The sequence below is a fragment of the Lepus europaeus genome, chromosome 4 (genome assembly GCF_033115175.1).
Source record: "Lepus europaeus isolate LE1 chromosome 4, mLepTim1.pri, whole genome shotgun sequence".
Taxonomy (NCBI): domain Eukaryota; kingdom Metazoa; phylum Chordata; class Mammalia; order Lagomorpha; family Leporidae; genus Lepus; species Lepus europaeus.
The window spans coordinates 131,213,559-131,357,737 of NC_084830.1; the positions used below are offsets into that span (position 1 = coordinate 131,213,559).

Here is a 144,179-nt window from a genome sequence, read left to right on the forward strand (position 1 = left end):
TGAGGCTGCTGGGGTTGAGGTGAGACACTGTGCCCACAGCTCTCACTTGATCACACAAGGGAGGCTTTGCAGAGAGGGCTGGGTGGGGCTTACTTTCTAAGCATGGTGGGCAAGGGTGTGTGGGCCAAGGCAGTCAGGGAGGGAGCAAGGGCAGAAGCCTTGATTCCTGGATGCTTTCTGTCCTCCTCCTCCACCCTGGGCACCCCCACAAGAACCAGGCTGTGTATCTGAATCCTAGAATGCTAGGAATGTGCCACAGCCTGATAGGCATGAAGCAGTCTGCAGAGGGGCAGGGAGGAGTGTGCGCCCAGGCAGAGGCCTGACAGTGCAAGGACTATCAGGCCTACAGGCTGGGCGGCCCCTCCCACCCTCCCTTGGCCTCCTGCTGCAGCTGGGATATCAAAGGCTGCATTGTACGTCCTGGAACAGCCTTGGTCCTTCGTGTGCCAGGGAGGAGGCGGGAGGAGGGACACCGTGGGGAGCTGGTTCCCTCCCAGTGCTCTTCTGGCTGGTGTTCCCAGGGGCCTCTGCCTGGGGAGGATGGTGCACACATGGGTGGCTGCTTCTGCATCCCTGGGGAGCGCAGCCTGTCTTGGGGCCCAGGTGAGTTTTTTTGGGGGGTGAGAGGGGGTTGGGGGAGCAGAGGACTGCCTGTGGCTTGGCCCAGGTTGTTGATCCAGCAGAGGCTCAAAGACTTTCTGGGTTCCCTAAATTGTTCTTCCAGAGGTGGAGAGATGGTGTGTCTTCTGGCTGCCTTTCCTCCCTCCTTAGGTCAGTGTTTGTCATTCTGGCTTTGTAAAAAGGGAGCAAAGCCGGGAGGCATCTACTTTTCCTGAAGAAAGAGACTTTGAGCTCACTTGGCCTAGGAGGAGCGAGTGCTGCTCTTGGCTGCCACTCCCGGCGTGTGACTAAGCCTTCCTTCCTTTCCTCCCAAGATTCCCTCGGACAGGAAGAAAGTTCAGGCAGTGAGTTCCTCTGTGGCCTATGGGTGGTCATAAATTTGGCCTCAGTTATTCAACGCTATTTTGGTCAGGGTTGCTGTTAGTGGAGAAAAACAGGCTATTTCCTGCCTCCTACTTGTTCTAGTGTAATTTTCTTGGTATGTCAGGTTCAGGTCACTGTGTAAGACCAACATAGGGTGACCGGCATTCCTGGTGTGCCTGGAACTCATGGCTTCTCAGGATGCAGTCGGTGTGACAACCCTGGCAGCTCCAGGCACACCAGGATGGTGGGTTACACAGGTGCAAGTGCCTTGATTCTTTTCAGAGCAGAACAGGTCTCTCACAGGATGTTTATCAAAGTCAGTGGTTACTTTGGGGGGAAGGAGAAGATGTGTTGGGGGAGAACTCATTCAGGAGGTGGAGGAAAACATGACTCCCAAGAATCGTTCCTGGCCCTTGCAAGGTTTCTGTGACTTCCCAGAGCATCAGCATGGTTCCTGAGAGAGGATCCAAGAAGTGCCCCTCGCTAACAGTCTCATGATTTGGGTCGTAGAAGGCATGGGAGGTTCTGAAGTAGCTATGTTCTACTTCCTCTGCTCCAAGTCTCTGCCTAGGCACCTTGGCTCCTATAGCAGGGAGTGCCTCCCAGACAAAGGAACCCTGGATGTAGTACCATAAGCAAACTCCACACAGCACTATTGGCACAGAAGGCACCATTTCAAGCTATGAAACATTCTGGTTCTCTTGATTTCTGGGAATTACAGACTTTTCAATTCTTTCGCCTAAATCCTGTTGTCATTGTAGGGAATATCATAAGATGGGGGAATGTGCTGGGTGCATGCAGGATCACTGGTCTTGGAAGTCAGAAAACTGAGTTCTAGATCTGACTCAGTCTACCTTCACCTAGGCCGGTCTCCATGTACTTCATCTCTCGTCTCTGAGGCCAGAGTGTCTGAGTTTCATTTTTTTTTTTTTTTACTTCCCTCCAGCAATTTATTTAACTGCTCTATGTTTTTATTTCCTCATCTGTAGATTTTTTAAAAGAATTATGGCTTCTTCATAGGGTTGTGATTGGAATTAAGTCTATACATGTGAAGCATTTAAAACAGCCGAGCGCACAGTTAATTAAGCACAATGTATGTTAGTTGTTGTTAATTACATTCCTATGACCCTAACACATAACATTCTTTTTCTAGGTCTCCACTGACTGGATCATCTACGGAAGTTAGGGCATAAACTGCCACGTAGAAGTGTCTCAGGTGTTTCAGAGCTCTGCTCCTGCTCACTAACCCTACTTTCAGTCTCTGCTGCTATTTGATATCCAAAGGTTTCCTGTAGAATGGAGTTCTGCAGATAAAGTTCATGCAGAGCAGAGCTCTGTAGTTCAAAACAGACACGAGTACTGAAGAAGGCATCCTCAAAATTCTTATGATACTGTCATTCAGAGTTTTAAACCTTTCACCTATTTTTTTTTTACCATTGACAAGTGATTGGCAGCTTAGATTTGCTATTTTAGTGAGAGTCAGCCACCATTCCTTTCTTTTTTTTTAAGAATTTATTTTATTTATTTGCAAAGCAGAGTTAGAGAGAGAGAGAGATAGAGAGAGAGAGAGGTCTTCCATCCACTGGTTCACTCCCCAGATGGCTGCAATGGCCAAAGCTGTGCTGATCCAAAGCCAGGAGCCAGGAGCTTCTTTTGGGTCTTCCACATGGGTGCAAGGGCCAAGCACTTGGATCATCTTCCACTGCTTTCCCAGGCCATAGCAGAGAGCTAGATCAGAAGTGGAGCAGCTGATTCTCGAACCAGTGCCCATATGGGATGCTGGCACTGCAGGTGGTGGCTTTATCTGCTATGCCACAGCGCTGGCCCCTCCATTCCCTTCTATTGATACTTTTCACCCTGTCTCCCTATACTGTTCTCCTACTTGTGAGAACCTTTCCCTAGGGAGGTTAATATGTGGACAGAGGCCAGCTGATGTAAACATCCCTATTCTAGATGCCCCTATTTACCTAGAGAACTGGAATAAAGTATGAGAGACATCTGGAGCTGTTATTGACCCAAGGGTCTTTGACTTGCTCATAATAGAAATTGACAGGTGATCCAACTTTAACCTAGACAAGGTATCTGGGGAAGACAGCAAGGTGCAGAGATATTCCACTGGCTGAACACTGGGCTTTATTGTTTGGGCAGGTATGGTCTTGTCCTTTCCATCTCTGGTTCATCCCTCTGGGCACAATGCACTTTGGTTTGCACCAGGTATGGAGTTCTATACAGGCACTGTTTCTCCTCTTGTGGGTGACAAGCTCAAAATGGCAGTGGTGCTCACCACTGCCTCCCAGGAAGGTCTTGGATCGGCTGCACTGGGCTATTCTGGGCATGTGTACAGGTTGGGAAAGTCCCCAAAAGAGCTGACAAAGGCCTTTTGCAATTGGTGTTTAAGAGATTCCTGGTCCCAATTGGCTGAGAGTTGAGTGGAGTGGCGTGTGGTTACAGCTAGGCAAATGGATACATGGGTAGGGTAAGAGTTGGCTAGGGAGGGCATTGATTTTGTGGGTGAAATGCTGTTTCTCTGCTGTCACAGAGTGACTTGATAGTTACGTGACCTTGAGTAAATGTATTCTTTCTTTGAAACTGGGTTTTCCTGGCTGTAAACGTAATGGTAGTAGCAATCACATGGAACCTGGGGGTGGGGATTAAATTGTGTAATTCATCTCATGGAATCGTGGGCTGCTTTACTGTTAGCTGAGACAGACCACTCCTATATCCTTTCTCCTTGGTTCCTGATTCCACTGCAGGAGTCTGTGCTCATGTTGTTCTGGCTGCTTCTGCCTTGTGTCTGTTTTCGTGGGAGTTAACAGTGAGGATCAAAGAGTGAGTCCTCAGGGTTAAGGGAGGCAGGAAAAGAGAAGGCTCTTGATAGCACTGTCCACTGGATGGCTGCCCAGCTGACTTGCTTGGGGGGCATGCAGTAACGGATGTTGGCTCTGACTACCCCCAGCATGCTGCTCATATGTGGCTTGTGCCTGCTGTTACCGGTGATGCTGCTCATTTGCCCACAGCAGTCATCCAGTGGCACGCGGTGAGTAGGTGGGTTTTGATCAATTGCCTTCCTCTCTGACTCTCCTGACTCTGAGTTTCTTGCCATTATTTCATAAATAAGAATTGCTCACTTTGTGTTACAGAGAAAGTCATATCAAAGTTCATTTGTCTAACACCTTCATCACTTCTCCCTCATCTTCAAAACATTTTTGAAATTTTTAAAAGTTTTTTTTTTGAAAGGGAGAAGGAAAGAGGGAGAGGAGAGAGGGAGAGAGAGAGGGAAAGAGGGAGAGAGAGAGACTAGAGGGAGAGAGGGAGGGATACAGAGAGAGAGAGAGAATGAATGAGAGCAGTGGCTTCCATCTGCCAATGCCTACAACACCCAGGCCTAGGCCATGCTGAAGCCCAAAGCTGAGAACTCAGTCGAGGGCTCTCACATGAGTGGCAGGGAGCCAAGGACTTGAGCCGTCACCTGCTGCCTCCCAGGGTGCACATCAGCAGGAAGCTGGACTTGACAGTGGAACCAGGACTCTAACACAGGCACTTGCATGTGGGATGCAGGTATTCCTAGCACCATCTTAACCCCTGTGTCCAATCTTGCAGACTTACATCCTTAAACAGAAGATGTGAAAGAGAAACATTTGCTTACAATGATCACTGTGTTTGTAATTTTCCTTTTAACCTTTTTGGTAAATTTGAATAATTAGTATAATAATAGGAGATGAAAGTGGGCAGTGAATGCATACAATAGTAAATGATGCGTCACTTTTATTAAAAGACTCATGATGCATTTTGAACATGCCAGTAATAGATAATGTTAGAATAATAAGCCCACCAATCATATTCCTCCCTTTCCACAAAGTCAATCATATTCATGAATTCAGTGGTTTTGTACTTTTACTACATATTCATGAACCCACAATTACTGTGAAGAATTGTCTTATAGATTTTAAAACTTAAACAAAATGATATCATTATACAACTGCTTTTGTCCTCTACAACATCATGATCTGAGCTCTATTTGTATGGACAGATGCACCTGTAGTTCTAATCTGATATTTGTCCCAACAAGGAGAATGTGGGTTTACATCACAAAAACTGCTGATGTTATGTTTGTTGGGTCAAAGAAGAATAAAATATGTGGGTGGAGAAGAAACGCATGTAGAGAAATGTTCACTGCTGAATTTTCTTCTTAAGGTTAGGCAGAGGTTGGTGGGTGCGTAGGAACAGAGAGAGTGAAAGAAAGGGGAGTGGATTCTCATTTCCAGTAAGTCATTGTGCATGAAGTTTTTCTGGTCAGACACTTTAGATCTTTGAGTTCTGAAGTCTAGTTAATGGAATGGACATAGCAAGTTCTGTGCCCACTGATTTGGGGGACCTATGACTTTTTTGGTAACTTGCTATATGACTTTTCATGACAGTTTCTTAACAGTAAAATGCACAGAATTCAGTGACCCCTTAACTCACTTCAACACTCATTTTCTGTAGTTACTGCCTCTTCCCTGTGGTCTTCCCTCAGTTTCAATATGCTGAACACCTTTTCTTTTCTTACTTTAAAATACAGAGCCATTCATGCTAATGCCTCACTTCTTGTTGTCTAGAGCTCACATTCTCACACTCACACCTCTGCATTTCTACAACAGCTTTTAGCTGGCCTCCCTGTCATTCCTTTGCCACCCCAAGCAGAGCATTTACTTTCGTTATGTACTCTCATGCTCAAGTATGTTTCATGGTGCCCCATTACTTACTGTATCCGTTCTAGACACCTCTGCCTTCCTTAAAATGCTCCTCCATTCTGACCCCACATCCTTACCCATTTTCTTCCCATTACCACACCTTCCCCATACATAGGCTGCTCTCTGCCACCTTATGAGCATGCAAAGCTCTTTCCTGCTCATCCTGCTGATGTCTTTGCTGGTAATCTTGACTTCCCCACCCATATAAATCTGCCAAGAAAAAGAAAATAGAAAGCCACAGACTAGGCAGAATGTTTACAAAGGACATGATTATATCCAGAACATATAAAAAACATTACAACTCAGTGATAATATAAATATCTGCAACATGTGGAAAAGACAATTCCATATGGACAATATAAGGATAGCAAATAAGCCCTTGAAAAATGCTCACCGTTGTTATTAGTAAAATGCAAATGGAAACAATGAAGTAAGATGACGTCTCTTAAGATTAAACCTACACCAAGTAAGGATGAAGCATCTGTATACCGTCATTTACTCATCCATTCTAGGGCAGATAGACATTTGCACCTACAAAACTATACAATCTACAAAACTATGACTTTCTGTTGTAAACCTCATTCATTCTTTAGAAGCTGTGTATTATCTCCCCCAAGCCTGGGTCACTATTATTGTTAGGCCACTGTTTCTTCTCATGGATTTTTTTTTTAAAGATTTATTTATTTACTTGAAAGTCAGAGATACACAGAGAGAGGAGAGGCAGAGAGAGAGAGAGAGAGAGAGAGAGAGAGAGAGAGGTCTTCCATCCAATGGTTCACTCCCCAATTGGCTGCAACGGTGGGATCTGTGCCGATCTGAAGCCAGGAGCCAAGAGCTTCTTCCAGGTCTTCCACATGGGTGCAGGGGCCCAAGGACCTGGGCCATCTTCTGCTGCTTTCCCAGGCCATAGCAGAGAGCTGAATTGGAAGTGGAGCAGCCGGGTCTCAAACCGGCGCCCATATGGCATGGCAGCACTTCAGGCCAGGGCATTAATCCACTGCGCCACAGTGCCAGCCCTAGCTACCAGGGACGTCTCATGGATTTCTACAATAGGAACACACTCTCCAACTTGCTGGGGCAAGTATAAATGAGTGACTGGAATGGGTGAGGACCAGAGTGGCCAGAGAACAAATGCTCCATAGAGGAACAGCAACCACTGAATGTCAGGTATATTAGTTCTGTTCCTGTTACTATAACAAAATACCTTAGTCTGGGTACTTGATGAAAAAACAGAGTTCAGAGTTCTGGAGGTTCAAGGGAGTGGTACCAGCATTGGCGAGGCTCTTGTGCAAGCCTCATGTTGGATGGCACCATGGCAGGTGCACGTGAGAGAGGGACAGCTCACGTGGCAAGACAAGAAGCCAAAAGACTGACTCAAGGGTCAGACGTATTACTTTATAACAATTTATTTTCATGAGCACAACATCAATTCTCCCTGATGGTAGCACCATTAGTGATCTAATTGCTTCCCACCAGGCCTCTCCTTATAAAGGTCCCACTATTTCTTAACACTGCCACCCTAGGGACCAAACTTCAAATATATGAATCTCTGGGGGATGCTTTCAGACCATACCCAAAGTATACTGTTGGGTTCTAGCTGTTATGAATAGTGCTGCTCTGAATATTTTAGGGAACATATGTATGCATTCTTTTGTGTGTGCATAATTTCAGCTTAAATTGACTGTGTTTCCAAAGAAAATGTCCAAAGTTTATTCTCACACTTGCAATGTATGGGAGCTCCAGTTGCTGTTTATTCTAACAAACACTTGCCTTTGTGTGCCTTTTCACGTAGCCACACGGTGTACCACTGTGGTTTTAATTTTCATTTCTTGTTGAATTTGAGCAAACGTTCATGTATTAATTGGTGGTTTGGATATTGTTATTGCTGAAGTGCCTGTTAAAAAAATCATCTTACTATTTTTTTCTGGAGAGTTGCTTACCTAGTTCTTACAGATTTTTGGCGTTCTTTATGTATTCTAGGTTTGGGTTCTTTGATGACTATACATTTTGTCAATATTTTCTTCTATTCCATCACTTTACTCTCACTTGCTTAGTTGCTGTTTGTGATTAACACAAGTTCCTAATTAAATATATTACACTTTTTTCATTATTTCTTCTGAGGGTAGCATATTTTCCATGCTGTTCAGGAAATCACTGGCAACCTTAAGTTGTGTGGATTTTTCTACAAGCTTATTTTGCATAGGTTTACTTTTTAAAAAAATATACCGGCCGGCGCTGTGGCTTAACAGGCTAATCCTCCGCCTTGTGGCACCGGCACACCGGGTTCTAGTCCCGGTTGGGGCGCCGGATTCTATCCCGGTTGCCCCTCTTCCAGGCCAGCTCTCTGCTATGGCCCAGGAAGGCAGTGGAGGATGGCCCAAGTCCTTGGGCCCTGCACCCGCATGGGAGACCAGGAGAAGCACCTGGCTCCTGGCTTCGGATCAGCGTGATGCGCCGGCCGCAGCGGCCATTGGAGGGTGAACCAACGGCAAAAAGGAAGACCTTTCTCTCTGTCTCTCTCTCTCACTATTCACTCTGCCTGTCAAAAAAAAAAAAAAATTAAAAAAAAATATATATATATACCTAAGAAATTCTGCTGCATACAGGCCACAAATCACATTTCACAAAACTTTGATTTTCAGTTATAAGCCTCATTCATGCTTTAGAAGCTGTGTCCTGTCTCCCCCAAGCCCAGGTCATCATCATTGTTAAGCTATTGGTTCTTCCCATGGAGTTCCATAATAAGAACACACTCTCCAACTTGCTGGGGCAAGTATAAATGAGTGACTGGAATGGGTGGGGACCAGAGTGGCCAGAGAACAAATGCTCCATAGAGGAGCAGCAACCACTCAATGTCAGCTGAGTGTTGGCATTGAAAATCAGGGCCCTTGGCTACAGAGCAAACACAAGCATTTGAGTTATGTGGAATATTCTGATTTTTCAATGATGTCAAGCATTTCAAATTAAAAAATCCCCTGTGTAGGGAAGGCAGAGGAGGAGAAAGAGGAATCGTGGTCAAATTCTGTTCTAGGGTAGGGAAGTAAGCTGCCTCTCCAGGCGTGGCCCTGGGACTAGCAGCACAGTCATCACCTGGAAGCACATGAGAAATTCAAAAGCTCAGCTTTCAATGACTAAGGCGCAGTCTGCATCTTATCAGCATCCCCAGGCGATCCATAGACACAATAACATTTCAAATACACCAATCTGGGTGTGTGGTTCTCAACACTGGTTCAAATTAGAAACTAACTGTAGCTGCACTACAGACCACAGACACCAGAACCTCTAGGCATTGTTATTTTTAAAAAACAACCTAGACAATTCGTACTGGCAAGTGAGGTTCAGAGCTCTAATTTAGACTAACCCTTTCCTTATAAATGGGGAAAGTGATATCTCAAAACCTGGGCAAGTGAAATGATCTTCCCAAGGCTATAGAACAAATGTACAGGAAAACACCCAATTCCTGCTCATTCTTGTACCTCATGATTCTCAGTGCTTTTTTGCCTCACTTGCTTTTGGTTTTTGGGGAAGCTGAACTACAACTTGATACTGTTCAACTCTAGCTCATTACTGCCAGCGGTCCAGCTAAGCTGCTTAGCTTTCAGCACTGAACAGCTAACAAGATTTACTGGATGAAGAACTGTGAGCTGACGGGCTCACCTTCTGTCCTTTTGAGAGGAAATTAATTTCGTTTTCCCTTACTCACATTATTCACAATGCTAATTGCTCCAACCATCAGGACATGGAAGGTCTTCCACTTAGGTGTCAAAATCCACCTGCATGCAAACAGAATGGGAACAAGGGCTCTTGGCAGCCATTTGATAATTTAGGTTCAGCACTAACCAGCAGTGAGTGTGAATGTCCGTCTCTGTTGCACCCTTAGGCTGTGTCATTAGAAGCAAAGATCCCAAATGCAAAACCTGCCAGACCTGCTTGACCCTGAAGCATAATTTTATAAGAAACTGGGAGGATTAAATAGGTGACTCACAACTGGTGGCTGAGTCAGAATTCCCAGCCTTCTTTCTTTTTCTTTCTTTCTTTTTTTTTTTTTTTTTTTTTTGACAGGCAGAGTGGACAGTGAGAGAGAGAGACAGAGAGAAAGGTCTTCCTTTTTGCCGTTGGTTCACCCTCCAATGGCCACTGTGGCCGGCGCGCTGCGCCGCGCTGATCCAAAGGCAGGAGCCAGGTGCTTCTCCTGGTCTCCCATGCGGGTGCAGGGCCCAAGGACTTGGGCCATCCTCCACTGCCTTCCTGGGCCATAGCAGAGAGCTGGCCTGGAAGAGGGGCAACCGGGATAGAATCCGGCGCCCCGACCGGGACTAGAACCTGGGGTGCCGGCGCCGCTAGGCGGAGGATTAGCCTATTGAGCCACGGCACCGGCCCCAGCCTTCTGTCTAAGACCAGGTAATGTGCTTATATAACATTCTACCCCATAGTATTGTCCTTGAGCAGTTTCATGGTCAAAAGGGTAGTCCAGCAGCTGAAATAAATGTGTTGAAAATTGGGTTCCCTTCTTGTCTTTGGGAGATACCCTGTAGGAAGTCCACATATATAGGTGATGCCTGTGAACTTCTCCTGTTCTCCTTTGCATCTACTTCCTCCTGTGTCCACTTGTGTCTCTTTTTTCAACTTTCTGCCATCAGAATCACTTCCTCCTAGCTCTTGTCTATGTCCTGATCTTCTCATTTTCAGGCCACTTGTCTGGCTGAAAAGATAGGAACTTTTTGTAGAGCTGAGAAGAGCTAAGGTCTCAGACAGGATCCTACTGAGTGGGCAGAGAGTAGCACAGTCTGGGAAAATAAAAAATTTCAGGGCCTTTACAACCATGCCCAGTCATCTTGCCGGTGATGCCGCTTTCCTCATTTTACTCTTGCCCTTCTATTCTCCAGCCTTGAGCTTAATTTTAGTGTAGTCAGAGCCATGATGATCTGTGTAGGCTCACCAAATGTGCTGAGCACCCTTGGTGTACTAAGCCCTGGGACTTGGCTTCACCTATGGGTGGGGCTGCTTCTTTAATGAAAAGAGGACACCCAGGCGGCTGCAGGATTGAGATAGCAAGTATGACAGTTCTCTGATAGCAGCTGAGTACAAAATAATTATAAGGCAGTAGTGATAAGAGAATTCTTGTGTCACCAGTTTTGGAAAAAAATTGTCCCTTGACAAAACCCTGTAGCCCTTGCTTGTATCTTGCTTACCCTCTTACAAATGCTCTTTCATTGAATTTTCCCCAGGCAAAGAAGTTCCTTCCCAGGATCCAGCCATATCAAGTGAGGGTATCTCCCCATCTGAATACAAGGAAAGATGTTTCCTGTCACAGAACATGACTCCAGGTATTTGAATCCCAAGGATAAGTGCCATGTTTAAAAACACTTTCCAGGTAGATTATTACCGCAACCTCCTTACCTCTCCCACCTGCACATTCCCCCTACCTTACCTTTCCTGAGACAGTCACCCAATGCCTGCTTGTCTGCATGAGCCTGACTGCAGTGCTCCTAACAAACCTTTCATTACCCTCCATCGCCTTCCACCTTAATCTGAACCTTCTCAGGCTGGCGCAGTCTGGGACATGTGAGGGGTGTCATACACTTCCTGTGTTGAGGAAAGCATACCATCAACGGGATTTCCCAGTGCTGAGGGGAAGGAGCAATTTTTGTTTTATTTCTGTATTTTTAAAGGCATGCAGCCAAACATTACTAAGGCCTCTTTTTTATTTTTATTTATTTGTTTGATAGAGAGAGAGAAAGAGAGAGAGAGAGAGAGGGAGATGTAGAGAACAAGCTCATAGCTGTTAGTTCATTTCCCAAAGGTGCACAAGTACTAGGATTGAACAGGACTGAAGCTGGGAACCAGGAACTCAGTCCGGTCTTCCATGTGGGTGGCAGGAACCCAATTACTTGAGCCATCACTGCTGCCTCCCAGGATCTGCATTGGCAGAAAGCTGGAGTTAAGAGGCAGAGCCAGGAATTGAGCCCAGGCACTCTGATGTGGGACATGGATGTCTTAACCACTAGGACAAACACCTGCATCTTAAGAATAGTTATATATTCAACATGGTACTTCAGAAAGTTGTGTATGTACACAGTTGCCGGTCAAAAAATTTTTAACAGATTCATTGCTCATTGAGTAAATATGTTGAGGTCATATTTATATTCTAAATAATACATAATATAATACATTATATAGAGATGTTTTGAATAAATATTTATTATATAAATAAGTGAATGAAATGCTGAATATGTGGAGTGAGATTGCCTAAAGAGGACATTTGTGTGTTTGTATGCCTCTTTCAGAAGCAGAAAAAAATTTTGAAATTAATGTGAAAAAGCCTTTTTCTTGATACATGTCTCTCACAAGAACCCCATCAAGATTCCTCAAAGAAGTTGGAAGAGAAGGCTGCTGTTAGAGAAAGCTACACCTGTGCTGAACCGTGTACCAGAAAATGTAGGGACAGCCTGTAGATGTCTCGGTGTCTGTGGCCCAGTAAGGGGGACCATTTTTGAGGGCAAATGATACGTCAAGAGATTTTTACATGTTCTTATCTTTAGGTAGAGACACCCAACCAACCACTTATCAGGTGGGAAACAGAGCCTCAGAGAGGGAAGTAATTTCATTTCCTCTCAGTCAACACACAATGAGGAAGGAGTGCAAGCCTTAATCTTTGTTTGTAACCACCATGTTCCATCATGCCTCCAAATATCCACTTTCTTGGGATGCAAAAGAGATTATGAATGTTTAAGGATATGAATCATTTGAATAGATATTATATAAATGTCATACCAGGTTTCTGCTTTTCCCAGTTTGAAATTCTGTCAAATTGCTTGGTTGACAATGAGAAAAACTTCAGCCTTTGTTTCATGCTGTTGTATCAATCTGCCTCTCTGCCTGACAACTTGGGGCATCCCTGAAAAAAACCTCAATCACCATCTGTTGTTTCATAAGTGCAGTGGAGTCAGCGTTTTGCCTCATTAGTGCATGAAGGCCAGTGAAGGAAGGGTATCCGCAGGTTAAACCAAACCAGCTGCAGGCTGGACTTGCCCATCTTACAGTGTTTTCTGCCATGGTGCTATTTCCAGGAAGGTCACAGAGTGGGGAGACTCAGCTCTTGCTGGCAACCTCTCCTTGATGCAGAGCAACTGCAGAGAGAATCAATCAGATACATTACCATGATTACAGACTGGCTCCTGGAAGTATTAAAATATGACAATACCCTTCATACTGAACTAGAGCAAATTTGATTTATGACGGCCTCTGGACACTGTGAGGTCTCACTGTGGGCCCAGAAGCTCTGCTCTGAGAATCAGTCCTCCCTGGTTGAGACCTCAAAAGCAGTTTGCTTGTTTAGATTCAGGTCTTTTGAGTTCTGCGTCCATGGATTCATACACATGGCCAGGAGATTGACACCAAAGGGGCTATCCGTCAGCAGGGGCTGTTCTGAAATTCCAGAGCGGACTTGGGTCAGGATTTGGAAGGATGGGAGAAAAGGGGCATGGAATAAAGGAATCACAGAATCAGTTATTGTCAAGGTCAACAGTCGTGTGAGAACACTTGTGAGTAGTAATTGCTGGAGTCCTAGGGAGTGGGGCAGGGAGTAGTGGCTATTGATGGCTTTTTATGTGTTTATTGAATATTTGATATGTGCCAGGTGCTCAGCAAAAAAGGATTATATGCATAATCTTGTTTAGTAAGCCATTTAAACCCCTACGAGCCAGGTACCATCAAAGCCATTTTGCTAATGGGAAAAGTCAAGCATATAGAGCTGCCTAATTGTTGAAGGAGGCAGTTATTGAGGGGTAGAGCCATACCTTGAGCCTGAGTCTGTGTGACTCCTCCCTGGGTTTCACCTTTGTAGTGGGCCTCCACCTGGAGTTCAGCGAGCACTGAAGCTACCAGTGGGCTGGACAGGAACTGCTGAAAGTGGAGGGGTTGGATGAGATTGGAACATAGACCAGGGAGAAAGTGATTCGAACAAACATCTATCTGAAGTTCATTTCAAAGTCAGATAATCGTTGCATGTTGCCTGAGATCTGGTCTGTAGACATAGCATTTTGAGGATTTCCAGGTTAAAAATAGGCCTTTTAAAGGTGAGAGTTCAGGGTTGCCTTGTAGACCCAGGTGAGCAGGATAGGGGCTGTACAAAGGTCCTTTTCAAAGGTCCTGGTAAGTTGGGGTTTGGAAAGAGACCTCTGAGATGATCCAGTTCAGTGCCTCCCCTGTTTATTGTGTTGAATGATTATTCATGAGAGTGCCCATTGTCTGAAGAAGGCAAACTGCAAAGTGCAATCGTTGCCCCTCTTCCAGGCCAGCTCTCTGCTATGGCCCGGGAGTGCAGTGGCGGATGGCCCAAGTCCTTGGGCCCTGCACCCGCATGGGAGACCAGGAGAAGCACCTGGCTCCTGGCTTAGGATCGGCACAGTGCGCTGGCTGCAGTGCGCCGGCTGCGGCAGCCATTGGAGGGTGAACCAACGGCAAAAGGAAGACCTTTCTCTCTGTCTCTCTCTCTCACTGTCCACTCTGCCTGTCAAAAAAAAAAAAAAAAAAAAAAAAAAGATGAACCTTCTCAGGGTGCTCTTTCCTGCACTTCTCTCAACCCAATTACATGTTTTTCATGGAATTTTTCTCTACTGGAAGTCATTGCATTTGTGAAATTAGTTATTTGCAAAGCAGAATACAAGCTCCATGGGAACAGGGACCATGCCTGTGTTGTTCTCAGCGGTATCCTCCATGCTTAGAACAACCCTGGCTCCTAGGTTGCTCTCTACAAGTGTGTTTTGGATGAAGGTGCATTTCAAAGAAATTAGAATTAAGACCTTAATACATTAATCAATTACGCTGAGAAACATCAATAAAGGCAGTATCAGAAGGAGACAGGCTAGAGAAAAGGGTTGTGTGCATGTATAATGCATAAAATATTTTATGTTTATTACCTAATACAAGTCCATTTCCTTAGATATTGCTCAATGGTTTCACGGATCATCCACAGGAGCCCATATACACCCTGGCTGGCTTGGTGTCAGCACCAACATGTGAGTGCTAGGCAGCCTAGGAATAAACCCTGTACAATGCAGAAACAACCAACAGTATAGCACCAACTCCTGGGTTCCAGAGGCCTCCTGGGCTTCAGTATGGGAAGGACAATTTTAAGCTGTGCTCAGGGATTGTTAAGACCACTCTAGTCTGTAATTAATGAGGGCATCAATTTAGGCTTTACACAAACAGGTGGGGAAAACACTGGGGGTTAATCTAATGCTTTCTTCCCTTATATTGCATCTCCAGCTTGATCCTTCTCCCTCTGTTCTCTTTTAAGACCTGACGCTCTCCTTCTGTGTGAAGAGCCGCTCCAGGAGGTGTGTGAACGCACCCCTGCAGGAAGCTGCCCGCAGGCGGCTCTGGGCGCTGGAGAATGAAGACCAGGAGGTGCGTACGCTGTTCAAGGTGAGTGTGGGTGCAAGCAGGTGAGCTCAGCGGTGGAGCAGGTGTCCCTCCATTGCAGGATCCCTAGCACCTCTATCCTTCCACCTCACAGGCTGACTGAATGGGCAGTTAAGAACACATTGTCTGGTTCACAGGAATGGGGAGGAACTTGGAATAGGGCAACTTGAAGTCACTGAATCAGAGAAAACTTGGTTAAAGCCTGCTTCTATTAGTGGATGACCTTCAAAAGTTAGTTAACTTCTGTAGATGGGAGTCCTTGGAAGACCCACCTTATAACTATACTTTTTCATAATGTGATACATTTTAGTTTAATTAATTTTTTTACTTTGATACAATATACCTAACAAAATTTTCCATGTTAATGGATTTTTAATGTGGAGTGCACTTATGCATTAAGTACATTCTCTAACTCTCAAATAAATAAATACAAATTTTAAAAATTTAAAATGATAGCTGAGGATTTTTTAGTTTTTAATCTCTGAAATTCAGGAACTTAGAGATATTAGCTGTGAATCTGTACAACTGATTTTCCTTTCATTTGAGTACATTTGGTGTGGTCGGCAGGGTTTTGATTGAGAGGGTTGGTCTTCCGGGCTGGGGCTTGGGCAGGACGAGCTCATGGCTGAAGCTGAAGCCTGAAGTTAGCTGTGCCTGAGAGCCGGTGAGCAATGTGCAGCTTATTTGCATGGTCTTGACCTCTCTGTACCCAGACCCTTGGAATACAAAGCAGGAATAATGCCATTTTTCATTAAGTCCAGGATGCCATTGCTTATAAAGTATACCAGTATTTTATGCCCCTTCAAGAAAGAAAGCAAAGGCTGCCAATTAAGTATAATTCTGTGTTCTTCATCTTCTATTTCAGAAATGGTTCAGTGCAAAAAAAAAAAAAGGCCGGCGCCGTGGCTTAACAGGCTAATCCTCCGCCTTGCGGCGCCAGCACACCGGGTTCTAGTCCCGGTCGGGGTGCCGGATTCTATCCCGGTTGCCCCTCTTCCAGGCCAGCTCTCTGCTATGGCCCGGGAAGGCAGTGGAGGAAGGCCCAAGTCCTTGGGCCCTGCACCCGCATGGGAGACCAGGAGAAGCACCTGGCTCCTGGCTTCGGATCAGCGAGATGCGCTGGCCGCAGCGGCCATTGGAGGGTGAACCAACGGCAAAAGGAAGACCTTTCTCTCTGTCTCTCTCTCTCACTATCCACTCTGCCTGTCAAAAAAACAAAAAAAAAAAAAACAAAAAAAAAAAACCTCTGAGAATGGATTAAATGTGATAATTGCATTTTATTCACTGGGTTATTGGGGAAGTTAAATGAGGTACTGCTGATAATGCAGTTGGTGGAGTGCCTGGTGTGTTACATTCCATATAAATCAATTTTTATCAAGCACCTCCTACCTGGTTATAGGATCTTCATCCTCCATGGATCTGGGGCCTTTTGGAGTCTGATATGGTGGAACCCAATAGTCTGATTTTGCTGGCTATGGGAACTTCCTTTGTGTTCTTCTGTCTTCTCCTCAGTCCCCTAAGGTTCTCTCATGATAGGGCTACATGAGTTGGTGGTCTTCATGGCGGAGCATGTTCTAGGGGAGGAGTCTTCTGACTATCACTGAGGCTCATCAACTGTAGAAGCTTGGGCAAGCAAGAGGGAAAGATTTGGGGGAAAACCAAGTCAAGGCAGTGCTCTGAGTCTGTTTTCTCAGGCGTCTACAAACAAGAGGCTTGCAGACCTGCTCTTGTCCAGCTTGTGCTCACTTAAACAGGAAGGAGCTTTCTGCAGAGTATTTGCATGCCTGCATTTTAGGAATGCAAATGTGCATATCCTTGCTTTCCCAGTTGCACTGCTTGGAATTACTTTTGTCAAAACAATCAAGGGGGGCTGGTGTCGTGGCAGTGTGTTAAATTGTTACTTGCAATGCTGACATCCTATATTGGAGTGCTGGTATGAGTCCTGGCTACTCTGGTTCTAATTCAGTTTTTTTTTTTTTTTTAATTTGACAGAGTTATAGACACAGAGAGAGAGAGACAGAGAGAAAGGTCTTCCTTTGCTGTTGGTTCACCCTCCAATGGCCGCCGTGGCCGGCGCGCTGCGGCTGGCACACCGTGCTGATCCGAAGCCAGGAGCCAGGTGCTTTTACCTGGTCTCCCATGGGGTGCAGGGCCCAAGCACTTGGGCCATCCTCCACTGCACTCCTGGGCCATAGCAGAGAGCTGGCCTGGAAGAGGGGCAACCGGGACAGAATCCGGTGCCCCGACTGGGACTAGAACCTGGGGTGCCAGTGCCGCTAGGCAGAGGATTAGCCTGTTGAGCCGCGGCGCCAGCCCTAATCCAGTTCTGTGCTAATGCACCTAGGAAAGTGGTGCATGATTTCGCAAGTACTTGGGTTCCTGGCACCGATGTGGGAGAACTGGATGGAGTTCCTGGCTTTGGGCTGGCCCAACCCCAGCCATTGTGACCATTTGGGGAGTAAACCAATGAACAGAAGATCTTTCTTTCTCTGTCTCTGTCACTCTGCTTTTCAAATAAATAAATATGTCTTTAAAAAATTGAACAAGTTACAAGGATGTTTATCAAAGTGCCATTTAGAATGCCAAAAATTGTGAAATGACTGAAATGTGAAGCCATAAGGAAATTATAGGAATTATGTGAATGTAACAGTGACATCTGTAACCATTAAAAATAGTGTGGAGTACTTAATGACATGGAAGATGTTTTACAAAAATTGTTTAGCAACAAAAGAAGATTGCACAACAGTTTATATACTATGGTACTATTCATCTATCTATATAAAAGTTACAAGGAAACTCATGTGTAGATTAAAGGTGATCTCTAAGTGGGAAGGATTATGAATGATTTTTGTCTTATGTGTTTGAGTTTTCTGCTTCCCAGATCCACAGAATTAATCCCTAGACATAGATTTTTAATCAAATTTGCTTCAAAGGTACTTTCTATGATTCATCCTCTACCTTCCCACAAACATTTTGTGTAAAAAAAGGTTTATTCATTTATTTGAAAGGCAGAATTACAGAGAGGCAGAGGGAGAGGGAGAGGGAGAGGGAGAGAGAGAGAGAGAGAATCTCCTGTCCACTGGTTCATTCTCCAAATGGCCACAACGGCCAGAATTGGGCTGATCCAAAGCCAGGATCCAGGAGCTTCTTCCAGGTCTCCCATGTGGGTACAGAGGCCCAAAGACTTGGGCCATCTTCTACTGCTTTCCCAGGCCATAGGGAGAGAGCTGGATTGGAAGGGAGACAGCCAGGTGTTCAACCAGTGCCCATGTGAGATGCCAGCACTGCAGGTGGTGGCTTTACCCATTATGCCATAGCATCAGTCTTGCTTTTTTTTTTTTTTTTCAAGCACAAACAGTAGCATCCTCTGCACGTAGTTCTACATCCTGGTTTTCTTGTGCTGCTGCTACTGTTCCACTTGGCTGTGTCTATTTGGAGCCTATGTCAACACACAGCTTTTTTATATTATAATATACTTATAATATAATATATAATATTTCACTGTATGGATGAACCATATTCCAGTGTAATTAATCTCCTATTGTTAAATATTTATGTTTTTTTTTTTGTTTTTTTGTTTTTTTTTTTGCCGTGTAAAAACAAATATCACAATCAGGAGGCTCATACAAAGCATTTGGTCCATAGGTGAGCTTGTAAACAGGGCAATCTGTCATTCCAGGCTGACTCATTGCTCTCTTTATCCAGGACCTCTCTGCAAGGTTGGTCAGTATCCAGTCCCAGAGGGCCCAGTTCCTGATCACCTTCAAGACCATGGAAGAAATATGGAAGTTCTCCACATACCTGAATTTAGGTATGACTCAGAACAGGTGGAAGGCCTACTTCACAGTGCAGCCCATTTGTAGTACTTGACGTTTCAGAATTGGTCTGTCTTTGATAATTTAAAGAGAGAGAGAAATCCTTTAAGAGGATGGTTAACTTCTGAAATATCACTAACTGCCTGATGCTAAATCTACTGTAAATATTCATTATTACACCAAAATGTCCTGTGAAGAAGTTTGCTTCTTTTTGTCCAGGGAGAGCTTTCTTTATTAGGTAACTAATCAATTGCTATTGACAAGCAATTTGGTCCTTTACTAAATCCAAAGGATTGAGATAGATATAATGTTGATGCTTCTTTTTCTATTTATTTATTTATTTATTTATTTATTTATTTTTACTAAATAATTTTTTACCTATAATCTTTAATAAATAAATCTCTTTCCCTTTGATCATGGTGATCATGCTCAGGGGGAGCTTGCCCATTCTCTTCATCGCTGAGCTAATGACATAAGTTATTTTGTTCAGCAATCTTGTTGGCTTGACTTCCAGGCTACGTATCCACATGTCTGGAGCATCTCCTCTTTGACCACAAGTACTGGCTCAACTGCAGGTTGGTGGAGGATACAGAGATTCAATTGTCTGTCGATGACAAATACCTGGAAACAATGTACCTGGGACTCCTGATACAGGAAGGTAAGTGTGGCGTAAAGGTGTGGATAGGGTCTTACCCAGGTATTTATCAGAGTCTCTGAAATAAGAGGGATACAAAGGGAGGTGAAAATCACTCGAATATGAAAATATTCACAAGTGAACCTGCTTGTTGTAAATATACCTTTCTCTTCTCCAAACGTCTTTCTCAGCTCAGCAATGACATCATGTGATCTGCTTGGATCATTAGCCTCACTGATTGATGTTATAACTCCTTGGGGGTTTTAAAATTAACTAACAAATTAATTATTTTTTATTTGAAAGAAGGAGAGAGGTATATTCCATGGGCTGATTTACTTCCAAAATACTTGCAGCAGTTGGGAAGGAGCCAGGCAAAAGCCAGGAGGTGGGAACTCAATCTAGGTCTCCTACATGGGTCGCATGGATCCAACTGCTTACCACCTAATGCCTCCCAGGGTGTGCATTAGTGGGAAGCAGGAATCAGAAGCAGAGCCAGGACCCAAACCCAGATGTTCTGATATGGGATGTAGCTGTCCCAACTGGCATCTTAACTACGGCACCAAGCACCCACCCCATGCTTGCGGAGTTTTAGAAAGAGGCCCAGGCCAGGGCTCCATGTAGATTGATGAAATCCCTGGAGGTGGGAACCTACGCATTGTTTCCCATGTGATTCTAGAGTGTATTCAAGACTGAAAAGTGCTTTTCTAAATGTGTGATATAATTTGATTGTAAATAAAGTCAGAAGTTTTGCAAAACCTGAAATGTCCTGAAATTGAGTAGAGTGATGTTGCAGCACCCTTGGAGCACCCTTTGATCTGTTTACAAGTGTGAATCTCATCCAGGTTACCACTGACCAGTGGATAATGGAAGTGGCAGAGTATAGTGATACAACAAACACATTGAAAGAGCCAGATTTGTGTGTAATATTTTTGCAAAAATAGCTCTCTTGATGATTATATGATATAAAGCATATATAAGGAAAAGGACTTCACATTGTACTGTTGTAAAAACTTAGTTAGAATAATTCTATTCAACCAAATTACCTTAATTCATTCTTTATTGGTTCTAAGACTAAACACAAGGTTGTAATTATAGCTGAAATTTTGTTAAATATAGATATATTTTTGTATGTGTTTGTTTCATCTCCTTTACAAAGTGAAGTCTCAATTCAGACTCATTTTCACAGATTACTCAGAATTGTTGGTGTCTATTTTAAGTGAATTCCCTCCTAGTGCCCATTCTTCCTGGTAACAGTTTTTCTGTCATCACAAGGGCCTCCCGTGGTGCCTCTCCTTGGACTGTCTACTTTACTCCCAGGACAAAAAGTGCTTGGGTTTTGCCTTGGATGGTGCATTGTGTGGTAATACCCTTTTACTTCCTGCTTCCTCTTGGAAAGGCCTTTTTTTGTTGTCTGCAGGCCACTTCTTCTGCAGAGCCATGTGCTCTGTGGCTCAGCCAGCTGAGAAGGAAGGGGAGTACTTGACACTTTGCAAGAATGAATTAATCTCGGTGAAGATAGCCGAAGGCGGGTCTGAGTGGGAAGGCGTGTCCCAGTGGGAAGGCGTGTCCTTGGTGACAGGTCAGCGAGGCCTGGTGCCTGTGGCAGCCCTGGAGCCCCTGCCTCTACCTTTCCACCAGTGAGTAGCCAGCAGCATCCTGGGAGAGGGTCCTGGAGAGATGGGGGTCTATATAGAACAGTGGACCTGGTTTCAGAGAAGGATTTCCATGGTGCTGGGGAGAAAACAAAATCTGGTTATCTTTATCATTATTATTATTAACAGTTAAGCTTTGCCCAATTTGATGGAACTGGGGACAAGTCTTAGTTTCAAATGGACCTCATATCTTGGAGGAAATAAGCCCCATTGCCTACAACACTGTGCTTCACAGTGTATGAGCTGGAGGTCATGTGTAGCAGCACTACCTGAGGATTGAACCATAAGTCTGGGCCCCCTGACCCACCTCAGACTCTCCTTGGGTGTTCATTTTGAATAAGCTCCCTGGGGGATATTTTTCACACTAAAGTTTCAGGATGTCTGCTGTAAGATATTAAAAACTCAAATACATAGAGGGGCTGTAAACATTGCCCCTGGCTGTGGACCGTGTATGTAGCTTTGGTTGGGAATCGGGAGAATAGAAAGGAATCATTTATTAGCTATTTAACTGACAAACTCATTGCAGAGCTGGAAAACATTCCAGATCTGCTGAACTTCTCTCTTTTTTCACAGTGCCTGGTATAAGGCAAGTTCTCAATAAATGTTTGTCATCATTATAGGAAGAGAAAGAACCAAACCTATCATCATTGTTGTTATTCTAACGGATTCTTCATTGTTTCAAGCTTTTGAGATCTGTTTTACAAACCTCATTTTCCATTGGCAGATGGTTCCTAAAGAATTATCCAGGAAGCTGTGGCCTTTCCAGGAAGAGAGATTGGACAGGCTCCTATCAGATTGGTATGGCTGAATGGAAAACATAGTATTGTTAGAGAGATAATTATGTCCTGCCTCCTAATTTTATCTGCAGGCTTGGAGTCAGTTGATGTGAATTCCTGTCTCACTTCTGCTACTGTCTGGATTTAGAGAAGCTGGTCACTGTCTACACATGCATGTCCTTGCCTGTGAAATGAGAGGTCTCAATACAGGGCCGAGACACAGGTGCCTGCTGGGGCAGGCAGGGCACACAAATGTATGGAGGGATGGCATGGGAAACGGCAGGGAATGACAAGGACCACAGGGATTTAAGGATATATGAGTGAAAAGAAAAGCCTGGCACAGGCCAAATTAAACATTTTGTGAGCCAAGTATGACTTGCAGGCTGCCTGTTTTCAATCTCTGGTCAAAACGTTGTAATGTAACTCTATTAGAGTTTTGTGAGACTAACTTTGAATTAATGAAGAGCAGGAATGCCTGGCATATGGTGGGTACTCAGTAAATATTTGTGGAACAAGTGAATAAATATGCACATATATAGACATACATAGATTGTAAATAATTTCTACTTGTATGTGCATATGCACATATCTGTATGTATGCATGCATCTACTGGATAATTAAGCTCATTTTGCTTTAGATATCTGGTTATTCCTGCCTTTCATCTTTATTGTTAGAGCTTCCCCAACCAACTCTCTGCCTCCTGCCTTGGCAGAAAGTGCAATTATTTAAGTCTAAATAACAACTGGAAAAAGAAATAGAAGGAATTAGTGTCAGTTTTCAATGACAAACAAGGTTTGTATCTGAGGCAGTACAGTCTTGGAGCTGGAATCACGGGGTTTGATGTCTGCTCTGGGCTCAAATTCTGACTCCAAAACTGAAAACCAGCATGACCTCCCCCAGTTCACCTGCTTTCACTCTGCTGCAACTTCCTCAGTAGTGAACTGATACAATAAAATCAATTTCAAGTGTTGTCTTGAGGACTAAACCGAATGACATCTGTAAATCACAGGTATCATACAAAGCTCTCATCAACTCACAGCATTGAGACATCCTGATCTTGAAGACACAGGCATTGGAAAATGGACCAGGGTGTCAGAAAAAAAAATTAAGCCAGTAGCTTTAGCAGAGAAGTTAATGCAAATATGGAAACAGAAGTATACAAAAGCCCTGGTCTCGACTAGACCAGGGTTAGTGGAAGAAGGGATAACCGGAGGTTTTCTAGGCTTCAGTTGTAGGCCCAGTTTTTCCACAATCAGCTCCTCAGAAAGTCACATATTCTCTCTAGGCCTCCACTTTCTCATCAAAAGAAAGGGCTCCTGGGAAGATCTGAGCAAATGGACTTGAATGGACATTATCTGTTGGCCAGTCCAACACTTGTAATACATGTCATTACCGGACTCTGAGTAGGCAACCTATCAAACTGGGTACTTACTATTGTTAGGAGGGTCTTTTAGAACCCTGTGGGTCACCAACAATAAGGAGACTGACATTTGTTGAGGTTTGACTAGGGGGCAGGTATTGTGTACTTTATCTCAGTGACTATTCCTAATATTTATGAATGCGGACACTTTTATTCACCCCTTTGTAAAGCTGGGGAGACTGAGGGTCATAGTGGCCAAAGGAACAGAAAGGACCATGGTTCTCACACCTGGGTTGCAGATTTGTGCTAAACAAGCCAAAGTGTTTATCATAACGACAGGGCAAAATCAGACAAACTAGGAAAATACAGAAAGTTTTCCATAAGCTTCATTTATTCCGTTCTAAGCCATATCTAGTATTCTGAGAACATCTTTCTTATGTTTGTTAAAACATATTTTTCTCTTTTAAAATGATGGTGAAAATGCATTATTTTTCATTTTATTTTATTTTATTTTTTTGCATATCTTATACTGGCAAAATGAAAAGCCAGGAATACTGTGTCCTTCTTGCCAGTTTTTTGTTTTTTTGTTTTTTTTTTAAGTTGGGTGGTGGGAGTCTTTAGCGGCCCTTGAAATCCTAAAGTCGGGAACCCTTTCATCCATGTGATGTTGGAGGACGAAGGTGCGCTCAGCCGCTTGTGTCTTACTGAGCTGACTTGGTCCTATTTGCACAGGTAGAGGAAGATGTAAGGTCCTGAAGGATTATGAATGGGAAGCAAAGGATGAACTGAGTGTCCAGCAGGGAGACAGCATCGAGATCATCGGCTTCATTATTCCCGGGCTGCAGTGGTTCATCGGGAAGTCCATGAGCTCAGGAGAAGTGGGCTTTGTGCCCACCAGGAACATAGATCCTGATTCTTACTCCTCCATGTGAGTATGGCAGTGAGTATGTCCTGGAGCTGGGCCGCCTTCCCCACTGCTGCATTCCTCTCTGAGCAGATCTGTAGATGCACTTCAGGGGCGCCCTGGTAACACAGAGCCGGAGAAGCACATTCTGACAACTGGGGCTGACACAGAGTGATAGGAAGGAGGGGTGAGTGACCAGGAATGAGTCCATTGAGTCCATTTCGACACTGGGTCACTGGGATGCCTCGGTCCAGGAAGAGAAGCACAACCCCCAGGTAAAGGGCCTGCTGTTTGGCACTGAGGGTTTGGTTTTGGTACTAGGATCCTGCCATTCACCCTATCCAACCAAGGAGCCCATCAGGAGATGGGCATGCACAGGGAGAAATAGATGACCAGTTTGGTCAGTGAGAATTCCCCTCCCATGTAGGCCTGGGAGGCAGGTCCCTGTGTAGGTCTCCTGTATAGATCTTCATAAATTCAGCTTTGGAGGAGTGAAGTCAGTGTTGGCTAGGAGAGCAGAGTGCACCCTTTCCCCTTGTCTGCCTTGAGTCCGGAAGGACTGGCTCTGAGGAGCAGACTCACCTTCCTGAGCAATCAGCAACGCAGGGCAGCCTAATCCACCCTCCCTGTTTGGAGGGCAGAGATTGGCAGTATTGCCCAGTCTCTCTGGGTGGGCTTTCTGCACAGGGACGTACAGAGAGCCTGGGCCCAGGAGAAACAGAGTTGGCTCTTGACACTGAGGCACCATAGCACACTACACCAAGAAAATTTAGTCCAAGCAATGTCTGGAATCTGAGTACTCAGACTGGAATTCCCTCTCTCAAGGGAGAAAGCCAGCAAGAAGGGTGAATAAAGGATGGAAGCTCCTGCTATGCCCGGGCTTTTGTGGGGCAAGGAGCCAAGAGGACATTTTTTTTTTCTGTGCAGAAATGTGGAACCCAAATAACTCTAAACAAGGTAGCCTACCCACTGAGCTCCTGGAGAAATGTGACAAGCTGTGGTCACTGCTAAGGAGGAAAAGGATATCAGAAGTTTCATGAGAAAGGCGACATTGAGTTGAGCTTTGCACGATGTAAAACAGTTTAACAGATGTACATGGGGAGCGGAGGTGGCAGGTAGGAAACCATGGTGATGCTTGAGGAACGGCTCATGTTCATTGGGAGATGAATTATCAGGAAGGACAGTGATAGAGAAGTCAGGGGTGCCCATGCAGGGCCCGCCCTTCACCTGGCAGGGAATGAGGAGCCCCTGAATGTCTCTGAGCAAGGCTCTGATATCTTGGACCTGTTCTCTAGGAGGCTAAGCATGGCTCTGGGTGAGGAGTGCATCAGCAAGGGAGCCTGGGGGCAGGAGAGCAGGAGACCAGTGAGAAGGCTGAGGCTGGCGCCTGGGAGAGGCGTGGGAATGGAGAGGAAAGGCCGCTGCTGAGGACCAATCTACAGGAAGCCAGAGGTTCTGGGAACTTTGCAAATATGGACACCTGTGTTCTACTCTCAGAGGCTCACATCCACCTGGCCAGGGTGGGGCATGGCAGTGACATTTAGAGAAGGTCCACAGGTGGGACTGGTGGGCAGCCAAGGTGACGACATAGCTCTAAACCACCTCTCGTATTACTGCAGGGATCAGGGAGATTTCAGAAAGGAAGGGGCTGAACTCAAGGCCTTGGGTCTAGAATTCCAGAATACTGACATTCAATTCAGTGGGCTCTGCAGCTGAGGTCCTGGGGGAAGGGAGAAAGAATAAAAGGAGTAGAAAACAGGTTTGATGTGGAAGTGCTTTAGAGCAGAGGGAAGAATGTGGCAAAGGAGGCAGAGGAGGTTACAGAGAGGAAGGCCCAGCTGTGGGGAGGAAGTGAGGGGAAGTCTGATGCTGTATGCTGTCCTCAGGAAAGGCAGGGCCCATTGAGAAAAGGTTTTGGGGGTGTCCCTTGGGAAGCCTTTGGGCGGTAGAGTGGCTTAGTCTTTTGCAGAGTTCTGGAGTCAGAGTCAGACCATAACCTGTGTCTTCATTAGTGTACCAGCTCTGTAACTTTGGACATGTTAATTTCTCTCTCTCTCTCTCTCAGTTTTCTCATCTGTGAAATGTCTATAATATTGGTGCTTGCCTAATTGGCTTGCTCTGAGTTAAAATGAGCACATAAACCACTTAACAGTGTTATATGAGTGTGTGTGTGTATGTGTGTGTGTGCATGCTTCAAATACTCATTAGCTCCTATTGTTGTTCTTGTTCTTGTCATTGTAGTGGCAGAAATCTGAGAGAGGCAGTTTTAATTGAATATTGGAGACAAGTGCCAGCTTTCATAAATTATATTTGGACTTCTGCATCTTACACCTTGCTTCAAATAATAATAGTTCAGTATGACTAAACTAGTTTAGTCATCACATTTTACCTGGCTTATTTGTAAGGGACACGTTCTCACTGAGGAACATCCTCGTGTCCCGTGAGGTGGCAGTACGACTTTCTCCTTATTTCCAAAGTGCTGTCCATTGTCCTCACCTGGTTCCCTGTGGGACCCAGTGCTCCAGAGACTGCACATTCAGTAGGGAAGGGGAAAGTGAGCCAGGAACCAGGAAGGGGTGGAAGAAGGAGCAGAGGGAGTTGGGAACTTGTACATCCACCAACACCCTCCCTAGACTTCAGACATCCATGGACCACAGCCACTGAGGGATGGAAGCTGGACTCAGAGGCATGGCAGCCAGAAGAGCTTGACTGGCAGCTGCAGTGGAAGTCCGTGCTCTGGGCTGACTTTGGCCGCTGGGTGTCACTCTCAGGCTGAGTTTGTTTGTATCAGGTTCCAGAAGGCAGTCTCGGTGTTTGGCCGAAGTCTCCATTCCCTCCTGGAGGTGCTCTCCCTGGGCTGTTCTGGTACTTGTATTACTTGCTGAGGAGTGTGCGTCTGTGTGCCCCTAACTGACAGCGTAACGGTACAGTTTCTCCAGAAGCTATTTCTGAGTCAGTTTGCCTGTGCCTCTTGCATAAGAGAAAAAGAGCCTGCTCATGCACAGAAGCAAATTTGTGGGTTTCCCTTCTTTTTCTTGGCACAGATTTTGACACCAGCTACCTTGTTTCACAGCAAACTGGTTTTTAAAATTCGTGGCAGGTTTTAAAAATGTTAAATCTTGATCTTCTGTCCAAACATAGTATTGGGTTTTACTAGAGTGACTCTGTAGATCTCAGAGCTTTTGAAACTGAAAGACAGACTACCACACCCTTCCTTGTTTTGGTTGCTTTTTATGAAACTTCTGTGCTTTTAGAAAACACTTGATTTGGGTGTTTGCAAATGCTGTATATGTTTTAAAGAAACAGAAATTTTAGATACAACTGAAGATGCCTCTTAGCCCCTCTCTGCTTTTATCTTCCAATTCCCAGCCCAGAGGCAATAGCTATATGAAGTTGACGTGAATCTTTCCCATCCATATTATGAGACATTTTAAAAATAGGCATTTGTTAACAAAGAAAAGCACTACGGTTTTATATATTTAAAATTTTACATAATTTTTTTCTACAGTTGGCTCTTTTCAGTTAATATTGTAAATGTAGTATTTATTCATATTGTAATAGATATTGCTTTTAATAAAGAAGTACTTAAAGATTTATATGCTGAGATGCCTGAATTAAAAAAATCTGAATGACAGATTACCACACTCAAAACCAGAAAAAAGAACATAGAAGAAAAGTCAGTATTTTATAATATACAGTTTTATAAAGTATATATATATATATATATATATACATATATATATATATTTTTTTTTTTTTTTGACAGGCAGAGTGGATAGTGAGAGAGAGAGACAGAGAGAAAGGTCTTCCTTTTTGCCGCTGGTTCACCCTCCAATGGCTGCTGCGGCCGGCGCATCTCGCTGATCCGAAGGCAGGAGCCAGGTGTTTCTCCTGGTCTCCCATGCGGGTGCAGGGCCCAAGGAATTGGGCCATCCTCCACTGCCTTCCCGGGCCATAGCAGAGAGCTGGTCTGGAAGAGGGGCAACCGGGATAGCAATCCGGTGCCCCGACCGGGACTAGAACCCGGTGTGCCGGCGCCGCAAGGCGGAGGATTAGCCTGTTAAGCCACGGCGCCGGCCAAAAGTATATATTTTCTCATATTCTTTTATTTTTGTTATTGTTTGTGTCTTCTTTATAATTGCATTTCTTGTGATAATCACTTTTGCTATCAGTCTTACAGCCATTTCTTTACAAATATGCAATTTTTCCCTACTTTTTAAAAAAAGTTTTCTCCTTGTTATTGATAATTTACAATTGTACCATGATGTCTCTAGTTGTAATATATTCTATAATATATTTGTAAAAAATTGTTTACTTCCTTTTTCACTTCATATTTCATATCCAGCATGTCTTTTAGTATTCATTTCAGTGGAAGTATGTAATTTTTAAATTCCCTCGGACCTCAATGTTTGTTCTTCTTAAACATCCTTAAAATCTACTTTTGAATGATAATTTAGCTGAGTAAAAAATAACATCTTCAACTGTGCAAATTGATTTTTTAAAAGATTTATTTATTTATTTGAAAGGCATTTTTATAGAAAGAGAGAGAGAAAGAGAACTTCTGTTGCTGGTTCACTCCCCAAATGTCCACAACAGCTAGGGCTGGATCAAGCTGAAGCCAGGAGCAAGGAGCTTCTTCCAGGTCTCCTATGTGGGTGCAGGGGCCCCAGGTCTTGGACTATCCTCTGCTGCTTTCCCAAGCACTTTAGCAGAGAGCTGGATAGGAATTGGAGTAGCCAGGACTCAAGCCAGTGACCATATGGGATGCCAGCATTGTAGATGGCGGCTTAACTCACTGAGCAACAGCACTGGCTCCAGGCAAATGGATTTTGTCAAGGTGTTTTTTTTATTGGTGTTTTCAAACAGCCAAATTTTCTTTTGTTGACCTTTGTTGGTTTTTGTTTTCTATTTCACTAATTTCAGCATTTGCCTTTATTATTATATTTTGTTTTTATTTATTTATTTATTTATTTTTTGACAGGCAGATTTAGACAGTGAGAGACAAAGGTTTTCCTTTCTGTTGGTTCATCCCCCAAATGGCCACTACGGTTGGTGTGCTGCACCAATCCAAAGCCAGGAGCCAGGTGCTTCCTCCTGGTCTCCCATGGGGTGCAGGGCCCAAGCACTTGGGCCATCCTCCACTGCCTTCCAGGGCCACAGCAGAGAGCTGGCCTGGAAGAGAGCAACCGGGACAGAATCCGGCGCCCCAACCGGGACTAGAACCCTGGGTGCGGGCGCCGCAGGCGGAGGATTAGCCAAGTGAGCCACGGCGCCGGCCTTGTTTTTATTTTATTAACATATGCTCTTTTACCTCATGACATTGAACAATTAGGTAATAGTTAATTGGACCCAAAATGAAAGACCAGGAGAAACAGACAAGTTGAAAAGAACTATACTATTAACAAATGGACATCATGTTAAAATTTGTTTTTATTTATTTTGCTCAGGACTTGGTGTGCTTCTTCAGTCTGAAGACTCATGTCTTTCTTCAATTCTGGAAAATTCTCAGTCATTCTTCCTCTGAATATTGCCTCTCTCTCTCATTCTTTTTTAGTCTGTCTTCTGGAATTCCTATTGGAGGTATGTTGGACTCATTCTATCCTCAGTCTTAATCTTGTATGCTTTTCATCTTTTTGTCATTCTAGGCAATATTCTCTCCTCTACTATGACTAAACCAACTATTGAACCCATTCATATAGTTCTTTAATTTCCCTGGCTTTGTTTTCCACTTCTAGACTATTTATTTTTCTATTTTTAATATAGGATTTTTTTTTGCCTCACAGTGTTCCAACTTTTCATTGCAGTTTCCATTTATTATTTTTATTTCATTATTTTTCAGTATACTTGTTATAAATTTTCTTCAGATATTATTATATTATTTTTAATTTTCTAAGTGTTAATTATATTATTAACTTTTAGTACATCTACTTGTTTTTTTATGAACTGTTCATTTTCTTGTGTGGTTATTTTTTGCATGTGAACTAATGTTTTTTTAAGAAAGAGATATGTTGCATGGATCTTGGACAGAGGAAAACGCTCTGCAGAGTAGGTTTTGCATTTGCTTATCCTGAATCTTAGGAACTCATAATGATCCAGGACTGGTTTTCTAGTATCATAGTCTCAGTATGGTACCTACAGTTCAGTATAAAATCAGTTCCTACGCCTCCTAATAGCATAAACTTAGGTGTCTGACTTTTACCCCCAGGACTCAGGCATATTAAAAGTAGGTCCTTGGCAGGTATTAAGTTTTCCTCTATATGAAAGTTGCAGCCCTTCCAGACTCCTGGCTTTATGTAGGAAGCTTGATTCCATTTTCCTGCTTCATAGGTACAGGGTCCTATCTCTTGACCATGGGAGGAGGGCCTTTTAAGGTCAACCCCTGTCTGAGGTCCGAAGTGCCCGCTGGAATCTGACTGAACCCCCTAAGATCTGGGAACTGCCTGCTCTCACCTAAAAAGATTTAAATTTTTCCTTTTTTTTTTTTTTTTTTTTTGCTCCTAGTGATTTCTCTTTCTTTCTTCAAAATTAAGGAATGTATTAAAATGTTCACTTTTATTACATTTTATGCAGGATTTGTTTATGTGGATGGTGGCGAGTAGCCCCTTTAGAGCACTTCAGCCTGCCATATTGCCAGAATTATCCTAACCCAGCTTCCGTGTTTGACATTCCCTAGTGTAGTTTGCCAAATTTCTTGGATTCTCTCTACATACCTGGAATACAGGGCATTTGGAGATCAACTGGGAGGCAATGGACATAGAGATGGAGGACTTCATTTTTATTCTTAGCTTTACTACTTTCTAGCTGTGCAATTCTGAACATGTCACTAAACCTTTCCAAACCATTGTCTTCATCTACAAACAAGGATTTAAAAAAACCCACATCATAGAGTTGTTATAAAGAATAAATAAAATAGTAAGGTTAGGAATACTTCTTAAAATTTTAGAGTTCTATAAAAATTTGGAATTATATATTTTCTTTTATTCCATGTAAATTTGTTTGAGATTTCAAAGACGTAGTATTCTGCGGCCGAGAGTGTCATGGTGCTGGGGAAAATCTGGTGATCAGACCATAGAGATGGAAGCTCAGCCCAAGTGCTGAGAAGAGACCTGGGAAAGATGTTAGGGCACGCTCTCAGCTCTGGAGCCAGTTCTGCCATGGTTTAGTGAAGTGGCCTTGAGAAGATCAAGTAGTTTTCTCATCGCTAGTTCTCAAACTGTGTTTTCTGATTTATGGGAACTAATGGTGAATGATATAGCACCCCAACCCAGGTCTCCTTGATCTCTGCTTTCACTAGAGGAGCTCTTCTTTCCTGCCCTACCACCCCCTCACCTCTGACTTCATTTTGCTGTACCTTAATTTCTTTATATGTAAAAAGGTAATAATTTTATGGTACCTGCCTCCCAGGGCAATTGTGCAGATTAAATGAAATAAGTGTCTGATCCATGATGAGCTCTCCAAAAGCATTAACTATTAGTAATTCTTGGGCTTCCAAGTTAATTTTGTTTTAAAAATACGGTCTGAGGTTAAAAAATAATTTCTATCTAGAGCTGAAAATGATCCTTAAAAATGCTCATATAGATACTGGACTGAATATTTTCTAAAGCATTTCTAGTTTTCATACCCTTTAATTTTATGACAAACCTCTTGTTAAGCAAATTAGACTTAACAATTAGTTTATACAGCAGGAGAGTATAGAAATCTCTTCTGTTTACCATCAGTTCTTCCAGCCTCTGGCTCTCCTTTTACCCACTCTTTTTTTTTTTTTTAAATTAATTAATTTGAGAGGCAGAATTACAGATAGAGAGAGGAAGAGACAGAGAGAGGTTTTCCATCCACTGGTTCACTCCCCAAATGGCCGCAACAGCTGTAGCTAGGCTGATCCAAAGCCAGGAGCCAGGATCCAGGAGCTTCTTCTGGGGTTTCCCACATGGATTCAGGGGCCCAGGCACTTGTGCCATCTTCCACTGCTTTCCCAGGCCATTAGCAGAGAGCTGGATCAGAAGAGGAGCAGTAGTGGCATGAGCTGGTGCCCTTATGGGATGCCAGTACCACAGGCAGAGGCTTAACCTACTATACCATAGTGCTGGCCCTTCTATCTACTCTTCCCATCCCTTAGCTATTCTATTCCCCTCTTAATGTTACATAATGCTGCTGTTTTGTGCCATGAAATTAGATATCAACATTTGTGAAGGATTCCTTCAGACTAGGCAGATTTTTTTATTGTTTCTCTAGGTTGTGTTACCTGTCCGTACCTTTTACCTAGCATAACCTATGAACAAAGAAGCTTCTTTTAAGACTCCCTTTCCAGTCCTTGCATTTAGGGCAACCAATTTCTGTTTCCTTCATTAATATTGGGCAACACGTGGTCTCAATGGGAAGAGGTTGAGAGAAAGGACTTTGCTTTCTTTGGGAGATGGAGCCTTAAAGGGAATTGGAGTATTCCCAGACCTGTTTTGTCCTGCCTGACAACCACTCAGCTCACTCCTCCTCCATGCATGAGGTGGGAGAGCTCTTCTTCCTTGGCAAAACGAATACAACTTGTGACAGTGAGATAAAGCATCTGATTCAGCTATGGGCAAATGGTTGATGGCCTCTATGTCCTTCACAGTAGCCTAGCGTGGAGAGAAGAAGAGGTCAAGCCTATAACCTTGCACTGACCCTATCTCTGTGTGTTTTGTCCCAATGCAGGAGCAAGAACTCTGCCTTTTTAAGTGATGAGGAAAGATGCTCTCTGTGGGATCTGGGATGTGACAGCAAAGCTGAGTGTGCCAGTTTCCTCCACACGCTTGCTCATACGGACATCACATCTGTCTACCGGCTCAGTGAGTGTGGGGTCCTCTGACCCTCTTTGAAAGCCCAGACACCTCACGATTAAGAGTGTGTCCCTAAGCAGGAATAGAATTCCCAAACTCTGATTCCATACATGACTAGAAGGCCAGGACTATGAGTCAGTTGAGCCCTTGGAGCACATTAGATTGGCAGCTTTGCACTTTAGCTTTCAGATAATTCTGGGGTGGCCCTGGTTCTGTTGTGTGGAAAGCATGAAATCTGTTGGGACGGCTCACCTATTTCATGGGTGATCAGCTGTATTGAGCCTTTCATCCTAGTCGTGGGGAAGAAGAAATTTCTGAGTCATGGCTGAGGTCCCTTCTTTTAGGGCTGAAGTAGGCCCCCAAAGATGGGCCTGTGCACTGTTAGAACTGGGAGGACCGTAAGAGATTTCTCCCTCCTCCCATTCTGAGGGTTGGGAAACTGAAGCCCAAGTGAGTTAGTTGATGCGATGGTTGGGAGATCTAAGCGTAGGCTCCAGGCAGCACTTTGTTATCCAGTTGCCAGGTGTGACTTATGGTTGTTCAGGCCACCAAGGTTACCAGCTGGAGGAGAAACAGATTGGCAGTTCCAGCCCCTCTTCCCCCCAAGCCTATACTCTGGGAAGGAGCACTTCTCTCTGACTCTTCCCCCTGGAGGGAACCCATTGTGTAATTTTTGTACCAGTTGTGTTTGGTGTCCTGACCTGGAAGGAAATGGCTACAGTAAGACAGGCATATGACCCTCAATGTTAGAGGGCCTAGTGCATAAAAACCTCTCTAGAGCCAGGCTCCTCAGCTCTCTTTGGCTGCAGGGCTTTCTGTGTGCTGGGGGTTGCTGATCCTGAGTGTCTGCTGTGACAGTCATGAAGAGGCCCTACCCCATAGAATAGCACAGAGAGGCTTTGAGGGCCTGCTAGTCCTCAGAACTCACCAAGGACCTCAGAGTGAGGGCACAGACAAGTGCAGCTTCTGTGCCGTGAAGAGGTGGACTGTTCTCCCTGCCAGCCCTTGTCCTGTGGAGTGTGAATCTGGCTTGCACTTCCATGGTCCTACTGAGGCTGCTTTAGCCAAGAGGATTCACTTCCTCGCTGCCAAACCCAAGGCATCTCCCAGGCTCCTTTCTCTCCAATGGTGCTTTTTCAGTTTTTCAGCAGCTCCTGTCTATCAGGGAATGTTGCTGTTCCTCAGGTTCATTACAACTCCCCGCTGCCTACCTCCCCTGTCACTTTACTTTTCTTCCAAATGCTTCAGCGGTGTGGTCACATCCAGTTCTGGGATTTTGGCCAGCTCCCTGTGACCTGCTGTGGGTCACAAATCTGTATTTGCACAGTCTCAACTTTTCTCCGTGGCTCCAGACCTGCTTCATTCTCTGCCTAGTTTCTGCAAGGCCCTCAAGCCCAGTGCATCTAACACTGTAGTCCAGACTCTCCATTCTTCCACCCCATCCCACTGAATTACTTCAGGGCACAAAACTGGGATCCTCAGATGCATCTTTGTTCTCTTTTCTTTGTCATTCCTTTTTGCCTTTGGTTCTGCTGCTTTTCAAAGCACAGTGTCCAGCACATCATACATGCCAATGTCTGTGCAGTGAATGGAAGAAGGAAGGATGAGATACACATGGAAAGGAAGGCAGTGCCATACACCACCAAGTACCTGGTACTCAAGAACTCTGTGCTGGCTTGGTTGTAAACTCACTGAAAGGTGTGGGCAATGCATCCCTCTGACCTCAGAATTTACACCTACATCTCTTCGAGCTTTTCTTCTCTGACCCTGGGTCTCACTTCTACCTCAGTTTCCAACTGAAAAAAAAAATAAGTGAATACAATGAGATAAGGATGTCCTGTCTGTCTTTGGTGATGACTGATGATCTGAAGGTTTGTCACTAGGTCTCCTAAGTAGCTGCTGGTCTGATATGGGCATAGTGGCCGTTTCTGACCTAAAACCAGGTCCGTCTTTCGTTTCTACTCAGGTGGGTTTGAATCCATCCAGAACCTTCCAAATGATCTAAGCGGTGAGTAGAAATCATGCTGATCCTGACCCCCCACCCTTCAGGCCAGCACACCTGCCCTCCTGCCAGGAGCTGGCTCCCTTAGTTGCAGCTATTCAGAGTTATTCAGCTCTGCCTGTCCTTACAGTGTCCCAGCCTGAAGGCTGCAGGGAGGCCAGTCCGGGCAGGACTTGGGAACAGCAGCAGACCATGGGATCCAGACAGTCCAGCAGCTCTGAGGACTCCAGCCTGGAGGAAGAGCTCCTCTCTGCCGCCTCGGACAGCTACCACCTGCCAGAGCCTGATGGCCTTGATGACCCAGAACTGTTCATGGACCTAGACACTGGTCAGGAGGAGGAGGAAGCTGAGAACTTTGCCCCCCTGCTGACTTTTCTAGATCATGAAGGTTACACTGACCACCTCAAGAGCCTCTATGATTCCTCCTTTTCTTTCCTCACTTCTTCCTTTTATAGCTTCTCTGAGGAGGATGAGCTTGTGGCTTACCTGGAGGCCTCGAGGAAGTGGGCCAAGAGGAGCCACATGACCTGGGCCCATGCCCGGCTCTGCTTCCTCCTGGGCCGGCTGAGCGTCAGGAAGGTCAAACTCTCCCAGGCCAGGGTGTACTTTGAGGAGGCCATCTACATTCTCGACGGGGCATTTGATGACCTCTCTTTGGTGGCAGCTCTGTACATCAACTTGGCTGCCATCTACCTAAGGCAGAGGCCGAGAAATAAAGGCTCGACCTTGCTGGACAAGGCAGGTGCCCTGCTGGCCTGCTTGCCTGACCGTGAGCCCAGTGCCAAGAATGAGCTCGACGTGGTGGCCTACGTGCTGCGCCAGGGCATTGTGACAGACAGCAATCCTCTGGAGGCCAGGGCTTGCTTCCTGGCCATCCGAATGTTGCTGAGCCTGGGCCGGCATGAGGAGGTCTTACCCTTTGCTGAGCGCCTGCAGCTCCTCACCGGACAGCCTCCTGTCTCGGATGCTCTGGCTGCCATCTTGAGTTTTTTGTATGACAAGAAATATCTTCCACACCTTGCGGTGGCCTCTGTGAGGCAGCGTGGAACCCCGAGTGCCCAGGGGATGACTCTTCCTACTTGGCAGGTCTACTTGGTTCTCCAGAATGCCACCAAGCTCCTCAGCGTTTCCTCTGCCAGCTTGGGTGAAGTTTCTGCCCTGGCCTGCCCAACACTCAGGCAGGCTCTGGCTGCCTGTGAGGAACAGGCAGCCTGGAGCACCCAGAGGGCCCTGTGTCTCATCCTGTCCAAAGTCTACCTCCAGCACAGGTCTCCTGAGGGTGCCATCCACTACCTGAACCAGGCCTTGGTGCTAGGGCGGCTGCTGAGTGAGCAAGAAGCCTTTGAGTCTTCCCTCTGCCTTGCGTGGGCCTATCTCTTAGCCAGCCAGACCAAGAAGGCTTTGGACCTCCTCGAGCCACTGTTATGCTCCCTGAAGGAGAAAGAGAATGTCACCCAAAGGGGAGTGGTCCATAATCTTTTAGGTCTTGTGCTTCAAGGTGAAGGCCGAGTGAACAGGGCAGCCAAGAGCTATCTCCGGGCCTTGAACAAAGCCCAGGAGACGGGGGATGTGCGAAACCAAGCAGTGACTATGGCCAATCTTGGTCACCTGACCCTTATTTCTTGGGCTCAGCAGCCAGCGAGGGACTATCTCCTGGAGGCTGTCCGACTCTATTCTGAACTCCAGGCCTGCAAGGAGACAGACATGGAATTAGTACAGGTCCTTCTCTGGTTGGCCCAAGTTCTGGTGTCTGGATGCCAGCTGACCCAGGGCCGCCTTTGTTATGAAATGGCATTGCTGTTTGGCTTAAGGCATCGACATCTAAAGAGTGAGTATGTCCCATGCTACTGGAGAAGTATTGGAGCCTGCTTTGCCTGTGTCCTATCTCCAGTCATCTCATTTGTGTCCCTGCTTTATGTTCAGGTCAGCTTCAGGTCACCAAATCCCTCTGCCATTTCTACAGCTCCGTGTCCCCAGATCCTGTGGCATGCATCACCTACCACGAACACTGGCTAGCTCTGGCTCAGCAACTCAGGGACCGGGAGATGGAGGGGAGGCTGCTGGAGTCCCTCGGGCAGCTCTATCGGAACCTAAACACGGCCAGGTGAGTTGCACTTAAAGAGAGACAGTGTTCTTTCCCTTAGGAAGTCAAGTCCAAATGCATGTGGTACAGGCATGGAAATATAGAATAGATTGTGTAGCTGCCACCATGTGCCATCCATTACTTATTAGCTGGTGGCATTGGGCAAGTTATCTAATTTCTCCATGCCTCAATTTCCTCCACAAGGAAGGATAGTAATGGCACTCTATCCTGGAGTGTTAGTGTGAAGAATAAATGCTCATGTAACATTTGGAACAATGTCTGGTACCTAGAAAGGGTTCAGTAATGTTAACTGTGTTACTATTATTTGTGTGCTTCCAACTCAGCATGTGACCATGGTGGCACTTGCATTATTCAGAGAGGTGGCAGTTACACCTAGGACTGTGAAACCTTTGAGAGGTCTTCATCACCTGAGGATAATTGTTGTTAGAGAGAGGACACTTGAAGCAGGGCTGTACAAGCTCATGGTAAAGAAAGTTTGATTGGAGGCTTATCTTTAAAATGAAACAAGAAATTGCAAAACAAGGTTTATTTTCATAGTCTTTTTATCAGGAACTTTTAAAGTACCATGGAATTCTTTTTTAAAAAATTTATTTAAGTTATACAAGCTCCATGTATTTCATATATACAGATTTAGGAACATAGTAATACTTCCCTCCCTCCGACCCACGTTCCAACCTTTCTCCTTCCTCTCCCATCCCTACTCTTAATTTTTTTTTTTTTACAGAAATCTACTTTCAGTTTACTTCACTGTTTAGTTAAGAATACTTAGATTTTAATTGCAGCTATGCATGAAGTATTAGGATAAACATACAATAAAAGAAGTGTTGATCTTTTGGCTGAATGGTATTGACAGAATTATATATTATAGCACAGTGAGACATCCTTTGTTTTACAATTGACTTTTCAGTACTATCTTTTTTAAAAGGCCTCAATTTTGCAAAAATATATCAAAACTTAACTTTTAAATGAAGAGGACTCTTTTAGTTCTTTGATACTCAAATTGTTTTCATTTGCCATCTCCTATTGAGTTGATCCTGGTTTACCAGGATCCTGCAGTTTTGTTCTCTAACAAGCCTTTAATGTTTTCCATTAAATCCCATATGGTTTGTATGGTTTTCAGTTTCAGTTTTTAGCAGATTTGCATTGTAGTTTTGTATTCATAATTATAAGTGACTTATAAAACAGAGTAGGAACCACTTGCTAGTGTCGATCAGAGAGGTGGCTTAGGAGAGGTTAATTAAATGACAGGTTTTGCTTTTCTAGGCAGTAGCTAATTCTGGGAACCTGGACAATCAGATAATGAGTAATCAGATAACAAACTCTTTGTTTCTATTTCAATATTTCCTTCTCCCCTACTCCTTCACCCTCTCCCTCAGTCATTCCTTCTCCTACAAGAATCAAGCATCCCCCAAGCCTCACACTGTCCTTGCCTTCTATACCAGGGAGGGAGTTTGGGATCCTTGCTGCATGTGAGTGGGCAGGAGAGAGGCCATTCTGGGACACCCTGGGAGTTTGAAGGCTCTGGAGCAGATCCAGAAGACAGCCTTGAATTAACCTTTGAAATGAAACAGCCGTGAGCCCGTGGTAAGGCATCATGGGACCGGGCTTTGGGAAAGTTGGATTTTAAGGGACTAGAGCAAGGGTGCCAAAGAAGTGTCAGACTTACTGCCGCCTTGTGCTGCTGTGCAAATTCAGCCACAGATTAATTCTGCTCCCAGCCATTGGCTGCTCCACTGCTTCACCAGCCCTGTACCCTCACCCTAGTTGTCAAAAAACCACTGAAATCCTAAAGAGGAACTAAGACAAAATTCCTAGATGCTGTCAATGTGGACCACGGAGGCCTTATTGAAGACAGTGTTCAGAATCACTGTCCACCTTAAGTGATGGGGGTCACAGAGAAGATGTAAGCAGCGAGACTGCATGTGATGCAGGTAACCAGAGGAGGCTGGAAGCCACAGGACTGAGGGAAGAGCAATGCAAACTGGACTAGGATTTGAGGAAAACTGGTCCTTCCACGCCCTAATAACATGTCCTTGAACAAGTCACTTGAATAAGTCCTCCTGGTTGCTCCATTTATAAAGTTAAATTGAACCATCTACCTTCCATTTCTAAAACGTTGAGTCTGTGACCAGCTAGCTATGCAGTCTAACACTGACTTTTAGTACCAGAATAACTGCTGCCTCCCAAGTCTTGAATTTTGGAGGCAAAGTCTTTTTTTTTTTTTTTTAAAGATTTACTTTATTCTATTTGAACGACAGAATTACAGAGAGAGGTAGAGACAGAGAGGTCTTCCATCCGCTGGTTCACTCCCCAGATGGCCGCAATGGCCGGAGCTGTGCCGATCTGGAGCCAGGAGCCAGGAGCCAGGAGCTTCCTCCCGGTCTTCCCACATGGATGCAGGACTTGGGCCATCTTCTACTGCTTTCCCAGGCCACAACAGAGAGCTGGATTGGAAGTGGAGCAGCTGGGACTAGAGCTGGCGCCCATATGGCCAGGCTCTAAGCCACTGCGCCACAGGGCTTTAAGCCGCTGCGCCACAGCACTGGCCCCATGGAGGCAGAGTCTTAAAGTTATGGGCCTTCTAGGGAGTCTTTGAGATCAAGGACCTAAGACTTTGCAGTTGGAAAGACTCTACAGTATGTTCAGAAGTTCTTGTGGGCAGACCTTGTGTCTAGTATGGAGCGTGGCATAGAGGAGACAGGGGATGTGTTGTGTGGTTTACCGGGTTACAGAGTCCACTAACTTATGGCCCTTGAACTGCAGCTTTAAACTGACCTGGGTGCAAGGTATCAAGACAGAATTTGGAGTGCTTTGTCTGACCAAGTCTCTGACTCCTTTGCTCAGGGCTTAAGTGAGGAAAGAAAGGTGCTTCCCAAAGGTTTCACATATTTGTTACTCAACCAACATAATACTGTAGGGGCAGACGCAAAGAGGAAAATCATATTTCCAATATGACACATCCAATGGTACAGAGAGTGGTGACTTTTTTTTTCTTTTTTTCTTTTTTGACAGGCAGAGTGGACAGTGAGAGAGAGACAGAAGGAAATGTCTTCCTTTTTCCGTTGGTTCACCCCCCAATGGCCGCTGCGGCCGGTGCACCGTGCTGATCCAAAGCCAGGAACCAGGTGTTTCTCCTGGTCTCCCATGCGGGTGCAGGGCCCAAGCACTTGAGCCATCCTCCACTGCACTCCTGGGCCATAGCAGAGAGCTGGATTGGAACAGGGGCAACCGGGACAGAATCCGGCACCCCAACAGGAACTAGAACCTGGGGTGCCGGCGCCGCAGGTTGAGGATTAGCCTATTGAGCCACGGCACCGGCCACATTTTTTTATTTTTTGACAGGCAGAGTTAGACAGTGAGAGAGAGAAAGAGACAGAGAGAAAGGTCTTCCTTTTTCCATTGGTTCACCCCCCAAGTGGCCGCTACGGCCAGCGCATTGCGGCTGACGCACTGCGCCGATCTGAAGCCAGGAACCAGGTGCTTCCTCCTGGTCTCCCATGTGGGTTCAGGGCCCAAGGACCTGGGCCATCCTCCACTGCCTTCCCGGGCCACAGCAGAGAGCTGGACTGGAAGAGGAGCAACCAGGACAGAATCCGGTGCCCCAACCGGGACTAGAACCCAGGGTGCTGGTGCCACAGGCAGAGGATTAGCCTAGTGAGCCACAGCGCTGGCCCAAGATTGGTGACATTTTTAACTTGGTATGAGTAGATGGTAGTGACCATGATACAGCATACGTTTGTAAGCCATCTCATGTGCAATTCCTTATAGACCAATTGATTCTTCTCTAATGTCTGCTGTTGGAGTTCTACCTGATTTTATTACCAGTGTTCATCCAAATCCACTGGGGAATGGGGCAGTTTTGCTTTGTTTTCTTTGGCCAAGAGTCCCTTAATCATGAAAGCCACATGAGAAGATACGGAGTTAGTCAAGTACACACATTATGATGCTGGGGAGAAGAGAGCCTTTTTGGCCTTTAGTGACACTTGAGTGGTCAGAGTGCTGTTAGTGGAGCCGCAGATGCCTATTCCAATAGCCCTTTGAGAGCACTGGCATATATGGGATCAACCACAAGACATAGTGAGTCTTTCCTTAGGGAGTCTTCACTGGTAAGGAATCAAATAACACATAGTAAGTTAGAACAGCAGAGATTTTCACCCAAATGGGGAATGCAACTTTTTCCAAAATTAGCTTATTACGGGAAAAAAACTCATTAAATCAATATTAAAGGTTATAAATTGAAAAATAAATGTTCCCTCCCAACTCTCCTTTTCCCAAGATTCTCCAGAACTAACTCCTTAAATATTTTTTAAAAATCCATAAATATTTCATGCATATGAAAGAGTATACATGATACATATTTTCTATGTAAATAAATATTAGATGTATTTTAATATGTACATATTTTAGTTCCATTGTGATATTATGCTAAAAATTCTGTTTCATAATATACTGTTCTGTTATGTGCTTTTTTCACTTAAAATTTTTCACTATGAAATGTTGATCCATGTCAACATTATCACATATGGGAAATCTTCTGACATGTCAGGCACTATGGTAGATGCTGGGAAAATGAATGATTAGGGAAAATAAAACCCAAAATAGCTATAAAAATGGAGCTGTCTATCCCTATGTGGGAGTGAGCATGTTGTTATTATAAGTGTTCAAGCAGAGACTGATTGATTATTTAGAAATATGGTAGAGGAGTTTCTGGAATTGAATTGAATCTCGATCTTCTTAGTAGCAGCTTTATTGAGGTATAATCACATAACATCATATTTAGCCTTTAAATTATACAATTTAGGTTTTAGTTTATCTACTTTGTTGTGTAACTCCCATGGCTATCAATAGCAGAACATCATCTTGGCCTTCCCCCTGCAAACCCACACATTAAATAATAAAATAATAATAAGAATAATAAATACACATTAGCAGTCAATCACCATTATCCAGTCCTAGTTTAGCTCTAGAAACCACTAATCTTTCTGTCTTTATGGATTTCCCCATTCTAGACATTTGATATAGTGAAATCATACAACATGTGATCTCAAGTGACTGGTTTCTTTGACTCTGTATGATATTTTCAAGGTTCAGCCATTTTGTCACTTTCAGTACTTCAGTGTGATTAATCTAAGAACAGTGTTGTATTGTGTGAATGTACTATCTTTGTTTATTCACTCCTCAGTTGAGAGACACTTAGATTCCTTCCACTTTGTGACTTCTATGAATAATGCTGCAATGAACATTCATGAGCAAGATTTTATATGAAGTACTTTCAGTTCTTTTGGGTGTTTGCCTAGGAGTGGAATTACAGAGTCACATAACTGCCAGACTGTTTTCCAAAGTGGCTATACCATTTTACATTCTCATTAGATATTTGTGAAAATTCCAATGTCTCCACATCCTCACCAACACTATTGTGTACATTTTAGCCATCCTAGTGGCTGTAAAATGGAATTTCATTAAAGCTTTAATTTGCGTTTCCATGATAACTAGAGATGTTGAGCAGCATTACATGTCTTTCTGGGCATTTGTATGTCTGCTCAAGTGAGTTTTCCCTTTGAAATTGGGATTTTTTTTTTTTATTGTTGAATGGCAAGAGGTTTTTAAAAAATATATTCTAGATACAGATTCCTTTCTGACACATTATTTGAAATATTTTCCCCCAACTATGGGTTATCTTTTCAGTTTCTTGATTGCCTCATTGAATGAGTTGGGAACTGTTTGCTCCTTTTCTGTTATTTTGGTAAGAATTTGTGAAGGAATTGTTCTTTAAATACTTGGTAGAAGTCACAAACGAAGATAGCTGTATCTTGGATTTTCGTCAATAATTCAGTCATTCTAGTTGTTATAGGTATACTTAGATTTTCTATCTCTTCTTGAACAGTCTTGTTTTTGTCTTTCCAGGAATTTGTTCATTTGTCTAATCTGTTGGTGTATAATTGTTCACAGTATTCCTTTGTAATCCCTTTTATTCTATAAAGTCAGTAATAGTCTTAACTTTTTTGAGTTTCGTCTTTCTTTTTGCTTTGTCATACTAGCCAAAGGAATTGCCCTTTGGTTTTTCTTTTCTGTATAGCATTTATTTATCATCTAATCTTTAGTATTTCATTTATTCTACTTGCTTTTGGTTTATTATACTTTTCTTTGTGTAGTTACAAATCTTTTCCTAAGATTTATTTCTTTATTTTAGAGGCAGAGCTACAGAGAGGCAGATGCGGAGAGAGAGAGAGAGTAAGGGGGGGGGGGGCTTTCACCTGCTGGTTCACTCCCCAGATGGCTGTAACAGCCAGAGCTGAGCCGATCTGAAGCCAGGAGCCAGGAGCTACTTCTGAGTCTCCCACGTGAGTGCAGGGGCCCAAGGACTTGGGCCATCTTCCACTGCTTTCTCAGGCCATAGCAGAGAGCTGGATTGGAAGTGGAGTAACCGGGACTCAAACCGGCGCCCAAATGGGATGCGGGCAGTACAGACAGCGGCTTTACTGCTATGCCACAGCACCAACCACTGTGTAGCATCTTAAGGTGGACTATAATGTGACTGATTTGAAATCATTTTGTATACGTTTTTACAGCTCTAAATTTCCTCTGAACATTGCTCTCACTTCATTTTATAAATTTTGATATGTTGTGACTTTGTTTTTATTAATTTCAAAGCATTTTCCAGTATTCCTTGTGATTTCTTCTTTGACTCTGTTTATTTAGGAGTGTGTTGTTTACTTTCCAAATATTTGTAAATTTCCAAAATTTCATTTTGTCACTGACTTCTAGTTTCATTCTGTTGTGGAGGGAAATTTTACTTTGTTTGATTTAATTCTTTTTAAATTTATTGAGATTTGTTTTATGGTAGCATATGGTCTACTCTGGAGGATATTCCATGCAAATATTCTGTGTTGTTTGGGGTAGATATCTATTAGGTCTAATTGGTTTATGGTTAAAGTCTTGTGTCTCCTTATTGTTTTATGTCTGTTTACTCCATCCATTACTGAAAGTGAATTATTGGCCGGTGCTGAGGCTCAATAGGTTAATCCTCTGCCTTGTGGTGCCGGCACACCAGGTTCTAGTCCCGGTCGGGGCGCCGGATTCTGTCCTGGTTGCCCCTCTTCCAGTCCAGCTCTCTGCTATGGCCCGGGAGTGCAGTGGAGGATGGCCCAAGTGCTTGGGCCCTGCACCCCATGGGAGACCAGAAGCACCTGGCTCCTGGCTTTGGATCAGCACGGTGCGCCGGCTGCAGCGGCCATTGGGGGGTGAACCAACGGGAAAGGAAGACCTTTCTCTCTGTCTCTCTCTCTCTCTCACTGTCCACTCTGCCTGTCAAAAAAAAAATGAATTATTATAATATCCAATTATTGTTCGTGAATTTTCTCATTCTTCCTTCAATTATGTACGTTTTTTTCTACACCTATTTTGGAGCCACATTGTTAAGTGCATATATATTTGTAATTGTTATGTCTTTCTGATAAATTGATTATTTTATCATTATAAAATTTTCTTTGTTGTCCTTAGTGACAATTTTGTACTTTCTATCATAGTGTAACTACTTCATTTCTCTTTGGTTATCATTCATATGGTATATATTTTCTCATATTTTACTTCTTAATCTATTTGTCTTTGAATCTAAAGTATGTGTTTTATACATAGTATGTAGTTGGATTGCTTAAAAAAATTTTTTTTAGTGGAATCACTTTTAAACACTAGAGTATTTAATTCTTTTATACCTAATTACTGCTAAGATAGGTTTTATATCTGCCGTTTTCTACTTGTTTCTTATGTATCTCAGATCATTTTTATTTTTCTATTCCTCTGTTGTTGTCTGCTTTTGTGTTAAATAGATATTTTCTAGGGTACTATTTTAATTTCCTTGTCATTTCTCTTACTGCATTTCTTTCAGTTATTTTCTTACTGTCTTTCTTGGGGTGTAATTTATAGTGATATTAAGTGTTTCCTGGGCATGCACACAGCCCTGTATGTGCATGTGGTCTTCTTGATTCCTAGGAACCTGTTGAAGCTTTTCAAAGCCTCTTATGGACATCTTATTCACTAAGTTTTTATTTTATTGTCATATTTTTTATTTGCCTCATTTTTTTAAACCACCTCAGGGAGTGGCAATGATCAGCAATTGCTATTTTTCGGGGCGGGGGGGGGGCAAACACTCAGGGAAAAAGGTGTTTCTCCTTGAGGGAGCTCCGAGTCAGGTAAACTAAAACAAGCCCTGTGAGTGCAGGCTTTCAGGAACTTTCAGACAGACCACACGTGACCTCTCTGGGGAAGGGATTTTGGGGGAATCCCAAACCCATCACGTCCCCTCCAGTGGATTCTGTGAAGCTGCTTCTGTCAGGCTGTTTGTTTTTAAGGCTACACAACGGCTGGGGTGAGAAAGCTGGCTTAGAGCAAATTCGAAAATATCAAAGCTCGGTATTCTTCACAAGATTCAACCATTTCTCTTGCATAAACACTTCTCGGGTTGTTTTAAGCCTTTGGCTATCTTTCAGAGATCAGAAGGAATCTGACTATTTGATTTTTTGACAGTGTTTTTATGCCTTTTATGGAGGAGTGAATTTTTGGAGATCCTTCCTCCATTGTCTGAGAAGTTAGATCTTTTAATTAGATCTTTTAATCCTACTGATTCAGTGATTCTCAGCTCTGAGATTCTTATTTGAATAGCTGTGAGAGGATAAATACCCACTTCTACTTTACCACCCATGTTAGTGACTCGAAGAGGAAGATTGGGAAGTACTTTAGGTGTCAGAGGAAACCTCTGCAAACATAAGGTCCTTGCCCTCTCGCGGAGTGACCTGTTCTTCAAAGAGCGCGTGCTGCAGTGCTATATTTACTCAGCATGTGTAAATCACCCAGTGCTATGGAGAACTAAGAAAGAAAGAACAAAGACCAGCTAACAGACATGGAAAAGCAGGTGTTTCCATGCACAGGGTGTGGTTACTGTAATTTAGTGCTAAACTTCCTGGTAGCTAAGGTGAAAAGGGGAAAGCCATGTGAAGTTCTTACTGTCTGAAAGAAGAACATAAATAAATACATTTCTTGGAGCAAGTTTTTCCTGGCACTGATTTCTAGGAGGAATTCACTAAGTGCATCCTGATGTAGTGGATAGATTTCTTCAACCACACTCCTCTCAATGGATTTCTGCCCTCTGAAAGCTCCAAGTCATAGCAAGCAAAGCAGGAAGTATTCATGGAAGAAAAGGTGGAAGTGTTCAGGGACAGGTTTGGAGGGAAAGGAGAGAACATGTTCCACAAAAGGGGAGGGGAATTGGGGAAGACTTCACGACAGTGGTAGCGCTTGAGGAGACCCGTGCAGGACAACTAAGATGCTGATTAGCACAGAAACATAGAGTAGCACTTCAGGTGGGGATGACAGCAGTGGCAATGGGAAGGTGGGGACATACTTGAAAGAGATTTTGTGGATTTAATGAACAGATTTTGGTGACAAACTGGGTATGGGTAGAGGAAGATGCAATTCTGTCACTTAGGAGGGGACGTGGATATTGGGTGGGGGATTGCAGTGGACCTCCAAAACTGCACTATGAGCAACCATGATGAAAAGGGTGACCAAAACACTACCAGCATGAAGCAAGCACGCATTGTTTACTAAATGATGTGTAAGGCTCATAAGAAGTAGAAAGAATTCTGAAAATTGAGAGCTAAAGAAGACAAATAATTTGCATGTCTAGAGCAGGGTTAACAAATTCTTCTATAAAGTAACAGATGGTAATTGTTTCAGGCTTTGTGAGTCATGATCTCTGCCAAAATTTCTGCAGTCATAGTGCAAAAACAGCCATAGACAATATATAAATGAATGAATGTGGCTGTGTTCCAATAAAACTTTATTAACAAAAGCAGGGGGAAGGCTTTGTTTGGCTCATGGCCTATACTTTTCCAATCCCTGGTCTAGAATGCATACTCTTAAATACTCTGTATGTATTCTGCCGACCTCACCAGTAATTCTCACCCTGGATAAACAATAGGCATGGATAGCTATATAATGAAAGTTCATGCAATTGTATGGATGAGCATGGCCTAATTATCCATCTGGTCTGAGTTCTGCTGTTACAGAGAATCCAGACTGATTATACTACTTCCTTTTGTAGACATCAGCTTATATTTCTGACCCTTCACTTTAAGGTGTTTTTTATTCTCCCACACTGCCTTTCTACTGATTTTAATTCCTCCTACTTGGAAGATTGTCTCTAGGGTTTAGAGGTGGGGGGTGGTACAGGAGAGCAAAGAGATGCTAAAAACTTTGGCTCAGTCTTTGAGTTTTTGCCTGGAAATACTTTGCTGTCTCTTTGTCCCATACCTTCAGGGTCATGTCCTCTCTACCTTTCAGGTGATAACTATAGAATCTAGTTTGATAAACTTCTTCAGTCTCTCACTGGGAATGGTTTTTGGGAGTCTTGTCTTCTGTATTTAGGTGAGATAACATAGATACATGGTACTTTGCTCTAGAGCTGAACCAGGTGAGGTGTAGAAGACCTTTGTAGATCTATTGATAATTCTGATAACTATTTACTGAACACTTACAATGTCCACATCCCACATTGGAGTGCCACTTTGAGTTCCAGCTCTTCCACTTCTGATCCAGCTTCCTGCTGATGCATCCTGGGAGGCAGATGGATGATGGCTCAAGTGCTTGGACCCCTGTCATCCATGTGGGAGACGTGGATGGAGTTCTGGACTCCTGGCTTTGGTCTAGCCAAGTCCTGGCTGTTGCAGGAAGTTGGAAAGTGAACTGGTAGAAAGACGATTCTCTCTCTCTCTCTCTCTCTCTCTCTCTCTCTCTCTCTCTTGCTCTCTCGCTCTGCCTTTCAAGTAGGTGAAAGTAAAATAAACATTTAAAAATAGTTCCATTCTCTCGGGGGCTGATGTGATGATTAGGTAAAATTATACATGTAAAGTAGCTAGCATTTGCTAATGCTCAATAAATGCCAGGTAACAGTACTGCCACTGTTAATGTTATATGACAAAGCATCAGAGGGCTCCAAATAAAGCTTTAGAAATGGCCAGAATAACTTGGGTGAATTTCAAAAAATCCAAAAAACAAAGAAGGAAAATAGAACCCATTCAGCCTTTTTTATTTGCAAAATGAATAAGAATGTGAATGGTTTAGAATTTCTATAAGGATTTCAGTGAGTGAATGTATACTGAAGGTGCATATCCCAACACCTGGCCCAGGGTCAGCCCTCATAAGCAACAGCTCTTGTTCTCAAAACAGGACAGGCCCCATTAGTGGAGGCTGAGTTTTGACCAGATGTCAGACCTCATCCAGTCAGGTCAGGAATCTGAGAAGCCCATCAGGGGTTGTTGGTAGAAGGAAGTCTGAGATGCAGGTGTGTTCAGCTCATCTGGCCAGAGGTTTATGGCTGATATTCGAGCAGACAGGAGGAAACAAGAACTTAGCCCCACAGGTAGAACATGGGGAAAAAATCAGAAAGAGAGAAGATCAGTATTGGAAAGGGGTTGAGATACCCTAGCAGGACAAAGAGGGAGAAGATCCAGGGGTGTGTAAGTTGAATCGACACTGAGCTCCTCGTTTCGTTTTTGAAGCTTTACCAGACTCAGAAACTGCAGGTAGTGGCTGGTGGAAGTGGGATGTGGGGCTACCCCAGGCCAAGCCTGTAGTCCAGCTGGTGAGTGACACAGCACAGCCATTGGCAGGTGTAATGTAATAGGGTGCTGAGAGGTGATAGGAAACAACTGAGGAGCCTGGAGTTCTTCCAGTTTCAGAACAGAAAGGCACTTGTTTTCTGCTGGAGATCATGGACTGGGTGTAAGTCTTGGTAACAAGCAGTTGTCTTTGGGAAGTCACCATTTTTAAGGAGTCTTGGTGCTGTGTGAGTACTTGGTCTTTGTAAGTGTGTCTTTCCTCTATGGACTGTTTCTTGGAGAGAAAGAGTGATTTCCTCCCTTCTACAGTCATAATGAACTCAGAGAGAAAAAGCCCAAGAAGCAAATGCTGCTCTATGAGTTGGCCTCTCTGTAATAATCCAAAGCTTGCTCCCTGAGTTTCTAGAGAAAACAACTAAAGCCCAACGCATTCCAGGACAGCAAATGGCAATAAGCAAAAACTCAGCAGGAAATGGGATCAGATAGGATGTACGGGTCTTGTCTTTATCAATTCTTCCAGTGAGAGCGGGGACAGCAGTGGAGACCAGGCCTGCTGAACCTTCTAATTCAGCTTGAATTTCATGAGTACAGAGCAGGGGTGAGAATGACAGGGCCCTATGGTTATTGCAGCTAAAGTAGGGAAATGGGGACTGCCTTGGCCATGTGTGGAGCTTCTCAGCTTAAACCATGGTTGTGTAGCAAGTCTGCTGTCCTAATTCTAGAGAGAAAGTGGCCAGTGCCTTTCCTGGTTGCCAGTCAATCTTAAGTCAAAGGCAGAGCAGTGGGGTAAAGTTCAAGTTCTTTCTTCCCAGTTCTAACAAGGGCCCAGTACCTAGCACTCTCTGCAGCAGGCCAACGGCTGCCTCATGGCCAAAAACGATCAGGAACTCATTAGTTAGGGGCAGGGCTTGTTTCCACCACTGTGCACAAGGAGGTCTGGTTGATGAGTTGTCCTTAATAAGGTTGTGACCAAGTCCAGTGAGAACCTCCTACCCAAGTGTCTGCAGAGATTGTTGGTGTTGACCAGTGGTTCTAGAATTTATGTGGTTTGGTCAGTGATTCTCATACTTCGGTGTGCATGAGAATAGACTGGGTGTGCCTGAGGAACTCAGATGTCTGTATTGCAACTGTGATTACTCTGATTCAGTCTGAGGTAGCTCTGGGAGTCTGTGCTAAGCTTTCCAGGTAATGCTGCTGCCGTGCGGACCATGAATCATGCTTTGGGAAATGTCAGTGGCATGGGATGAGTCCCGGACTGGGACTCAGGAGAAAGGAATTCTGGCCTTGGATCTCCTCCTAATGAGCCACCTTGTGTAAGTCACTTCCCATGTCTAGGCCTGATTCCTCTATAAAATCAGGAGGTTGGACTAGATCAGCGAATCTCAGACCAAGCTGCATAACAGAGTCGCTTGGGGGACTTTGACAGAATACTGCACTGTGCCTGAGCCACACTCCCAGAAGGTCCAGGGCCCAGGTGAGCACAGTATTTCCACATGCTGGGGAGGAGTTGACTGTGTATGCCTGTTTACAAAGTTTCCAAGTGACTAATTGCTGCCCAGTGTTCCTTCCCTTTCCAGAACTCTGCATCTATACAGCACTTATTTTTTCATTAATCCCCGTTATGGAGGAAGAGTTTTCTATATAATACAATTTCCCAAATTAATAAAGGATACCAGATAATTATTAAAGAGTAATCATTAGCACACCAACCTTTGAATTTCACCCTACTTTAATTTCTCTTCTTAATAAAGCATCAGAATCTTTTTGATGATTTAAATTTACCACTCTGGTCACTAATTTGTACATTAATTCAGCCAATGTACATTTGGTATCTACTAAATGTTAGGTGCTTGTGAAAGCAATGTTATTGTGCATTTGAAAGATGGATGAACCATGGGTCAGTAATAATAATGAGAGCTAATATTCAACATTTATTAAGTGCTTACTGTATGAGAGTACAGTCCTTTAATCCTCACAGTCATCCTCTTCAACAAGTACAATTATATTCTCATTTTGCAGATGGAGAAACCAAGGCATGGGGGAGTCTCTTTACTTTCTCTTGGGGTCTCACAGCCAGTTGGGCACAGCCAGGATTCCAGTGAGGCCTTGAGTCCTCTGTGTGATCTAGGAGAAAGTTTTCCTCCGGAGCTTCATGTTCCTTGTGTGCTGAGTGACGTGTCAGGCCCCTTTGAGAACTCATATCTCACAGGCTATGTGCATCCCCCAGATCCCTCAGGAGGTCCCTCACGTGCATCAAGGAGAGCCTGCGCATCTTCATCGACCTGAGGGAGAGAGACAAGGCTGCTGAGGCCTGGCTTGGGGCTGGGCGGCTCTACTACCTCATGCAAGAAGACGAGCTGGTGGAACTGTACCTGCAGGTAGACCTCCTATGACCTCTAGGGGAACTGCTCACTTGGGTCCTTTAGGGAGGCAGCTGTATTTTCCAAACTGATCGAGTGGAACCAGAGAGGGATGATGTCCATGCTAAGCGCATAGCAAAGGGTCAGCCTGGGGCTGCTCCTGGGTCACATGATGGAGACTAGAGTAGTTTAGTAGGCTCAGTGCAGGTGACAAATGGCATAGGCCATGAGTCCCCCATACACATGTGAGTCCTGGGAGGATGTCACCTTTCAATGTTAAGTGTTTTAGAAACTGCCAAAGTCAACACTTGCCTTGACTTCAGGGTTTTACTGCAATTTGAGGCAATGTTGGTATATGAATTCTCTTACAGCTTTTTGTCAGTTTGCGTACTTTTAATGTCTGACATGTGATATAGTGTAGTGATTAATGGCCTTGGTTTGGAGACAGAGAAGTCTGCAATGAGATCACAGGCCATCGAGTGTCAAGGGCATGACTGTTCATGAGCTCTTTGTGCCTCAGTGTCTTTGTGGTTGGACCTCATCTCTTTCCATATATATCTCAGTACAAAAGAGGAGTGTTCAAAAAGTTCATGAGAAATGGGCACTATGAAAAAGCTCTGAATGGGTATAAAAATATTTTTGCACCAAAACTTACTTATCTGTTAATTCCCAACGTCCTTAAGTACCCTTGTGTGTGTGTGTTATAGTAAATGCACAGTAAGCACTTGCTGAGTGCTCAGGACTTAGTAAATGCTTAATAAATGGCATAGTGCTATTATTATTATTATCTACACATAATAACATTAAATAATATGATGGTAGGTAAGGTTTTGTTAACTCAAAAATGTGCCCATCATGTTTTCTTCCTTCCCATTTTTATTTTGTCTCGTTGTACTCTCCCTTATACTATTATGAACATGTGCTAAATTCCTTTCTACAGAGATTTAATACTGACTGCATCACATTGTTTACAGCTTCCCATGGGCAGAAAACTTTGCTAAATGTTTCACTTACATGATGCGGTTTAATCCTCATTACAACGGTAGTAGGAGTTTCCGTTATAAATCGCATTTTAAAGATGAGGCTCAGAGAAGCTGAGTCATTGGCCAAGGTGATACAGCCAGTAGGTGGTGGAGCTGAGAACTGCACACAGACATTCTGACTTGGAGCCTTTACTCAAACGCTGCACCCTTCTGGATGGGGATTTTAGAGCTGGAAACCATTCTCAGCACTTTTTTTTTTTTTTTGATTTAAAAAGCAAGATTTATTAGAGTCAAAGATCTCCAGCCAGAGTGCATGGATGGGGGTTTTCAACAGAAGAGATGCCTCCCTCCCCCCCCTTTTTTAGCACACATTTCAGTCTTCCTTTTATGCTGAAGCCCAGGGGGAGCTGTTAAGGTTGTGCCTTGTATTGATGGCAAAGTTGCTGACTCTGGGATTCATTGCGCTGCCCTGTCTCTCTCTGTGTAGCCATACCAGCAGTACCAATCAGTGCAGTGTCCTTCCCAGCACTTAGATGTTCACTGGCCGGAGCTGGTCCCAGGTCCTACCAGTCCGAGGCTGCCACCTAACTCGATGTTCCTTGGGTCGCTCCTAGCAAAATCCAGCTTTCTCTATCTAAGTCTCCTGAGTTCCTGCGAATGTGCTGCAAAAATGCAGCCATACACTCTTCACAGTTCACCTTGCTCATCACGTTTGGTTTAGGTGCAATGTAACATAGGTGACATAGGCTTCTAGAGATAAAATGATTGTAGGGCCGGGGTGTGATGTTAGCCTGGGAGACAGTAGCGTCTGTTAGACACTGAGGAGATTTTGTGTTATGTTTTTATTTCTCGTTTTCCCTGAGCCTCACTATCTCTCTCTGGAAAGTGTTGGTGTTGGAACAGATACAGTTTTGGTCATGTAGACAATAAGTTCATGGTTTAGCTATATGCATGTATCTTTGGTATTATTACTTACATATTTTGGCTTGACCAAATTTCAACATAGCTTTTTATACTGCACCTTATCCTAAATCAGACTATCCAAAATCACATTTGGTTTTACTGATTTTTTTTTCTAAAACACATTTAATACTTAACTATCAAAGCAGAAGCTTTTCTGTTTTGCTTATGATATACTGCTCTATATCACCACTAGTACCACCAAAAGTGATCTCATACCACAGTGGGGAAATGCCAGACAAGAGGATTGTGGAGCCTTCTCACTGGCCCTGTGAGTGTATAGGACAATTCAGGATTTGGGGAACTGCAGCCAAGGCTCAAACTGCATGGCATGCAGCTCATTCCTGCCAATCCTGTGGGGACATGGAAACCCCTCTCTCTGCCTTTGACAGCCATCTCTGTCCTACCCAGGCAGCCATCCAGTCGGCCCTGAAGTCAGAGGAGCCCTCCTTGGCCCTCAAACTCTACGAAGAAGCAGGTGATGTGTTTTTCAATGGGACCCGCCACAGGCACCGTGCAGTGGAGTATTACCGAGTAAGTCACAGGCTCTGTGGGTGCCAGCTTGGGCCCTGGTGGGCAAGGACACACTGGACGTCAGCCTGGGCTCTCTCTTTCCCTCTCTTGCTGGTATTTTTTCCCTCCCTTCCTTATCCACTGCCCATACAGTTGCCCTTTTTTCCATCTAGCAGGCCCTCAGAGAAGGGTCTGAGAAACTCAGTCATTCTCATGGTTGATATGATCACTGGTCCTGGGACAACACACCATAGTAACTGGAGCTGTTGAGGGCATAGCACTTTAAAGTTTTCAGCACACACTCACGTTCACCAGTGTCACCCACTTGCCACTGTGCATGGCTAAGTACGTGGTGAGAGGTGATTTAAAGGGTACATAGATAAACATTTTCATTTTACTATGTTCTTACCGCACAAATGTTAGCATACATTTAAAAATTAAAAATTTTATAATACCAGCTCATCACATCCATGATTTCACAGATATTGCAAAGCATGAGGCAAGAAAATAAGAGTTGATTTACAAGATAATATGAATGAAATCAATGTCCAGTTAGAATAGACATGAATTGTTGTCCATCACCAACTTGAGTTTTAGAAACCTCATCTTGTTTGACCCTAAAATTTCCTTTATTCAAGTATCCATTCATTTTATTTTATTTTTTTAGTTTTTTGTTTGGTTATCAGCATTATCAAATACTCACCATATGCCAATCACTGAGCTAGGGGGAGTGATACATGAAACAGACCCTTGACTGTTGAGGTCTTTATTCTCATATACACTTTGTAAATGAGAACCAAGGCTCAGAAGGTGATGTGACCTGTCTCAAATTCTCCACAATAAAATAATAGAAGTGAGCATGTATTGAGCACTTTCAGGTATCAGGTACAGACTCATATGTGGAATTCATAGATTAGTACTGTAGGTCCTTAAGGGAGAGGTGAATAATTTCCTGTGTGACTTTCAAAAAAGTCACCTCCCCTTGCCTGCTCTGAGTTTCTCCAGTTTTAGGAAGCCTGATGACATCTGGCTCTTACACTTTTAGTATCTGGGCAGAGCACCAAGAGCAAGGACCATGAGCAATTTGAGGAAAGCAATGCCTATCCCCTTCATTTAGCCCACCCAACCCCCACCAGTAGAATATAGGCTCCAAGAGTTTGGTGTAGACCATATACTGAGCTCCTGATGCCTCCTCCTCAGATGGGTGCTGTCCCATTAGCAAGGCGGATGAAGGCCCTGAGGACTGAGCTCCGGATTTTCAATAAGCTGACAGAGCTGCAGATCAGCCTCGCGGGCTATGAGAAGGCTCTGGAGTATGCTACCCTGGCTGCCAGACTGAGCACAGTCACAGGTAGGTGGTTCTGGCTGTGGGGCAGACATATAAACTGGGTCAGCAGTACCTCACAAGCAGTAACAGCCTCAGCTCCGGAGCTGAACTGCGTGGATTCAAATCTCAGGTCTAACAGTCAAGGACCCTTCATTAAGAAACTGGTTAACTTCTAGAAACCTCAAGTTTGTTATCAGCAAATCAGTATTAAAAACAGTGTGCACCCCATGAAGATCAGTGGTTATTCATATAAAGATCACAGCACAAGGCTAGGTATATCAGTCCTTGGTAGGTGTTGCCTGTGCCATGTTAATTAACATTACAATCGATGTTATTCCCTGAGTACAGGTAAGTGATATCTTAGACTATGTGCTGAATTTTAATTGAATGGTTGTTAATCAAATGCACATTTTCCCACCCATGGAAATGAAACTCAAATGAAAGTTAGATTCCCATTAACCTAACTGACAACATAGCAGGAAGAGCTTGCATTTGCAGCCAAAGCTGGTAGGAAACAATGTAAGCTGCTAACACGGAGAGGGCAGAACAACAAAACACCAACACTTGTCTTGAATGCTGGTGCTTGAAGAAAAGCAGGTGTGGTTAGCAAAGCATTTATCAGATATAGGGGGCAAATGGAGTCTTCTCTGATTACAGAAGGGGCTTCTGGGTGTTTTCAAGGGCATCAGTGTGGATGGTACTGGACTTTATTGTGTCTGATTGCGTTTGTTTCACTCGCCTCACTCATTCTCGCCCACCTTAAGCATCATCTGGGCGATAGTATCTACTAATCTCAGGAAAGGCTCTAGACTATAGTCTCTCCCAATGTGTCCCCCCCTCCCCACCCAGTGTCCTCTGATAACTCTTTAGCCTTCCCTGGGCAGGAGCTGAAAGAAAGCTCTAGGAACCTTTATGCACGTCTTCCCTGTGCCTGTATTTTTCCATAACAGGAAATTTTCTCTTCTTGGACTTTTTTCTTCTTTTCTTTCTTTCATTCTTTTTTTTTTTTTTTTGCCAAAATTTGGCTTTTGGCTCTTTGAAGCTTAAAAGTGATATTTTTAGATGGCATCAAACAACAGCCTTGCAAATATTCCAAAGACACAATTGTAAACCTTTGTTCCCTATGAAACATCACTTTGTATTAAGGTGATTAGTTACCAAAACAATAAGCCTCCCAAATACCAAAATAGCAAGTCATAGACTTACTAGAAATCACTGTTTTTAAAGTCTGGTTTAAAAGTGAACAGATCTCTATAGTTCCTCTGAGACCAAAATGGGTAAAGGAGCTAGAGAGGGACTGCTGCTTGGTGGAGGCCGAGGAGGCTCTCTGAAGAGAGAGACTTGCATGTGGAGAAGATGACCATCATACAGAGGTATTCATTGTAAGGAACCTAGCTACTTATCAAGCTAGTCTGGTCCCCTGTCCCATAAGAGGGATTGAGAAAGCATTCTTTCCTAGAATCCTGAGTTACAGTGAGAGCTGCAGTAGGATCATCCTGCATGGCTAGCATGCATATTCTACTTAGCCACTTCACCGTCACTTGTTGTAGGTGCACTGTTACATTTGCTTGTGGGATTGTCTAAGGAATATCTGTGAGCTGTGAGATGATGAACTTCATGAGGTGGGGACCTCTTCGGTAGTGTTCTCTCTACCCCGGGCACAAACCTTGACATCTAATGGACAATTCAAAAGTTTTACAGAATGAGTGAGTGAGTGAGTGGATGATGCAGAATGTTGGCTGTAGGATATCTCTTGCAGTCTTCCAATTCCTAGGAGATAAGAGGCAGGAGCTGGTGGCCTTTCACCGCCTGGCTACAGTGTACTACTCCCTGCACATGTACGAGATGGCTGAGGACTGCTACCTGAAGACACTGTCCCTCTGCCCACCCTGGCTGCAAAGCCCCAAGGAGGCCCTGTACTATGCCAAAGTGTATTATCGTCTGGGCCGACTCACCTTCTCCCAGCTGAAGGTAGGAGCCGAACTTCCCAGGTAACGTGAGCACTACCATCCAATCGTAATTTCCTGACCCCACAGAGATGGTCAGGAGACTTTGGGGTGGAGTTGAGAGAACCAGTGGGCCACAATGGGGTATCTTGACTCCCTGTGGGGAGTGGCTCCTCAGGGATTGGATGGCCATTTTCACTTAACCTCACAGAGAGCTCACAAGTACTCCTGCTTCTGCTGAGGATACAGCTGTTAGGTCCTCTTTGTCTTCATCCTGCTAGGATTTCTGTGGTGTTTTATCTATCAGGGACTCTGAGCGCACTGCCTAGTGCCTGAAAGCCCCTCGAGTCTATGAAAATATGTGACTCCTGCACACAAAGGAACTAGAGCTCCATATTTAAAATCAAAATGAGTATTTCATATGTCCACACAATGATATAGATCTACTATGACATTTCATATAAAGTTATATAAACCAGATTTTGCATAAATATGATATAAAAATTCCCAAATTAAAAGCAAAATGAATGCTTAGTCATATATTCATGAAATGTTGTATGTCAAAATGTCTTATACAGTTTGTATATGAATTTTATAAATAAGACCTATAGGTGCATATTTTATAATATATGTGGTAATGGGGTGCAGGGCTCCCAAATATGAGCATGCCTGGGTCCTAACAAAGTGTCAGCCCTGATTCTCCAGCTTATTATGCTGGAGGTATATCTAGAACTTTATTTTTCCAGTTACTTCTAGAGCTGAGTTTTTGATTTGTAGTTCTCTCTGACAACTCTGATCCTCAAATTGTGACCCCAGGTTTGGCTTCCCTTTATCCGAGGTCCCTGGTCTCCACCGCACAACCCTCACCTCTTCATCCAGTGGCTTCTGAGTTGTGCCTGTGTTGGGACCCCAGGGAACCCTAAGGGCAGCACTGCCATCCTTTTCTCACTTGCCCGACTTTGTTTCTGGTCTGATTTAACCACATACTTACAGGGATCAGACCTCCCCTTCTGAAGCAATTGTTCCTCTCCTGTACCAAGCAGAGAGGGACAGGGGCAGTGAAGGATTCCTGAGCCGGGTTGCTGTTGCCCTGCAACTCCCAGGATGTGGTTCATGGACAAACTGTGCATGATCTGAGGACATCAAACAAGGACCCTAGAGAATGCCAAGGGAAGACACAGCTCCAACAACCTTAAACAAAAAAGACGATTTATTGGCACAGGTAGCTGGAAAGTTGAAGTATATATTTAGCTTCAGGTGGTTCTGGATCCCAATCCTCAAATGCCGTCATGGATTTCCCCTCTGTATCCCTTAATTCTATGTGGTTTCTGTCACTTTTTGCTATGTGGCCTCCTTCCACTCAAGTTCCTGGCAAGCTCAAGCCCACATCAAACAGGACGAAGGACCATTTTCCTTCACACTGGAAAATCGTGGGGAGTGACGGATGGGTGAGGTTTGGGTCATCTACCTGCCTCTGAAGTAGCATGCCCAGAGCAATAATGTATCTTGGTTGGCTGAGCCTGGGGGAGGAGCCACTTCTATGCCTGGGAAGGAGGAATACAGTGGATAGCAGCGTCAGGGGAACCCTGGAAGGGAGGAAGTGGAGTTCCCTTAGGAACTGGCAGATGGGGATGAGATGTTCTGCAGAGAAGAACTTGAGATTCTAGCACAGCTGATCCTGGAAGTATTCACTCCTGCTGTCTTTTCTTTGCCCCCATACCATGAGGTTAGGATGCCCACGATGCCACTGAGTACTTTCTGCTGGCCCTGGCAGCAGCGGTCCTGCTCGGTGATGAGGAGCTGCAGGACACCATTAGGAGCAGGCTGGACAGCATCTGCCGGAGCGCCTTGTGGCACAGCAGCCAATCCGGATGTTCTGCAGAGAGGGCGCGGTGGCTGAGCGGGGGCGGCCTGGCCCTGTGAGGGGAGCTGTGCCTGGGCTCTCAAATGCTCTGTGCCTGGGCTCTCAAATGCTACGTGGGAGGGTCTGAGTTCAGCACCACTTTGCAACAAGAAGAGCAATGCCCAAAAGGAGAGGGGCCCATTCCCAGCCACACCAGGAGCAGCTGATGGAGCAGCAAGGAGACGTCCTGGCTCTGGGCTCTGCATTGGGAACCTCTTCCAGCTGACCGCAGCCCTTCTATACAAACAGCGTTTGGAATGCACTTTTGTAATTCTGGAGAAAAAGAGAAACGTTTCCTCGGTGAGGAAATCAGGCCATGCACTGGTGAGAAGGCAGGCGGAGTGGAGTTCCTGTCATCACCCAGTTTCTCAGGGAAAGAGTCCTCCTTTGGCCAGCAGAGGAGCCGTGGCTTCTTTCTCTTCTTTGTTCGGAGCAGAAGGAGGTGCCACTCTGCATGCCCACAGGTACTGGCAGGAGACAATCCACCATGCTCTCAGTTCCAAAGACAGCCTTGGAATGGCTGGGTGGCGCGCAGGGTATGCGAGTCTGACTCAGGCTCCCATTTCCATCCTGCCTGGAGCCTGTACCCCTACACAACCTCCCAGAAATGCCAGGGAAGCTTCCTAAAGACAAAGGCTTGAAAACACAGTGTTAAGAAAAGAATTACACCAATGGCTTGTAAATACTGTATATCATTAAATATCACCCATGTACACACACATGCATTTTGTCTTCTTTATTCAGAGGGACAGGTGAGATGGGAGACTTGAAGGATGATAAATGCTAAAATGTCTTGCTGATCTCAAGGTCTCTACTTTGCAATATACCTCTGTTTGTTTTTTTTTGAAGATTTTATTTATTTATTTGAGAGGTAGAGTTACAGAGAGTTAGAGGGGAGACAGAGAGAAAGGTCTTCCTTCTGTTGGTTCACTCTCCAAATGGCCGCAATGGCCAGTGCTGTGCCTATCCAAAGCCAGGAGCCAGGTGCTTCTCCCCAGTCTCCCACATGGGTGCTGGGGCCCAATCACCAGGGCCATCTTCCACTGCCTTCCCTGGCCGTAGCAGAAAGCTGGATTGGAAGGGGAGTAGCCGGGACTAGAACTAGCACCCATATGGGATGCCAGCGCCACAGGTGGAGGATTAACCTACTGTGCCATGGCACTGGCCCCGGTACCTCTGTCTGATACTGAGTACTTCTCAGCACTCTGAGCAGCCCCAGATAATGCATTATCCTGCAGTTTTGCAAGGCTGGAACCCCAGAGAAGCTTTTCAGGTCCTCTGGCTGAGGATAGCTCACCAGGCTGCAATCAGTGTCGTCGGGGCCGCCATCCTGTCAAGTTCTACTAGAGAAGAATGGGCTTCCAGGGTCACTCATTGGCAAGGGGCTGTGCACAGCTGGTTGCAGCATGGGCTTCTCATGGGGCTCCTCACAACCTGGCAGCTTGCTGTGTCAGAGCCAGCAAGCAAGAAAAGAGGAAGTCACTGTCTTTTTTTATTTTTATTTGACAGGTAGAATTATAGACAGTGAGAGAGAGAGAGAGAGAGAGAGAGAGAAAGGTCTTCCTTCCGTTGGTTCACTCCCCAAATGGCCGCAACAGCCGGTGCTGCGCCGATCCGAAGCCAGGAGCCAGGTGCTTCTTCCTGGTCTCCCACGCAGGTATAGAACCCAGAAACATACATTTCTGATGGTTCTCCCTTACTCTGATGTGTGTGAATAAATGACATGTGGCCATCAGTCTCTCCCCCTGATGCCAGACCATCCGCCTTTAATTTTTAGCTTCTTAGACTGAAAGGTTGTGAGTCGAGTGGTGGGGTGGGATGGGAGTGGTGAGTTGAGTCACCATGGCATCTTCTAGTTGGCAAGTGTGTTAACACATCACATGTATTTTCTCTTAGGGGCTTGATTGGCTGTCCAAACACTCTCTGCTCTACAGAATATTCTTCCCCCTGGAAGGAAATGAAATGATTTAATCCACTGTCATGTAAAATAGCAGCTGTTTTGCTCATACTGCCAGCCACAACATCCCCAAGCAGGGAGGGATATTGTGATTTAGGCTGTTCAAGTCTAATCTCCCTGTAGATTCATTTCAACAACATTCCTGGGAGACAGTAAAGGGCACGTGCGTTCCAGAAGAGTTACACATCTTATATTTGAAGAAGGCTTGTTTAGCTCTGGAGCCCATGCCATGAGCCATTCCTCAGCTGACTTAAGTTACAGATTCCACCCCCTCTCCCAGCCGGACTTGTTTCTGTCCTTCTGAAAGTGTGGTTTCCATAACTGCACCCAGGCTTTTGATATTGGCCGGTGGGTGAACCATGCAGGGGGATGTTCCCGTCACAGAGTAATTCAAGGTTGTCTGTAAACTTTCTGTTATGGGTTTTCTTCTCCCCAGCAGCCACATTTCCCTTAGCTCACATTGAGCTTGGCAATCATTTAAAGTCTCTATGTCTTCACATGTGAACCTCTGTCTGACTACATCTATCAATTGCCCTCAACTGTACACAGCGTTTGTCCTTGCAAACACATCCATGTACTCACACACATGTGTACACACACATAAGCAAAGGGTATGATATGTATTCCTTTTACATTTCATGGGGAGTTTTGATTAAGATTTTCTGATTCTGTGCACTTTAACTTGCCTGTAAGTCTGGTCTATTTGTTTCTAAAGAGCTCAGTTGTAAAAATGTTCAGCATGCTTCCAAAAACAAAGGTGTTTTTTAAGATGATAAGACCATTGTGTTGTACAACTGTATCCTATATGTACATTTCTCACTACAAAAATCCCTAAAAGTGTTTGAAAATTTCATTTTAAAAATGATGACTGGCCGGCGCCATGGCTTAACAGGCTAATCCTCCACCTTGCAGTGCCGGCACACCGGGTTCTAATCCCGGTCGGGGCGCCGGATTCTATCCCGGTTGCCCCTCTTCCAGGCCAGCTCTCTGCTATGGCCCGGGAAGGCAGTGGAGGATGGCCCAAGTCCTTGGGCCTTGCACCCGCATAGGAGACCAGGAGAGGCACCTGGCTCCTGGCTTTGGATCGGCGAGATGCACCGGCCGCAGTGGCCATTGGAGGGAGAACCAATGGCAAAAAGGAAGACCTTTCTCTGTCTCTCTCACTATCCACTCTGCCTGTCAAAAAAAAAAAAAAAAAAAAAAAAAAAAAAAAAAAAAGATGACTGACAATTCCCCTTGGAAATGGTTGATGGCTATTTTTTTCCCCTGTTCCCACTGAACATGAGGTGGTGATTGAACCTGGTCTCTGATTAAGCAGGTTTTATTGTATGTAAGTCAAAGATGATTTAGTTACCCTTTTATCCTAATCCCTCCCTTCAAAAGCTTGCTTAGGCTGCCTGGCTCCTTATATCTAATCTAAATAAAGAACAGGAGGGAATTGCAACATGGTGGAAAACCCCGTAAGGTGTTTTCTCAGCTTTCAGATGGCTTTTTCCTTTTACCAAAGTCGCAACCCTCTGAAATCTAATACTGCTTCTGTCCTTTTCTTACTTACCTCTCCATGATTTTAAGATGATATGTATATATACACACACACGTGTGTGTATAAAATGTATGTATGTGTGTGTGTGTGTGTGTGTTTGCTGTGCCTTGCAAATATAACTTGTTTTATAGATGTTTCTTTGGGAACAGGTAAGCAGGGGTAGAGGGTATCAGAACTGGTAGGGGAGAGCAGATCACCAAGGAAGGGAAGCCTGGATTTTAACATTAAGTTGCAGTATGACCTTGGACAAATCACTCATCCTCAGATCTTTGATCTACTTTTTTTTAAAGATTCATTTGTTTATTTGAAAGTCAGAGTTATACAGAGAGAGAAGGAGAGGGAGAGGGAGAGGGAAAGGGAGAGGGAGAGGGAGAGGGAGAGGGAGAGGGAGAGGGAGAGGGAGAGGGAGAGGGAGGTCTTCCATCTGCTGGTTCACTCTCCAATTGGCTGCAATGGCCAGAGCTGCGCTGACCTGAAGCCAGAAGCCAGGAGCTTCTTCCTGGTCTCCCACGAGGGTGCAGGGGCCCAAGGACTTGGGCCATCTTCTACTGCTGTTCCAGGTCATAGCAGAGAGCTGTATCAGAAGGGGAGTAGCCGGGACTAGAACCAGCATCCATATGGGATACTGGGACTGCAGGTGGCAGCTTAACCCATTATGCCACAGCACCGGCTCCTGATCTACTTTTCTGAAATGTTATTTCCCTGCTGTGTCTGAGAGTTGAAGATGATACCTGGGAGATGAAATCACATATTTTTGTAGCATAATTTTGTCCGTTGTTTGTAAAGATGAGTAAGCTGAGAAACTGAAAAGTAATTTTCTCCCAGCCACATAGGTAGGTGGTGGCAGAGAGAGCAGAGATCTCCTGAAGCAAGGACTTAGTTTCCTGAACTACAGGCTTGCTGTCACTCAGGGCTACCTTCACAGTGCTACACACCTGTTGATGTGTGCCTGTGTGTGGTGTGCATGCATTTGTCACCCACCAGACGCACCACCTAAAGAGCAATTCACCAAACTTCTTCTTAATTGATTTACTTCCTTTACCCTTATATGTTTATTTTATAAAGGATGACTAGTTTATATAGAAGGAAAACTTGAACTGCTTTCTATAAATAGAATTCTGTAAATAATAACAAAAAATGCACTAACTTCAAACTAGGTTCTGTTGCTTACAGCAAGTGCCCAGCATAGGCCACTCTGGCATTGTTTGAAAACAGAGGGATTACCAAGTGGCAAGGACTATAGAAGACATGCTGGCACCAAGAACTTTATCCTTGAGCAACACAAAAAAGTAAGAAGCAGGAAAGCGGACTAACCTCCTTGCAATGAATGTCAGTGATGTCCAGTGCCATGTCTGAGCACACAGGTCCCACCTCAGGGATGTGGGACACACTAGGTGAAAGGAAAGGGCTGACTAATACATCATGCAGCCTCATTCAGAATCAGAAGTGCTGTGATGGGAATTAATTACAGGGAGTTACGGGTGCTCAAGGGCACAGTTTACCTAGGCATGGGAGAAAGGGAGCTTTCTGGAGGAAGTGCTATCTAACCCGAGTTGTTTTATTTAAAATTTATTTATTTATTTGACAGCCAGACTGACAGAAACAGAGAGGGAAAAAGAGAATTCTTGCAGCTTCTGATTCACCCTCCAAATGCCCACAAAGGCAAGGGCTGGGCCAGACTAAAACCAGGATCCTGGAATTACATCCAGTATCCCACAAAGGGGCCAGGGAGATAAGTACTTGGGCCATCTTGCACTGCTTTCCCAGACACATAAACAGGGAGCTGAATAGGAAAAAGAGCAGCTGGGACTCAAACTTGCTTGCTCTCTGACTTGAGATGCTGGTTTGGTAGGCTATCCCTAGGCTGAAAGAGATCTACTCAGTTCTAACTGCAGGCCAGCAGGTTGGTGTTGACAGGGCATGTATCAAGCAAAATTCCTAAGTTAGGTGGAACTGGAACAGAGCTGGAGAAGTAAGGAGTGGAGGAAAGAGAAGAGACTGGGACAGGAGAAATGGAGACAGACTCCGAAGAGGCTCAGACTTCACCTTGAGGGTGAGAGGGAGCCGCAGAAAGGTTCTAAGTAGGAAAGAGCAACACGGTCAGATGTTTGTTTTGGAAAGATGATTCTGGAAGTAGCATGAGTTTACGGCAGCAGACAGGAACGTGGGAGACCGCCTAGGACTTGGTGATTGCACTGACACCCTCCAGCCTTTATTGTGACTTCAACATTTTCCTCACCAATGTCATTTTGCTGATCCAGGATGAAATCTAGGACACCGCGTGTGTTTAGTTGTCACGTTTCAGGTCTGTGACAGTTTCTGAATCTCTCAGGACCTTGGACAGTTTGGACTTCTTTTCTCTGACATTCAAGGAAATTGTTTTGGAGTTGGACATATGTGGATTAGAATCTTTCTAACTAGATGTGTGAACGTCAGCAAGTTAATTAATTTATCTGCGACCAGTGCTGTCAGAATTATACGTGTAAAAGTGCCAAGCACACACTGTGCCCAGCTCAGAGTATAAATACAAGATAATCTGATACAGATCTGTTTACCTTCTTTATCTCATAGACAAAGAAATGGCTGAAGCAAATCTGTATTTAAGGACCAGCCTTTTTGCAAGGAATAAAGAAGCTCAATTCAGGACTCAAAACTAATGAGGCTATTTTTAAAGGGAGATAATAGAATAGTTTATGTTCTAAAAATGCCTACTGTGACCTCGCCCATCAATTTGTTTATTTTAAAGCTAAACTTTAAACTCTTTTCCATACTGGATTTTATCTGCCACTTTGCATTTCCATCCCATTTTGCTTCTGTTTGGATGGAAGCCTTGACATTAAGATGTGCAGCTGACCTCAGAGCTGTGCTGGGGGCGCTGGTCTCACATTCATGGGTGCTTGGATCTGCAGCCGGCCACACTTAGGGACTGGAGCAAGTTACTTTAGCTCTTTCCACCTCAGTCATCCCTCTGTTTGGACTTTTGATTGTGATACCATGTGCAGGTGACTGGGCCTGGGCCTCAGTGCAGGAAGGTGTCATCAGGAAGTAGAATTAAACAGACTCTTGGGCTTTCTGGCACCAGGATCCCCCAAGTGGCTATGTTTTCAGGGTGGTCTTTCCAGGGTCTTTACCTTGGTGGTCTTATCTTTTAGGCAGGACATCATGTCTTTTCTGGTTCTTACGTCTCCACTCATCTAACCCTACTCCATTATTTCAGAATTCAGGCAGTTAGAAAATGGATCCTGCTGGATACAGGTGGCAGTGTAGATGGTGGGGACTCTGCCCAGCTGTGATGGGACAGAAGCAGAGCCAAGAGTAGCATGTGCGGCTGAGACTTCATAATGTGCCTCTCAGCTTAGCTCCCTAGAAGACTCTGTGAGAGGCCTGTGGGAGGGACACTGTGCTGCCAGCATTATTTTCAGTGGAAAGGAACTGCAGCTGTTGCTCCTACTGTTGCCTTTGACTTCTTGTCCTGGAAATGAGGAGACGCAAGGGATGAGTCTCTTCGAGGTGAGCTTCCAGACAGGGTAGGTCTAGGTGCTGAGCTCAAACAGGTAAAGAGAGGACTATTAGCTGTCCGTTCCTCTCTGTGAGAAATTAAAGGTTCCAGCAGGGGGCAGTAATAGCTTTCCCAAATAGGACATGTAGCACTGTATGTAATACTTGGGATCATCCTAGAACAGGGTCTTTCAAGCCTTCTTTTACCGTAGGCTTGGTAAGAAATGCATGTTACATTGTATTCTAGTATGCATATACACATATCTATACATGTGTATGACAAAACACCATTTATTCCTTACAACATGAAAGATACTCTGATCTATCCATTATAAGAAATTCTATTTCTATTTTAGTTTAAAAATATCCAGTTTAAGATTTGCCAAATGAATTTCTCATTCACTAACCTGCAGTTTTTAAAGCACTAACTTGGAGGAAGTTCTCTTTAGGGTTCAGGGCTCTGGCCTTTATTTGTTAGACAAATTTTTGAGATCAGAGAATTCAGACTTCTGAAATTAAAAATAGTAGTTGATCTTGAATGCATGATATGCGTTGTGTGCTATGAAAAAATCTTTGTGAGGGCTCTCTGCTATAATCCAACAACATCTTGCAGCAGACACTACTACTACAACTATTATTACTATTACTACTATTTATTTATTTATTTATTTTTTACCACTACCGAGGTTTAAGACTGGAGGTAATTTGTCTAAGCCTGAAGTTAGTAAGTGGTAGAAGTGAGATCTGAGCCCACATCTCTATGAGGCTGGGACCTGAGCCCTAAATATTGTATGACACTCTGTGTCTATGTTGGGGATCACATTTGGGGGAGATGCTATCACTGATAAGATCTTGGGTAGAAGCTAGAATAAACCTAGTTTCAGCAATCTGTGCCACTGGGTTAGTGATTACAGGATTTGGGAGACCTGATTTTCCACGATGTCTTGAAAAAATGTGAGATTATAATGGACAGCAATCAAGTAATTTAGTCTGGGAAAAACTGAAAGACCATCTTTTCCAAGTGGAAAATGGAAAAAGGAACAGAAAGGTCATAGTGGCATAGTGGTGTTAGATTAAAAACAAATTATAAGCTAGATTTTAAAGACAATTCCAGGTGGGGAGTGGGAGTAGTTGTGGGAACTTTTCAAGAGACTCCAGAGTCAATTATAGGAGACTGGACATTTGAGCAAGTGAGGCAGCAGGTGCAGCCTCATGAGTCACACTCATCGTGATACCTGTAGTTTGAGTGGTGCCAGCAGAAAGGAGATCACAGACACGAGAGTAACCTGCTTTCAGCATCATGGAAAAGCTGTTAGGGACATCCTCCTCCTGCACATGTATCTTGTAAAACAATAGTCTGGGAGAAGCCCGTGTTCATGTTGAGAGGCTTTAACTTTTATGTATCATAGTAGTAAGAGTAGTTTGTCATTCCTCAGTATGTTCAAAAATGCATAATTATGTATTATTTTTAAATATTTATTTGAGAAGCAGGTGTGTGTAAACACACACACAGACACATACACACACAGCACTCCAAACTGCTGATTCACTCCCCCCAGATGCCTACAAAGGCCGGGGCCAGGCTGGACTGAAGCTGGAAGCCTAGGACTCAACCCAGGTCTCCCATATGGGTGGCAGGAAACCTATTACTTGACCCCTCACCTTTGCCTCCCTGGGGCTGAGTTAGCAGGAAGATGGAGTCAGGAGCCAGTTCTGGGTATTAAACTCAGGTGCTCTGATGTGGTATGCAGGCCCTGCAATTGCCATCTTAACCTCTTATCTAAGCACCTGCCCCTTTCTATTCTTGTAACCTTCTATTTTATTATTTGTTAGAAATTTTTGCCATTTCCATGAAAATGAATTTTAACGTGATGATCTCTTCTTTGACTTTAACTTTTCAGAATTAGGGTGCCATATTTAAACATGATGGATGCTTCCCTCAATCACTTCACCTCTATTTCATGACCAAACGTTGTGTGAAGGTGCAGTTTTTGTTCTTGAACTTTCTTAGGAATTGGGAATTTTTGATGTTTGTTCATCTGGGAGTAGATTGGACAAGTGCGTCACAGAGATGCTTATAGCAGTGGCCCTGAATTCTTTGAACTCTGTCCCGGAGAGCAGTGACAGTAGCTATGCCTACTTTTCTTCCCAGGGGAGCTGCCATGGTCCAGGAGAAATAACAGCTGCGTGGTAATCCTGGTGACAAAACAGCTACTTATTCATAAAACAAAACAAAACTGGCTTTTGTCTGCTCTAGAGCATGTAGCTTTGGGACTCTAGTGGGTAGAGGGAGGAGTAGCCAAACAGAAGGATGACTTGGAGTTGCATTTCTGATTGTTCCTGAAGCTCTAAGGGATTATACAGAGTGATGTTCTGACCCTCTCCCAAGTTCTGTGCCTTCCTTTCTCTCTTTCCATAGGAGAAAGAGCTTTTACACAAAGCTATTTTTCTACCCATTCTTAGACTATATTTGTCGTTGGCATGTGTCGTAGCTCCTTGTACTTATCCTGTAGTGCACTTACAATACTTTAACTAATATTTTGTGTAGTTTACTTTTGTTTTTCGGAAATAAACCTTGCACACATTCTAGACTGGAAGCTCTACAAGAGCAGGGACCTTGCCTGTGTCCCTCAAACCTGTGTTCTCAGAGCCCAGCAGTTTCTGACACAAGCAAATTCTCAATCAAGATTTGTTGAAAAGGTGAATTTTTAAAAAAATGAATGAACTTTGAACTCAGGTTTTATCTTCTTCTCATCACATCTGAGGGGGAGAAATTATTAAAACCATGATGTACCTGTTTATTGCTCATGAGTGGTTGGGAAATGGGATAATAGAACTGCTCATATACATAGCAGATGATCAGCATGAGTTTATTGAGAATAATCAGCAAAATTTTCATTTATTTAGAATGAGTTGCTTTAGACATAGTGGGTATGATAAGGATAATCATGGTCATTTACTAAGCCTGTATCAGGCACTGTGCTAAGTAATTCACCTATAGGATTGCATATGTTCCTCCAGTGACCCCAGAAAAAGATGTCATTATCTCCCCTTTCGAGGTGAAGGAGTCAAGACTCAATGCAGGTAAGACATTTTCAGAGATTCAAAACCATTTCTGTCTCTCTATACAATCACTGCTTTTAACAATTGTGTGATTCTGGCTACACATTTTCCCTTTCAGAACTTGGGATATTGAAAGAAATATTTCCTCTGTGAACATGTGCTACTTTCTTTTTGTTTCAAGGAGGTGGGATGACCAGAAAATCTGGGAGCAGAGGGCTTGTTTTATGTAAGCATTATTACACCAAGCACCACAGGAAATCCTTCTCAGCGATGAATGTTCTGTGTAATAAAGGTCACTAGGGGACAGGTGACACCCTCAGGGTATTTTTACGCCTAATTGGTTAAAGTATTATTTTAGAATCCCAAGTCTTCTCCCTTGAGAAGCTGTAAATTGTGGATGTGATGGGATGCAGGACAAAACACTTGGTCCCTGTTCTTGAGTACCTCTCAGCTTGGTGGAGACTGGATGCATGGGTGAGAAGCACTAGAAAGAAGGTCCAAGTTTAACCCACTGATCTATCAATCCATTGAGCTATCCTTCTATGTATCTACTAATTTATCCAACCAACCAATACTCAACAGTTCTTGTATGCTAGGTCCACCCTCCAGTGATCAAGGTGATGACAATAACTGACTTCATTAAGCCTAGGGGCTCCTGGGTAGGCCACAGTCCTTTGGTGAACTTCTTCATTCTTCACACCGTCACAGCTTAGATTGAAGCTCTCAAACCCCAGCACTATGCTAAATGTTGTACTCTTATCCTATCATTGACTCCCATTAACAGTTCCACCCACTCCCAAGAAGTCATTACATAGTATAATTGTTGAAATAGTGTACATAAAGAAGCAAGTTTAGAGACGTTAAATAAGAGAACAACTTATCCAGAATTCTACAGGTAGACAGTGATAGGACACTGGGACAAGCCTCATCTACACTGCAATTATTGCATGAAACTTAAGGTAGAATTTGCTAAAATTCATAGAACTTCACCCAGATAGGTGTTCAGTTGAGTATGCTGTGTAAAATGAGTTGTGGTTTCATTGGCCAAGTCTACTGCTTGTCAACTGTGTGACCTCAGACAGGTGTTTAATTTCTTAATGCCTCACCTTCATCTTTGGTGAAGTAGTAATGGTGATAGCATTTATCTCATGAGCTGTTTGTGAGGATCAAAAGAGTTAATACATGTAAAGAGCCTGACATGTTATGTAGGTATTGGTTATTACTGTTGTACTGACAGATGTTTCAGAAAAGTCCTTGTTTTTGAATGAAGAAGATAATGAATTCAGCTTGGAAGTTGTAGAGAAAGCACTTAGAGCTTGTATATAGTATAATAAGAAACCAGGACACTATCAGTATTGTTCATTTGGCCTTATGTGCTATAAGGTCAGACACTGTCTGAGTTACTGTCATACCCACAGCATTAGAGCAGTGCCTGGATCATGGAAGGTGCTCAGTATTTTATTTACTAGATTAGTAAATGAATAAGTAGATGAGTGGACTGTAGTCATTATTTGGAATCTAAATCACATGTGGATAAAAGAATGAAATAAATAAATGTGCCCCCCATAGGATACCAGCATAAAGTGAAATAGAGAGGGGTGGGCTTCCTGCAGTGAATGTTGGCTTCCTGCAGACCATGGATGTGCAGCTTCCAGAACGAAGTTGGGGCTCATTCTTTTTCCAGCTTCAACATGAGCTGTCATTCCTTGGCTCTGTTATGGCCTGGACCTGGCTTCCATGGCATCCTGAAGTTCTTACTCCGCCTACTATGTGACCAATCCCCTTAACAGAAGAGAGTCTTTCTTCCTGTCCTTTGACTTCAAACTGGGGTCAAAGGCCTTAGGCTGGTGTGAAAATAAATAAAGTCCCTGAGAAGACAAAAGCCATTCTGGAGCCAGCTCTCACTGTAAACACTGGCCTTCCTCTCCTCTGGCCTGTAGCTTCCAGCCACCTCCCTAAGCCCACCATGACCTCACATGGCCTAAAGACCCGGTGGCTGTGGCAGGTCCTGAGGGTCTACTGGAAAGGGTTAGAGAAGCTTCTGAAGGAAGTCAGAGGTAAGGATCTGACAGCAGTTTCTCTGAAAAGCAAAATGTGTGGTGTATATGCATTCTCCAGTTTATCATAACCTTCCTTCCATAAAAGATGTATAGCACACAATTTGCAAAGAGCAAAGTATTAAGACATTAATTCATTACAAATTACAAAGTATTAATTCATTACAAATTCCATATAAACCAATTGATTCTTAGTCAATACATACGATGATTTATGTGGAACTCTTGTATCTATGATCAACTATGTTTTCAATAGGATAACAAGTGTAGTTTGCATATGAATATATGTTGATAGTTTTATTAGTAAGTTAGAAGACAACAAAGATGTTGGAAAACCAGTCCTTTGTCAAGGATGTGAGTGACTTTTTTGCTGAATTAGAAAGTCTATTGCCTCAGGTTTTTGTGCTCATCCCAGTGTAACAGCTGCAGAGTTGACAGAGTTGAGAGACAATCTGTAATGTTAGCATCACTTTTTTACGTCTGAACAGTCAACAAAAATATAAAGTAAACCCATGTTTGTAGCATTTGCTAATTTCTGTGGTGTAGCTCCTCCTACCTTGGCTGATTTCCAGCTGTAAAGTTTACATCACTGAATATGAAGCTGGGAGTGACGTGTAGGAGCATAGCACTATGTAGTATTCTGGCCACACAGATGCCACAGGTGTAATCTATCTGAGGAGCACAGATACTAGCAAGATCTACTAAGGGAGAGATGAGTTTTGATTATTAATGATCTCTTTTTAATGTGATATATGCATATATAGCTATAACTTTATATCTTATTATAATTTAATCTTTAATAATGGCTGTGCTTATTAACCATTTCTCACAATTCCCTAGAATTTGGCAATTGGCTTTCAGGGGTGGGTATGAGGAGGCAGAAGCACCTGCCAGCCCCCATCTCAGTCAAAGAAGTTGAGGCCAAGTCAGTGAATGGGCCTGGGGTCCCAAGATCTAGTAGATGAGCCAGTGTGCAGCACTGCGGACAATATGGGGTGAGTAATTCCTGGGTTCTACTGTAAATGGGAGGCAAACAGGAAAGAGACCCCTCTTGTTCTGGATGTAAAGGAAATTCTACAGGAACTCCCCTGACACTTCAGGAAATTCCTCACTTGACATCCATAACAATTCTGTTTCACTTCTTCATCAAACCTATAGGGTTAAGGCATGTTTAGAGGGATGTAGTCTGCGCTGGTTGGCTGGCTGTTCAAGTATGCTTGTAAGGTCATGAATGCCTTGATCTGCCTCCTTTGTTGTAGCATCTATTGCAAGTGAATGCATCCATCACTTACTAAACACACATACAGGAAGCTTTGACCTCCCTATATTGGTGCTGCCATTTTTAACCTATTATTTAACCTGATAGACATTTTGACCTCTATAATTTGCAGTAGGGGTCCATGCTTGTAACTACAGCATTGAAAGCACCAACCATAGCTGAATTTTTGTCAACAAATCTTTTGCTTAATGCTGCTCATTAAGCCATTTTCCTTCCAAGATCAGTGTTCACTATAGTGCAGGTAAGCTATTTCTACTTTTCTCATCTTCCTTTTTATCTTACCAAAATCCTTTTGTAGACTTTAATTCTTTTGCATGTAAATTTTTATGAGGATGGCTTAATTTGTCAACTGTGATTTATCTGCATGAAATTTTATCTTCTTCTATTGTGAATTTCCTATTGTGGTTTTATTTCTACCAAGTCCAATTTTCCTGGTTCAGATTTGGTTGATCTGAATTTTGTCATGATACTTTAATTCCTTTCAGTATTTAGTCATTAACTTATTTTGCTCTGTGTAGTTTAACAATTGTCAGTTTTGTTTGGGGTTGATTAAATCAACCAAAGTAGTGAGGGACGAATATCTAACCACCTTAAATATTTATGAAGACCAGGAGTGGGGCTAGGTGAAAGCATCCTGGACCAGATATAAATAAAATGCTATGTGCTAAGGGTTCACACACAGCAGGTGAGCACACAGGCAGATTAGGGGGAATCATCAATGCTGAGGACTTTGAAAGAATTTTGAGATCCAGAGGTGTACGGTTAAAGTTACTTGAAGCATGATGATTTTCTAAACCCAAAGCCTGTGAGCTATGTGTGTTGTCTTCAATATAGCATCTTGACCCTGGCAGGCCACTGGTGCCCACTGGGGGAGTCTGAGTTCAGTAGTGTGGTGCAGTCCAAGAACCCTGGGCTTGGCTTCTTGTGATGTGGGCCTGAACCCAGTTCTGTCTCTCTTTGTTGTGTTCTCGGGCAAGTCCATTTCCCACTCAAAGTCTTAGTTTTACTAAATTTCAAGAGATGGGTGGGGCTTTAGAAGTTCATAGACTCCTGTGAAAATCTCAAAAAAAAAATTTATGAAATCTCCCCCTCAAAGTTATGTATACACACAGAGAAAGAGACATTTTGCACATAGTTTCACAGGATTTATAGACCCTTTAATGCATGGCCAAAGATGATGAATTAAGAGTACTCAGCCTAAGTGATCGGCCAGAGCATGCCCAGGGTTGGCACACTAAGACTTGACTGGGTGAAATACACACACACACACACACATGTTACATGATGCCTGAGAACTGACACACACACTGTTGATGGATAAAAACGGAGACATCTAGAAAAGAAGAATCTGGAACTCTTATTGTGCATGGTGGTTCATCAGTATTTTCATTGTTATTAAGAGTACAGATCTTAGGGTTATGCTGCCTGGGTAAATTTCTGCTATGTGCATCATCTTGGGCAAGATACCTAACCATTCTGGTCCTTTGTGCTTGCAGCTATAAAGGTGGGACTCTTAACATTGCCAGTTTCACAGGGCTGTTGAATGAAACAGCTAAGTAGTTGAGGAAGGGTCCTCTGATTACCTCTTCAGTGAACAAATGTTCAGATAATTTTATATCATACAAAGTGGTAATTGTTATAGGCAGTGGGCTTAGAGGAGCAGCTAGTTTAGCTCTGTCATTGTACAAAGTGAAAAACCAGAAAAGGGAAGCCCTTCCCTGAGATCACCCAGGGTCACCCAACTCATCTGTGTCAGGGTTGCTCTCTGACACTCCCTTAGATGATGGGAAAGTTTAGCAACTACTATGGTGTCATCACCATACCATGTTCTGTTGCTAGAGGAGATCTGTTTCAGTGGATCAGGTCCCATGTGGTTATTTATTTGCCGTATTTGTAAAATTCTCTGACACCAGCTATTTCTGTTCTGAGTATAGCATGATTCAGGAAAGGTTGGGCATCAGTGGGCATAATTTCTACAAAAACAATTTACAAAAACCTATGATTCTACCTGGAAATTAGTCACTGTGAATCTAATTGAGGGGTTTTGTGATCCCAGCTGACTGGCTGCCCCTCCCAGATTAGGCATTTCAGCCACCATGCTTAAGTTTGCCACCACTAAAAAACTTGGGGCCTCCACGGAAAACTCTTCAGATTGGACCATTGGACTTAAAGCAGAAAGGAGCATAGAAACCCATTCAAGAAAGTTCCAAAGATTCCAGGGCACTGGGAAATACAGGTGATCCCATTTGGCTGGGGTTATTTGCTGGGGAGGGAACAGTAGAATTTAGGACTGATGGGCTGGTTTGTGTAGCTACTCCAGTTCTCTGCACATTACCCACCTGGAAACACCAGCCCTGCTCTGCTGGCTTCAGCTGCAGGTATGTGGTTGGGGAAAGAGTACAGGGTCCACTGCCTAGACAGCTGGATCCTGAGCAAGGCTAGCAGTCTCTTTGAGCCAGGATTCCTTTCATTTATGGCATAACTGTTTTGAGAATTGAGAATTGAATATTAATGGCAATTACAATGATATTATTTGAGCACTTAATAATGACAGCATTGTGAATAAAAGTATTCATGGCAGTTTCCAGGTGTCTTGCACTGTGTTATGTGCTTCACAAGAATTACCTCATTTAATACTCAGAACTATCCTTTGAGGAAGAGTGTGTCCATATTCCCCTGGATGGGGAAACTCGTCATCTCAGAAAATAGTCTGTTTCTTATTGCTATAACAAAATACCTGAAACTGAGTAATTTTAAAGAATAGAGAAATATTTGGCTCTGGAGGCTGAAAAGTCCAAGAACAAGTGCTGGAGAGGGCTTCTTGCTGCTTCAACTCATGGTGGAAGTCAGAGGGGCAAGTGGATACCGAAAGTGAGGGACAGACTCATTCACAACATCCTGTTCTCACAAGAATGAACCTGCTCTTACAAGAAATGAACTAATCTCTCTGACAGATCCCCTACCTCTCAGTACTGTTACAATGAGAATTCAGATTCCAACAGGTGAACTTTTGGGGAACGTGTTCAAAACATAGTGGAAACTAAGGCTTAGAGACATTTAATACTTTCATAAGCTAATGAATGGCCTTCTTGGGACTCACACCTGGGGTCACCTATCTCAACTCTGAGCACATGATCATCATCCTCTTCTGCCATTTCACTTGCTCTCTGCCATATTCATTCTGTGTCAGGCCTTATGATTGTCTTTAGAGGCAAATGTATACACTCACCCTCATACTCAATGTGGTGTATTGACATAAGCTCATGGAGAAGAAAAAGTCCTCCACACAAATTAATTTTTACTCCATGTAGGGTTATTGGACTTCCATGATGAATGTCTCTGGTGTCTTAAAAGCAAACACCTGTGGAAAGTTTGCTAGATATTCTACAAGTGATTTTAATTCTGAGTTTGGGGAAATAAAATTTACGTGAGGGCTTGCCTAGGCTCTCAGGGCTTAGAGTCAGATGGCCCAAACTCTGACACTTAGGACCTTGGAGACATTACTTAACCTCTCTGGGTCTCATTTTCCTTACTGTCAAATAGAATATTTTAGAATGTACTTTACAAGGTAGTTCCAGAGATTAAAATAGATAATATATTTAAAGTCCTAGCCAAAAGTCTCAGATATAATATTCAATAAATAATAGCCATTATAATTTTTGCCATGTCTGTAATAAATACCAGCAGCTAATGTTAATGGAGAACTTGCTAAGTCTCAGATATTAAGTACTTTGCATGCACATCTCATTCATGCTCACAACAGCCTTGGGTTGGTGCCAATGAGATTAACCTACCCATTGGACAGATGGGGAAATCAGGGTTTGGGGAAGTACAGTACTTTGGTCAAGGTCCAGCAGCTTGTGTGCAGCAGTGGTAGGATTTGGATTCAGTTGTTCTGGCTCCAGGACCCATGCTGTTTACCACCAAGCCCTTCTGATCTCCTTCAGCCATGGACCTGGCTTCTTCATCAAGCCTCCAGATCAACCTGACCATCCGCTGAAGTTCTTCCCTATCAACCAACCGGCAGCAAACATTGTATGTGCACATGCATGTGTGTGTGTGTTAATAAGGGCCAGCTTGCTTGTGAGAGGGAGATATGAACACTTACAAGTAGGGAAACTTAAGACTCAGAGAGAAATATATCTGAATTTTCAAAGAACTGCCTGTCATCTTACTATGGGAATATTTTATTTACATTTAAGAAAGCTTTTTATTTAATAAAAACAAATTTCATAGGTACAGCTTTTGGAATATAGTGATTCTTCCCTCCATACCCCCCCTCCCACTTCCACTCCCATCCTACCTCCTACTCCCTCTCCCATCCTATTCTTCACTAAGATTCATTTTAAATTATCTTTATATACAGAAGACCAACTCTATACTAAGCAAAGATTTCAATAGTTTGCACCCACACATACACACAAAGTATAAAGTACTGTTTGAAGACAAGTTTTACTGTTAATTCTCATAGTACAACTCATTGATGATAGAGGTCCTACATGGGGAGCAGGTGCTTAGTGACTCCTGTTGTTGATTTAATGATTGACACTCTTATTTATGACGTCAATGATCACTTGAGACTCTTGTCAACTGCCAAGGCTATGAAAGCCTTTTGAGTCCATAAACTGTCAGTATTTAGACAGGGCTGTAAGCAAAGAGGAAGTTCTCTCCTCACTATGGGAATATTTTAAATGTCCAATTTGTCCAAGAGGTAAAAAGGGACTGTAGGTGTGATTAGCAACAGGAATAAGTCAGAGAAATAACAAAACACAACCCTCCCCACCCCCAGAGCACATCGCCATGCAAACTCCTTTGGGGTTCAGTTTCTTGAGCTCTGTTTTCATGAGAGAAAGCAGGGAAAACCAGATTAAAGGGAACATGTTTGGGGTGAGAGGGAAATTTTCTTGGGAATGACTCATGGAGGAGAAGCAAACTTCACCCCCTATTCAACACACACACACACACATACACACACTTGCACATGTGTGTGTACCCAACACACTTCCCAAGAACCTATATTTTCTGCTTTGTGTCCCATTGTCTCTTAGGTATAGATGGATTGATCTATAGCAGTGATTCCCTGGTGTCCTGGTTACTACTTTTTCTTCCTTTCCAGTCCATTCCAGCTCCCTCTGTGTTCCAGATTATTGAACTACTTGGGTCTGTGAGACCCTTTTTGGTGCCTTGCCTAAATTTCTCTGAATGAGTGATCCCAGCATTCATGCACTGGAAGAATTACACAAAATCTTATCAGACACAAAACCATGGGTGCTATCTGAACAATGCAGAATTATGCCAACGACTATACCAGCATAAATAAGTGGTCTTAAAATGTTAACATTTTGCTATCTCCAAACCACAGATATAAGTCGTTCTTTCAGGATGACACCAAGCTGCACAGTTCTGTGAGTGTTGCTTCTTCTCAATAACTCAGCAGCTGTGGTGCAATTTCTGGATGTGTGTGATTTGAGATGTTCCTCAGCTATGTTTATGCTGTTTGAGAGGTAGACCTAGGTTCAAATCAAGTCTCTATGTGTTTAGTATCTGTGAGGCATTAGCACATTTTGCTATTCTAAGCATGGCTTTTTCAACTGTAAAATGGAGATAGCAGATACCTGTATCGAAAGGTTGCTGTGAAGTTAATGAGTTACTGTGTCTAAAGCAGTTAGCATAGCGGCTGGAATATAATAGGTAATTAAACATTATAGCTACTTTTTTAAAAGATTTATTTATTTACTTGAATGTCAGAGTTACACAGAGAGAGGAGAGGTAGAGAGAGAGGTCTTCCATCCGATGGTTCACTCCCTAATTGGCCACAATGGCCGGAACTGTGCCGATCTGAAGCTAGGAGCCAGGAGCTTCTTCCTGGTCTCCCACGAGGGTGCAGGGGCCCAAGGACTTGGGCCATCTTCTACTGCTTTCCCAGGCCATAGCAGAGAGCTGGATTGGAAGTGGAGCAGCTGGGTCTCAAACCGGCGCCCATAGGGGATGCCAGCGCTTCAGGCCAGGGCGTTAACCCACTGCAAGACAGCCCCAGCCCCTGTAGCTACTTTTAATCTTGTGACGTAAACCATGATATAGACAAAGAGACACAAGAAAGGCATTCAGTTAATCCAAAAGGAACTCAGAGAAATATAAAGAAAATAAGTTACAAAATGGTGATATTGGCAATTCTTTCACAACCCAAGACATTGGTATGTGTGCATTGTGTGTATTTATATAAATGTGTGACTCATGGTTGCTTTTATCCCCTCATATTTGACCTCTGTAGAGCACAATTAGACCAGATAATCAGTGACTCAAATCTGAAGGAGGAAGCAAAGTGATTGTCATTGAACATTAGAGCTTTGGAGGTCATGTCTTTCCAAACATAGGGTGAGCAAATGACCAAACCCAGGATTTTTGTGCTCATGTTTAGCTTAAGAGGCAAATTGTAAGATGCAGTTTGAATGAAGAACTTCCAAAAAAATTCCTATGGTTTATGGGAAACATTATTTGAAATTGCAGTATTTTTGGGAAGAAAAACATAATCACAAGAGCTATCGACCTATTGACAAAGACATGTATTTGGAGTCAGCAACTATATGTTTAAAAACCCTCAACTTCATTGTTTCACATCCAGTGCAAATTTTTCCAAATTCAATAGGAAAAATTCCTAACTTCAAAATTAAATTTTGGAATATTTTAAGCCAAACATGCTATTTGTGAGCTTCTGCTAAGAAAAGGATAAAATCTTGCATATGTGAGTATAAAAGGCTTGTGAGAGCAGCTCAGACCCATGGAAACTTGAAAGGAATTTAGGCAATGTTCTGGTTCTTCATTGCTGCATAATAAACCACCCCACATTTTGTGTCTTTTTTTTTTAAAATTTTTATTTAACTTCATAGGTACAACTTTACAAGTATAGTGGTTTATTTCCCCTATACATGCCCTCCCACCCCAACTCCCATCCCACCACATACTCCTTCTCCCATCCCATTCTTAAGATTCATTTTTAATTAAATTTATATACAGAAGACCAACTCTATATTAAGTAAAGATTTCAACAGTTTGCGTGCACACACACAAACACACACACAACATAAAAAGTATTGTTTGAGAACAAGTTTTGCAGTTAATTCTCATTAAGGACAGAAGTTGTCCTACATGGGGAGTAAATGCACAGTGACTTCTGTTGTTAATTTAACAATTAACACTCATTTATGACATCAGTGATGACCCGAGGCTCTTGCCATGAACTGCCAAGGATATGGAAGCCTTTTGTGACCACAAATTCTGTCAGTATTTAGACAAGGCCATAAGCAAAGTTTAAGTTCTCTCCTCCCTTTAGAGAAAAGTACATCCTTCTTTGATGGCCCCTTCTTTCCACTGAGGTCTCATTCACAGTGATCCTTCTTGTAGGATATTTTTTTCCACAGTGTCTTGGCTTCCCATGCCTGAGTTGCTCTCATGGGCTTTTTAGCCACATCCAAATGCCTTAAGGGCTGATTCTGAGATCAGAGTGTTACTTAAAATGATTGCTGTGTGGACTGCTTCCCATGTTCAACATTCCCTCCTTTTTAATTCTGTTATTATTACCATGCACTTGATGCTATTTTATGTGGTCTCTTTAACACTTAATCCTATCTATAGGTTCACTTTAACACTTAATATGATCATTTTACCAATTAAGATGGCATTTTACAGCTTTACAGTTACAAACGTCCTCCTCCCTGTTACCCCCTTCTTATTTTTTACTGAGATCTATTTTCAATTGACTTTATATATATTTATGTAAGTATCTATTAAGTAAAGTATCTATTAAATAAAGTGTTCAACATATACTATGAAAAAGAGAAAAGGAAATAAAATTAAAAAATAAAAATAAAAAACTGTTCCTCGACAGTCAAGATGAGGGCTGTTCAAATCATTGTTTCTCAAAATGTCAATTTCATTTATACAGCTTTTGTTTTAGTTCTTATAGATCAGAGAGAACATATAGTATTTGTCCCTTTGGGACTGGCTTATTTCACTAAGTATGAAGTTTTCCAGATTGGTCCATTTTGTTGCAAATGACTATTTCATTTCTTTATCCAGTCTTCTGTTGATGGGCATTTAGGTTGATTCTATGTCTTATCTATTGTGAATTGAGCTGCAATAAACATGGAGGTGAAGATAGATTTTTTGTTTACTGATTTCATTTGCCTTGGGTAAATTCCCAAGAGTGGATGACTGGGTCATATGGTAGGTCTATAGTTAGATTTTTGAGGTATCTCCATATTGTCTCCCATAAGTGGCTTTACCAGTTTACGTTCCCACCAGCAGTGGATTAGGGTACCTTTTTCCCCATATCCTCTCCAGCATTTGTTGTTTGTTGATTTCTGTATGAGAGCCATTCTAACTGGAGGGAGATGAAACTTTAATGTGTTTTGATTTGCATTTCCCTGACAGCTAGTGATGCTGAACATTTTTTCAAGTGCTTGTTGGCCATTTGGATTTCCTCTTTTGAAAAAAGTCTGTTTAAATCCTTTTCCCATCTCTTAACTGGGTTTTTTGTTTTGTTGTTGTTGAGATTCTTAATCTCTTTGTAGGTTCTGGTTATTAATCCTTTATCAGTTGTGGGTTGCGTAGTTTGCAAATAATTTCTCCCATTCTGTTGGTTGTCTCTTCACTTTCCTCTTTCTTTTGCCATACAGAAGCTTCTCAATTTCAAGTAATCCCATTTGTTAATTTTGGCTTTGACTGGCTGTGCCTCTGGGGTCTTTTCCAGGAATTCTTTGCCTGTGCCAATGTCTTCCAGGGTCTCCCCAATGTTCTTAATTAATTTGATGGTGTTGGGTCATAGATTTAGATCTTTAATCCATGTTGAGTGGATTTTTGTGTAAGGTGTAAGGTAGGTGTCTTGCTTCATTCTTCTCCATTTGGGCATACAGTTTTTCCAGCACCATTTGTTGAAGAGACTGTCCTTGCTCAAGGGACTGATTTTAGCTCCTTTGTCAAAGATAAGTTAGTTGTAGATGTTTGGATTGATTTCTGGTGTTTCTATTCTGTTCTATTGGTGTATCCATTAGTTTTTGTTCCAGTTCCGGGCTGTTTTGATTATAACTGCCTTATAGTATGTATTAAAATTTGATATTGTGATGCCGTAAGCTTTGTTGTTTTTTTTAGAAGGCTTTTATTTAATAAAAACAAATTTCATAGGTACAGCTTTTGGAATATAATGATTCTTCCCCCTATACCCGCCCTCCCACTTCTGCTCCCATCCCACCTCCTATTCCCTCTCCCATCTATTCTTCAGTAAGATTCATTTTAAATTATCTTTATATACAGAAGACCAACTCTATACTAAGATTTCAATAGTTTGCACCCACACAGACTTACAAGGTATAAAGTACTGTTTGAAGACAAGTTTTACTGTTAATTCTCATAGTTAACTCATTAAGGACAGAGGTCCTACATGGGGAGCAAATGCACAGTGACCCCTGTTGTTGATTTAACAATTGACATTCTTACTTATGGTGTCAGTGATCACTTGAGGCTCTTGTTGTCAGCTGTCAAGGCTGTGGAAGCCCTTTGTGTCCATAAACTCTGTCAATATGTAGACAGGGCCGTAAGCAAAGTGGAAGTTCTCTCTTCCCTTTAGAGAAAAATATATCCTTCTTTGATGGTCCCTTCTTTCCACTGGGATCTTACTCACAGAGATCTTTCATTTAGGCCATTTTTTGCCACAGTGTCTTGGCTTTCCATGCCTGAAATGCTCTCATGGGCTTTTTAGCCAGATCTGAATGCCTTAATGGCTGATTCTGAGGCCAGAGTGCTGTTAAGGGTGTTTGTCATTCTGTGAGTCTGCTGTGTGGCCTGCTTCCCATGTTGGATTATTTTCTCCTTTTGAATTCTATCTATTGTTATTTGCAGACTTGGTATTATTTATGTAATACCTTTGACACTTATTCCTATATTTATGATCAGTTATGCACTTAAAATGATCACTTTAACTAGTAAGATGACATTAGTACTGCCAACTTAATGGGATTTGGAGTCCCATGGCAAGTTTTTAGCTTTACCCTTAGGTGTAAGTCTGTGGGAACATGTTCCAGCTTTGTTTTTGTTGTATAAGATTGTTTTAGCTATTCAAGGTCTCCTGTGGCTCCATATTAATTTATTTTTTAATTAATTAATTTGAAAGTTTGAGTTACACAGAGAGAGAAGGAGAGGCAGAGAGAGAGAGAGAGAGAGTCCATTTGCTGGTTCACTCCCCAATTAGGCTATAACAGCCGGAGATGCGCTGATCCAAAGCCGGGAGTCAGGAGCTTCCTCCAGGTCTTCCTATGCAGGTGATGGGGCTCAAGGAATTGGGCCATCTTCTACTGCTTCTCCAGAACATTGCAGAGAGCTGCATTGAAAGTGGAGCAGCCAGGATTTGAACTGGCGCCCATATGGGATGCCAGCACTGCAGGCTGTGGTTTTACCTGCTTCACCACAGTGCTGGCCCCTCTGTATGAATTTCAGCATCATTTTTTTCTAGATCTGAGCAGAATGTCTTTAGTATTTTGACTGGTATCACATTGAATCTATAAATTTCTTTCAGAGGAATGGACATTTTGATGATATTGATTCTTCCAATCCATGAACATGGAAGGTTTTTCCTTTTTTTTTTGTATCTTTTCCTACTTCTTTCTTTAATGTTTTGTAATTCTCATCATAGAGATCTTTGACATCCTTGCTTAAATTTATTCCAAGATATTTGATTTTTTTGGTAACTATTGTGAATGGGATTGATCTTAGAAATTCTTTCTCAGCCATGGCAATTTCTGGGTATACAAAGGCTGTTGATTTTTGTGTATTGACTTTATATCCTGTTACTTTACCAAACTCTTCTATGAATTCCAATAGTATCTTAGTAAAGCCTTTTGGATCCCTTATATATAGAATCATGTCATCTGCAAATAGGGATAATTTGACTTCCTCCATCCAATTTGTATTCCTTTGATTTCTTTTTCTTGCTTAATGGCTCTAGCTGAAACTTCCAGGACTAGATTGAATAGCAATGGTGAGAATGGGCATCCATGTCTGGTACCGGATTTCAGTGGAAATACCTCCAACTTTTCCCCATTCAATAGGATGCTAGCCATGGGTATGTCATAAATTGCCTTGATTGTGTTGAGGAATGTCCCTTTTAAACCCAATTTGCTTAGCATTTTCATCATGAAAGGATATTGTATTTTGTCAAATGCTTTCTCTGCATCTATTGAGATAATCATATGGTTTTTGTTCTTCAATTTATTAATGTGATGTATTACATTTTTTGATTTGTGAATGTTGAACCATCACTGCATACCAGGGCTAAATTCCACTTGGTCTGGGTGAATGATCTTTCTGATGTGTTGTTGGATTCAATTTTGTTGAGGATTTTTGCATCTATGTTAATCAGGGAATTTGGTCTGTAGTTCTCTTTCTCTGTTGCATCTTTCTGGGTTTAGGAATTAAGGTGATACTGGCTTCATAGAAAGAATTCTTTTTATTTCTGTGCTAGTGTTACATTTCCTTTTTCATCTCTAATGTTATTGATTTGGGTCTTATCTCTCCTTATTTTGGTTATTTGGGCCAATGGTGTGTCAATTTTGTTTATTTTTTCAAAAACCAGCTCCTCATTTTGCTGATCTTTTGTATTGCTTTTTTTGGTTTCAATTTTGTTGATTTATTCTCTAATTTTAATTACTTCTTTTCTTCTACCTGTTTTGGGTTTGGCTTGCTGTTGTTTTCTAGATCGTTGAGGTGCATAAATAGTTCATTTATTTGATGCCTTTCCAGTTTCTTGATGTAGGCACCAATTGCTATTAGCTTTCCTCTTAACACTGCTTTTGCTGTATTCCACAAATTTTAGTATGTCGTATTGCCATCTTCATTTGTTTCTAGAAATTTTGTTTATTTCTATTTTGATTTCTTCTATGACCCATTTTCATTCAGAAACATGTTGTTCATTCTCCATGTGTTTGCATATGATGTAGAGATTCTTGAGTTGTTGATTTCCAGCCTCATTGCGTTGTGGTCTGAGAAGATACGTTGTATGATTTCGATTTTTTTTTTAATTTGCTGAGACTCACTTTATGGCCTAGCATATGGTAAAACCTTGAGAAAGTTCCATGCAATGGAGAAAAAAATGTGTACTCTTTGTTTTTAGGGTGGAAGTCTCTGTAGATATCTGCTAGGTCTATTTGGTTTATGGTGTCGATTAACTATTGTTTCCTTGTTGATTTTCTGTCTAGCTAATCTGTCCATTGTTGAAAGTGAATTATTTAAGTCCCCTGTTACTGTTGTATTTCAGTCTATATCTCCTTTTAAATCCCTTAACAGTTCTTTTAAATAGCCAAGTGCCCTGTAATTAGGTGCGTATACATTTATAATAGTCACATCTTCCTGTTGAATTGATCATTTAATCATTATATAGTGTCCTTCTTTGTCTCTTAATAGTTTTTATGTTAAAGTCTGTTTTGTCTGATATTAGAATGCCTACACCAGCTCTTTTTTGGTTTCTGTCAGCATGGACTATCTTTTTCTATCCTTTCACTTTCAGTCTGCATGTGTCTTTGTTGGTAAGGTGTGTTTCTTGTAGGTAGCAGATAGATGGGTTTACCTTTTTAATCCATTTAGCCAGTATGTGTCTTTTAACTGAGGAGTTGAGAGAGCATTTACATTCAGTGTAACTATTATTAAACACCATCTTTGCCCTGCCATGAATCCTTAAATAGTCCTGTTTATGTATTTTGGATTTATTTTGTACTTTTACTGGGTCATTTTCTGCATTTATCTTCTTTTGTAGTGATGTTCCTGTTTCTGTGTTTCTGTGCATATCACCTCCTTGACCATCTTTTGTAGGGATGTGCCAGTAGTTATAAATTCTTCAATTTCTGCTTGTTGTGGAAGATCCTTATTTCTCTTTTGTTCATAAATGAGAGTTTTATAGGGTACAGTGTTCTGGGTTGACAGTCTTTTGCTCTTAGGACTTATAATATGTCTCACCATTGTCTCCTTGCCTGTGAGGTTTGCAATGAGAAGTCTGGGGTGAGTCTAATTGGGTTTCCTCCGAATGTGATTTGTCATTTCTGTCTTGCACATTTTAAGATTTGTTCTTTGTGTTATACAGATATGAATTTTACTACTATGTGTCATGGTGAAATTCTTTTCTGGTCATATCTAATGGGAGTTCTGTGTATTTCTTATATTTGAATGTCTCTTTCTTTCTCCAAATTGTGGAAATTCTTCTTTATTATTTTGTTAAGAAGGCCTTCTAATCCCTTCTCTCTTTCCATACCTTTCAGAATTCATAGGATTCATAACTTTGGTCATTTGATAGAGTCTTGTAACTCTCCAACCATGATTTTTAATTTTCTAATTTCTTCATCTTTTATTTGGTCTGGCTGTATTATTTCTGGAAGAGTTTCTTCTAGTTCTGATATTCATTCTTCTGTTTCATCTGTTCTATTGCTAAGACTTTCTACTGGATTTTAAAATTTGGTCTATTGAATTCTTCATTTCTAGTATTTCATTCTTGCTTCTCTTTAAGATCTCAGATTCTTGGGAGTGCTTTTCATTTAGATCGTGAATTTGTCTCTGATTGCTTCTGAGTAACTTGACTATTAATTTTATGAATTCATTTTCTGGCATATCCTCTATCCCTTCTTCAGCCTCCATTATTGAGGATTTGTATTGGTCCTCTAGCAGTTTCATAAAGTCTTCCTTATTCTTATTCAGGATTTTTCCTTTGTTCTTTGGCATTTCTGGTTGATTTCTGGTTGGTTTAATTTTAAAATTGATTTCCCTTTGCTATGAGCTGCTATGTGTCCGTTGCAAGTGGAAGCATGAAGCCCCACCTCCCAGAGCTCTATTTCCTTCTGGATCATGATGGAGGCAGGTGCCAGGGCTTTGGTGCACTAAGCCCTGTCTACTGGCGCCAGAGGTGCTTCTCAGTGGTGCGTGAAATGAGATCGAGTTTTCACTGTTTAGGACTACTCCTTGTTGTATAGTTTGCATGGTAGGGAAGAAATCACTCTGAAATGTTGTGATCCTTGTTCCTGGGTGGGGCGTGTTGTGAAGTGGCTCCTGCAAGTGATGGATGTGTGTGCAGGAGGCAGATGCAGAGATCCCCTGCTTACACTAAAAAATGTAAATAATCAAGAGGGCTTCTCCCCACCAGCTGTTGATCTGGTTGGGGAAAGGGGGTGAGACACAGAGGGACTATGACATGCCCAACCTCTCTGCCTATTCCCCTACAATTTCTCCTTCTTCCTGCTTGGAGTTTCAAATACAGTGCAGTTTGCCAAGCGTCTCCTCCCACCACTGTGTGCAGCTCCGTGGACTCACTACCTCTCACCTGGTTGCTGGGGAGCAGCACTGGTCTCCTTGTCCAGTCCCTGAGTCCCTCATTCACTGCACGTTCTCCATTTCCCCTCCTCTTTGCTCCCCCAGCATGGACCTGAGCAGTCTCTGGTGGACTCCTGAGCCACTCTGCATGAAGTTCTCATGATTCCACCACCGGCTTGTATCCCCTCTGCTAGCTATCCATTTTTCCCCTCACGACTTGGAAACTCCCACTGTTATACCACCATCTTCCTCTCCAAATATATACACCTTGTGTCTTAAAAATTCAATTTTATTATTATTGTCTCTTGGTGTGATAGGTTATCGGGGGCTGGAGTAATCCAAAGGATCTACTGGGTTGGGCATCCATGATGGCTCCCTCCCGGGGCTGGTGGTTGGTTCTGGCTGTTGATTAGAGACTCATTAAGAGTTGTGGCCAATAGAGTACTAAGGCATGGGTTCTTCATGTATATTAGGCTTCCTACAGCATGGTGATTGAGTTATGAGAGACAGCATTCCAAAAACAAGCATTCCAGGAGACTTAGGTGGGAGCTGCAAAGCTTCTTATGATCTGGCCTCAGAAGTCACACAATGTCATTGCTACTATATTCTATAGGGTACACAGTTTCAGTGCAGGAGGAGAATACTCAGTGGTGTGAATATTAGGAAGTATGGTTCATTAGGGTCCATCTTGGAGACCTACTAGCACTTTCATTTTCATGGAAAGAGGAATAGTAAAGACGCTTCATGACCTGCTTTTATAAAATCCAGCTAGTTCCCCTAAACTTTCTACCATGCAACTCCTCATAAGCACACAGAGTTTCTAATCACCAAGGGAGGTCAAAGGAACAAGCCTGGTATCTAAGAAATGCAGAAAGGATACTGGGTAAGTTATCATCTTGTCCCCTAGTGAGCAGGTATAGCTCCCTCTCCTGGGTCAGATACAGGTGCAGCAACAATCTCAGCATGTCCTTGTGAGTATTTGTGGAAGTGGCTTAAGTGAAGATGCACCTGCCTTTCAGTGAGCTCACCTTGGATGCACTCACTATGTAATTTACCCTGGGCCATAGAATGGAGAATTTTAGGTGAGAAAACACATGATCTAAAGAACCTCCTTACTTTTGGGATGAGGCTTAGAGTGAGGCAAACTTCCCACACCAGTTAAATTGTGTGGGAGTGACAGAACTTTGTTCTAAATCTCTTTTGTTGTTGAATTTCTCATTTTATTCCCTGTTTATTACCACTATTCTAACACATAAACTTTTTACATTCTTTTTTAATGTTCTTTTTTTAAAAAAAAGATTTATTTGTTTATTTGAAAGGCAGAGTTACATCCAATGGTTCACTCCCCATCCGATGCAATGGCCAGAGATGTACCGATCCATAGCCAGGAGCCAGGAGCTTCTTCTGGGTCTCTAACACGGGTGCAGGGGCCCAAGGACTTGGGCTATCTTCCACTGCTTTCCCAGGCCATAGCCAAGAGCTGGATCAGAAGTGGAGCAGCCAGAACTTGAACTGGCACCCATATGGGATTCCGGCACTGCAGGTGGAGGCTTTACCCACTATGCCACAGCACTAGCCCCTAACTTTCTTTTTTAAAAAAATATTTTAATTATAGAAGTTTCATGTATTTCATATATACAGATTTAGGAACATAATGACAATTCCCCCACCACCACCACCACCCATGCTCCAACTCTTCCTTCTCCTCCTTTCACATTCTCTCTTAATTTTTACAAATATCTATTTTCAGTTTACTTAATGCTCTTATAGTTAACCCTACACTAAGTAAAAGAGTTCAACAAATAGTATGAAGAGGAAAAAAAAAGAACACTGTTCTTCTACAGAAGAGACAAGGACTGTAAGGGCTATAAACAACAATCAAATCTCAAAATGTCTATTTTACTCCAATACCTTATATTTCAGGTTCTAAATCTTAATTCAGTGATCCTCAAGGGAACACTTTGCTCCCTCATTATAAACTTCTCTTTAGTTCCTCTTCTTGTTCCTGGAACTTAGTAAATCTTAGTGTATGTACGTAGTGTGACTCAGGAAATTATTATAAGTTAGCTTGAGCAGGGAACTCAGCCAAATACATGGAGGTCTCATGGAAAATGCCTGAGACTCTGGATATGAAGACCACATCAGTCTGTTCTGGGACAGAGGTAGTCATAGCCATAGGAGGGTTTCAATGTTTTAACTCTTCAGTTTTATTTAGGCATTCAGCAAATAGTCATTAGATCATTTTTAAGTGCCTAGCTCTAGAAATAGACCAGGGAACAAAACTCATGAATCTCATATCTTTCTGGAGCTTAGAATTCAGTGTGAACACTCCTGTACATTAGCAGTGGTGGTAAACAGAACAATTTGTTCATAGCAAACATGTTGACAAACATGTACTTTCCCACCTCTGGGCAGTTGGATTAGAATGTTAATATTTAATTTAAATTTGGAAATGCTTGCTTCACACATTTCTTTTAAAATGCAAGATTAATAATATGCCTATGGAATGGATCTAAAATAGTTTCAATTTGGGAATTAAGCACAATGAATTACCGTGAAAGAGATTAGGTACTAAATTAATTTTTCATTTTCCAGAAAATCTTTTCACTAACAATAGCTCCTTGGCATTGAACTAGAGTCTTTGAAAACTCTGCCGCTCCTTGGAATTCTTGATATGACCTCATATTATTGCATTGTTAAATAATCTCAACATTTTTGGGTGTAACTGATTTAACAAGTTAACACTTGATGCTGTTTATACAATGTGTCCCTTAGAAGAGCAAGACAGAACAAGAATGGGAGATTACAACATGGGAATGGGATTTATGCTCCTCATGTTTCGGTTGCCTGAGCAATTGACATGCTCTGATTTGGCCTGGGATGCTTACAAGTCACCCAGACAAGTGGTTTAAAATTTGTCAAAGAAGGTATCTGTCATTTAGTCACATTCCTTAAAGGTAAGTAATTTGATTAAAGTCCATTTTTCTAATCATAAGTCAATAAACATTTGTTAAGGACCTATTGTATGCCAGGCAATATAGATAATAGAAGTCACTGCCTGGCAGAGCTCAATTTCCAATGAAGCAGAGAGATAGTTGGACAGACGAGTGCACATGAGAGTTAGTGCTGTGATGAAAGTGAGAGAGGGGGGCCATGGTTGTGACATAGTGGGTAAGGCCACCACCTGCAGTGCTGTCATCCCATATAGGTGCTGGTTCCAGTCCCGGCTGCTCCACTTCCAATCCAGCTCTCTTTTATGGCCTGGGAAAGCAGTAGAAGATGGTCCTGGCTTCAGATGGGTGCAGCTCTAACTGTTGCGGCCAATTGGGGAGTGAACTAGCAGATGGAAGACCTCTCTCTCTCTCTCTTCCTCTCTTTCTCTTTCTCTGCCTCTGCCTCTCTGTACCTCTGCCTTTCAAATAAATAAATACATCTCCAACAGTATTTTTCACTTTGTGTTACTATGTGGGGGCAAGCTGTTGAAATCTTTACTTAATATATACTAAACTGATCTTCTGTATATAAAAAGAATTGAAAATGAATCTTGGCCGGCGCCGTGACTTAAGAGGCTAATCCTCCGCCTTGCGGCACCGGCACACTGGGTTCTAGTCCCGGTTGGGGCGCCGGATTCTATCCCGGTCGCCCCTCTCCCAGGCCAGCTCTCTGCTATGGCCCGGGAAGGCAGTGGAGGATGGCCCAAGTCCTTGGGCCCTACACCCGCATGGGAGACCAGGAGAAGCACCTGGCTCCTGGCTTCGGATCAGCGCAATGCGCCGGCCGCAGCTGCCATTGGAGAGTGAACCAACGGCAAAAAGGAAGACCTTTCTCTCTGTCTCTCTCTCTCTCACTGTCCACTCTGCCTGTCAAAAAAAAAAAAAGAAAAAAAAAGAAAAAAAAGAAAGAAAGAAAGAAAATGAATCTTGATATGAATGGAAGGGGAGAGGGAGTGGGAAAGGGGAGGGTTACAGGTGGAAGGGAAGTTTGGGTGGGGGGAAGCTATTGTAATCCATAAGCTGTACTTTGGAAATTTATGTTCATTAAATAAAAGTTTAAAAAAAAAATAAATAAATAAATACATCTTAAAAAAAAAAAAAGAAAGCGAGACTGAGACATGTGATAGGGAATGATTAGGGCCACTTTAATTTGGATGGTTGTTCCATTGTGTTGGGGACTACCCTGTTGTAGTTACTAAAAGCTGGTTGTGTCTGCTGTTCAAATCAGCCTTTAGAATGAGGGTGTGCAGGATATTGAGAGAACTAGGCAGAGAACCATGTCAGAAGTTCTGAATCTTCCAACTAGCTTTGCAGTTGGTAACTTGGTGAGACTCTGGCCTTTGAAGGCCTCCATTTCTTCACAAAGACAATCATGAAGGGCTAGGACTCTACGGAAGATATGTAAGGTTCTTTTAGTTTTAACACATATCACATAATTTGTACCTTTAGGCTTTTTTTTTAAAGATTTATTTATTTGAAAGTCAAGAGTTACACAGAGAGAAGAGAGGTAGAGAGAGAGAGCGAGCGAGAGAGAGAGAGGTCTTCCATCCGATGGTTCACTCCTCAATTGCCTAATGGCTGGAGCTGTGCTGATCTGAAGCCAGGAGCCAGGAGCTTCTTCCAGGTCTCCCACGCAGGTGCAGGGGCCCAAGGAATTGGGCCATCTTCTATTGCTTTCTCAGGCCATAGCAGAGAGCTGGATGGGAAGTGGAGCAGCTGGGTTTCAAACCGATACCCATATGGAATGTCGGCACTTCAGGCCAGGATGTTAACCCACTGAACCACAGTGCCGGCCCCAGCCTTTAGGTTTTAAGAGCACCTTGGTTTGGTGGGGTCACCTATAGCAAGGTAAAATAACTTGTAATGTCTTTCTCATTACTACTCCATGTTCAATAGCTTCTTGATTCCAGAGCTCTTTTCCATACACTTTTCTCTTGATCTTCACAGAAACCTTACAGAGATGCAGAAGCTGAAGTATAAAGCAATGAAGTAACATACTCAGTTCCACATGGGTGTAAACACAGTGCTGATAGAGTAGAATCTCAGTGAGTGACCGTTAATTATGATTGGATCACAGTAACCTTACTCAAAGAAGTGAAACTAGCATTTCTAATTTCTCTTCAAACACCAATGTTATGCATTTGTGTCTTCTTCAAAAACCACCCTGGAGCTTTGTATCTGTCTTATGTCAGAAAAATGATTGAGTGGTATCTATGGGTCATTTTGCTCCTACTACAGTCCCTTGAGCTTTGATGGAGACATGACAATGTAGCTAAACTATATAAAATGACATTCCCATTCATTTGAAAATGAAGGTGGTTATATTGCTACTGGGAGTGCAATATGGAGTGGACACTTTGAAAAATGCTCTGGAAGTTTCTTGTAAGCATACTCTTACCAATTGAACCAGAAATGACTCTACTAGGTATTTATTTATACTAGAGAAATGAAGAGTTATATACACAAAATGTTACACAAATATTTATAGTGGCTTTATTAATAGTTTTTTTTTTTTTAAAAAAGCAACCCTGAGATGCATAAATGTCCTTCAACTGGTAAAAAGATAAATAGGCTAGTGTAGCCAACTGGAATACTATGCTGTAATAAAAAGGAATAGATCCCCAATACATGTGATAATTTGGGTGGATCTCTAATGCAATTGTTAATTGAAGGGAGTCAGACTCAAAAGGCTATGTACTGTGTGGTTACACCAGCATGACATTTTGAAAAACTATAGGCTCATAAAATAGATCTGTGGTTGGCAGGTGCTGGGAGTCAGGGGAGAAACTAATCATATAGAAGTATGAGGGAATTGTTTGAAGTGATGGAACTGTTTGATATCTTGATTATGGTAATGGGGACCAAACTGAATGCATTTTTAAAGTTCATAGAGCCATGTAACTAAAAATAATGAATTTTACTGTATGTAAATTACGCTTTCCCAGTCTGATTTTTTCCAACAATGAATCATATATACGTGTGTGTGTGTGTGTGTATATACATACTTGTGTTTGGTTTTGATTTTAAATTGCTTTTGGGTGAATGTTTTTTTTTTTCTTCTATCATGGCTCTCCTTTTATTTAGTTTTTATTTTCTGAGTATGTCAAGTGGGGTCAGAGCCAGTAAAGTTCCGTTAAGAAACTCAGTTCGTGAGAATTTGCCCAAGTTGGGGGAACCATGAAAACCAGGTTCGAAATCATCAGAGTAGCCTGCCATTGCTTCAATTCCCAGAACTCATTTTTTATCATCTGTTTTATAGATTTTAAAAATTATAACCTCTGTAACCCCTTATGCTTTTAGCATCATCCCTCACTTTGACTTTTTCCTTATTGCAAATTGTTTGAGGTCTGAGAAGTAAATGGAGAACAAAACATTCAAGGTGACTCAGGAACAGACTCTTGCTTCCGAGTGCAAGTTCTCTGAGGTTAGGCGTTGAGAACAGATTCACTTTGGGCACCAAGCACAAGTCTTTGAGGACTGCAGCAGTCACTCAACTTGTAAGCAAACATGGACACCAATGTTTCTGAGTAGGACACTTACGGAAACATTCCTTCCCAAATCCCAACCTGAAAGATTAAGCCTTAGAAAAATGTGAAACATTGCCAGGTCCAGAGTGAGATAGAGAGAGTCAGGGATGCACTATGCTCACCTCTTTCCTCTCTCTCTCTCAGCATACCTTCCTCCTGAGTTATGAGCCCAGATGGGGACCTAGGGTTCTATTCAATATCATTCTTTAGGTAGTCACAGTCAGTCAACTGGAGTTGGCTTTTGTATGCAGGTTCTTTCTTTTTTTTTTTTTAATCTTATTTTAAATTGATACATAATTGTGTATATTTAAGGGATAAATGAATGAACTTAGACATTCAATAGAAAACTTTAACAGCAGAAAAAAGAATCAGTGAGGTCAAAGACAGGACATTTGGAATTATCAGATCAGAGGAAGAAAAAGGGGAAAAATGAAGAAAGCTTGTGGGATCTGTGGAACATTGTCAAGAGAGCTACATTTGCATAAAGCAAATTTCAGAAGCAGAAGAGATAGAAAAAGGAGCAGAAATCTGTTTAATAAATAGTGACTAAAAACTTCCTTAATCTGGGGAAGATATTATCAGCCAGGTACACTAACCTATATTCCGCTTCTTCTGACTTAACTAAATTTATTTCATTTAATTAATTAATTATTTTTAGTAATTCTAAAAATTGTATTGGTTCATGTGACTTAAAAAAAAAACCCAACAAGCTGGTTCCAGGAGCCTGTTGACATAACCCCCAGAAGTCATCATTCCTTGGCTCTGGTTTCCTTCTTTGTACCCAGGCTCCACATAGTTTCAGGGTGACCAACTTCTCCACATCTTACCCACTCCCTCCCCCAGCCTTTACTGCCATAGAAAAGAGAACATCTGGTTCTGCAGTGCTTTGGACAAAAACTTTGGGACCCATGAGCATTGGAATTAGGAGGTAAAAAATTCCACGGTTTGGCCAGCCTGGGAAACCTGAACCTGGGGATTGCAGTATATGGGCAGGACCTGGGAGGAGGAGCTGGACCCCCCCAAATAGGAAACTAGAATGTTGTTACTGGAGGTTAATGTTCATTTCGAGAGGATGGAACAAAATGCGCCTCACCTCATCTAAAATCTGATTACTGAGAGCTGTCAGGACCCAGTATGCAGAAGTGTGGAGTATCTGAGACAATGCTTTTCCTCCCAGAGAATTTGTTTCTTGGCATCTCTTGCTCTCTGTCTCCTTTGGGAGGCCATTTTCATGCACTTAGGACCTGGCCTCTTCCCCCTAGCGCTGTATCCCAGGCAACAGGCATCTTCATGACTTTAGCAGAAACCAGGTGAGAAATGTTGAAAACTTGTACTACAAAAAGGGAGTGCCAATTAAAAAGAAACAGAGGAAGCAAAGTAATATAAGCTGCAGTATACAAAATGCCTTAACAGTGTGTATTTTACAGAATATGTGGTTTAATTAGGTAAAACCTTGCCACCTCTGAGCAGATTCCAGAAGATCAGACCAGCAAGGGATATTTGAAGAATTCCCTAGGTCAATTTCATTATCCTATAGATGGAAGCACCAAGGCTCAGGAAAGGGAAAGATTAACATTAACGTCAGCATCAACAATGTCAATGTCAGTGTCAGTGCCCATGACCAACGTCTGTCTCCAGGTTCGATGCCTCTGCTGCTTCAGTCCTCTAAAGTGATGTTGCATAGCACTCACATATGTGCTGAAATTACTTGTTTTTATTTTGAAAATATTTTAAGTAATCTATTTGAACAGATAATGCATTCTCATGATTCTCGAATCAAAAATTAAACAGGGCTTGCATGAAAAGACTCCATTTCCCTCTTGCCCACTTTTCCCTATCCAAAGCCAATGCTTTTTACTAATGTTTTTTAATTTATTTGACAGATAGAGTTAGTGAGAGAGAGAGAGAGACTTAAAAATTAATAACTGAACCTCTTATTTTCATTCTTCTTAATACTGTTTCCAGGACAATCTCTGTCAGCGCTCTGATGATGTCAGTACATCAGACATATGAGTAATTGCACCTTGCCTTTCATTTAGAACTCATCACTGGTGTTATTCAGTGTGTATAGATCTGCCTCATTCCTTCATACAATAGATATTTCCTGAACATCTCCCAGGGTCTAGATACTTGGAGCTAAAGCCTTAAACAAGGCAGACACATTCTAGATGACATTTAACAAAAAAAGAAATAAACCAATGGACCATCATTTGGGAGAGTGGTGAGTGCTTTGAAGAACAACATGATGTCCTAGAGAACTGAGGTGGCTACAGCAAGCTTACTGGTAATAGTAGTAGTGTTTTGTGTATCATTTTTGGCCTGAGCTGACCTGTGGCTTTGGTGTTGTATTGACAGAACTTTAAGGCCACCATTGACTGCCCCAGAGATGCTGAACTAGAGAGGGAAAAAATATCCTATTTCCCCTAATGGGTTGGTGCTAAAGATGGAAATGTCAATCCAGTTCCCCAAGACAGGAGGCAGAGCCCAGTTAAGAGTAAATTATTTTCTCTCTTTCACTATGTGCTCTATAAACAACTCTATGTACATTTCAGGTCTAGAATTTGGATTGAGAATCTAGCCCAGTTGGCTTTGCAGGAGTTAGGTACTGAGAAGAGCACTGCCCCAAGGAGCAGGCAAAGGGGCCATTTCTGATTCTTGTCTCTTGTGTGAGGCTTAGCTGGGGACTTGAAGTCTTCTGCACAGGCAGCTTGATGGGAAGCGTGAAGTCAGCTTGCTGCAGTTCTGACTCTGACCTCATTTGTGAGTTGTAGTTCCCCTTTCAGGAACCAAGCAGATCCCTATCTTGGACTTGAGTTCCTCCAAGGCTGGGCCCTCATTTACCTCCTACCCATCTCTCCTGAGGCTCTGGTCCAGTTACCTGCTCTTAGACCCTCCAAGAAACTGCCTTTTGCCTGCCTGAGCCTCTATCCCCTGCTAGTGCCCAGGCATCCAGATTCATGTCCCTTAGACCCTGGAGTGCCTGTCTCCATCTCACCCTGCTGGGCCGTTGTCAGGTCTCATTCGCTCTCTAGCTGACATCCCATTGCTGTGTCTCCTCTGACACCGCCCTTAGCTGGCCATCTTCTGCTCCACCTTGCAGGCTATCTGGTTTCTACCTTCCGCATTCTGACCATGCCATGGTCAGGGTGAGTTTGAACTAGGCAGGCGACTTCCAGCTTTTTCTTTTTTTCTTTTTGACAGACAGAGTGGACAGTGAGAGAGAGACAGAGAGAAAGGTCTTCCTTTTGCCGTTGGTTCACCCTCCAATGGCCGCCATGGTAGGCGCGCTGCGGCCGGTGCACCGCGCTGATCTGATGGCAGGAGCCAGGTGCTTCTCCTGGTCTCCCATGGGGTGCAGGGCCCAAGCACTTGGGCCATCCTCCACTGCACTCCCTGGCCACAGCAGAGAGCTGGCCTGGAAGAGGGGCAACCGGGACAGGATCGGTGCCCTGACCGGGACTAGAACCCGGTGTGCCGGCGCCGCAAGGCGGAGAATTAGCCTAGTGAGCCGCGGCGCCAGCCCCAGCTTTTTCTTTAGCAGGCGTCCTTTTTTAACCCCAAACAGAAAAACAGCAGCAGCAACAACAACAACATAATAGTTTACTTAGGCTGTTTAAATCTTCCTGGAGGGAACTACACTGTGGCTTGTTGATCCTAAGGAAACTGATAGAACCATAGGATTATTCAAAATTTAGTTCACAGCTCAAAACTAGGGATTTCACTTGTCCCCTGCATCTTCTAGGTAGCTCAGAGACTTAAGTGGCTTGCTCAGAACATGCAGTGAAACTGGCAGAACCCAGTCTCCAGAATGTGAGCACCTTAAGAGTACAGGGACATTCCATGCTGCGTGTCATTCTTGTATCCTCACTATGTAGGGCAAGGCCTGGCTCCTGGGAGGCACTTGATCCATAGTGATGGATGAATGAATGAGTCTTGTGGGCCATGACCTAGTAGCAGCCAATAAATGTTTATACAGGATGCCTTATGTGCCTGGATCCCTGCACTTGGTGCTGGGAATGGAATAGTGAATAAGTGAATCAGTGTGGGCCCTTCCCATTCGAAACTTAGAGATTTGAACTTAGAGATGAATGGTCAAAGAGGCTCATGAGCTATTTGCAGCACATGAAGCCCTGCAGAGGGGGAATACAGGGGCACCTCATCTAGAGAATCAATAAGGCTTCCCTGACACTGTGACTGTGAAATGAGGAGGCGTCCTGGTTACTAAGACACCAGCTGGAGAAAAGGAGCTCTCTAGGGAGCAGGAAGCCAGGCATGATGTAGTACCATGTGATTGAAAAGGTCCTTACAGATCTTATAACGCCTAGTCTGAGGCCAGGAGAGGAGTCTGTAGAGGTATAGAGGTAGGGATCAGACTATACAGGGACTTTGGGGTCTCGAAAGTGGCAGAGCTGCCAACGCACCTGTGACATTTTCAGTGAGTCAGGTTTTATTTGTACATTCACCTGCATGTGTGTCGCCTATGGCTGCTTTCATGTCACACCAGCAGAGCTCAGGAGGGACCATCTGGGCTACAAATCTGAAATATTTGCTCTTTGGACTTTAAAAGAAGAAATTTATTGACCCTTAGATGAAAGAAACCATGGAGACAAGAGGACTGAACCTCAAGCTCACCTGTTCCCTCCCAATGCCTTGTTTTGCCTCCTTAGAAGGTTGAGCTCTGTCATCTTGGCTGAGGGTGTGGCCAAGACTTGCCTCAGGGAGGCAGTGACCTCAGCTGATCAGCCACAGGAGCCCTGCCTGGCTCTACCACACCCAGAAAGGGCTGGCCCTGCCTGGAGCCATGGGCTGGGCAGGGACAGGGCAGGGCCTGAGTCCCCACCCATCAGTTGTGTGCTTCTCTGTTCCCTGAGTCCTCACCCTTGCCAGGCTCTGTACCTCTGTCTAAGCTGTTCTTTCTGCCTGGGGTGTCTGCTTTCACCTATGATTACTTGTCATGATGTGTCAGGTTCCGCCAAAATCCCTTCCTCCATTTAAGGTGAAGTTTCCACACCACCCCTATAGTCAGCCTGCCCCTATTCCCACTACTACCTTCTCCTCTGGGAGGAATGACCTCTCCCTCCTCTGGCCTCCAATGGTACTTAATCACCAGTCTCTTAGGGTAGAAACAGAAGCAACCTGTGGGTTCCCAAAGAGATGTTAGGTCATTCATCCATTCATTTCAAAACTATGTACTGGACACTTTCTATGCACAGGGATTGAAGACAACAATCAGGTGTGAGGCAGGGACAACTTGTAAGCAAATAAACAAGTGAAATATTTTCCAGTAGATAAAGGCTATGATAGGGCATTTTGGGGTGGGGTGTGGGTACACTAGGTTAGACAGGTCAGTCAGGGATAGCCTCGCTGAGGAGGTGAAATTTGAGCCATGGTGTGAATGACAGGATGGAGCCAGCTAGGCAAAGAGCTGGGGGAAGGGTGTTCCAGGTCCAGCAGAGAGCAGGTGCATGACCCTGAGGCAAAAAAAGAGCATGGTGTGTTTGAGAAGAGGAAACAGCTTTGTGTGGTGAGAATGGGCTGGAGGGGCAGGTGGGCATCGACCAGCAGGTCAGATCGGCTGTGCAGGCAACAGTGAGCAATGTGGACACAAAGCCGGGGGACAGCGTTGAGCAGTGCAATGTTGAGAACTGACAGGTGCCCATTCGTTCATTCACTCAGTCCATGACTTTCTTGACAGACAGGAAGCTCAGTTCTGAGAACACCAGGTGGTGGGAGATGTTCTCTGACCTCTAGCTATGTGTAACCTAGTGGAGGTGCCTTCCCCTGAACAGAGACCTCCAAGGGCAAGGAGTAGTCTTCCATTTCAGACTCAGATGTTTGATGTGTCAGGTTCTGCCAACCCCTTATTACTGGCAGTGTGGCCTGTGGTCCCTGCCCCATCCTCCAGGAGTACTTGAGAAAGGCAGACACTGGGGGCTCACCAAAGACTGATTGGATCAGAATCTGCAGTTAGCCAAATCCCTTGTTGATTTGCATTCATGTTGAAGTCTGAGAACGACCGGCTTAGATGTAATTGAGGAAGACATAGGACAGTAAACTCTAACTAAATTGAGAGGGGAGGGATGAGTCAGATGCCAGCTCAACACTTTATAGTGGGGGCCAATAACCTCTTATGTCAGAGCTTCTCAAAACTCTGACGTGCCAGACATCAGCTGGGAATTTTGTTCAAGTGCAGATTAGCATTCATAGGTTTGGAATGGAACCCCCATTTTGCATTTCTACTGAGCTTTGAGGTGGTGTGGACGCTAAGCCTCACATGCCATCCACCCACACTAGTCCACTTGCCTTTCTCGATTACCCTATTGTGAGATGCTTTCTCGCATTATGTGGATCAGGAAACTAAGACTTAGAGAGCTTAGATTTGAGCTGTGGCCTTGGGCAGGCATCTAGTCTTGATTCCTATCTGCGAAATGAGGGTGATGGTATACTGCCTGCATGTGAGAGCTGCCCAGAAGAGTAAGTAAACTAAGCACATCATGAGCTGAGCACAGAGCTCATGTGCACACAGCAAAGACTCTGTGTTTGCTCCTTTTTTCTTTTCTTCTTTTTTTTAAAATATTTTTTTTTGACAGGCAGAGTTAGACAGTGAGAGAGAGAGACAGAGAGAGAGTTATAGACAGTGAGAGAGAGACAGAGAGAAAGGTCTTCCTTCCGTTGGTTCACTCCCCCAATGGCCACCACGGCTGGCGCTATGCCAATCCGAAGCCAGGAGCCAGGTGATTCCTCCTGGTCTCCCAAGCGGGTGCAGGGACCCAAGCACCTGGGCCATCCTCTACTGCCCTCCCAGGCCACAGCAGAGAGCTGGCCTGGAAGAGGAGCAACTGGGACTAGTACCTGGCGCCCCAACCAGGACTAGAACCCAGGGTACTGGTGCCGCAGGGGGAGGATTAACCAAGTGAGCCACAGTGCTGGCCTCTCCTTTTTTATTTTCTAAAACTCAAGTATATATTTTCAGCTTCCAGAGTCGACATTCTCTCCAGCAGGTTAGTAGAAACTAGATCTGGTTCAGTGAGATGAAGTTAGGCATTGAACTATTTAGCAGTAATAGCCTGTAGGTGGAGTTGGCTGGTAGAATTCCTTAGAAATATGATAAATTCCATTCTCCAGTTCCAAGAATATTTTTGTCCTGGGAGCTGGTTACCCTTCAAGGCTCTATTTTCCTCAGACTATGCTGGAGGTACACCAACGTGTCTGTAGTTCTCTTCTTTTCCCCTTCACACAACCTTCCTGACAACAACCATGACCCTAGACCCATCAGAGTTCAATTGCAAAGATCAAGGTAGCCCATTCTAGTGGAGGCATGGCTTCCTGAGGATTGCCCAGATTCCCCCGTTGACCCCAGGTGGCACAGTGATGACTGAGCTTGCAGGTCTGTCTGGCTCTGTCCATTTAAATAAAGAAAAAACATGCCTTGCTTCCCTTCACTAACCTTTGCTCTCCAGTTTTAGGTGTGGACGTTTCTGAAAGCGCTCCAAATATTGGTGATAGGCTCATCTGTAGTTCCTTAATAGAAATGATCTGTTCATCACTTAATAATTTATAAAGCACTTACTTTTATTCCCTGACCTTGAAAAGAACATAGAGCAAATATTACTCACATTGCAAAAGAGAGCATCAGAGATGGACTTGCCCTTCATCGCTCATGCAGTAACTGCCTTCCAACCCTGAGTTCATTTGTTCAACCTATATTTGTTTTGAGCAGCCAGAATGAACAGCCTTGGCTGGGCCCTGGGAATATAATATTGAGGAAAGGCCTTCATGAAGATCATGTTCTAGTGAGGAAGACTGACCTTAATCAAATAATTTCACAAATAAATACAATGGGGTTGCTGTGGTGAGAGTCAAGAACAAGAGGCAGTATTCCTTTAACAACCTAATAGGAGGCTTTGACCTGAAAAAGAGGGCTTCCCTGAAGTTGCCTCCACTGAGCTGAGATTGAAAGAGTGACAAGACAGGGTCCTGACTAGATAAACCTTTCTTTGTACCCTAAGAGTCGAGCCAACTGGAGGGCTTGCATAAAAACTCCCTGGATACTAATCCAGGTTGCCTTTTCTATCCTTGCCTTATTCTCCCACTGCCCTGTGTTATTCTGGATGACAGATATCAGATCTTTGGTGGGTTGAGACCCAAAGAAAGTAAATCAGAGTTGAATGCTCAGGCAGGATGTGGTCTTGGGGCTGGAGTGGTGATGTAGTGGGTTAAACCATTGCCTACAACACCAGCATCCCATATGGGTGCCAGTTCGAGTTCCAGCTGCTCTACTTCCAATCCAGCTCTCTGCTAATGTGCCTTGGAAAGCAGCAGAGGTCGGTCCAAGTGCTTGGACCCCTGCACCCATGTAAGAGACCCAGAGTAAGCTACTGGCTTCTGGCTTTGACCTAGCCCCTCCCCTAACATTGCGGCCATTTTGAGAGTGAACAGCAGGTGGAAGAGCTCTCTCTGTGTCTTTCCCTCTTTCTCTCTGTAACTTGCCTTTCAAATAATTAAATATAATATGTCTTTAAAAAGTACCTGGCCTCACATGCCATCTTCAGTGAATGTGGGTGCGTGGAGGCAGCAGAGGAGGGGGGAACAAACTCAGCAGTCATAACAAGCAGAGATGGGGGAGGGGCTGTCTTCATAAGAAGCAACCAGCTCTATCCCTGCAAATAGGGATGGTGAACAATGGAGAATGCCCTTCTCGGCCACTCTTTCATGCAAAATCAAGAAGCCCTCTCTGATCCCAGGGAATGAAAGGCAATGGGACAAGAGCTGTTGTCTTAGGATGCCAGAGTTCAAATCCCAGATTTGCCGTTAGTGAATTCTAAGCAAATCAGTTCTTTTTTCATCTCTGTTTCTTCATCTACCAAATGTAGAAGGTACAATCTCTCCTGCAGATGTTAAGATTAAACAAGGTGGTATCTGTGAAGTGCCTGACACATGGTGGGTATTTGGTAAGTGGTGGTGCAGGATGTTAGCATATAGCCTGAGTAGTTTCACAGTACAACCTTGATTCCCTTACTGTGTAGATAGAAGACTACTTGTGAGATATGATTAGCTGTCTTCTTCATGTTCAATTGATGAGTGACTTCAACACTGCCCTGGTAGGAAAAAAAAAAAAAAGATTTATGAGTCTGGAATCCAAAGCCTGTTACTATGGGACCCCTACCTGCTTGTTCAGCCTCCATTTAGACCCTTCCTGCCCACAATTCCCCTAACACTGCACATCTCTGTATCGGAGATGCTCATCTGTATACCTGCTCACTTGTCAACTTCCCAAAGCCACAGCCTTATGAAGCCTTACCTGCTTTCCCTCTGTAGACTATGCATTCACCCAGTCATCTGGTACTGACCCAGCCTGTCCTAGGCATTGAGGATGTGGTGATGAACACAGCTTCAGAGTCCTTGCCCTTGTGGCGACTGCACTTTGTTTCAAGGGCAATAGACACTACCCAGTATACAAATAGATAAGCACAGTAATGTCAGATTATGAAAACATGCTTCTTGTGAGGGCAGGGAAGGGAAGGGAATGTAATAGACACTACTGGAGTGGACATGGGGAAGCTAAGAAGATAATAAGGTGATTGAAGAAGACCTCTCTGAGGCGGGGGTACAAGGAGAGGCAGAATGAGGAGAAGCAGCTGGCCAAGTAAAGCGATGAGAAAAGATCACTGAAGACAGAGGGAAGAAAAATGCAACCACGAAGAGCATGGCTGGGAGTGTTATGGGTGAGTGGGACGGGTAGCAGAGGCAAGCTCATGCCTGCCTCTCCCTGGAACCCCCTCGGTGCCCTCAAACTCACTCTGTTGCAGTCCTTTGCACACTGGGATAAAATCAGGGCATGAGGAACTGGACTTGTTCATAGCTGTAGCTCATGCACAGTGTCTGGCTCATAGTCAAGGCTCACTAAATATGGATTCAATGAGAGCCGATTTGAGACACGGATGGGAGTCTGGGAACAGTTCCCAGGTGATGCTGCATGTCTCAAGCAGCCTCTGCTACATCAGCACATTTGGTACCTCATTCTCCACCTAATTCTGCTAGGAACTGTGCATGTGCCTGCGACTGGAAGCAGTTCTAGGAAAAACCCTGCCTCTGGTTGAGCTCAGCATCAATCATCGTCTATCTCAGATGGAGACAGAAACTACAGTACATGTTCTGGAAATAAACATGAGCTCTTGATCAAGAGCTAATCAATTTCAAAATAGAAACTTGTGCAGAGTGTATATGACATAAGAGGAAAGATAGAGGTGTGGTGACCCTAGAATAGGCTGGAAGAACAACAAACCTTGGCAGAGGGCTCTGAAAGTGGGACTCTGACTGTTGAACACAACTGGAAGAAAGTCAAACCCAACCAGGAGGGATGAGTGGCCAAGGGTGAGGGTTTGAGTCACCCCTGCGGAAGCCTCGAGTCACTCAACTTTTCCTGCCTGCCTAGTGAAAACCGTTTGCTCAAATCCTGTTCTATTTCAAGAAATACCAGCTGCATCATAGGAAGTCCCACTCTTTCCGCATCAGGAACAAGAGCCACTTCTCTTTGCTTTGGCCACCTGGAGGGCACCAGGTTATTCTGCTGCTCAAATAAGGTAAATTGGTAAATCTTACCCCAGAGGTTAAGCAGGCTTCCCTCCCTTGGGCAGGGAGAAGCTCAACTTGAGTTACCTCCACAAAGCATGAATTTGAGTCTCTCTGTGAAGTCCCAAAATGTTGCAGTGTCAGCTTCATTGTCCTGTCCCCTCTTTCCCTGCCCTCTCACTCAGGGGAAGAACATGGAAAGCCTGTCCTCACCTTCTCAGGGCAGGAGTGTAAGCATGGACATCAGAATTCAACCTCCTTTGTAGACAATGGCTTCTGTGTGACCTGATACCCAGTTATCCTGAGGGTCATAGCTGAAAGCTGCCCTCTGAGGTGGGTCAGGACAGGTTAACTGTAGGTGACCTCAGTGGGCAAAGACGGGATTTCCTCTCCTCTCTCTCCTAGGCTTGATTTAAAGAATCATAGTGATACGTGATGAAGGTTATTGAGTATGAGATGCAAGCACTGAGGATTGTACAAGACAGAGAGTCCTTAAAGGATGGGGCTGGCTATTTCCCCCAGATTTCCCTATACAATAGGTTGTTTGTGCATCCTGTTTCAACTTTGGGGTGTTCAGGAGTTTCCACCAACTTGTTAGGTTTTTAGGGGGCCTCATGGGATATTTCTGTTAGAAGACTTTTTATGATACATGGAAAATGAGTGGGTGGAGAAAAAGGAGAGAGTGGGCAATGTGCCTCTTTGAAGGGGTCCCCCATCTCTGCCACTTTGGCATGGATTATGGTTTCTTGCCCTCCAAAAATGAAATGAGTCAAGGCCAGCCTTCAGTCACATAAAGCATAAACCTAAGACTTGCTTCAGGTGTCAGTGGTGACCTGCAGCCTACTGTAGCACACGGTCTGGAGAGAACACAGAAACTGAGATTTTTTTTTTTGCCATCCATTTACTGTGTGACCTTGGTCAAGTCACTGCCTGTCTCTGGGTTTCAGTCTCCTTTGAACATGGAGATGGTTGGATTAGATCATGTTTTTCTAAATCCCATGATTCTTTAACACAGCGTTTAAATGATTAAATCACACGGTAGGCAGTTGCGCCTGATTGAATTCTCCCTTAATCCTCCTGCCTAAGGAAGAGAGTCCCAGCGTAGAGCTGATACATCACCACCTCGTGCCAGCTCCCATCTCATGTTTTCACACAGTGAGAGCAGGCTCAGGCTCAGAGTCTCCCATGGGCTACAAGTGTTATCAAGGTGAGAATTTTATCACACTGTCATGTTTCACTTGTGCTTAATTTACGGCTGCCTTTTATTGATGAAGAGAAACTCTAGGGTTCTGTTAGTGTAGTGAAATAGAATTTTCTCTGAAAACAAATGGGTTTCTATACATAAGGACATTTAAAGAATGGCATGGCAAAGGAACTGTGAGGTTGACGCATGGACAGCTGGACTTCAGAAAGCCCTGTTCTGGGCGATTTCTGAGGGCCTCCAGCTCCGAGGCCCTGTAAATCTGAATGCCCCGGTTGCAGTTCGGTGCACACATTGCCGGCTCCAGCCTGCCTGAACTGTGAACTGTGGGTGTGCAGTGATTGGGTGTGACTTTGGGGCCACATTTCTGAAATGTCTGGGTTTATAGGTGGCATATGGCTGGACTTAGGTGAATTATTCTGAAGGAATGAATGCATGATTTGGGTAGCAACACGGGGATATGACATTTTTTAAATGCTTGGGAGCAAAAGAGAAGGAAACCCCTACATTTAAGATCCTGTGGAGAAGGGTCTTGGACAAGTACAAGTCATGGACACACGCATGAATATGCAGCAGAGGGCACAGGACAGACCTTGCTACTGTTTACTGCTGTGTGACCCTGGCAAGGGCCTCAGCCTCTCTGAGCTTCAGTTACTCCATCTGTTAACACAGGCCCCTCCTTCCTTGACAGTTGCAATCCTCTGTGGAAAAAATGCAAGGCTTAAGTAATTGAATGAATGTGTAAATAAGTTAATATATTGACCTCATATTTTCAGTTTTCCAATCTCATTGGCTTGGAATGTTTTAAAATCACTGGCTATTTGATTCAAATGATGTTTGAAACAAGTTTTCGCGCTGACTACAGGCTTGGTGTACTTGCTGGGTTGGAGTCTGGGCATGCCACCAAACTGCCTTGGCTGGGTGACAGCTTAAACAGAGCCAAACAACTGGTCCCGCTGGTAGTGCAGATTCCCCCGGAAGAGTGTCCTGTCTCTGCGGGGGGATCTGAGGGGCTGGCTGAGCTTGTCAGGGCCAACGGAGACTGCTAGACTTAGGGAGCCTTCAGTGGTGCTCAACCAGACAGTCTGTGTTTTCTCTTCCCTTCTTTCCAGGGCCAAGCTGGCTCTGGCTTCCCATGCAAGAACAGGTGTCGGGAGAGCCACTGCTGCAGTTGGTGGAACAGAAAGACAGAGACTAGACTTCATCATGACCTCACTTGGGTTTGAGGTGACGACTGGATTGGGGGAGGCGAAGGAGTCTGAGGCCGTCTTCCAGACAAGGCCATCTCTACTCCCTTCCCCTCAACTCCACTCACTCGGTTTCATTTATTAGACTTTTCTGAGGGCAAAGGACAATCAAAGGAAATGTACATGGGAGAAGAAATCTGTGCAGTGGAATGACAAATTCTCTAGGGACTCAATCAGCATGAATAGTTTCTACAAAATGAGGAAAATGACAGAGCTGCTGGGTGATGAACTAAGACATGTGGCTAAGGCAGGAAAGCTGTGTCCCGCCCATAGGAGGCCTTCTTAAAAGAATAGCTATGGGCCGGCGCCGCAGCTCACTAGGCTAATCCTCCGCCTTGCGGCGCCGGCACACCGGGTTCTAGTCCCGGTCAGGGCACCGATCCTGTCCCGGTTGCCCCTCTTCCAGGCCAGCTCTCTGCTGTGGCCAGGGAGTGCAGTGGAGGATGGCCCAAGTGCTTGGGCCCTGCACCCCATGGGAGACCAGGAGAAGCACCTGGCTCCTGCCATCAGATCAGCGCGGTGCACTGGCCGCAGCGCGCCTACCGCGGTGGCCATTGGAGGGTGAACCAACGGCAAAAGGAAGACCTTTCTCTCTGTCTCTCTCTCACTGTCCACTCTGCCTGTCAAAAATAAAAAAAAAAATAGCTATGGTTGTTATCTGACGTGGTAATGGCTCCCAGTGTGTCTCGTCATCTGTGTTGGATGGATACATGGAGATAGCAACCTTAGAGGGAGGCAGCTCGAGGCATCCAAGCTGAAGGGGAGTTTCATTGAGCTCTGGTATTGATATTTCCATCTTATATTAAAAGAGATGGAAATAAGCTTGCAGATAATGTTTCAGCACTGCCCCTACCAGCCTTCTGGGTAAGGTGATTTGACTGGCCAGACAACTGCAGGCTCACTTTCCAAGGGCCTCCCCCATGCCAAACAAACATGTGTACCTTCAGAGCTCAGATGCTGAGGTAGGGAGCAGGTGGTATCCCCCTGCTTGGCACAGGTTGTTAGTTTCTGAGGTTGACACGAGGGTTCAGGGAGCTTGCTGCTTCTGACCTAGTGGAACACCAGGAAGAGGTAAGATCTTTGAAACTGCCTCTTCTCTTTTCCTCTCCTGACCTCAGGGTGTGGTGCTGTTAAACTACCAGAACACAAAACCCCACTCTGTCTGATGAGATTGGGGGTGGCGGTGCACCGTGGAGAACTCTAGACTAGGGAAGTGATTCAAGTCCACACCAATGTCTCTGATCCAGGCTTTCTCCCAGATGTGTATGGTTGGACTCCTGGTGACATGAACTGCACGTTTCCCAGGCAGACAGCCTCTACATCCAGGGGCCCTTAGGTACCAGTATCACAACACAGGGGATGGAGTCTCAGCGAGAGGTAGTTGCTCCAACAGGCATTCTGTTGAAGGGGTTATCTTCTCTAGGGGAGCATGAATTGCCATTCAAGGCACTAACGTTCATGGAGGGCTTCCTGTGGGCCAAGCAATATGCCATGCCCTGGACACACACTGTGTTTGTCAGTCAGTCCTCTGAGCAATGATGTGGCAGGTGCACAATAGTACCTGTCTGTAGTCCTGGTCCCAGCAGTCATTCCCAATCCCCATACTCCAGATTGGAGCTCACTGTGTGAGAATAGACTAAATCTTCAGGGCTTTGAAGATTTAGAAAATCCTGGTTCCTAGATTTCCCAATAACATCTGCTCCATGAGTCCAACTCGTTCTAAGCCTTCCCTTCCCTCTTGTGAGGTATCCCAAGCCCTCCAGTAAGTTCTGCTTTGCCAGTCTTGGAGTGGTCCCAGTTCAGGTCTGTCTGCAAAACCTGTGAACTTAACCGTATGCAGTATTAAAGCCTGTTTCCTCCCAAGCCTGAGGGCCTAAGAGGCCCTGGTTCTGAGCTTGTCTGTTCTCTCAGAGCTGGTCAGTGTTCACACCTGCAGTGTCCTTGCCGAGTGAGCTGTCGGCCTGAGCCGAGGGCTGAGCCAGCAGCAGGTGTGTGAGGACTCAGCCTCGGGGCTCACTCACAGGCTGTGCCCCTCTGCTGTTGCCCAGATTCTCTGCCCTGCACTCTGCATCATTCAGCCCCTGCCAAGCGGGTCTGCTCGCTTGCAGTGAAGCATGTCTGGGGCCTCCCAAACCCCCAGGAAAAATCTACAGAGAAACTTGAACTTGAACCATGAGGTATAGAAAACAGGAGCTGAGATCCCTTCTTAAGAGTTTTTGCCCTGGTGACAGTGCTCTGGATGTGCCAGGAGCGGCTTCCTCAGTGCTTCGGGAAATGCGTCCCTATCTCCTTTCACAGAGAAAGACTCAGAATGCGCCCCCATATCTCCACCAGGCGAAAAGAAGCACACAGTCATATTTATGTGGTTGAAAAGTAGCACTTACTTCCTTGACTTTATTTTTCTACTCAGCAAAGGCCATCATTCAAGTTATGTGGACCCTTCCACCATTAGACTCAATAAAGCTGTTTATTATGAACAAAAATTTAGCCCAGTGTCTCCCAAATTGCCCTCCACCGAGGAAATTGCTACTCTTTTCAGCCTTCCCATAGGTTTCTTCAGTGTGGGCACCCATCTTCTTCTGTCTGTACCTGGTCCCAGAAGTTGGCATTGCAGTTTTCTAAAGTTTATCTTTTAAGCAACGGAATCGTTTTTTTTTTTTTTTTTGAAACATAGTTTTATGCAGGACTGTGATATGATGGGGCGGCTTGTTGGAATCACCCTTGATCTGCTGTACCCCCACCCCCTTAAATCTCCCACCTGGGTTCCTGAGACAGAGCTGAAGAATCATAGGACTTGAGGGACCATTGGAAAAGGGTGGGCCCAGCACCCAATCTTAAATGAACTGGATGCTGTGGACAAGAGGATAATGAACATCTGTGGTAGAGGGCTCAAGTTGCTCTCTTGCTGGTTCTCACACACACCCCCACCCCCACATACCCTTTCTTCCTCTCCCAAGTGTGGCTGAAGAGATCAACAGGGTGGTTTTTGTGACCTTCGGGTACTCTTTGTGGCACAGCAGGCGGCCCCCAGGTAGAAGTTCTACACCAGCAAGTGACTGAAGTGGCTTCGAGTCCTTGGCAAGAGGAATAGACAACAAACTGGCCCACAAGAGGGAGGCCATGTGTGGTGTTGGCTGGAGTGAGATGCTGGAGGTCCCAGCAGAGCTGAGGGACCAAAGGTAGGGCACACCACGAGATCAGAAAAGGCATGGTTGTGTGTCCTCTAAGTGGGGATGCAGCAAGCAACAGGACGGAAGACAGGGAGACGGAGAGCAGAGCCCAGTGAGACAGTGGCCCTGGGCAGATGCTCAGGATGCTGTCATGTTACAGGAACTGGTGGGAGGGGCAGAGAAATCAAGGATCAGGTGAGGACACCAGCTTCAAGACAGCAAAGGACAGGACATAGCAGGCTGGGTTGTCTGCCGTTGCGGTGCCCTGGATTCCTCTGAGCTGAATTGGACACAGCTTAAGTACGAGAGGGAAAGCTGGCTGGGAGGCTTTCTGCTTTGTGCTTGTCCTGCTTGATGAGCTGCTGGAGTTTTTGGCCTCTCTTTAAAGAGTATCACCACTGGCCGGCGCCGTGGCTTAACAGGCTAATCCTCCGCCTTGTGGCACCGGCACACCGGGTTCTAGTCCCGGTCGGGGCGCCGGATTCTATCCCGGTTGCCCCTCTTCCAGGCCAGCTCTCTGCTATGGCCTGGGAAGGCAGTGGAGGATGGCCCAAGTCCTTGGGCCCTGCACCCCATGGGAGACCAGGAGAAGCACCTGGCTCCTGGCTTTGGATCGGCGTGGTGCGCTGGCCGCAGCGGCCATTGGAGGGTAAACCAACGGCAAAAAGGAAGACCTTTCTCCCTGTCTCTCTCTCTCACTATCCACTCTGCCTGTCAAAAAAAAAAAAAAAAAAAAGAATATCATCACTGATGGACACTTTGAGTTAGTGTTGGGGTTTGGGGAAACCAGAGACTGGTCAAGTTAATGTCTACATGGTTTTATTGTTGGCAAAGTAACTTTCTACACAGGACCTCATTGCCCTCCGAGGTATGTCGGAGAGGTCTGCACGAGGAATATTATTCAGCACCTAACATCCAGAGCACTGAGGTTTGCACCACTGCTTACAGAAAACAGAGCCAGGAAGAGAACCACTGTAACGCACCGTTGGCCCGGATGTGGTGTGGCCATGTACATGAGGCTAGCGCAGTTGTTTATGTCAAAGGCCTCCCACATGTGCCCAGCCTCCAGGCAGGACGTGGCAAATATGCATTCCATTAGCAATAGGTCAGACTGGCTGTGTGCTAAGTTTCCTGGATCGTGTCACTCAAATGCGTCATGTGCACTTGGTTGTCATAGCATGTTGCACAGGAAGGTTGATCTAGGCCAGAGGTCACACCCTGGCTGCCCCTAGGCTGTGCTGACCCATAGAAATTTTATTAAGTTTAGTTGGCAGCAAGCTTAAAACTTTGAATTGGCTGCCTACATTTAAAAATTAGAAGGTGCCATAAATATCTGAATTTCTGGCTTTCTTGAAAAATTGATTTCCGTAGCTGTATGCTTGCCATAAGTCATCCGTTCTCCACATGCTGCAGCCCCTACTCAGTCAGCTTTACTTCTTTATATCATCTGTCATGGACTCAGGTTGTTGTCCTATGTAACTTACATGTAGAACAGGAGCTGGCAATCTACCACCTGTGGGTCCAATGCAGTCAATCACCTGCCTGTATAAATAAAGTTTTATTGAAACACAGTCACACGTATCTGTTGACAGACTGGCTGCTTTCACATGCACTGCACAGGGCAGAGTAGTTGTGGTAGAGAACATATTGCCTGAAAATCCTAAAATGTTTACTCTCTGGTCCTTTATAGAAAGAATTTGCTGATTCTTTATCCAGACCATGGCCAGGGCTGACTTTTCACTACCAAATGGCCCATGCAAGTGATTTCTCAACAAAAGTTTTCTACTCTTAGAGAAACTCTCATGTTCTTAAACCAGCCTCACTTTTCTCTCCCTCCAGGCTTTATTTATAACCTACCCAGATGAGAGGGGAAGTTGGGGCCCGGCTGTTCTCCAGCCCTGGGTTACTATGAGGTCATACAATGTCAGTTTCCATAGTCAGGGCCATGAGGCAGTTGGCTTCCTTTTATTTTTCCCTTGCACGCCATATCCAAGGGGGGACAAGCAGGATGGCCTAGAACTGCTGGCATCCTACGCTTCTGGAGACACTACCTACAGCTCACAGGCTCCGGCACTGCTATTAGTATTATTACTAGTGGGAACAATCTGTCCCTGGCTAGCAGAAATGGCTAAATCTTTCACAGCATCCCTGCCCCTTTTTGCACACTTCTGTCTCAGGACTATCCTGTCAGGCAGCTGGACTGCCCACCCAACAGCTCTTCATCTCATCTTTCTCAGTGCAGAGTCTAGCTGTTGCCAGTAATGGAAAATGCCACTATCTTGCTTTTCTACCTTTTACAGTGATTGGAAGTGGTTATGTGGCCTGATTCTGGCTAATGACAGAAAAGGGAAGACTTCTGAGAGGTTTCTAAGAAATACTTGGCTCCCTCACAAGAAAGCAATACAGGTAGAAGAGATAGTCCCCTGGTCCATTCTTTCTATGGCTTTGTAATGATGTGATGAATGGAGCTGCTGTAGCCATCTTGGACATCAAAGATATATGAAAAATGGTGGGCAAAAGGATGAGAGGTCCTAGTTTCCTGGGGTCACCCTTGAGCCTGGAATCACCTCTATTCTGATGGGAGAAATTAATAAAAGGTTCTTATTAAAGCTACTTTGAGTCAGACATTCTGTTACTTTGCACTCAAAAGCATCTTAACTGACACAATCAGGTCCTATTATCTTTAGTTGACAAAATTTTTGAAAATTAGTGAAAATGTATATAGTTCTTACTCTAGGTTAGATACTGTTCTGAGGCTCTTATGTATACAAACTCATTTAGTTCTCATGATGATACTATGAAATAGGCATTATTAATCCATTTTACAGAAGAAAAATGGCATCCTAAATGGTAGATACTATATGAAGTGACACACCTGGGATCTAATCCTGGATGGTCTGGCTTCTGAGACCGTGGGTTTAAACACTATGTGGTACTCCCACTGCAATGGAGAAAAATGGTTTGCCCATGCCATGTGACACAGGTACTTTTAGAGCACCCAATGCCACCCTTAGCCCAGACAGGCACTAGAACATTCTGAGTACTCATGCATCCATCTCAACAGACAGAACACTCTCCACCACTGGTCCTTTCCCTTACCCTTGAGCTTGACACAGTCCAGGACTAGATTTGAAGCCTCTTTGCTACCCACTTGCTGCAATGTCTTCCTCCCTCCTGCCTGCCTGGGTGAATTCAGGGAGGATGTAGCAGCAGGGCTGGTCCCTGTGCTCTCTCTCCTCCTGAGGGGATATTTCATCATGTTCATATGCAGTGGCTTTGGGGGCAACCTTATGTTCATTTATGACTTACAACTTCTTACTGAGTCACCTTGGGAAAAATCCCTTCCCTTCTCTGAACTCAGTGTCCTCTTCTGTAAAATGGGATAATAACAATTCACCCAAAGAGGTTGTTTTAAATATTAAATGAATAATGCATGGATAATGTTCAACAATGTACCTGGTACCAAGTAATCATACAGTAAACAATAGATACTATTATTAGTGATATATTGCTTTTTAATTCTTGTTGTCTGTATGTTCAAGGTGATTTGTAGGCTAAAATTTCGGGAGAACCCACTGTCTGCATGAAAGAGCATGAGGAAGTGAGGGAAGAGACTCACCTGGAGGGGTGCCGTCCTAGGTGAGCAGGTGTTGCACCTGGCTTTCTGGTCTCAGCACTCCCTGTCTCTCTTCAGGCTTCTGTTTCCTCACCTGTGAGCTGCATGCGTCGTCTGAGCTGATCCCAAGGGCTTTTCCCACCTTGGGCAGGGCGCACAGTGACGGGCATCAAACACAAGCCTGCATCTTCTCCAAGGCTCATGCAGTGAGATAGCACTTGCCTTCCCTGCAGTCTCTGATTCAGTGGTTTCTCCAAAATCAGCCAAGGCCACTCACAGGTTTCCACCCCATCAGCCATCAGCATGCTCAGTGCCCAGTGCCTGATACTGAGTTGGGTGAATGAATGAACTCCATTGAATGAGGGAACTGGGCTTGTGACTGCTGAAGGTCAGGCAGTTTTCTTGTTTCTTGTAGTATAAATATTTAGAATATGACCATGATTATAGTTTTAGCAAGCATGAATCACCAACTCATGGTCATGGCCTTGAACCTAACCAAACCATGAGCCAGTGCCAGAATAAACTACACTGAACTGCCCAGCTCAGAGTCAAAGGGAAACTGACTTCCCGTGACCCATGAGCCAGGTCTGTTTTTTTTTTTTTTTTTTAATGTTATGAACTATCCAATATCTAGTAAACCTGATCAGACCAGATGCTTTCTTTCATTTCTTCTAAAGCCTTGAACTGGAATCAAGTTAGACCCAAATAATTCTTCCACAAGTAGAACTAATGCTAGCTATCATTTACATGGCAGACGCTATGTGCTATGTGCATGATCTAATTTACTCCTGAAGCCAACAGGTGAAGTAGGTGCTCTTTTAGGTGCCCATTTTACAGTGAGGAAAGTTTGGTAGCTAAGTAACTCCTGCCAAAGTTGTGTGGCTGTCAGAAGGCAGTGGGCATTTGCATCCAGGTCTGTCTGATTTCCTAGCTCTTGGTCTCTCCCTTGTCCTCAGCATCAGCGGAGTTAGCAGTTTACAGAGCATGTGTTGTGAGGCTGTCACTGGGCTGAGTATTCTTCACGCATGAACTCAGTTAATCCCTGTACGGTACTCCCAGGGCTGTGCCATTATTAGCTCCATCTTAGGGATGAGGAAACAGCTTTTGCAGGATTATGTAACTTGCCTGCAGTTTGTCAGTGGTGAAGCTAAGCTAATCACATAAAATGACAGCTCAGGAAACCCTCCAGGGCAGGCACTTTCCCAAGGTCACACAGAGAATCTGTGGTTGAACTTGGACAGGGCTTCACCGAAGACTTCTCATTGATTTGTAGGAAGTCAATGTTGCGGCAGTGACAGTGGGAGGGGCAACTGCCTGTTGCCTGTCTGCCACGTCCCGTGCCCTAGCAATGGGAGGAACGAGTGCTGTGAAGTAGAACATAGGGTTTCGAATCATATAGATCTGGGATCCAATTGTAACTCCAACCTTAACATGCAGGACGACCCTGAGAAAGAACCTTCCTCTCCCTGAGACGCTGTTTTCTCTTCCACTAATCGGGACAACAACCATGCCTGCCTCCTGGGCTTGCTGGAGAAGTGAAGGAGAGCACACAGATACAACGTCTGGAAAATGACTGCCACACAGATGACCCAGAGTAGCTGTTATTGTTCTTGTTACTGAAATGATCTGTGAACTATGCGATGCCTTAAATCTGCTTCACAACGAACTAATGATGGCAAGGAGATTCCGAGGCTAAAGAGTGTCTAAGAGATGTACAAGCACAGGGGGCACACATACACACACTTGCTACCTGCAGACGCATACACTGTGGCAGCCACATGCTCATGTGTGTGTGTTCACTCGGGCATAAAGCACACGCATGCCATATACTTGTGGCCCCTAGTGCTCACACATAAGTGCATACACACACATACTTGATCACATGGTACCACATATGTTCACAAAAGTTCACGCCCCACACAGATGCACACATTTAATACACTTGTGGCAATACGTGCATGTTCACACACATGCACACACATGATGCACTTGTGGCACACATACACACGTGTCACACTCGGCATGTGCACACACTCCCTCTCCTCCTTGGCCTAGACAACACTGACTCATACTTCATCTCTCAGGCCAAAAGTCAGTCTCAGAGCAGCCACACTGGCCTCCAGGTGAGGCCAGGCCACCCAGGTTGTGCTCTCCTGACACTTCACACTTTTCCTTCTCGCTTTGCATTTTAATTGCCTTTGAATAGTTGTAGCAAGTTGTCCAAGTTCTTCATTTCCTGCCAGATGTTAGTTCTGTGAAGGGCAAGAACAAGCCTACTTTTCCACGGATCAAAAATCACCTAACACAGCCTGGCACAGTGTCCTTCATTCATAGTGTTTTCAATTGGACAGGGCCACTAGGATCATTCAGCATACAGACTGGGGCAGGAGCTGATTCCTATTGGGGGCTGCCCTGTGCAAGTTCTCTTGCACTGGATTTTTGGCCTTGAGTCTGTCATGGTTTGCAGGCTCACTCCAGCAAGAGCCAAACCTCAGAATACTGTGGAAATTGGAAATTAAGAAAATCCAGGTTTCAAATATATCCATTCCTCCTCACCAGGAAAATCAGCTGGGATGGAGAGAATGTCTAACAAGTCTGAAATGCAGACAGCTGCTTATTGCTTCTCACTCCACTTTCCCTTGGGAGGTTAAGGACACCAGCAGCTGCCACAAGTAATAAGGTTGACAAGTCACTGTCTGGGCTGGGACCGACTGTCTCCTCCTCCCAGGCCAGATGACAGCAGTAAACAGGCCCCTGTTAGACATAAAGAGGGCAAAGGATGATGAACAGATGGAGAAGAGGAACATAATGCATGGGGGTCAAGAGCAGGTGGCTCCAGTCAGTGTGGTTGAATTTCATTCATTCATTTATTTAGGAAATAATTCTGGGCACCTTCTGAGTGCTTGGCACCATGCTAGCTCCCAGGGCTGCAGGAGTAAATGAGGCAGACCTAGTCCTAAGCCTCTGGGGGTTCAAGTCTCTCTGCAATGATGGGCAAGGAAATAAACAATCAATATGTAGTGTGATTGGTGCCTCAAGAGGGACGTTCAGAAGAGGGATTCCTGGGGAGGATGAGATGGCTTCCTGAAGAGAAGACTAAGCCAAGCCTGGAGGATGAGAGGCTAAGAGCCAGGGGAGGGTGGTGTGAGCCAAGAGAGCAGTTAGTGGGCAGGCCCCCAACACCACCACCAAGGGAGAGAGAGCATGGCAGACTGAAAGACAGGACAGCTGCTCTGCATGGCAGCAGTGGCTGATAGTAGAGATGTGGAGAACGGGGTTCACTGGGTTGCATAGCTCGTCCCTACGACCTTGAAGCCTGGCAGGGTGATGATCTTGGATCCTAAGACTGGAGAACACATAGGCAGAGGGAGGACAGTCCTGATGGGTGGTAGGGCTGCTCCCAGGAGCTGGAGCTTTGTGTAAGCCCAGGGGAGCTGGGCTGGAAGGTGGCTGGAGAGCAGGAAAGAGGACTCAGCTGCTGCAGATGTGGGAATATGGAAACAGGAGAAGGAGCTCAACGGTTATTTTCTCACCTCTCAAGTGGGCAGCGTGGCCTGAGTGACCTTGCCAGTACCTGCCAGCTACTGCTATGTGAGCCTGTGTCAGGTTGGACGGGTTATGTACCTCTGCCTCCCCTGCTCACAGCTCCCAGGGCATGTTTTCCCTACCACTACGCGGAAGCTCTGTCATGTGATCAACTCATAGCATAGCCCGGGGCTTCAGTTGCCACAGGAATGGGAAGCTGATGGGGCTAGTAACATCACCTATGCCTTCAGCCCTGTGCCACACCTGTCACTACCCCAAGCAGCCCTGGCCTGTGCACCACCCCCCCCAAGCTAACAGAGCTCTTTTAGAGCTCTTGGCCTTTTCCTCCCTTTCCATTCCTCCACTCACCTTGCAAACCCAAGCTTAAATATGATGTCCTTCCTGAAGCCAGTCTGTCACGTGTTATGCTCCGTATTAACTACGCTGCATATTTCCTTCCTGACACTCAGCACAGTGATGTTGAGCTTGCGGTTGTGGGGTTGCAGAGTGCCCGCTCCCTCTCTAGGTGTAAGTACCACAGGCAGGGGATATATCTGACATGCCTGATGGTATTAACTTTTCACCTGGCACATGCCAGGCATCTATTAGGCACCAGGTGATTAGCTAATAAATGGTATGTCCATTGATTTAATACATGTAAATGGCTAATTATACACAACTCAGACTTATAAACTTACTCAAGTGTCGTATTTGAAGATCACAAAATTATTGGGTTACAACCTGACCACTAGAGGGCGATGGGAACCCACAGAGCTGGGTGGCCTCAAGGACCCCAGCCCGCTTTGGAGAGGTGGGAAGTCTCAAGTTCAGTCACTTTCTGTCCTAGTCGTACCCTAGATTCATCAACTAGACTTAAACATGCAGGGATTTCTATGAGCTGGAGAGCTTTTCAGACTGTTTAATCTCTCTGCCTCCACTGACTTCGTAGCACAGACTTGTTCCTGGTGAGGGCCAGCCCTTCTCATTTCCAGTTTTCCTATTTTCTATCATATGGGGAAGACCACAGTAACTCACATCTGTCCACTCATCCAGTACATATTTACTGACGTTTTTACTGTGTGCTAGGCCTTGTGTTAGGGCCTAGGAATGCTACTGCACAAGACAGGTTAAAAGCAAGCCTGTCTTTCAGAGTCTAACATCTGGGTAGGAAGATAAACATCAAGAAACGGTAGAGTTAAAAGCTGTGAATAGCTGGAGAAAGGCAGAGCCTGGGGACGGGATGTGACAGGGCACCTGATGCATTCTGGAGCTCATTCTTGAAGAAAGGGCCACATAGCAGAGTCTTGGAAGTTGGGTAGGGCTGGCAGGAGATAGGCCTTCTGCCTCTCACATACCCAGGGATGGGACAAAGTCTTTCCTTTCTGTGGCCTTTTGTTTCTACATTTGTATAATTTTACCAACATTTCAAGCCTGAGCTTTTGTTTAGGAAAGGAGTTTGCCTTTGACACCTGGGTTGCTGATGTGTAGAGTTTGCAGTGGTATTGCTGGCCTCCTACTGAGCAATGGATTCTCTAAGTTTTGGGGATATGGGAGCAACTTTATGCTAGTCCTAGCTGTTCCTCAGCTTTAGCAATAAGTACAAGGCCTCCTAAAGTATGGCACATGGCCTGCATGCAGCCTGTCACCTGGGGAGATGATAAGCATTCAGATTACTGGATCCCATCTGCAGAGCTGATGATAATGTAGTTCTGGAGAAAGGCCCAGGAATTTGCATGTTGGTGAGCTCTGTGGATAACTCTGCTGCACACCAAGGTCTGGGAACCATTACCCTGGATCTTCCTGCAGAAGGAATTCATGGCATCTCCCCTTCAAATTAACCTTGATTTATATATTCCAGAAATGTTGTGGCTAAACTGAATTTTTTGTAATTCAATTCACTTCCTAAATATACTTAGGAATCTCACTTTAAAGAGGCCCCACCTATAATGAGACTTTCAACACCAGTGGAGTTGTCTCCTTGTGTGTTATTTTTCATGAGAGTGCACACATAACCATTTATGTTTCACAGACTAATTGATCAAATAAGTAATAAGTTGAAAATGCAAAAATTGAGCTTGGAAGAAGCTGTATAGTCTATTTCCTGAGAGTGGATGGGGAAGATTTGTGGCTAGAGGAACAAAGAATTGAATTTCAAAGTTCTGAGTTAAGCTCCTACAGGTTAAAGCATTTATTTATTGTCAGATTTATAATCACTGCCCACCTGGAACAGGTGAGCCCTGGCCCAGTGTCCTCGAACACAGCTAGAAGCTTGATGCCCTTGAATTTGCCATTGCTGCAGAGGCCACTGCCCCCTTGCTCCTGCCCAGGATGACCATCCTTTGAGTTGGAATCCTTTGAGCCCCTTCAGTCTGGGCTGTAAAAGGGCACAGAGACGTCTTGGATCATGGAAATGCAATGGCCTGTGGCAAGCAATGTTTCATTCGGAACCCTGTTGCTTCAGTCTCCTGGCTTGTCCATCATTTTTCCACTTGTGGAGCAGTTGCAAAAGGTGACCTGGCTGACCTTGAGCAATCTGGAGGACTGTGGTCCTCAGAGCTGCGGCCACTCTGCTGTGGCTGCCTGGTCAGAGAGCTGGGAGTACAGAGGACTTACAATGTGTGCATTGACCCATCCCCAGCACTGTCAGAGATCTCTGTGTGTGTGGCGGGGGGAGGGAGACAAGGAAGCACTGAGGCCCAGATCTTGAGTAGGGTGCAGTAAACAAATACAAAGCCAACAGGTATCTTTGCTGTTGGCTACTCCAAGTCATATGACTTCAGTGGCCCAGGCTGTTGGATCAGAGAAGATAATCAACTAGATTTAGGACCTAAAGACTTCCTACAGTTTGCATTTGGTGGGGAGAGAGGAGATGGCATTTGGAGGGATTGGGAAGACAAAACAATAGCAGCAGGAACCAGGAGATTAATATTGATGGAAGCAAGAACCCATAGAAGAGAAGAACAAAGAGTTTGTTAGAAATGCCAGAGAGAGGTTTGCTTTTAATATAATTCTTCATACATGCACTTCAGTTTGCTGACATGTACATCCCACATATTTGTAAATATTATTCTCTTTCTCTTTTGATCCCCACCAGAGTTGTAAGGCAGGCAAGTCACTTCTACACGAGGAGACTGAGGCCCAGAGGTAGCACTTAAGTGGCATGACCAGGAGAAAGCTGAGATGTCTGAACTCTATCCAGTGCTGTTGCATTGTAAGTTTTCTAAGTTCAGCTTTGTTCAAATGACCTTTCATGCAGAGATCAAATATGTCAGAAAGATGGAGCAGACTCTCTCTTTTGGAGTTGCTCTCTACTTGAGGTCCCTCCATGAAATTCCATTGAGAATCCAAGTTTGGTGGTGCCTGTGGCATAGATCACCCAGAGCCACTGCATTCCTTGGTGGGAAAAGGGGCACTGGCCTCCAAAAACAAGATGAGGGCTGTGTGCAGGGTGAAGTACTCTGGTGATGCCTTCAGGAAGGATCAGAAAGTAAAATAGGGTGGAAGATTCAAAAAGGTCACAGTTGCAAAATAGAGAAAACCCATGCTGCAGTTGTCTTATTAGGAAAGCTGTTCCGCTGGTCACAGAATAAGCAGCAAAACCCAAGGAATGGAGTGGGCCGTCAGTTCCAGGACTGTGGGAGCAATGACCATGGCACTTAGCTCAGGGAATTTCCTGCGACTTTCTGGTTGCATTCTTATTTTCTTTTAATGATTTATTTATTTATTCGAAAGGTAGAGTTACAGAGAGGCAGAGGCAGAGGCAGAGAGAGAGAGAGAGAGGTCTTCCATCTGCTGGTTCAATTCCTAAGTGGCCATATCAGCCAGAGCTGGGCTGATCTGAAGCCAGGAGCTAGGAGTTTCTTCCAGGTCTCCCATGAGGGTGCCAGAGCCCAAGCACTTGGGCCATCTTCTACTGCTTTCCCAGGCCATAGCAGAGAGCTAGATTGGAAGTGAAGCAGCCGGGTTTTGAACCCGTGCCCATGCAGGTGGCGTCTTTACCCACCACACCACAGTGCTGGCCCCTCTGGTTGCATTCTTGGACAAGACACAGTATCTCACTGAACCTCAATTTCATCATGTACAAAGTGGGAGTGATACTAATTGTGAGGACTGGATGAAATCAAGCTTAAACAGCACTGCATACAGCAGTGACCACTACTGAATGCCATAGACGGAAAGCTTCTTTCCTCTGGCTCTCAAACAGGTGCTTCTCTCCTCCTGCTGAAAAAGTCTTCCTTTGATTCAGCCCTTCAGGGCCCCCATTTTGTTTCTTGCACCTTCTTCACCTGGATTCTTTCAACTTGTTTTTCAGATTCCTTTTAATGAAGAAAATTAACTTTTTTTTTTTTTTGATGGAGGAACAGAGTCTTGATGTTAAGTAACGATGTTAAGTAACATGATCATGTGTGTACAACTGGCAGCACCAGCACCGTTACTCCACCCCCGTGATGGCTAAGACTTAGTCCCTGCCTTTAGCAGGGCAGCCAGGATTGACCGGGATTACAGAAAAGGGCCATAAATGGCTCCGTCAGGACGTTCAGAGGGAATGAGTTTAATGCGGGGGATCAGGAGCTTCCCTAGGAGTAAGCTGTGCTGCCAAGGGTGGAGGTCTTGCCCTGGAATGCCAGGGCTGGGGGTCCGTTAGGGATCATCAGAGCCACTGTTTCCCAGAGAGTCTGAAGGGTGCTTGCAAGGGGTTGACAGGTCCTTTCAATCTTAATAAATCTGTGCTCACGGAAAATCATTCATGCAATTGTCTGTTTTTACATTTGTGAGATCATAGAGAATTTCCATTTAAAATAAATACATGCAGGGCTGCCGTTGTGCCATAGAGAGTTAATTAGGCTGCTGCCTGCAGCACCAGCATCCCATATGGGTGCTGGTTCAAGACTGTTCCACTTCCAATCCAACTCCCTGCTAATGCGCCTGGGAAAGCAGCAGAAGATGGCCCAAGTGCCTAGGTCCCTGCACCCATGTGGGAGACCAAAAGAAGCTCCGGGCTCCTGATTTCAGCATGGCCCAGCCCCATCCATAGTGGCCATTTGGGAAGTGAACCAGCGGATGGAAGCTCTCTCTGATTCTCCCTTTCTCTCTGTAATTCTGCCTTTCAGATAAATAAAAAATAAATCTTTAAAGCAATCAATACATGGAAACAACAATATTAGGTCAACAGTAGCAGTTGGGGAAACTGATTTCTTACAACTTTGTTATTGCAAATAAGAGAAAGGAGAGATTCTGAGAGACTCAGTACATCTCTCAGTGTCACGGAACATGTTAGGGGCTGAACTTAGTCGTATGAAAAGGTATTTTGTTTTCCCCAAATTGTAAGAAAATGGGAACAGTGATGCATTGAGTTAGAACATTGGGAAACATTTGAAAAATGATTTGTAGCTCTACTAGCAGCCTGATCCTCTGATTAGAATCTTGCTGACACTTTCCTAGTTTTTTCAAATTAATTTTTCTTTCTTGTCTTCATCTATCTGTCTCCCAGTTCCTCTGCCATGGCAAGAGGGACTTGGCTTTGGAGGTAGGGTTTGTGATTGACGCCATTTTGCTCCTGTGGCCCGTCGATCAGCAGGTTGTGTTTATTTTGTTTTTTGTTTTGTTGTTGTTGTTATTTTCTACTTATTTGACAGGTAGAGTTAGACAGTGTGAGAGAGAGAGAGAGACAGAGAGAAAGGTCTTCCTTCCGTTGGTTCACCCCTCAAATGGCCGCTACTGCCGGTACTGCGCCGATCCAAAGCCAGGAGCCAGGTGCTTCCTCCTGGTCTCCCATGCGGGTGCAGGCGCCCAATCACCTGGACCACCCTCCACTGCTTTCCCAGGCCACAGCAGAGAGCTGGACTGGAAGAGGAGCAGCTGGGACTAGAACCCGGTGCCCATATGGGATGCTGGTGTCACAGGTGGAGGATTAGCCAAGTGAGCCACAGCGCCGGCCCGGTCAGCAGGTTAAGTTCTGAATGTCAGCTGACCTAACCTGGCAGTAAGAAGAGGACATTGAATTTCAGTCTAGAAGGGCCCATGCTCTGCCTACAGCTCATACTATGGCCTGGCTGCCTCCCTCAGAGGGCTGTCCCAAAGAGAAAATGAGCCTGGGCACTTTAGAAACTGAAAAGACTCTGCCACTGAAGAGCCTATTATCAGATTAATGCCCTCCCTGTCAGCAGCGCTGAGGCACAGGAGTGGTGACCATAAGCCACCTTGGCTGACTCCACAGTGCTACCGAGAGCTGATGCTGTCCTGACCCTGGGCCCAGAAACAACTTATGTTTACTCAACAGCCTGGGTTGCTCCTTCTTAGAATAAAAAACATGTTTTCATATGCAGGATTGAATTAAAGTAAGTTAATTGATCAATTTGAGAGGCAGGGAGACATGCACACAGAGACAGCCTTGTATGTATCTTTGTATAGGATATATGCAGGTGTCTGTAAATATATAGCACATTCCTGCATGTTAGTGCACTCCACAAATGCCCACAATGGTTGGGGCTGGGCTGGGCTGAAGTCAGGAGCCAGGAACTCAATCCAGGTCTCCCACGTGAATGCAAGGAAGTCAGGTACTTGAACTATCATCACCTGCTGCCTCCCAGGATCTGCATTGGCAGGAAGCTGGAGCTAGAAGCAGAAGCTGGGTGTTGAACTCAGGCACTCCAATGTGGAACGAAGGTGTTTTAACTGCTAGGCAAAATGCCTCCCCCAGAAATTTTTTTGCGCTTTGATTTTTTTCAGCAACCCTCAGAGTAATTATTATATTTACTCTTTTAATAAGGAGGACTCTAAAACCTACAGCTATGAAAGAACCCCACTGCAGATTGCCCAGCCAGTGGGCATGGATGCTGGGAGTAACCCAGAGGAGTTCTGGTTCCTGTCCAGGCACCCCTTCCCCAGCACCCGCACTGCCACCAGCCACCTCCCTGAACCAAGAAGGATTCTGACATCACACGTGAACTTGCCAAGCCAGTGTCTTGCCTTAGTCCTCAGGTGTGAAGGAATGAGATCGTGGACATAGCCAGGACTAGAATGTGCTTCTTCTGGTCACGTTCGGAAACTCAAATTTCAGACAAGAGGTGGCAGTGGCCACCATTACAGGCAATGTCCTTCCTTATGGGCTGGGCGTGTAGAATTCAGGAGCTTACATTCTTTGCCTTTAAGATAGGTCTCCCTAGCTTTTATCTTCTTGTCCAATTATTATTATTATCATGAACATATATCTCTGTAATGGTCAGACATCTGACTATATTTTATAGATCTCTCTCCCTCCCTTTTTCTATGTCTCTCTATATAGAGACTTTAAAGAATAGGCACATGTGGTTGTGGAACTGGCAAATCCAAAATCTGTAAGGTAGGCCGGCAGGCTGGAGACCCGAGGAAAAGTTGATGCAGCCGGTGAAGCCCCAAGGCTGTCTACTGTCTCAACCCCTCCTCCTTGGAGGTCTCCAGCTTCTACTCTTTAGGCCTTCACTGGTGAGGCCCACACTCGTTCAGGGGCAGAGGGATAATCTGCTGTACTCAAAGTTCACTGAGTGAAGTGTGAATCTCGTCTAAGCAGCACCCTCACAGCAACACGTGGACGTGTTTGAACATCTGGGTGCTGTGGCCTAGACGCAAAGGTAAGCACTACAGTGTGTAAATAAATACAAAACAGAGTTACACATACTAATGCTTACCGAGCATTGAGTATGGGCCAGCCACTCTGATCTCACTGAATAATCCTTAATCATGGCTGAAATACAGTTTCTGACGCCTAAGTAGAGGCAAATAGTGGTTTCAAATTCAGAGGACAGTTCAGAGTGGAGAGGTAAGGGAGAGGGGGTTTGACCCGAGGGAGACTTGCATTCAGCCGTGAACACTGCCAGTGTTTAATTTGGGTGAGTTACTTAATCGCTCTAGGTATCTTTTTCCTCATCTGTAAAACAGTTAAAAATAGCACTGGCCTCATCAACGCAGTGGGTGCTGAATAAATATTTATTGCCCAATTGAATGTAGAAGGAATCTCCAAGGTTCTTATGAGCATTAAAGGAGACATTAAAAAAAAAAAAAAAAAAAAAACCTCCCAAGGTGCCTGGCACATCAGGAGAACGCCACCTTTCTGCCAAGGTCGCCTTGCGCCCGACATCTGCACACCCACGGTCACAGCTCCCCGCTGTTAGGTGTGGCTTCCAGGAAGGTCTTGCTTCTAAAAGCTGGGACTAAACAGAAATCCCCCGGGCCCGAGTCAGGGGCTGGTGTTTTCTTACTTCCTTGGCATCATCCTCAGGGCAGCCAGTTCTCTGCTCTTCCCAGAATTCCCCTCTCAGAGCTCTGGCCGTGGTGGGAGCGGTGCCTAAAGAGCAGGTAATGTGGTCTGGAGCCAGATGAGAAGGTATCCAATATCTCTGCCAGCAGGCTCTGCTCCTCATTTGCAGCCTTGCCGCCAGCCCGGGTACACAAAGCCTGATTCACTGTCTCTCAAAAGAAAATAACTGTCCTCCCCTAGGCCCTAGGACCTCCCAGTGGACACTGTATCAATCAGGCAAACCATTCCCATTCATTCTAAAACAAATTGCCTACTTACGAGATTAATCGGAGCATGAGGACATCATGAACACCACAAACCTGCATTGTGTTAATAATTATCTGATCACTCAGTAAGTGTGGTGCACTCCTGTGTGGAATCCCGGTTTTAATATCATCTGTGTGACTTTGGTCAAGATTCTTAGTCCCTCTTATGTCTCAGTTACTTCATCTGTAAAATGGGGATAATATTGAAGCTCATTTATAGAAGTTAGTAAAATGTTTGAGTTTATGTATGTTAAGCACAGACATGTTTGCACATAATAATTGTCCAGTAAATAGTAGCTATTACTATTATTATTTATTGTTGTTGCTACTTCTACCTCTACATTGTGCCAGGAATTCAACTAGGTGTTGAGGAAAGAGCAGTGAACCCTACATATTCGGTTCCGCCGCAGTGATGTTTATGTACTTGAGAGCTGGGGGAAAAATGATGAGTGGTTGAATTTTTAAGAACTCCACAGACCTGATTTGTGGCAGGTGCTCTACACCTGAGGAGCAGGGATACCTCAGGGAAGGACAGGGCAGGGCAAACACGGAAGGATGGAAAAGAGAGGGCAGAAGGACAGACAGGAGTTAAGGAGTGGGTGTATGGGAGCCTTGATACCTCCAAGGACTTGAGGCATTCAAGGGTCTGTCCAGCTGGAGCTGGGTGAGGAAATGAGAGCAGCCTCGACGCTTATGCAGCAGCACCGTGTGCCAGGTGCTGATCTGGGCGTTCCCTTGCCCAGTCCTCACGACCACCTTAGAGGCTGACACTCAGCCGAGGTGAGTCTTGTCTTGGCTGTTCATGCATTTTTTTTTTTTTTTTTTTTTTTGACAGGCAGAGTGGATAGTGAGAGAGAGAGACAGGGAGAAAGGTCTTCCTTTTTGCCGTTGGTTCACCCTCCAATGGCTGCTGCGGCCTGCACATCTCGCTGATCCGAAGCCAGGAGCCAGGTGCTTCTCCTGGTCTCCCATGGGGTGCAGGGCCCAAGCACTTGGGCCATCCTCCACTGCCTTCCCGGGCCATAGCAGAGAACTGGCCTGGAAGAGGGGCAACCGGGATAGAATCCGGCGCCCCGACCAGGACTAGAACCCGGTGTGCTGGCACCACAAGGCGGAGGATTAGCCTGTTGAGCCACGGTGCCGGCCTGTTCATGCATTTTTATCTTCTGGCTGCCTGTAGATTAAGTGTAGACTTGTGGCTTGGCATTTCAGATACCTCAAAAGAGAGTTCTAACACCTTTCTAGTCTGTTTCCTTTTTTCATTTGCTTTGTTGACTATCTTTTAAAAAAAATTGTTTATTTGAAAGGCAGAGTTACAGAAACAGAGAGCGAGAGGGAGAAAGATGTTCCATTCGCTGGCCTACTCCCCACCGGAGCTGGGCTGATCTAAAGCCAGGAGACAGGAGCTTCCTCCAGGTCTCCCACGTGGGTGCAGGGGCCCAAGCATTTGGGCCATCCTCCGTTGCCCTCTAAGGCCCATCAGCAGGGAGCTGGCGCCTACAATGGATGCTGGCACCACAGGCAGTGACTTCACCCACTACACAAAAGTGCCAGCCCCATTTGTTGACTATCTTACAATTAATTTTTATTCACAATTAATTTTTACATGTGCAAGTCATATATAAAGGTATTTTTATTGCAAAAGCCAGGGATGACACTGAAGTATGGCGGATGAAGCTGCCACCTGCTTGCTGTGCCGGCATCCCTATGGGCTTCAGCTCGAGTTCCAGCTGCTGCACTTCCCATCAAGCTTCCTATTGTTGTTCCTGGGAAAGCAGCAGAAGATGGCCTAGTTCCTTGGGGTCCTGCACCCATGTGGGAGACCCAGAGGAACTCCTGGCTCCTGGCTTTGGATTGTCCCAGCTCTGGCTATTTTGGCCATTTGAGAAGTGAACCAGTGGATGTAAGATCTCACTCTCTGTCTCTCTGTCTCTCTCTCTCTCTCTGTAACTCTACGTTTCATAAAAAATAAATCTTAAAAAAAAAAACAAAAACTGAGAACCACATGGTGATTTTAAAGTCTGCTTTTGCCACTGTTCCCACTCTACTTCTATCTCAAGTGCCTCCCAGGAGTAATAATGCAGTAAGTTTGCTATGAATTCTTCTAGATATTTCTATAGTGTGTATATATATAAAAATTATACCAAACTATAGAAAGTATATAGGATTGTTCTGTTTGTTTTAATGAACATAAGTCAAACTATACAGTACATGCTACTCTGTGACTTCCTTTTTTTCCACCGACAATATCTTCCATATTGGTAATCCTTGTTGACATAATATGAGTTGATTTCATTTTAAGAACTGCTGTCTAGTTTTCTGTACTATTTCTCAAATGGTGAACATTTAAGATATTTCTAACTTTTTGCTGTGATAAACAATTCTGTATCCAGTGCTATTATCAGTTAGCATCTAGTCAAGAAAACAAAAGACCTCCCCAAGTACTTAAAACATGGGATTTAATTAAAGGAACTGGTGACCAAGGGCGTGGAAGACTGGAGAAACCATGTGGGAAGTTGAAGCAATCCAGAGACTGGGAATGACGGAAGTTGCCACCACTCTGCAATGGGAGGGCACAGGAAGAGGTGGAGGTGGCAGAACTTGCAGGTCAGGGCCCTGGATTGGGAGCTAGGACCATGGAGGGGCACTCTGGCCAATAAGGGGAGAAACATCTTAACTTGTCTCTTCCTGCCCTCTGATTTTCCACTAATGCTTCCTATTGGCCAAATCTGCCCAGAAACCAGAGGGCAAGGAAATACATCTCCCTGCTAGAAAAGCAAGTAAGGAATGCACTGGAGAGCAAACTGGAAACAGAAACCATCATACATACAATTTGTATAGTTGTTGATGGTTTGCTAGCACAGATACCAAGAAGTGGGGTTGCTGAGTCATAAGACTCATATGATTTTTAAATACATGCTACCAAATTGCTCTTCAAAGTGATTGTACAAATGTGGATTCCTGCTAGCATTGTAAAAACATATCCATTTTCCAGCACCCTTGCCAGCACCCAGTATTAACAAGTGTTTTCACTTTTGCCAACAGAATTACAATTTACATTGCTTTCACCTCCAAACTGCCAACAACCCAGGCAGGTCCAGGCCCTGGGGGTGTTCACTTGCTCTGTTTCAATCCTGGTTAAGGATCCCAGATAAGCCTTCAGAAGCCTCTTTTAGAAACAAAGAAAATCAACACTGAGGGGTCCGGAGGCCCCAGGCTCTCTTTCTCCCCAGAAAATTTTTGAGTTAGGGTATCTCTGACTACGTTCATCCTGGCCCCAGCCTCCACGGGGAGATGAGTACTCTTGGCCTTCCTTGGAACTTAAGTCCTCACTGTCGAGTGGCACTTTGGGTACCTGGGACCTGGCTACAGCAGTGTTTTGGAACACCCCAGTAGAGGCAGGTATTAGGGGTGGAAGAAAGTGGTCAGGGTGTTCAGAAGTTGTCAGCCAAGAAATGTGAGCCCTGCTCCAACTTCTGCCACTGAGTGATCCCCAGCAATCTCTTGCTTTGGGACACTGCTCCTTAGGCAGATACAGGGGACCCTGCTGTTCAGAGTCCTCATATTGCTAAAGTTGGGAAAACCCTGTGGAATCATTCAGCAGCCCATTCACTTCACAAGTTGGAAGCCTGAGACTTAGATAGCAGATTGGAGAAGCCCAAGAGCTCAGCCAAAGCTGGTGGTAGGGCTTGAACCAGAATGTCTGGGATAGTCTGAAAAATGCATTCCTCCTTTCCCCAGTCTCTGGAACCTGTAAACATTACCTTATTTGGAAAAATGATCTTTGAGAATGTGATCAAATGATGGATTCAGGGATGAGATTATTTTGGATTAGCTGGGTGTGCCCTCAATGACATCACAAATGTCCTTATAAAAGCAAAGTGGAGAGAGGTTAGAGGAAAAAAAAGCAACCTGGCCCCGAAACAGATGGTGTGAAGCAGCCACAGATGAAGGCACATTGGCAGCCACCAGGAGCTGGGAAAGGTAGGAAACAGATCCTTCCGTAGGGCCTCCCAAAGGAGCTTGGCCCTGCAAACACCTTGGTTTGGACGCAATAACACTGATTCTAGATTTATGGTCTCTATATCCTTGAGGGAATAAATTTCTGTTGTTTAAAGCCACAGTTTGAGTCTATGGGGGATATGTTAAATAGCCATGGAACACTGAAAGAGTCTCTGTCCCCAGATTTCTCACTAGACCAGTGTCTTGATGTTTCCATAACTAGGTTTTCCGATGTTGTGAAGAGGGTTACCTAGGACCAGGAGGCGTGAAAGATGGGAATTCTGATCTCAGTTCTACCTCTTATGCACTATGTGACCTTGGGCAGAGACATTTAAAATTTTGGGCCACAACTTTACCCAAGTCCAAAGCAAAAAGAGTCGATTAGAACAGTGTTTCCTCATTTGTGGCCTGCTTAACCACTCATGGTACCAGAGATGATTTTAGCTAGCACAATGGCAAGTCATTAAACAGCACTGGATTTCAGAGTCAGAATCACTCCCTTTGCTAGTCTGAGTCAATTTTTTCTCAAGGAAAAAGTCAAAGCTTGATGCTAATATCCCTTTGACCTCTCTTTAAAAAAGTACTAATCTCCCCTTTTTATCAAAATTGGAGCAGACGTCAGACTGGAAGTCTTTAGCAGGTGATAACTCCTGGCCAGATTTAATAAAATTGTTTTTACTCTGCCCTTGCTTCTATTTTTGGCAAGTTATACTTGCTTTCCACTTACAGTAGTGTATCATTCACGATAAGCTGGGTTATATTTTGGTAACCAACAATGCAGCTATCTCAACGGCTTACTACAGCCAAGTCTTCCTATTGCTCATGCAGAGCATGCTGTGATCCAGAGACGCTGTAGGCTTTAGAGAGTCTGGGGCTGTGGTTGTCAAAGCTTTCATCAGAATCTCCTGCAGATCTGTTCAAGCGCAGATTGCTGGGCCCCACCTCCAGAGTTTTTGGGTAGATCTGGGTGGGACCAGAGAATCTCTTTTCCTAACAGATTCCTAGGTGGCACTGATGCTGCTGGTTTGGAGATCACAGTTTGAGAAACCACAGTTTTTGGCAACTCTTCTCATCAGGTAACTCAGCAATCTAGGTTCAAGGTGGATCCCTGAGCATCTCTCCTGGAACACAGGCTGGAAGCAGCACTGGAAAGATTTCCAGTAGTAATTAGATGTTGTGGTCTGGAAGTGACATGTACCACTTCCTCCCACCATCATTGTTCAGAACCCAGATCAGTGGGGGGCAGCAGGTGGGGGAATTGTAATTATTCCCTCTGCCTGGAGAAAGAAGAGGACTGAAAAGGATGAACACCAGGACTTTAATCTAAAAGTACTTCTTTAAAAATTTTTTTAATTTAAATTTTAAATTACTTTTTAACAGATTCAATGTAATTTGCAGATTCAATTCTAAGAACATAATGATATTCCCTTTCTCCCTCCCTCCCTTCTTCCTTCTCCCTGTTTCTTTTTGCAATAACATATTTTAAATTTATATTACAGTGAAAAGACTTAATACTTCACTGAATAAGGAGTTTAACCAGCAAAAAGAAAAAGATCCTAGTTTAGTGCGAATATCAAATATCCTTTAAAGAATTTCTTGAAGCACAGTCATTTGAAGAATGGTGGAGAGGGTTATATTATGGCAGATGTAGAAAAACTAGTATGAAAATAACATCCTCCTGTGTCCTACAGGCTCTCCGAGGTGGTGACAAAGACTATGCGAATCAGCTTGCAGAGATCTTCAAATCTGTTGCATTCCTACTCAGGTTTTCCAGGAGGTCCAACCTGGAATGACGTTGGTGTCAGATCTCTCTTTCTCTGCTCAGAAATTAACCCAAATGTCTATCAAATGATGACTGCAGAAAGACAATGTGATATATATATATATGTATATATATATATATATATATATATCATGGAATACTACTCAGCTGTAAAAAATAATGAAATTTTAAATTAAAATATCACACTTAATCCTTGTAAGATTTCTTGTGAGAAGAGTGCAGCCAGTATTATCATAACCACTTGACAGAAGTCAAAGTGGAGTTAAAATAATTGGAGTGTGTAACCAATCAGTGTGAGTAAGTAGGGTCAGGAAAGAGCTTATGGCTCTTTAAACCATGACATCATACCAGTTGTTTACCTTCCAATACATGATCCAGGAAACAATTTTCTGATTAATTTTTTAAAAGCATATTAGAGGAAAGTGTCTTGTAATCCTCACAGTCAGAATACTCAGTTGAATTTCTAACATCAAATACTCTGAGGTTAAATTCAGTGGCTTCTCCCTTGTATAAACCCCTCCGTGGCTCACCCCTAAGGTGGAATTTCATGCCATTTTCAGCAATGACTAAATAACTTGGTGCACAGACTCATGCACATGGCTTTTGACCATGGTCCCTGACAAACCTGAGTGAGGCCCTTCCTAGAATTATAGACAGGATTTCTGTTGGTGGGATTATATCTTTTAGATGGAGCCATATACATTTATTTGATCATTTATTTATTGCAAAGTAATTACTTGTATTCTTTAATGAAAAATTGATATATGAAGGCACTTTATGCTGTTGGTTGTGTTGGGAGCTAACTGGAAATCAGATAGTGGAGTCAGATGTGATCAACATGTCTTCATAGTACTGATTAAAGCTAGATTAGGGGATGCCGCTTGGCTGTGGAGCTGAACGGGCTTGCAAATGCTTCTCAGTCCCTGGAAAGCAGGTTCGCCAGAGTCTTCCCAGCAGGCACAGAAATGGCCCCACTGCACTACTTGTGTGGCCCTGAACACAGACCAGGTGGTGGTGCCCATTCTGGTAACCCATCCTGCGAGAAGGAATGGTGAGTCCTGAACCTTGTATCTCTCCTCTGAACTTCAATAAACTGCTCATCTTCCCGTGGAGAAGGCTTCTGGAGTGGTTTCAAGATGAGATTTTTCCACATGGAGATATAAGTCATGAGGAGGAAGAGTTCTTCCCAGGAGTGAGCAAGGAGTGAAGAACAGAGTCCAACCTCCAGTTTGGCACCAAGGCTGGCACAGGCTGGGTTGGGGAGCAAGTGTTTATAGAGATCAACATCTAGGACAGGAAGGGGCAGACAGAGGATTAGGCAGAGGAGGGAGTTGAAGCAGACCTGACAAACTCTCAGATAACTTGGTGGGGGAGCAGAGAATTTCCCTTCAGTTTCAGCCCCCAAGTAGGTCAAATTGGCCACCTCCCTCACTGCTTGAGGGCACCCAGGCAGCTGAGGCAGACCCAGAAGGCACTGAGAGCCGGGCCACAGGATCTGGGTAGCTCTACCCTACAAATGCTACTCAGGCTCTCTGTTTCACAGCCCTGACTGTGTCTGCCCACCCATCCCTTACCACTTCCCACTCCTTTCCTTGAGATTTCAGTTGAGCCCAATTGCTTGTGGTTCCAGCAGACCTCTTGCCTTTTCATGCCCTGGATGCTGTCTAGAATATCCTTTCTGCAAATTTATTCACAGTATTCAGAACTCAGCTCGGTATCCTCTCCTGTATGAGGTTTTCCCAAATCCCATCTAAGTGTCTCCTCTCTCTATACCCGTAGGATCCTTCTAGCACTCACCAAATGGTTCTACATAGCCAGTGGCCAGAACTACCTCCATCGGACCTCAGTTTGTCCATGGGTTTGTATCTTGCTCATCTTTGTACCTAGAGGGCCTAATAAGGTCCTGATGTATGGCAGGTGCTTGGCAAATATTTGTCCTGTCCTTGCCCTCAAACAGAGCTCTGTCCTCATTCAACATACATTTAACCAGCAAGCCCTACAGGAAGTCAGGGCAGTGGGCTTTGTTCATTGTTGTGGCCACTGGAGTGCTACAGAAAGATTCTTGTACATTGTACATGGTTTTTCAGGAAATTTTGTGCTTTTTTGTTTTATTTTTTAAACAGAGCCTATCTTCTCTTGCCAAAAGTGCTTCAGCACAGGATCTGGAAGCAGTCAGGGATTCCAGTAGGTATTGCCAGGTACAGGGGTAAATAAGATCTTAGAAGATGTTGAAATGATTTCTTAGGAAAGGAAACACTGGTAGGATAGATGCCCATCTATGCTTGCTTTTATCTATCCCCTGGAGGAATTACTCATGGCTCTATAAAGATAAATGAGTCCTGGACTATGATCTGTAAAGAAGTTGAGAGTGATGAGGTGAGGTTGGGCAGAGAGAAAGAAGAATGAGGGATCTGGGTAAAGTTGGACCCTCTTACTCCCCTTCATCCTAGATCTATGAGGATGGAGACTCTTCCCACAAAGTACTCAGGAAGAACCAGAGAGGCAACAAGACACCAGCCAGCTCATCCCAGACTGGCATGGGAACTTGAAAGTCCATGGTATGGATATCTGAAAACAGATTCCCCTGGGTCCAGTGTCCGGGCCACCAGGGGTGCAGAGACATGAGATCTAGTGCACAAAAAAGAGTCCGGGGCTTCAAAGCAGCCAGACAAGAAAAGGAAAGACACCTTGCAGGCAGAGGAGGCGGCCCAAAGGCAACTGCCACTCCTCACAGGGACAAAGCTGTCACCGAAGTCCAGCTCGCTCTTGGCAGTGCAGAGAGGAGCTGCTCTTCTTCTCTAGAAAAACCCGGTTGTGATCAGTTGTCTACTCTGCTCGCACTGGAACAACCTGGGGCAAACTCAGTGCCACGGTCACATATTCATCACTTATTTGGCATTGTCTTCTCTGTCTGTCCCATCTAGGTGTGGAGGTTTCTTCGATTTTTGCTGTAGAAATTCCCCAAGTGTGTACGTGGTCTTGGCTTCTGTGCTGTGAACTGGGAGAATAGTCATGATTATAAACCAGCTCCTGTCCCCGAGGTCCAGTGTTCAGACAGAGATGCAATGACAAAGGTGTCAGCACTAAATGCTACGGTAGTGAGGGTTCACTGTAGACTTGTTGTTACTTCATTTATTCCTCCTAAGGACACTATGAGAAGACATTGATAATACCCCCTTTCATCATAAGGAAATGTTAGCCAAGAGGGCTTAGTTACCTATTAAAAGTCACTGTAGCAAATTGGTAAATGGCAGAGGGGAGACGCAGACCCAAGTCTGTGTGACTACAAAGCCCATAAGCTGTCAGTTATTTTCAACTAGGAGTGATGGTGCCCCTCTCTACCCTCTGACTACCCAGGAGATATTAATCATAAGCAGGAGACATTTTTGGTTCTAACAATGTGGGGTGCTAGGGGCAACTGGCATGAGGCAGAAGCTTGGCGTGTGGTCACACATTATGCCATGCACAAGACAGCCCCCAGCCCAGCCCAAGCAATGAAGGATTGAGCACAAAATAGCAACAGTGCTGAGGTTGAGCAATCTGCCCTAAGCCTTCTCTGTCTGCTCACTGAAACAGGTCTCTTTACTTTCCCCCACTTCATTGTTGCTGGCTTATCTCCTGAATGTTTTATTCATAATGCTGCTCCCAACTTATTCATTTTGTCTATTTGTTTGCTTGCAATTCATTTGTTAGCACTCTGCCCTATGCTAGCTAAGCTGCCTTGAGAACAGATGATCAGACTTGTCACTGCTCCATCCCGAACTCCTGGCACAGCACCTGGAACATGGCAGGTGCTCAATGAATATTTGTTGAATGAGTCGAAGGGCACAGAGCAATCCAGTGATCTGTGCAAGGTTGTAAGAACAAGGTAGCAAAAGCAGTGTTGGCTTCTCAGTGTGCCTGCACCCAAATCCTCTGCTACTCACCCACATCACAGGGGTGGGATGATTCAGGGCTGTCAGGCAGAGCTCTGTTAGCAGGCCCCTGTCCATGTCCTCCAGGACCTGAGGGTCCAGCAGAGGAGAGGGTGCAAGTCAGTGGGTGTCAGGGTGCAATGCCAAATCCAGACCAGGACAGAACGGAGGGACAGGAGAAAGATGGGAAGATGCTTAGGGTTCAGATTGAGAAAGGACTCCATGGAGAGGGTGCCCAGATAGTAAAATGAACAGATCAATCTTTTTCCCTTTAGAAAAGATGGGCAATGCAACATTTATCTTCTCCTAGTCCTTAGGGATTTGGAGCCTCTTATGTTTCCCAAAAATGATGGCCAGTTGCTCCACAAATGCAAATTCAAGCCCTAGGAAGTACCCTAAAGCCCAATTCCCAGTTGGCTCATTGTGGCAGATCCTGGTCCTGTCAGTAGTGGGGAGCCAGTGTGGTAACAAACTACCAGGACTCAGGACTGGGGAGGCTGTCAGGGTGAGGGGAGGTAAAGCGTGGGCACTTGGCGGCCCTGCCAAGAAAGAGGAGAGGACAGAGGCTGGCGAATGGAAGGGCGGGAAGAAGTATGAGTGACAGAAGAGGGAGATGGGAAGCAAGAGCAGAAGGAAAGAGAGGGAGAGGAATGGGAAGAAATGTGGATAACAGTAACAATAGGATGTGCTTTTAGAGCAGTTATAATTGCCTCAATTTGCATCAAGTTCTTAAAATGAATAAACACCTTTAATCCAGAAAACACATGGGGTAGGTTCTTTTATCTTGTCCCCAAGGCACAGAGGTCTTAACACCCGACTGAGGACACACAGGTCGGAGGTGGAGAAAGGCTGGGATGGGGAAAAGCTGCCACGGTGCATGTGGGCTGAAGAGGAGGTCTGTGTGAACAATGGTAGAGCTGATATCCACCCTGGGGTATACCTGGGGATCTATCAGAATAAACTCAAAATTCCTGAGTGTCTAGGGGGCAGAGAATGGGATCCCCAAGGCTGGACGTTGGCTCAGAGGAGCTATTAGCAGGTGGTGGTGGTGGTGGGAGCCCAACCTGCTCCCCTGGGATTTCAGGGCAGCCTGACATGGCTCTTTGGTTGAATGTTCTTCACTGGCAGACTGTACCAGAGCCTTCCTAGATGACATCCTGAGCCCTAGAGAATTGCAACACCATGGTTAGATATCTCTCCTCCTATCTTAACATGAAACAAACAGGAATCACAACAAACAGTCCAGTTACTATCATTTCAATATGCTCGGGGCAAAGAAAACAAGGAAACAAAGAAAGGAAGTTGTTCAATTAAACACAAACTTCTTCTGCGTGCTTTAATGTCTGCAGGCCACTTGCACATCTGCTATCTCAGGTGGTAGTCCCGTTTTGTGGGAAGTGTCAGACTTCTCATTTTATCATAGAGGAAACTGGCTCAGAGAGAGAAGTTTCCATCACCAAGAGTCGAGGATTCAAACAAGGGTCTTCTCACCCCAACACTTCAGCTCTTTTCTGTGTGTCATGTGCAAAGTCATGCTTAGTTTCCCTGAAATGGAATTACTCGTTTTCCAACCAACTTCCCAAAATGAAAAGTTCTATGCAATAAAATCTTGGTCTATTCATCATGAGGAGAAGGCTAATGATCAATTTAAGATTTGCTTAGGTTAGATTGCCTTTCTTTCTTTTTGTTTTAAGATTTATTTATTTACTTGAAAGAGTTACACAGAGAGAGGAGAGGCAGAGAGAGAGAGAGAGAGAGAGAGAGAGAGAGGTCTTCCATCTGATGGTTCACTCCCCAATTGGCCGCAACATCCGGAGCTGCACCGATCAGAAACCAGGAGCCAGGAGCTTCCTCTGGGTCTCCCATGCAAGTGCAGGGGCCCAAGCACTTGGGCCATCTTCCACTGCTTTCCCAGGCCATAGCAGAGAGCTGGATCGGAAAAGGAGTAGCCGGGATTAGAATCGGCGCCCATATGGGATGCCTGCACTTCAGGCCAGGGCGTTAACCCACTGTGCCACAGTGCTGGCCCCAAGGTTAGATTGCCTTTCAATAATTGTTTATAAAAGAGCTTATTTTGAGGAGAACCAACAAAAAAAGTTGTGTACTCCTAGGAGCGAATTAATAGAAACAAACAGTTGCGTTCTTGGAAATCCCTTGGATAAATAATAATGTACTTGCTGCTCCCTTTGGCTTCACCTCACCTGGATTACACGCTCATGCCTCTGAAATCCAGCTCTGCTGAAGTCTTATCTTATTCTCTTTGCCCCGCTTGCCTTTCTGTACCCCAACTCCACTTCCCACACCCACAGACTTTGTGGATCTTTCTTTCCATGGAATTCCTGTAGTCCTTTCGATCTACCCTTTCGAAGGCAGGCTGAGTGGGGCTGAAGTCTGGTTGTTGTTGATCACCGTGATGTCCTCAGCATACTGCCTGGCTCACAGTAGGCTCATAATACATGCTTGTTGGATGGTCACCTGCTGCAAAACACAGACCAACTGGCATCCTTAACGTGAATCCTGTCTTCCAATACCTGTCTCTCCAGTTTATGTTCCAAGCTCCAATGCTGGCACACAGAATGGGAGCTCTGTACATGTTGGAGTTGAGTGTAGAGTGTTGCAAACATTGTTTTTATAAAACACATGTTTTCAGCAGGCATAGAATCGCCCACTTTATGATATAACATCCGAGCTAATAATATGCTTGGGAAAACAGTGGAGTCTGGATGGTATGTGGTGGGGAAATTTGCAATCTCCAGCCCTGTGTGTGTTTCATGAAGCCTCTATTTTACCACAGATTCCTAAGCAGACACCTGAACCAAGTGGCAGTGGCCATAATAGTGACACCCAAAAGTTACTGAATACCATGCCAAAGGGCTTTATTTATATTAGCTTATTTAAGTCTCACAGCTAATCCTTTGAGGTAGAACTAATTGCTATCCCCTTTCAACAGATGAGGAAGCTGACACATAGAGAGGTGACATAAGCAGAGCTCTATAAAACATTATGGATGTGCATGAGTGCTTCTTGGCTACCCTAGGGATGGGAGGAACGGGCAACTTCATGTGAAGGGGAAGAAGGCCCAGTGGTGAGAGCCTGTCCTCCCCCCTCCTGCATCCAGAGCAGTCTTCTCTTAAGTATTTTATATATTTGATTTTATATATTCCATTTATATTATTTATTGGAGGAAAATAGTTTTGTCTACCACAAAAGGCTTATAAATTAAAAAAAAAATAAATGTTTTAGTTCTGTAGCCTGAAAGACTAAGGTTTTCTTTTATTTCAAAGATTTATTTATTTATTTGAAAGTCAGAGTTATACAGAGAGAGAAGGAGAGAAACAGAGAGAAAGGTCTTCTATTCACTAGTTCACTCCCCAATTAGCTGCAACAGCCAGAACTGTGCCAATCTGAAGCCAGGAGCCAAGAGCTTCCTCTGGGTCTCCCACACTGGTGCAGGGGTCCAAGAGTTTGGGCCATCTTCTACTGCTTTCCCAGGCCGTGGCAGAGAGCTGGATCAGAAGTAGAGCATCTGGGACTCGAACTGGCACCCTTATGGGATGCTGGCACTGGAGGTGGCTGCTTTACCAGCTATGCCAAAGTGCCGGCCCCAAGACTAAGGTTTTGGGATGTTATATATCTTGGCAACTAATGTCAGTGGTGAAGCCAGATCTCAACATCTTGACTTCAAACAGACCAGACATCCACTTAAAATAATTATTTATTTGAAAAGGGCAGAGAGAGAGAGAGAGAGAGAACAGAGGAATACAGAGCTCCAGTCCCCTGGCTCATTCCCCAAATACCTGCAACAGCAGCCAGGGCTGGGTCAGGCTGAAGCCAGGAACCCAGAACTCAGTCTAGGTCTCCCATGTGGCTGGCAGGGACACAGGTACTTGACCATCACGTGCTGCCTCCCAGAGTATGCATTAGCAGAAAAGCTAGCATCAAAAGCTGACCAGGGTCTTGAACACATGCACTCCAATATGGAGTATGCATGTCCCAAGCAGATTCTTAATCACTGCCCAAAAAGTCTGTCCCCAGGCACGTACTTCTTAGGCCATGGTGCCTGGCGACCCAGGTGTCTCCATAAGGATGCCTGGATTTTGCTGTTTTTGTTGACTAAGAGATTTATTTGTCTAGAACTTTTGTTCCCAGAGGTATTTCTTGAGCAATACTGAGTAAAACTAGGTAAGTTATAAGGTAAATTTAGAAGTTTTTGTCTTGCAGAGCTGTTTGAGAGAGGAAAACAGGAAGGGCAAGGCAAAGGTTGGCCAAGGCAGGAAGTAGAAAGGGAACGCAGGGAATTTGGACAAGACCAGGGTGGGTAGAACGGAGTATGCCAAAGGAGGCAGGCTTCTGCCCTGCAGTAAAAGACAGCAACAATAGCAATAGCATTATTTTTTATGTGCCTAACATGTGACATGAGCAACAACTAAATTCTGACATGCATCATCACTTTTAATGTTCAGGGCAGGCAACTCTCCCCACTTTACTGAAGAGGAAACAGAAATTCACACAGCCAGCTAGTAAGTAGCAGAAGAAACCTAACCAAGGCCTGCCCAATGTCAAAGTAGGTGTTCTGAAGGCCCTCAGCAATGCCCTGACTCCAAATGCCCGGGGGTCATGCAGACACAGGCTTTCTTGCAGCAGCAACAGCACTTCTGACTCCATCTAGCTTAGAGCCTGGGCCTCTGGGTTGGACACAGAGACCCTACAGAAAGCAGAATCAGATCAATCTTCAGAGCAAGCTGAGGCAGCCTAGGGTGATTGAACCACTTGCTTTAATGCTTGGGATTCTCCGATCTGGGCCTGAGCTTTCTGGTCATCAGCTGGAGATAAAATGCTGCGGTCCTAGGGGACCTTTAAGGCACGTTCCCATCTGTGTTTGTTTGAGGTCCTTATAGCACACATTATGACCCTTCAGGGAGAGAACCAAGAACATGGGTCAGAATGAAGGCCAGATTGATGGAGGGTTACATACATCTCAATAGCAGCGAACCTGCAACTCCAACTCTCTGCCTTTCAGGTTACTTCCCCTCTGCAAGCCACTGAAAAACTGGACCCTACTAGAAGGGAGCAGGGACCTGAAGGGTCAGAATCCCCACTGAGGGTCCTGGCACAGAAAGAGAATTGTGGCAGCTGGCTGTTCAGAGGGCACAGTGCTGGCTGGCCCTGTTTCTCTAAAGCTGAGTGGGGGCCCAGAGGAGCTGTGCTCCGACGTATTTTTGCCTTGTTTCTTCAATTCAGACAGCTCCACTTGGAGTGATTTCTAATAATTCCTTGGGTTTGTTGTGTGAACACAGTCCCCAGCTCAGGAGGAAGTTCCGTTCCCAGAGTCTTCCTTGAGGGTGAGAATGCTCCACAATTATTCTGTAAGCGTTCTCAAGCTATTGAACCTAGAACCTTCGAATCAGCAGAGTTCTCACTTACCCAGCTCTGCTGCCTCATTTCACAGTGGGGGAAACTGAAGCCTAGAGATTGGGAGGGAGTTGCCTGGGGGCATACTACTGACTAGAACCAAGGCCCTGCTAGAACACCGGCCTCCGGAACCCTCAAGTTTTTTTCCCATGATCACTCTTGAGTGCATCGGACACAGCTTATGCCTGTGTGGTGCTTAAACTTTGTCAGGGACGCCTGGCTTTGAACAAATAAATGAAAGTGAGTAGTGAAGGGCTCCCTGGGGGTTTACAACAAGGGAGTATGCCCTGGCATGGAGTAGAGGGATGGCTTTCCTGCGGGCACATGAAGTTTAGAGGGGACTAGAAGGAGGAAGCAGAGTTGGTCCATGGAGCAGAGGACCAGCTTGCACCAGAGGCAGGCAAGAGCAAGGGCTTGAGGCTCTGCCAACTCGCCAGTGCAGGAGCAAGAGGACGCAGGGCGAGGCTGAGGGATGGGCAGGAGATGTGGTGGGCCTCCCAGCAGCTTGTGTTGTATTCTAACACAGTGAAGGCCATGATAGTTTCAGAAGCTCAGGAAGATTCCATTTGCTCTTTAAGTCTCTCTGGCTGCTTAGAAGAGAACAGGTTAGAGAGCTCAGGTCTGCTACAGACACCGGCTCCTTACCTGTCCCAAGTGGCCTGCATGGCTGTGTCCCCATGTGTGTGCATACTTGGGATATGGGATTCCAGCCGTGATTTCTTCTAGGGTAGCTGTTAGGCACAAAGCTGGGCACAGGATAAACACCCTATGGCCATAACTGGGGCAGAAGCCAGACAATGAAGCTTCATGTTTGAAGGATGTGGTAGAAGCTTGTAGGGCCTGCGATGGAGAAGTAGACACCATGCAGCCATGGGCACTGGGCCTGCTCTGACCGGGGCTCTTCTCTCACACAGGCCCTAGGGCTTCCTTTAGCAGAGAGTTGTACCGCTCTCCAAGCTGTATTATGGGCTCTTTCTTTTTCCTGTTGTCTGCATTCATGGCCTGTCTGCCTTTCCCTTTTTTTGCTAGAGTTATGATGCAATTGATGTGTGGGCATTTGAAGAAGAGAAGTCTGGGTTTGAATCATGCTTTCCCATTTACTAGCTGAATCACTTTGGGAAAGTTTCTTAAACTCTCAGATTCTCAGTTACTTCATCTGTATAATGGGAATATTCATATTTTAATCACAAAGTTGTAAGGTTTGAGTAAAGTAAAATGTGGGACACAGGGGCCGGTGCTGTGGTGCAGCAGGATAAAGCCCTGGCCTGAAGCGCCGGCATTCCATATGGGCACTGGTTCGATACCTGGCTGCTCCTCTTCTGATCCAGCTCTCTGCTATGGCCTGAGTAAAGCAGTAGAAGATGGCCCAAGTCCTTGGGCCCCTGCACCCATATGGGAGACCCGGAAGAAGCTCCTGCCTCCTGGCTTCATATTGGCACAGCTCTGGCCATTGCAGCCATCTGGGGAGTGAACCAGCAGATGGAAGACCTCTCTGTCTCTACCTCTCTCTGTAACTCTTTCAAATAAATCTTAAAAAAAAAAAAGAAAATGTAGGACACATGTAAGAATTCAGCACACAGAAGGTTCACAATAAGCTACCTGAGTTCAGTCATGTGTTCAGTGTTTATCTGGAAGCTTCTGTGGGCTAGGGTCTGGCTAGGCACTTGGATCATAATGGTGATCCCCAAAACTTCTCTCCGAAGTCCTGGGCAGGGGAAAATGTCTTCTCCTAAGGAGGACCTGGGAAAGGGCTCTAGGTTGAGATGGATCTCAATGTTGCCTAAGTGATGGCATCAAGGACTTGGCTCCCATTTATTTTTCCCCTCTTGGAGTTTGCTTGTTCAGTTCAATTCAGATAATCACATTGTGCCCACTACTTGAGACAGGCCTGGGAATGGGTCTTTTTTTTTTTTTGTAAGATTTTATTTATATATTTCAAGGGCAGAATGACAGAGAGACAGAGACAGAGAAAGATAGATCTCCCATATGCTGATTCACTCCCCAGATGTCTGCAGCAGCTAGAGCTGAGCCAGACTGAAGCCCAGAGCCGGGGACTCCATCTGGGTCTCCCATATGAGTGTCAGGGACTCAAGCACTTGGGCCATCTTCTACTGCTTTCCCAGGAACATTAGCAGGGAACTGGAACAAAAATGGAGCAGCCAGGACTCGAACCAGTGCTCATATGGGATGTTGCTGTCATAAGTGGTGTTTTAGCTCGCTGTGCTACAATGCCAATTCATTGGGCTGGGTCTTATGAAGGATACCTAGGTAAGTTGTGGGCCTAGGTCAGCCTAATAATGCCAGTGGGACAGTGAGGAGATGGTAATGGGACTTACTCTGCCCCATGAGGGATGTCTGTAGAAGTCAGGTGCTTTAGCTTAGTGATAAAAGTCTGGGTGAGTCTTCTGCGTTCTGAAGCCTGTTGTAGGAAATGAGGTCAACCCCCTTTTTTGAATTCTCAAAAAGCAGAACAAAGGCCTGTGGTAGAAATCACCTCAGGCATGCTTTGTCTCATTGAAAGGAACAGATCTTTGTAATATCTCTGAGGTCCAGCAATAGAACAGGCTGTCTGTGTAGAGCAAGGGATGTCTCGGAATGCTCAGGCAAAGGCTGGATAAACACCGACAAGAGAGGAATAAAGGGAATTCCTGCTCTGGGTGGGAGGCTTCATGAGTTGACCTCTCGACTTCTTAATGGCTCAGAGGTGCAAAGAATCTTAAGTTCCCACTGTACAGCCTCACACCACCTTCCTTTGGATGCCTGCCAACTTCCTCCCTCTGGGGCTCACCCTGCAGCTTACCTCACTCCTTCCTGAATCCAGCCCTGGAATTTTGCTGTGCCAACTTACCAAACCTGGGACCCACACATCAGGCTGCTGGGGCATGCTCACAATAGATTCCAGTTTGTGTTCTGGATGGACAATTTAGTTTGTATTATGACACCAACACCTTTTAACCTTTTCCTTTAAGTATTTGCATTTTATTTCCTAGATTTGTGTTTCACTTACATGTAATATCATAAAAAGATAACCATACCTGTACCTGTTAGAAAACTTTTAAGTTTACTATTTTGGACAATCAGCATTATATTGGCCTTAGAATCAGGCTGCCGGATTAAAATTCTAGCTCTAGTACTTACTATCAACCTTGTCTTGCCTCAATCTCTGTAGCATCAGTTAATAATTATTTTGTTCACAATCTCTTACTTATTTTTAAGGTATTAATTTTAGAACAATCTTACACTCTCCAGAAATCAGAGTAATTTTAGCATGAAATGGCTCTGGAGGTCACCAAGTCCAACCCATTTTTCACCAATGAGGAAAATAAAACTTCAGGGCTCATCTAGTTGTGGAGCCAGAAAGAAGATCCAAGGGTCTTTGCTGCTGTTGTCTGATGCCCTTTTTAAATTTTTAATTTATTTTTTACACTTGATCTTAGCCAAAAGGCTGAGAAGCGATTAATTTATTTTTTAAAGATTTATTTATTTATTTGAAAGGCAGAGCTACAGATAGGCAGAGACAGACAAAGAGAGAGAGGTCTCCCATCCACTGGTTCACTCCCCAAAAGACCACTAAGGCTGGAGCTGGCCAATCCGCAACCAGGAGCCAGGAGCTTCTTCCAGGTCTCCCACATGGATACAGAGGCCTAGGGACTTGGGCTATGTTCTACTGCCTTCCCAGGCCATAGCAGAGAGTTGGATCACAATGGAGCAGCTGGGATCCAAACTGGCACTAATATGGGATGCCGGCACAGCCAGTAATGGCTTCACCCACTGTGGCATAGCACTGGCCCCATCTGATGCCCTTTGAGCAAAATTTCTCTACTGAGTATTAATTAGATATTATCTTATATTTCTAGTAGATTGATTTTTTTTTCTCTTTATTTATTAATTTTTTTTATTTTTGACAGGCAGAGTGGACAGTGAGAGAGAGACAGAGAGAAAGGTCTTCCTTTTTCCATTGGTTCACCCTCCAATGGCCGCCGCAGCCGGTGCGCTGCGGCTGGCACACCGCGCTGATCTGAAGGCAGGAGCCAGGTGCTTCTCCTGGTCTCCCATGAGGTGCAGGGCCCAAGCACTTGGGCCATCCTCCACTGCCTTCCCGGACCACAGCAGAGAGCTGGCCTGGAA

The 144,179-nt window shown here is 44.3% G+C and overlaps 1 protein-coding gene across 4 annotated transcripts; it reads left to right on the top strand.

Moving 5' to 3' along the window:
* The first annotated feature begins 471 nt into the window (after nt 1-471).
* On the top strand, nt 472-59,521 carry SH3TC2 (SH3 domain and tetratricopeptide repeats 2). Of its 4 annotated transcripts, none has more exons than XM_062188877.1 (17): nt 472-603; nt 10,946-11,044; nt 15,019-15,146; nt 18,849-18,954; nt 19,473-19,616; nt 21,010-21,229; nt 21,969-22,042; nt 24,114-24,309; nt 32,974-33,107; nt 35,065-35,106; nt 35,231-36,928; nt 37,024-37,204; nt 51,047-51,197; nt 53,534-53,656; nt 54,836-54,986; nt 56,737-56,933; nt 58,640-59,521. In XM_062188877.1, exons 1-17 carry the CDS (start codon nt 552-554, stop codon nt 58,829-58,831), a joined length of 3,888 nt encoding a protein of 1,295 aa, XP_062044861.1. In that variant the 5' UTR covers nt 472-551; the 3' UTR covers nt 58,832-59,521. The 4 variants fall into 4 exon arrangements, with proteins under 4 accessions (XP_062044861.1, XP_062044862.1, XP_062044864.1 ...); XM_062188878.1 differs by having other exon boundaries at nt 58,274-58,725; XM_062188879.1 differs by lacking the exon at nt 472-603 and adding an exon at nt 3,938-4,021.
* Nucleotides 59,522-144,179: the final 84,658 nt, after the last annotated feature.

Excerpts from the sequence above, each read along its gene's own strand:
- SH3TC2 (XM_062188877.1), top strand. The coding sequence starts at position 552 with ATGGGTGGCTGCTTCTGCATCCCTGGGGAGCGCAGCCTGTCTTGGGGC. Across the intron at positions 18,955-19,472 it reads CTCCACATACCTGAATTTAG|GCTACGTATCCACATGTCTG; the intron begins GTATGACTCAGA and ends CTTGACTTCCAG. Across the intron at positions 56,934-58,639 it reads TCACCTTCTCCCAGCTGAAG|GATGCCCACGATGCCACTGA; the intron begins GTAGGAGCCGAA and ends CCATGAGGTTAG.